Genomic DNA, 122,477 nt, shown 5'->3' with positions numbered 1-122,477 from the left:
AACGGGACGCTTTGTAAAATTAGTTGAGGTTACGGTGGAACTGGCTGTTCATACATTTTCAGTAAGTTGCTTGTTTTCCTCTTTATCCCATCTAATTAAAGCACACATTTGAATGTAACGCATTCTTGAAATTGCTCTTCTGCTAGCTGTGTGTGTGTGTGTATGTTTGAAATTATTTGTTTGTTTGTGTGTGTAAAATTAGGAGGTGGTTGGGCGGGTGGGGGGGGGGGGGGGGGGTTGGGTAGGAGGGGTGTGTGGGGAACACTGTACACCTGTACAAGCAAAACTGTACATTGGAATATTGACAAAACCATACTTGGTAATTTACTGTACATTGGAGGGGGTTGGGTTAGGACATTTACAGGGGCCAGTTTCGAATTGCAGTGTCCCGTAGGTGTTCTTTGAGAGTGGTTTTGAAAGTGGGTAGTGATTCACATTCCTTGGCTTTGGGTAGGGCGTTCCACATTGATGTGGCATAATTGCGAAACGTGTTTAGTCCCTTGTTTGAGCCGAATCTGGGTTTAACATGATTTGTGGAGCTCCCTCTGGTGTTGTGATCGTGGTATTCACTGACCTTTGGGAATTATTTTGACATGTACATGGGTACCTTGGTTGTGTAGTGTATCTTGTAGACCAGGCCTATTGAGCTGTACTGTTCCCATTCTGCAATCTGTTAATAAAGTTTTCAATCAATCAATCAATGCTAGCTCTGTTTGTGTACGCAGGGGAGTAGGTGGGGGGGGGGGGGGGGGGGGGGGGGGTGGAGCGTAGGATGATTCCAAGGGCCCAGCACTGGGGGGGGGGGGGGGGGGGGGGGGGGGGGGGGCCCAGATGCGTGAATAATTTCGGCAACCCACTTGTCCTTTCGCATTGCTCTGATTGGCCGAGCGCGCGCATGCGCATGAGCCGCGACGGGCTCCTCAGCCAGCTCCTCAGCCAGCTCCTCAGCCAGGCTCCGCTTAAGGCAATTTATACAAATGGAAGTATTGATTACGCCGTAATGAATCATTAAAAAAATATACCCTTAACTGGAATATGTTGTGCCTTTACACATATGTTGGATTATGTAATTGGTTTGTCATGACAAACAAATAAAAAATCGCATCGCCGTATTCGCCGGCTTCGCGGCTGCGGCGCGGGTCCGTGACCCTCCGTGCTCCGATTGCCAGCGGGGAGAATATGCTGCCGTGAAGCGGCATCGCTGAGCTCTGGTGTCCGCTGGACGAAGCCAGAGACGGTCTTATTATGGGGCTTATGCAGAGAAGGCGTAACACAACAGTGAACACATAGTGCAATGCATCTGTCAGTCGTACTTAACTATGTGTTCACTGTTGTGTTACGCCTTATTACATAATATATTATATTACATAATCCAACATATGTGTAAAGAAACAACATATTCCAGTTAACGGTATATTTGTTTAATGATTCGTTACGGCATATAAATTGCGTTCGGGACCTCCATGTTTTGGGGGTATTCATCAGAAAAATCGGATCCGGGATTCGGCTCCCATCAGTCGGGCAAGAACTGCAGGTTTTCAGCCTCTCTCCTCTCTCCTGGAGTTTAAGCAGAGTTTAGTATTCCTGCCTGGCTGAGGAGCCCGTCACGGCTCATGTGCATGCGCGCGCTCGGCCAATCAGAGCAATGCGGAAGGACATCGGCCAATCAGAGCAATGCGGAAGGACAAGTGGGTTGCCGAAAGTATTCACGCGGCCCAGATGATGAATAAATGAATGAAAACTTTATTTAATCGATTGCAGAATGGGTACAATACAGTACGGCTCAATACACACAATTGTTAAGAGGATGCAGACCAGAGAAAGACGTTTGTCTTGTTTACATCAGGGTCCCCCATTTTAAATTCATAGTGACATTTATGACATACACAACATATATGACATGACATTTATGGCATAGGGACATATACATAACATACAGGTATATAGTACTGTTACATTTGTGACATATACGATATGCAAATATACAGTACTGTTACCCATAGATCCTGACAGAGAGTATGATGGGGAGGAGACTGTACATTAGTAGGGGGTGGGTGGGAGAGAAATATAGATACGGTGGGGAGAATATATACATACGGTGGGGAGGAGACTGTACATTAGGAGGGGGTGGGTGGGTGGGTGGGAGAGAAATATACATACGGTGGGGAGAGAATATATACATACGGTGGGGAGGAGACTATCTATTAGGAGGGGGTGGGGCGGTTTGGACATTTACGGTGGCCAGTTTCGAATTGCAGCCTCCCGTAGGTGCTCTTTAAGAGCGGTTTTGAATGTGGGTAGGGATTCACATTCCTTTACAGCTTTGGGTAGGGCGTTCCACATTGATGTGGCATAATTGCGAAACGTGTTTAGTCCCTTGTTTGAGCCGAATCTGGGTTTAACATGATTTGTTGAGCTCCCTCTGGTGTTGTGGTTGTGGTATTCACTGACCTTTGGGAAGTATTTTGACATGTACATGGGTACCTTAGTCGTATAGTGTATCTTGTAGACCAGGCCCATTGCAAGTTGCTGTACTCTGTCGTCTACTCTAAGCCATCCTAGGTAGTCAAAGTGGGCAGGGGTGAGGTGGGTTCTAGGAGTAAGGTCAAGTAGTAGTCTGACCAGTTTGTTTTGTGATGTTTGTAATCTTGTTTTTAGCGCCTTTGAGGTGCTTTGGTACCATGAGGTGCAAGCATAGTCGTAGTACCCTTGAATGAGTGCTCCTGCCAGAGTCTTCAGGGTATTCTTGTTTAACAGAGAGGAGATCTGGTACAAGAATCTAGTTTGTTGGGGGCGGCTACGTGGCGTAGTGGGCAAGGCGCTCGCCACGAATGACGGAGACGCTGGGCTTGCCTGTTCGAGCCCAGCGCTCCACATTGCTTTCAGTTTAGCTGGCCGTCCGTACTAATACACATTGGCCGTATTAGGGGGTGGGAAACTGATGGGTGGGGATCGGGCGTTGTGGACAGCGACTCCTACAGGTCGGTTGGTGCGCCTGCGCAGTAGAATCAGGAAGTGTCGGGGGCAGCGTGAGCCTCCCACGCGTTACTCCTCGCCACTGAGAGATCGAGCTGCGCAGGTGAAAAGATGCAACTGCTGTTACCTCAAGTACCGGAGGGGACTTGTGCTATGTATGACTTAGTCCACATTGGCAGCCGGCTTGTGGGAGGCAAGAAACAGCGTTCGTGACAGGGGAGGGTTGAATTGTATGATACGAAATTGGGATGGGAGAAAATATAGAAAATGGGAGAAAAAAGTGGATAAAAAAAAATAATCTAGTTTGTTGGTTGACTTTTTTTATTACCTTGGATGCCATTTTGTCACAGGAAAGATGCCTCTAGGATGGAACCTAGGTATGTAATTTCATCTTTCCTTGTGACAATATTGTCACCCACTGTAACTGAGAAGCCGTCGGTCTTGCTGAGTTTGTTATTTGAACCGAAGAGAATGGACTCTGTTTTACCCAGGTGTAATGATAGTTTGTTATCAGCGAGCCAGGTGCAGATTCTGCCGAGTTCAGAGCTGAGGGTTTTTTCAACCTGTAACTTGTTCTTGTCAGAGACCAGCAGGGCTGAATCGTCCGCAAACAAGAACAAGTTGCAGTCACAAGCTGACGACATGTCATTTGCATAAATTAGGAACAGTAGCGGTCCTAGTATGCTTCCTTGTGGAACACCACAGCTCACTGTGAGGGGGGGGGGGGGTAGGGTACCATTTACCTCCACCATTTGTTCTCTCCCCTCAAGGTAGGATTGCATCCAGCTCACTGATAAACTATCAAAACCAATTGATTTTAGCTTGTCAATCAGAATGGAGTGATTGACAGTGTCGAAGGCCTTTTGTAGGTCCAGCATGACCATGCCACAGTATTTGCCCGCGTCCACCTCTTGTTTGATGTGGTCGTTCAAATAGAGAAGGCATGTGTCAGTGGAGTGGGATGTTCTGAAGCCAGATTGCAATTCGTAGATTTGATTTTCTTCCGCTAGGTACTTTTCGACCTGTTCGTAGACTATTTTTTCCATGACTTTCGAGATGGAGGTAAGAATAGAAACAGGGCGGTAGTTGCCTGGGTCTAATTTGCTGCCCTTTTTGTGCAGAGGAGTCACTCTCGCAATTTTGAAGTCCTTGGGGACGTGTCCCTGTTTTATGGAGAGGTTTATTATGTGTGTGATGACTGGGGTGATGGCGGCTGCTGAGTCTCTGAGGAATTTCAAGTTCAAGTTCAAGTTCTTTAATAGTTGTCATACAGAAGTACAGAATACTTTCATACAAAATGCTTCTTACTGTTACGCTCCAGAGACTGTGCTAGACAAGATAGTATCAAATAACATAATAACATAATATAGCATGAATTTAGAAGAAGAAAAATGAGGTCACAGTGTTCGGTATAGACATATGTACAATGTTCTGAGTTACCATATAATATACAATACACAATACTATGCAGTGTACTAATGTACAGTACTATCTAGTGCAAAGCAGAAATGGGATGAGGTACAATTTTAGGTACAATTTACAGTAAGGTGTACGAGTTGTAGTGCAATCCTTCATCCATAAATATAAAGTGTGGGGAGTGGGTGCTACAGTGTGTTTGTTTAAAGTGGGTGTGTGCTATAAAGTGTGTGGAGTGGGTGCTACAGTGTGTTTGTTTAAAGTGAGTGTGTGCGTGTGGATGTGTGTGCTATGTGCGTTTGGTGGTTGTTGTTGTGTAGTGTTCATTCATTGTTCGTTTAGCAGCCTGATGGCCTGGGGATAGAAGCTTCTTCTGAGTCTTTCTGTGCTCGCCTTGAGACTCCGGTATCGCTTGCCTGACCGCAGCAGTTCAAAGAGGCAGTTGTTCGGGTGACTGGAGTCTTTAATGATTCTCTTAGCCTTGCCCTTGCAACGCTTGTTGTAAATGTTCTGGAGGGTGGGGAGCCCCCCTCCAATTGTGCGTTCGGCTGAACGTGTCACTCTTTGTAGTCTGCTTCGGTCTTGTGCAGTGCTATTCCCAAACCAGGAGGTGATGTTGCCGGTCAAGATGCTCTCTATTGTACATGAGTAGAAGTTCTTAAGGATCTTCTGGCTGACTTGGAACTTCCTTAGGCGCCTGAGGAAGTAGAGGCGTTGTCGTGCCTTCTTCACAACACTGTCAATGTGTGTGGTCCATGTCAAGTCCTCGGATATGTAGGCTCCGAGGTACTTAAAGCTGTTGACTCTCTCAACCGGTGCCCCGTCGATGCTGAGGGGGCTGTAGTCCTTGACCCCCGACCTCCTTGGAGGGGATGTTGTCATGGCCAGTGGCCTTGTTAGGTTGGAGGATGGAGGGCGCTCAGTTTTTTGAGTACCTCATCTGTTGTTACCATTTCCAGTTTGAAGTCATCTTTGCAGACCCCTAGGTTTTTGTAGTATGCTACTATGTGTTCTACCCCATAATGCCCTGAGTGGGAGGGTAGTTTGTTTACCACTGTTGTGGCTAATGTGTGAGGTTTTGTCCGCTGCTCACCAACTTTCTCTGTTTTCTTTAAGCCTACTGTTTAGGAATTCTCTTCTCACTCACTCTCTCTAGCCCCCACCCTCTCGTTCTTTACTCTCGTTTACTCTCAGTGGCCACACCTGGACTACCTGTCATTATGTGTTTGATTGGTCTGGTGCCGAACTCACACTTTTAGTTCGATTATCAATTACCTCTCGCACCTGTGGTGGCAGGCTAATTAGTTCCCCTGTGGGCTTTAAATACCAGGGCTCTTCCCCTCGTTTCGGCGTGGGGTCGTGTTGTAAACATGCCGTATCATATTCTCAAACATCAAGACTCCTTCGGGAGGTCCTCTGTTCTGCCTATGCTGTTTTGATTCTCCGGCGTAGAGATGTTGCTCCAGCCTTCGCCTGCTGTCGCCGTTGCCTGAGGGGGAGACTGGTCTGCGCTCCCTAGACTTCCACGGGAGGCATCCCAGTGATCCACTTCAGACCCCCACGCAGCTATCGACCTGACGCACATCCAGACCAGCGCGCAGACGCGCATCTTCCAGACCTTCGAGCTTGGCACGCTCCTCCGTACCAGCGCACAGACGCGCATCTTCCAGACCTTCGAGCTTGGCACGCTCCTCCGTACCAGCGCACAGACGCGCATCATCCAGACCTTCGAGCTTGGCACGCTCCTCCGTACCAGCGCACAGACGCGCATCTTCCAGACCTTCGAGCTTGGCACGCTCCTCCGTACCAGCGCACAGACGCGCATCTTCCAGACCTTCGAGCTTGGCACGCTCCTCCGTACCAGCGCACAGACGCGCATCTTCCAGACCTTCGAGCTTGGCACGCTCCTCCGTACCAGCGCACAGACGCGCATCATCCAGACCTTCGAGCTTGGCACGCTCCTCCGTACCAGCGCACAGACGCGCATCTTCCAGACCTTCGAGCTTGGCACGCTCCTCCGTACCAGCGCACAGACGCGCATCTTCCAGACCTTCGAGCTTGGCACGCTCCTCCGTACCAGCGCACAGACGCGCATCTTCCAGACCTTCGAGCTTGGCACGCTCCTCCGTACCAGCGCACAGACGCGCATCTTCCAGACCTTCGAGCTTGGCACGCTCCTCCGTACCAGCGCACAGACGCGCATCATCCAGACCTCCAAGCTTGGCACACTCCTCCACGCAGACGCACCCCAGATGCGTCTCTCGGTTCCGGCGCGCACTCCAAGCAGTGGCGCACCACTCTGACCTCGGCTCGGACAGCCGGCTCCCCGGTGGCGACGCTCTCGCCCCGCTGCCTGTTCCAGCACCACTCTGACCTCGGCTCGGACAGCCGGCTCCCCGGTGGCGACGCCCTCGCCCCGCTGCTGTTCCAGCTCCTTTACGCATTATACGCATTACGTCTGGGTGAGTTTATTTGACTGTCTTGATCATCTCCGTTTTCGTGTGTTTCTTAACACTGAAGATAACCACCTTTTTAATCAGACAGTCACTCACCCAGCGTGTGCCTCTGTTTGTTTTCACTGGGATATTATTTTGGACGTTACATCTCCCACTGTGTGTTTGTTCACACCGAAGATAGTATTCACTTTTGGATTGTTTTTGGAACTTTGCTCTTGGTGTATTTTACACGAAGATAGTTTTTACTTTGATAACTTTTGTATTTGGACTAGTCACCTCTCCTGCATCTGCTCTGTTTTCCCTTTTGTACTTTAACCCTCTCCTCTCTCCCTCTCGGCCGCCGTTACCCACCTCGGAGATCTGCCGAGAGTTCTGCAGAGCGGCCCTGATGTTTCCCACCAGTCCTCCCAGTCCTCCCTGTCCCCAGCCCGCCTCCGCGGGCCTCTGTCCCTGTTCTCCCCTTTCTAGTCCTCCTCGTCCCCAGCCCGCCTCCGCGGGCCTCTGTCCCTCTGTCACCAGAACCTGGCCCTCTGTTCCCCAGAACCTGTTCCCTATGTCCCCCAGTACCTGTCCCTCTGTCCCTAGTTCTCCCCTCTCTAGTTCCTCCTAGTCCTCCCGTCCGGTCCTCCTAGTACCTCCCTGTTTCTTCCAACCTTCCCCTAGCGTTCCCTTAGCCTTCCCTTAGTGTTCCCTTAACCTTCCACTAGCGTTCCCTTAGCCTTCCCTTAGTGTTCCCTTAACCTTCCCCTAGCGTTCCCTTAGCCTTCCCTTAGTGTTCCCTTAACCTTCCCCTAGCGTTCCCTTAGCCTGTTCCTTCCCCTCTTGTTATTTCCAGTATTTTGTGTTTCTCCCTTAAAGGGACAGTGCCGGTTTCCCTTTGTTTCAATAAATGCCCGTTTCTTGGCTTACCCTCATACCTGTCTTGTGTTGTGCGATTGGGGTCGGTTACAAACCATAACATAATGGCTATGTTTGTGAAGAAAATGTTTAAGTAATTGGCTACATCCAGCTTGTCTGTGATGAGCGTGTTGTCCGTCTTTATGTTTATGTTTGAGAATCTGGTTTTAAGTTTTTTACTGCAGCCTAGTTGATTATTGAGTAATTTCCAAAGTTCACATGGTTTTTGTTTTCCTCAGTTTTGTCATTGATGAAACTGAAATAACACTATTATTATCTTGTTATTAATATGGTTTTATTATTATTATTATTATTATTATTATTATTATTATTATTATTATTATTATTATTATTATTATTATTATTATTATTATTATTATTATTATTATTATTATTATTATTATTATTATTATTATTATTATCCTAAAGTAAGTTAATGTAGATGACTCAAAAGTATAATTGCCTGTATTAAAAAAAAACTTCACAAAAGAAAGAAACAGGTGCTTGTTACTCTGTTTGACAGAATGAGCGATTGTATACTGAGCACATCAAAATGTAAGTGTCTGTCAACCTAATAGTGTGCTTGAGTAGACTATTTGTGTTGGAGATGGAATTACAGAGAGACAGGATAAGTAACAGCTTTTGTATGTTGAATTAAGTATCAGAAAACATTGTCACAAGAGTAGGGGAAAATATATGCCTAGCCTAGTGCGACTCAAGGTTCTTTGGTAGACTATTGCATTGGTCCATTAATTGAAGATGAACGCAATGTGACATCCTTTACTAGGCTCACCCACCAACAGTTCAGGTGCTGAACTGCTGATCCGAATGTATAGGTAAAAACCATATTATGCGTTTTCATCAATAAATAAATGCCCCAAATTTTGTATTCTATTTATAAATATTATACATAATATGTAAGTTAAATTACACTGCACTTTACTGGTTCTTTTGCACTTCTGGTTCGATGCTAAACTGCATTTCGTTGTCTCAGTACTTGTAGTCTGTGCAAATGACAATAAAGTTGAATCTAATCTAATCTAAATATCAATCATGCCAGAAACTACTCAATTAAGCCAAGAAAGAAGTTTGGTCAACAGTAGAAAAAATACAAGGCAAGCAATTGCGTTCCACACATTCTTTTGTATTATTATAGGCCTATAATATGTCCAGGTAGAGGTCCAGTCTTCCACTCCTGTTGTTGGTAGTGCTAGATTCGGGCCTTGCTGTCACGACTGCTGCTCACAAACCTCAGACTGGACACACGCACGCACGTCATTATAGTGGTAATTTATCCTAGAAAACAAAACGGGGAGATAGAGTTATGGAGTTGCTCATGCACTCTACAACAACACACATCTTGTATCTCTTCTCATCTTGAACATTTCCATTCCACAGCATGCAAGCATCCTACTTCAAGAGGTGTATGATTGTGTATGTGACAATAAAACTCGATTTGATTTCAATATTTAGAGGGTTTAGAGTTCACCCACCAGTTTCTGCTGTGGGAAACTTGGTATTTTAGTATTCATATTTTGCTTGCTTAATCATAACATATTTTTTTTGTGATCAAATTTTAATTTTAATTTTTCAAACATCACAACACATTGACACAATAATAACAATAATACGTAAAAAAAAAAAAAAAAAAAACATAAACTAACCCAACAATGATTAGACAATAAATTAGACAGATTATACATTTGCATACATATCCAGTTCAAATAAGCTGTCACAAAGTATAAGGAAAATAAAACATTTTCTATAAAAAAAGAGACCCCCAACCACGGCCCCCCCCAGTCAGAGCCCACGGCCACCAGACCCACGGCCAAAGGGGGCCCAGAAAATATACATAATTAAACTTAGGTATGAATAACGAAAGGTTATCCTATAACCTAGTTATATGAATACTGGCTGAGCATCTCGCTCTTCGCCATAATGAGATATCTCTTATCTCCAGTACCTACTGTACTCATGAACAAAACAATTGCACTCTCATGCACGTGACCAGGCCACGCCCCCGCATCCTACTATATGACGCCGGACATGGTCACACTCCCCCTTCCTCAGAAAAGTTTCCAACACAGAAAACCCAACCAAGGGACCTCAGGGCGCTAAGAGCGAGACGCTCAGCCAGTATTCATATAACTAGGTTATAGGATAACCTTTCGTTATATCTCATACTGGCCAATCACGTCTCGCTCTTCGCCATAATGAGATATGGGGCAGAGCAGACGCGTGGCCCGACAAGTGTACCCCCTGAGGACCCGCAAGCCCTACTACCAGGGGGGAGGGGAGTCCCGTCCACCCGCCCGTCCTAGTGAAGGGGGGGCGGCAGTCAAATAAAAAGAGGGAACCAGAGACCCCTAAAAACGCACAGTACAGGCGGGACTAGGGCTGGGCGATATAACGATAACGATAAATATCGCGATATATTTTAATAATCGATATCGAATATCGAAATTAAAAAAAAATCGAAAAATCGTTTTTTTTTTTTTTATTATTTATTTTTTTACCTGCAACACGGCAGTTTTAAAACCAGAGACAGTGGACAGACTTGTCTTTCTTGCCTGCAACTTAAAGTAATGGCTTTGCTTGTCCAAATGACAATACTGACCAAATTCAGATTTCTTTTTCTCTTGTCCATTTATTTTGTTTGCTTTCTAATTTAAAATACATTTTGAAACCGTCTGTACACAGTAGGCTATGTGTGCTAGCAGAACTAGACTCCAGTCACGAGTCACAGTGCACATGTGCGGTGGTTTGTCCACCAAAAAAGCGCCAAAAGATCGAAAATAAACTAGCAGAGCCAGAACTGTTCAACTCCTCTGGAGCCACAGCCAGCAGAGAAGCCGGTTTACTTTAGCTTTTAAACCAGCTGCAGCCTGAGAACTGGAGTGTGAGGGGATGTAACACTAAAGATGGCGGCAATGACAAAGAATTGCTGCAAAATAAACATACATATGTTGCTAAAAAAAAATTTTTTTTTTTTTTTTTTTTTTTTTTTTTATACTTATAACAATTCGATAATTATCGATATCGAGAAATAAAATAAAATTATCATATCGTTATCGCGATATGATTTTTTTCCATATCGCCCAGCCCTAGGCGGGACCACGTGTGATACAACACCCTGTGGCACACACCCACACACCCCTGCTAACCCACCGAGAGGCGGGACGCAGGGGAGGTCCCAGACCTCAGAACCGCCTGGGAGACAAAACTCCCAGTCATGTCCATGAGGTAAAACTTGACGAAGGGACCCGGGGAGGACCAGGAGGCCGCAGCACAGATGTCCTCCACCGAGGCCCCCCCTAACAAGGCGGCAGAGGCCGCCACTCCACGAGTAGAGTGCGCCCTGACACCTCCAGGGGGGGCCTGTCCAGCCAACGTGTAGCAAAGGGCAATGCCCTCGCACAGCCAATGTGACAGGCGCTGCTTGGACAGTGCCTTACCAGCGCGAGGGCCACCGTAACAAACAAAAAGCTGATCGGCAGCCCTGAGATCCCGAGTCCGACTGAGGTAAACCCCCAAAGCCCGGACGGGACACGACAGGTGAAGGCTCGCCTCTAACCCACTAGCGTGAGGAGGCGGATGAAACGCCTGAATCACAATATCCCTGGAGCAAAAAGAGCTCCGGATATTCTTTGGCACGAAGACTGGATTAGGCCTCAGAGTCGCACCGCTATTGGCACGAATAGACAAGCACTCAGGCCGCACCGAGATAGCACACAGCTCACCCACGCTCTTAGCGGAGGTGATGGCCAGCAGGAACGCAGTCTTGAAAGACAGCTGCTCCAAAGACGCCTGCTCAAGAGGCTCAAACGGGGCCTCAGACAACCGGCCGAGGACCAGTTGGAGGTCCCAACTCGGAGACAGAGAACGTTCCACCGGCTTGAGACACCGAGCGCCAAGCAGGAAACGCTTCACAAGAGGGTGGCTGAACAACGTGCCGCGGCATATACCCTCACCGTCGAGGCCGACAGTCTACCCAAAATAGACTGAAGGAAGGAAAGGACAGCATCCAGGGGGCAGGACACCGGGTCCCAGCCCCCCACCTTACACCCCTCTTGAAAAGTATGCCACTTACCCGCGTAAACCGCGATAGTGGAAGGAGCACGCGCGTTTCGGATGGTGTCGACCACAGAAGGGTCAAGACCCATCCCCTCCAGACTCACCCTCTCAACAGCCAAACCATCAGCGGCTGTCCCAGAACAGGGAACAGCCACAGAAACCCGTGCGCCTGAGAGAGGGCCCGCGATGACCAAGGAACAGGCCACGGCGGGGCTACCAAGAGCTGGATCAGGACCGGGAACCACACAGCCATGCCCCGGTCCGGCGCGATCAGGATCAAGGTGCTGCGCTCCCGACGTATCCGCTCCAACAGCTGAGCTATCAGATGTATGGGGGGGAACGCGTACAGAATCCCGGGCGGCCATGGATACATCGAGAAGGCATCCACCCCCAAGGGAGGATTGTCCCCCCGACTGATCGAAAACCATAAGGGGCACTGGTGAGACTGTCTGCTCGCAAACAGATCCACCGTGGCTTCCCCGAACCGGTCCCAGATTTGTCTGACTATGTCTGGACGTAGTGCCCATTCGTCGGAATGTGGACCGCCCCGCGACATCGCATCCGACTGCTTGCCAGGGATGTGGAGCACCCTCAGGCTGCGCAGATTGAGAGACGCCCATAGCCAGAGCTTGACCGCCGCCCGGTGCAGACGGATGGAGTGTACTGTTGATATACAACGCTGTCGTCGTGTTGTCCGTCCTGACCAACACGTGCTCGCCCACCACCAAGTGGCCGAGCCGCTTGAGGACCAGAAGGACCGCCTTCAATTCCAACACATTGATATGCAGTGCAGACCGGGTAGCATGGCACGTCCAGCTGCCCCCTACTGCGTTGGTCCGACATGTCCCCCCCCATCCCGTGAGGGAGGCGTCGGTGAAGACCGTGACATGTGATAGCCTGTTGCCCATGGAGATCCCGCTGGTGAGGGTACCAGTCCTCCCCCAGTGGTCGAGATCCCCCAGTATTGACATGGGAACCTTCAGTCTTTTCCACTTGCCTCTCACTAGGTCTATTCCCATACTGGAAAACCACCTCTGTATCCTCCTCATGAAGAGGAGGCCAAGAGGGACCACAGAGTGAGCAGATGCCATCATACCGAGTAGGCGCATCACGGACAGCGCCGTAACCGTCCTGCCAGGACGGAGCCCCCTGAGCACGTCGAGAATAGCCACTCGCCGCCGCTCCGAGAGGGTTGCCCTCATGGGCCTTGAGCTTAGAACCAAGCCCAAGTACTCCACCTGTTGACTGGGAAGAGGAGTACTCTTCTCCCAGTTCACAGCAAAACCCAGATTGGTGAGGAATTCCACCACCAGCCTGGTATGAGACCAGGCGACCTCCTCCGACCGGCTGAGGAGCAGAATGTCGTCGAGATAGAAAATAACTCGTATCCCCTGACGACGTAGAGGCTCCAGCGCAGTCTCTACGCACTTCGTGAATGTGCGGGGGGCCAGAGAGTAGCTGAACGGCAGCCTCTGGTATTCGTACGCCACACCCTGAAAAAGGAAGCGAAGGTATTTCCTGGTAGGAGGGAAGATCGGGATGTGAAAATACGCATCCTTCAGGTCTATCGAGGTGAACCAGTCTCCCAGTCTGACGGAGTTTATCAGGTGTTTGACGGTCAACATCCTGAACTGGGATGGGTAGTTCATTCCACCATTGTGGGGCAAGGACTGAGAATAGGCGGCTTCTCTTTGATGACCCTCCGGGAGCTTGGATAGGAGTAGGTCTGAGGCGGCCAGAAGATGCAGAGCGTAGGGGTCTTGAGGGTGTGTAGTTAGAGACCATTGACCGGAGGTAGGCGGGAGCGGTTCCCTTTGCCGCACGGTATGCTAGGTCGAGGGCCTTGAAGTGGATACGTGCAGCAATGGGGAGCCAGTGCAGGTCCCTAAGAAGTGGGGTGACATGGGCCGACTTCGGTAGGTTTGAGATCAGGCGGGCCGCTGCGTTTTGAACTGCTAGCCGGTAGGCCAGCTAGCAGTGCGTTGCAGTAGTCGAGGCGGGAGATGACTGTTGATTGGTTGCTAGGGTGTTTCAAGGTGGTTGCTAGGGTGTTATAGGTGGTTGCTAGGGTGTTTCTAGGTGGTTGCTAGGGTGTTATAGGTGGTTGCTAGGGTGTTTTTAGGTGGTTGCTAGGGTGTTATAAGTGGTTGCTAGGTTGTTATAGGTGGTTGCTAGGGTGTTATAGCTGGTTGCTAGGGTGTTTCTAGGTGGTTGCTAGGGTGTTATATGCGGTTGCTAGGGTGTTTCTAGGCGGTTGCTAGGGTGTTATAGGTGGCTGCTAGGGTGTCATAGCTGGTTGCTAGGGTGTTTCTAGGTAGTTGCTAGGGTGTTATAGGTGGTTGCTAGGGTATTTCTAGGTGGTTGCTAGGGTGTTCTAGGTGGTTGCTAGGGTATTTCTAGGTGGTTGGTAGGATGTTTCTAGGTGGTTGCTAGGGTGTTATAGCTGGTTGCTAGGGTGTTTCTAGGTGGTTGCTAGGGTGTTATAGGTGGTTGCTAGGGTGTTTCTAGGCGGTTGCTAGGGTGTTTTAGGTGGTTGCTAGGGTGTTATAGCTGGTTGCTTAAAGGGTTAACCCATTGTATAGAGGTCATAGACCAATGAAAGAGGATATCCCTACTGATTATGATGTCATAATAGAACATTCTAGAACATTTGTGTATCTATTCAACAATTCTCTCAGAAGATCTCATTGTGCATTTTGAAACAGGCCTGATCAGTCCTGTTCAGACAGATAGACTAAACAACACATCCACAAAAGGAAAAGGAAAGGTGAGTGTCCACAACGGCTAGCTAGCTGTTCTACTTGAATACTGAATGTTAATATTGAATCAGACACTATTGAATACTGAATGTTAATATTGAATCAGACAATATTGAATACTGAATGAAAAAATACTAATTTCATCAGATGAATCACTTTATTTGAGGATATAATAAAAAAAAAAAAAAATTATAAATATTTTAATTTTAATTTTACTTTTTTAATTAAAAACAAAGGTTCGAACGTCCGTTTAATCAGATTAATCACTTTATTCAAATTGAGGATTTAGTTTGAGGATATACTTTATTTTTTTTTAATAATGTATAATTTTTTTTTTTTAATAAATCTTTATTGAAAAACCCTGACGAAGTTTGAATCCCAAAAACATGCTTCGGGGACAGCCTTACCATACATATTATATTATTCAAATGGCCCTCAAACATGTTCCGTTGTGATGTCACAGTATGATGTCATAATAGAACATTCTAGAACATTTGTAATGTCACAGTATGATCTCATAATAGAACATTCTAGAACATTTGTGTATCTATTCAACAATTCTCTCAGAAGATCTCATTGTGCATCTTGAAACTTCAGACAGATAGACTAAACAACACAGACTGAAGCCTGCATTTCTCAAACAAGATGCCTTGGTTTAGCTGTGGGAAGGTCAGTGTCCACAACGGCTAGCTAGCTGTTCTACTTGAATACTGAATGTTAATATTGAATCAGACAATAAAAGTGGTCAACATAGACCAATGAAAGAGGATATCCCTACTGAGTACAATGACACAACCTGCAAGTATCTATGACAAACGGTTCAAAATATACAAAAAGGGGGTGTGGCCTAGGATCGGGGGAGTGGTCAACATAGACCAATGAAAGAGGATATCCCTACTGAGTACAATGGCACAACCCGCGAGTCTCTACGACAAACGGTTCAAAAGATACACAAAGGGGGCGTGACCTAAGGGGGTGTGGCCTAAGGATAGGGGGAGTGGTCAACATAGACCAATGAAAGAGGATATCCCTACTGAGTACAATGGCACAACCCGCGAGTCTACAACAAACGGTTCAAAAGATACACAAAGGGGGCGTGGTCTAAGGGGGTGTGGCCTAAGGATCGGGGGAGTGGTCAACATAGACCAATGAAAGAGGATATCCTTACTGAGTACAATGACACAACCCGCAAGCCTCTACGACAAACGGTTCAAAAGATACACAAAGGGGGCGTGGCATACGGGGGTGTGGCCTAAGGATCGGGGGAGTGGTCAACATAGACCAATGAAAGAGGATATCCCTACTGAGTACAATGACACAACCCGCAAGTCTCTACGACAAACGGTTCAAAAGATACAAAAAGGGGGCATCAAGGGTTAATCGCCTGAGAGGTCATTGCTATGTCATTGAGTTTATTGAGTTCCCTCTGAGTCATGCACACCTGCTACCCTTAATTTATTCGAATTCTAACTGACGGACACTATGGACCCAATGTATTTCAATGAGGGCTGAGGCGTCCTTCACTCTCACGATGATTAAAGCAAAACGATAAGAGATGAAGCTTAGTGACCTTAATATGAGCACTTGAAGGGTTATGTGAAGGGTTTTGTGCAATATTGTGTAATTCCGTCGACAATTGTGGCCTGGGTGGCGATCGGAAAACAAGGGAAGGAACGGTAAAAAATGATTTTAGCTAGAGTGGAGAGTCCATTCGTGTATGTGGAGCATGACTTTCAAAGAAATGGTCATAAGTGGATATAGACGTGTCCATTCCATTTTGTGAGCGAGGGCACAGTCGTGTCATGGTTTTGATGTGTTGTTTTTATATCTACGTCCGAAATTGAGATCACTGTCGCAATTTACAAAAGGTGATGGTAAAACAAAAAATGCAGCTTCTACACTCTAGTTCTGCCATTCATTCCTTATGGACTGACATTTCCCGTTTAAAGTCGTAGCCAAACGGTGTGGTGAAACTTTCCAAAGAGTAATGGCAACTCAAGTTGGACCAAGCCGGTCGTTTTGATATCTTACACGTGTATGTGGTGCGAAAGCTCTGGGAGGAGTTAGCGGACAAAAATCGGCGGAATAAATAAAGAATAATAAAGAGTATAGATTATAATAGTGTGGGGTCACCCACACTAATTTCCCTGTTTTACCAGTTGCAAATGTTTTGCCTGCTATGACTCCTCCCCTCTTCCCAGCAAGGGTAACTAGGCAACAACGGGACGCTTTGTAAAATTAGTTGAGGTTACGGTGGAACTAGCTGTTCATACATTTCCAGTAAGTTGCTTGTTTTCCTCTTTATCCCATCTAATTAAAGCACATATTTGAATGTAACGCATTCCTGAAATTGCTCTTCTGCTAGCTGTGTGAGTGTGTATGTTTGAAATTGTTTGTTTGTTTGTGTGTGTAAAATTTTTTGAGTTCAGGGTGCACCGGGCTGTTAATTTTCAGTATGTTTGTTGCTTCTTTTCCTTTTTATCCCATCTAATTAAACCACATATTTTAATGTTACGCATTCCTATAACTGCTCTTCTGCTAGCTCTGTTTGTGTACGTGTGTGTGTGTGTACAATTAGTTGAGGTCATGGTGCACCTGGCTGTTCATTTTCAGTACGTTTGTTGCTTGTTTTCCTCTTTATCAAGTTAAACCATGTATTCCAGAAACTACTATTCTTCTAGCTCTGTGTGTGTGTATGTGTGTGTGTGTGTGTGTGTGTGTGTGTGTGTGTGTGTGTGTGTGTGTGTGTGTGTGTGTGTGTGTGTGTGTGTGTGTGTGTGTGTTGTGTGGTCTGCATTCAGCACAAATGTTAATTGTGTTGTGTTAGTTATCATGTCAGATGCTGTAGCTGAGATCCATGACCCCTTGATGAGCTCTCCAGAAGAAGAGCAGCAAGACGCTGGCGATATGAGTCCTCCAGGGATGGATAGAGAGGAACTGGACCGACAAGAGGAAGAAGAGCAGCAAGACGCTGGCGATATGAGTCCTCCAGGAATGGATAGAGAGGAACTGGACCGACAAGAGGAAGAAGAGCAGCAAGACGCTGGCGATATGAGTCCTCCAGGGATGGATAGAGAGGAACTGGACCGACAAGAGGAAGAAGAGCAGCAAGACGCTGGCGATATGAGTCCTCCAGGGATGGATGGAGAGGAACTGGACCGACGAAAGGAAAGGGGGAGCAGTGAAGAGAGTGAAAAGAGTGATGGAGGTGGGAGTGGACCATATGTAGATCAGCACATGATTACTGGGGATCCTGTTCTCTCACAAGTCTACACTGCAACCATGGACACACTATTGTCCGCGCAGAAGCCACCTCATGTCAGGACACATGCGTTGGTAATTAAAGCCCTAATCCGGATTTCTTTTGACCAGATAAATGTGATGTGCATACTAGTGCCTACAGTATATACATTCTTTTTTTTTTAAACTTTGACCAGTCAGCTGGTTCTTTTAGCGTTTATCGCTTTTTCTGGTCAAGCATGACCGACAGAAACAGGTTGAATGGGGTATAGATCGGGGGAAAGACACTCTGAGAAAATACGGCGAGTCCGGGAGTCGAACTCGTGTACCCCAGATCCGTGACGCGCACGGTTGTCCCCGACGCCAAAATAGCGTTCGAGGTACGCGGTGAGCTACTGGAGCTCCCCCAGTATATACATTCTTAAAGAGTTTGGAACTTTCTTAACCCATTGTAAATCAGAAGATAGGCCTGTTTTACTCCAGTGTTGGCAGACATGCCCAATGTAAACATGCCACTGACAGTCACAAAATACAGCAAATACAATTCAAAACTGTTTACCTGTTATCTAGATTTAGAGCTTGTATCAATCAACTAGACTAGAGTATGAAAACATGTCTCCATTTCCTTTTTTATTTTTTACAGTGGGACTACCCATTTGTTTTATGAAATGGGCCTTTAAGTATTGTACACCCTCTGCACGTTCAATGTACAGAGGTCCAAGATCAAGATATCCACCTCCCACAAAATTACCAAAGACATACTGTTATAACAAGAAACACTTGGCCTTTCGGTGGCTTTCTAACACCTGTAAATCTGTCAATGATCCAGACACTCGAATGGGCCTTTGGGATGAATCACGCTCTTCCTGTCTTCAGTCTGCAAGATCATGATCAGCTGGTGATCCTGTACGCTGGTGCTCATGTTGGTGTCATATACAACCACACCTCAACCTCCCAGCACCTTCTTCAGGTAAAAATCACCTTACATTTCTGACTTCCTAAACTGAGGAATCTGTAAAAGTGAATCACAACAATAGGAGGGTGAGACATAGCTGTAACAGTGTCCCGGCTATGTGTACGCAAGCTGTGATGCTGTCGTGGCTAGGTGAGACACATTGAATTATTAATTCATTCATTTTGTACTAATAGTATGTACTATGTAGGCCTGCATTATTTACATTCATGTAATGTTTTGTACATTAATGTACAATCTTAAAGTCACTGCTTAGGGCCTGTCATTTGCTAATGATAATGTACATTTCAAACAGCCATGCCAATTATTATTGTAAATTATATTCCATAGGGTCACTGCAATCCCATCTCTACTTTGTGCGTGAGTGAAGACAGACGCTGGCTCGTAACAGCAGATAAAGGACAGGAAAGTCTGGTGATCATCTGGGACTCCGACTCTGGGTAGCTCTCTATTCTATATTCAGTTAATGTTCAATGTATTCCTTTTTGTTCATGATTCTAACCACATGTTCAATATTCCAGGATTCCTGTGCATACCTTGTTTGACTGCCATGCTGAAGGCGGCGTGGTTGCATTGGCCTTGTCAAAAGATGCCAAACACCTGGTAACTCTTGGGGCTGGAGAAGTTCAAGTGAGTTTGTCAGTAAGGCTAACAGATTTGTTAAAACAGAATTCTAACAGAACTGGCATATATGTTATTTTTGTGTTCCTGGATAGTTGACTCTAGATTTGTGTACTGTACATGAACATGCGTCTAATCTGTGATCACATTAGTACGCTATATTAGTAAACTTCACCATTAAAGGGGAATTCCGCTCTTCTTGTATTTATAGAAAGGTTGCTTTACTACATACTGTAGCCCCCAGCCAGCTCTGCACATTTCATAAGGCCAGAGATATAGCCCTAAACTACTGCACATGCTCCAGCTTCCTGCATCAAAAAGGACTACATACAGGCGACAAAGGGCAGGCATCAGACAATGCCAGTCATGGTTGCCACTCCTACCAAACACACATGGAGGGGAGGGCTGAGCTTTTACTTCTGGTTACTCTGGTATCAGGAAACTGCATTGTTGTAGTTCTTGAGTGAGGGTAGACCTATATGTCATTATTGGTCATGCCATGGTGATTTTTACGTGGTATGGCTACATTTTCTGTAACTGTTACCACTTCCATTCAAACATCTCATATTGTTGTAAAAGCTCTAATTAGAACTGTCAGGTAGGTTGTGTCATTGTACTCAGGAGTATACAAAGTCAACCTTTCGTTCATTACTAATGAAGCAGCTCTAGAAAGTGTCTCTCACTAATGTTACAGATTAGAGTTTTGGCTCACAGATCAATTGAACTACACAAAGTCTCATGAAGAACATGCAACTTCTGTTATAGGGTGGCTTTTCCATTTATGGGAGTGGAATTAAAGTCACATCAATTGAGTAGACAAACACTATATAGGCTATTAGTGTCTTTTTAGCAGAAAGTGTGAATTTCCTTTTATCTGTGCATGTTTCTTTGCTGCTTGTGCACAATAAATAATAGCTGCATTATCTTTTACAGCGTGTATGCATCTGGGATTGGACAAATGAAACAGAAAAGCTTTTGTGTGCTACTGAACTCAGTCCTGAACACGGTTTTCAAGTAAGACATTTATCTCTCCCGATTTTTGCACATGATTGGCATGCGAGTGTACAGTATGTGATGTTTTCTGATTTAAATTATTTTTCAGAATTACATCATTTTCAATCCAAATGACAGCACTCAGCTTCTCAGCAACAGCGAGAGCCAAGTCCTATTTTACAAAAGGGCAAGTACAACAGTTTTCAGTTTCAGAGCGTGGTTGCCATTTATATTTGGTAGGTGGCATGATACAATTCACAAGTGTATGCAGAATTAATTCATCCGCTTTTGCATTTTCAGAATAATAAATGTCTGAAATACATCGCTCCTGAGCTCCTTGACAAGGTAAAGGTATCATTCAGTAAAGATCTGTAAAGAATTGCCGAAAGATAGATTTGTCTTTTATTTCAATGACCTCCGTACTCTCCCATCACTGTTTACCCTTTATCAGACTTTCAACTTCAGACTTGGTTCATTCAGCCAGTCTGTGTTCCACTGGAAGGGGCTTCAGGCCATCTCGGCGACTGCCGCAGGCAACCTCGTGCTGTGGGATATGGTTAGAGGCTCTTCTACAAGTAAAACCCTCATCAGGAAAGCCATCAAGCTCTTCCCCCTCCAGAAAGATCCGATCACTGTGCTCAGCCAGACTGACAGGTACATTGTCAATGCCAGCAATGTTTGGTTGTAACATTGTAGATCTAAGAGGGGTGATACACTAGGCACATTTTTCATTTCTGTCGAGGGGGCTCCCAGCGACAGACAGCAATGTTGATAGGGTCCATTCAAGTGGTTTCATTGAAACAAGATATTTCTGTGTGATTAAAGCAACAATGCTGAAGCAGTTCCTTGGGCACTGTTGCTCACCACAGTTGTGTATCACTGCCGTAACATGTAATTATTGGTCTCTAACTTTGACTCTATGTTCTTTGATTTCTCAGCTGTATTGTAACAGGGGACACTTTGGGCCACATAAAGTTTTACGATGAGAACTTCAAGATCATCAGCTGGTACAGTGAATTCAGCCTGGACACCATTGCGTCCATCTCTTTCTCCAAGGAGTGTACAACCAACAGTACTCAGGGATATCAGGAGGACTGCACTATGGAGGCCAAACCGTTCCTTCTCAGGTAGGATAAACATGTCTCGTTATGTCTCCAGTCTGAATCAGCCAAAACCATGCCACAGAACAACGAACACAAACAATCAAAACACTTCTTCCATCTTCCTAAGCTGACCCTCTTTCTCCCGCTGTAGGAGCTTTGTTGTGTCTACGATCAGCTCATCAGTGGTACACGTGAATGCACAGGGTGGTGTGTCCCAGACTCTGCTGCGTGAACACTGTGAGCCTCTGCATGCAGTGGCCTGTCATCCCAAACAGCCGCTTGTTGCCATGGGAAGTCACAGTGGCATTCTGAAGATGTGGGACTATAACAGCAAACGGACCATCTTGTGCAGGGTCTTCGAGGCGGAGAAGCGGATCCAGTGTATCGCCTTTGACTCCCAAGGTGAACCCAACACACAATGGATCTACATCTATCTCAAACCAGTGATATTTTCTTGATCATCCAATCACAACTGTTGCCTCCTTCAAAGTGTGATTGGAGGGTCAAGAAAAGAGGGCGAGGTTTTAGTCAATTCTGTTTTTGTGAAGAGAAAAAAAGCAAATGTAACAGTGTCACAGAGTGTCTATAGGGAATATCTACTCTTAAAGGAACAGTTAATTTAGTTTAAAAAGCCAATCTGACTAGTCACAAACTGGAAGTCATTTAATCCAAAAAAGCACTGGCACCAGTGTTTTTGAGATATTGGGAGTAATAATTGTTAGCGATGCTAGTGGAAGTCAATGGGGCCTGTTAGCATGTCTGGAAGATCACATGTACTGTACAGGTAACACCTTCCAAACAACTTCCTAACCATTTGAATACCTTGTTAACTACATAGAAGGACTAAAATGCCTTCCAATATTTCAGAAAACAAAACAGTGGTAATGGATTGAAATGACTCGCTTCAGTCATCGCAAATCAGACAGGCTTCAGACAAGTGAGCTATTTGTGAGCTATTCGTTTAAACAACCACCTTGATTTTACTGCAGCGTAATAGCTACTTGTTTGTGTCTGAACAGGATTTCATCTGGCTGTTGGCTTTGTCAGTGGAGCTGTCCATGTGCTGGATGCTTGTACTTTACAGAGTGATGCAGAAGAGTGTTTTAATTACACTCAAGATAGCATCACTCACATCACCTTCTCTCCAGATTCCCTGTACCTGGCCACCGCGGTGAGCACATCTCTTCATTGCTCTTCCTTCAAGTGGAATAAGTCTGAAATGTGTTAATGTAAACACTGTTTCTAGCTTCTAAGTAGTAGCATAAGCATACCATTGTAATTTAAAGGGACACTTCACCAAAAAACAATGCTGATTTATTTTGCACATAATCTCACACACATCCAAAAACTCTTAGCACACATTAATTTAGTTAGACAGTTATTTAGAGTAAATTAGTTTAATCTAATTAATCCTGATTACTTATGACATACTTATGACGTTTGCATTGTTGTCCCTGCTCTGATGCAACTAGGATGCCGGAAAAGCAGTGACGGTGTTCCGCTTGCAGACTAATAATGACGGTTCACGATGCTGGAAGTATGTAGGCAGACACCGTTCCCACTACAAACCCATCAGAGATCTTCTGTTTGGGGTGCACCTGGATAGCACTCGAGCCAGACTTCTCTCTCTGGGCATGGACCGCAGACTGGTGAGACCCTTATCAAAAATATGCACGACTATACGGACTCTCTTCATGGCTTTACGTTATATGGCTTATTCATCAGTGGGGCCAACAGTGGCTCAGTTCCAGGTTCGATTCCGGCTCCTCCTGGGCAGCATGTCAAAATGTCCTTGAGCAAGACACTTAACCCCTAACTGCTCCTGGTGAGCAAGTCGGCACCTTGCATGGTTGCACCCGCCATCGGTGGGTGTGAGGCATAAGTTGTAAAGTGCTTTGGACAAAAGTGCTAAATAAATTCAGTCCATTTACCATCTTCAGAATTAACTGCTACGAGTCTGACATTTTCCTGTGTGTGTGTGTATCCGCTATCTCTGGCAGCCGGTCACACAGTGTAGGGATGTTGAAGCAGACACTATTATCTGCCTAATTGGGTTGTACACTCCAACTTGGTTGTAATATCGGAATATCTGTCTGTATTTTGTGTGTATGTGTCTATGTATATGTGTGTGCGTGTGCGTGCTGCATGTGTGACTGCACAATAGGTGGAGTATGATCTGGACAACAGTGTTGAGAACCAGCTGCGGATCTTGAGCTCAGAGCGCATAGAGCAGAGCGCTGTGCCGACCTGTATGACTTGGTATCCAGCTCCCACCAAGGAGCAGTTTATTCTCACAGCCTCGGACCGCTACAAGATGAAGCTTTTCAACAGCACCACCAAGATGTGCAGGTGAGGCTCGAAAAGTAAACGTTGTAACAAGATGATCATTTTAGAAATTCAGTTTTGTCAAAGGAAGTTCTGTATCTGATTTTTGACTCTGTAAGACAGTGTAAACACTAAACATCACCCATTTCTCAACTGCAGAAAGACCCTCCTTGGGCCAACATATAGCTCTCCAGTTGAGAAAATAGTTGTTCTTCCCACGTCTAAGGAAACTGACACAGGTTCACATTACCTGGTGTATATCACAAAGGACAAGGTATGTGCATATTTTATTTAGTTAACTAACCTGGTGTATACAACTCTCAATATCTAAAATACCTAATTTGTTATTCAAACACTTGATTCTGATCCTGGGTTAGTTAGCAGGGTTAGCAGGTTAACAAAATGCATTTTTATTTTATTTTTTTTAAGGTGGGTGTCCAGATTCTGCCCCTTGATGGGAACCCCTACAAGTCCAATGCTTTGATCTGCCATTCGACAGGGGTGTCTGCTTTGGCCTGCTCCAATGACAGTCGGTTTGTCTTCACCGCTGGGGGACCTGACTGCACTGTCCTCTCTTGGGAGATTAATCTAAAGTAAGTAGAATAATATCAAGCTGATCAATCCGATGAAATGCATTGATGTAACACCCATATTCTCTTCAGTCAAAGGGATTGTTCATATATATATATATTAGGGCTGTCAGTTTATCGCGTTAATTAGATTAATTAATTACACAGCAAATTATCGCGTTATGAAAATTAACTCAAAATTAATTACACATTTTTTTTTTTTTTTTTTTTAAATAGCATTATTTTTTATCTCATTCATTCCATAAGAATGTAGAATACACATTTACAGACTTATTTTTTATATGGTCCATTTGCATGTTCTTAGTATCTGATTCTAGCCTAGGGACATCTATGGATCTCAGGGAATGTATTCCCAGTGTCAGAAATACTGTGTCTGTTACTAGGCTTGAGTAAATTGTAATGAACCAAATGAGAATATCAATAAAATATCTTATCTTTGACTGTGAATAACACTATGCTCAAATTGACCAGACCTGAAAAATCTAAGCAAATTAATAGATGGAAGATGATTAAACAAGGTTTTGTAGATACAGTACTGAATTCTGCCATCCGCAATTTGAAATATGATTATAGAATATAGAATATCAGGCATAAAATGGTTATGCGATAAAAATGCGATTAATTAGATTAATTGATTACAAATCCTGTAATTAATTCAATTAATTTTTTAATCGCCTGACAGGACTAATATATATATATATATGTATATTTATGTTTTTTTTTTTTTTTTTTTTTAAATGCTGACATGAAGCAGAACATTTTTGCATTTGTTAGCATCCTGGTGGAAGTCATGGGGGCCATGAAGAATTTTAAATGCTGTTGCTAAGTTATATTCGTGTTCCCTCCGATGACTTCCACTTGGCAAATCAGATAGGCTCCTTCAAAATATACTATAGACTCTAAATAGTTTTCTTGTTGTATACACAGTGCATTGGATGCAGCAGCTGCTCTGGGAGGAAAGGGCCTGCTACCCTTCTATGCCCTGCTAGAGGGAGGGAGAGAAGGCCAGTTCTATAGAGTGAGTTACACTTCCTTTGTGTTTTTTTGGTCATTGTAAATCTTAATAGGAAATGCCAGTGAAATATGTTATCTCTATGCCCTAGGACAGTTTGGCTTGTCTTTGTGAACATTCATTATTGTTTACCATAGGTAGAAATTAGAAAACACCTCACTGTACCCTAATCACACAGATGCATAGCTCCATCAAGAATTCAATGGAAAATATCTGTGATCTGAAAGATCTGAATGTACCGGGGATAATTTTGGGGGGAATAATGGTACATTTTCAGATTTATAGCTGGTAGCACTTCTATGATATAAAGCAAATTTGAATGGAAGAGCTCAAACATTGAATAGGTCTACAGAGTCAGGTTTCCATTTCTTGTTAACCCTTTCACTGCCACACTACAAAATGGTTAACACTTTCACTGCGACAATACAGAAGGTTAACCCTTTCATTGCAACACGACAAAGGGTTAACCCTTTCACAACCACACTACAGAAGGTTAACCGTCTGTAGTGTGGTAGTGAAAGGTTAACTTTCTGTAGTGTGGTAGTGAAATGGTTAATAGGCTGTACATCAGCATGGCATCATATATTTAGAGTCTTGGTTCCCAGCTTTCTATTTTTGGGGAGACTTCATTTTCACAAAAACATTGGACTCTGCTAGGTTGTGAAAATAATGTGAACTGTTAATTTCTGTGATATTCCCAATTTAAGCAATTGGTTAAATTGAGGTTCTGAAATGAAAAGGTCTGGTAGAAGTGGGATGCAAGAGCGTTTATAGCACAATCGACTTCATCCTTATTGGGAGAGTTGGGGATTTGTGGGTGGAGTTTGTGAAAGGCAGTAAATGAGTTGTTGGAAGAAGCATTGGAAGGAAGTCAGTGGATTTGGTTGAGGAGAGATACTGTCAGCTGGGGACCAAAGTGTAAGAATATTAATTTTTTTGTTTCATGTGTGATATTGTTATCAGGAATAGTTATGTTGTCGACATAAGGATAGTATAACACAAGGGAGTTCTGCATGTGGGTATCATGATGAGACACAGTGAGAGCCAGCATGAAGGGGGTGGTTCTGGGATGCTGGAACTAATTGTCAAGCCTTCGAAAGGGGGTGCCCAATTGATAACCCTGGTGATATGCTGGCTCTCACTGCCTGTATCTATCTACATGTTGGGTGGTGGTAGTCATTAGGGGCCATGCGGTAGGGTATGTATGTACCATTAGCATTGTCAATACCTAGGCTCACATCATAGGGGCATGGGTCCGTTGAACTTTGCAATGCTGTTTGGGGGCTGTTGTGGACCATGCAATATATTCATAGTGTGTAGTTCCATAGTATAAGTATCCATATATGTGAGACTTTCTTTTGGCAATGGGATTGGGTTTCTTCATTGAGAGCGTATCCTTATCATTAGGGCACAAGTATCTTGTGTTTTATTATAAATAAAGTTTGGGTGATATTCCCCTTTTAAGAGATCGGTTCAAGGCCAATTATGATGCATTCTTTAACTTTTCAGAGATGTTTATCTTGGTGGATTCTGATTCTAACATGTTACCCTGGGTAAAACAGAGTCCATTCTCTTCGGTTAAAAAAATAAACTCAGCAAGACCGATGGCTTCTCAGTTACAGTGGGTGACAATATTGTCACAAGGAAAGATGAAATTACATACCTAGGTTCCATACTAGAGGCAAATCTTCCCTGTGACAAAATGGCATCCAATGTAATAAAAAAAAGTCAACCAACGAACTAGATTCTTGTACCGGATCTCCTCTCTGGTAAATAAGAATACCCTGAAGACTCTGGCAGGAGCACTCATTCAAGGGTACTACGACTATGCTTGCACCTGATGGTACCAAAGCACCTCAAAGGCGCTAAAAACTAAATTACAAACATCACAAAACAAACTGGTCAGACTACTGCTTGACCTTACTATAGAACCCACCTCACCCCTGCCCACTTTGACAACCTAGGATGGCTTAGAGTAGACGACAGAGTACAGCAACTTGCAATGGGCCTGGTCTACAAGATACACTACACCACTAAGGTACCCATGTACATGTCAAAATACTTCCCAAAGGTCAGTGAATACCACGACCACAACACCAGAGGGAGCTCCACAAATCATGTTAAACCCAGATTCAGCTCAAACAAGGGACTAAACACATTTCGCAATTATGCCACAACAATGTAGAACGCCCTACCCACAGCTGTAAAGGAATGTGAATCACTACCCACCTTCAAAACCTCTCTAAAAGAGCACCTATCGGGAGACTGCAATTCGAAACTGGCCCCTGTAAATGTCCAAACCCAACCCCCTCCAATGTACAGTTTCCCCGCCTACCCAACCCCCCCCCCCCCCCCCCAACCCAACCACCTCCAATGTACAGTCCCCCCCCCCCTTTATTTAGCCAGATAAAACTGTACATACATACACACATATACACCAATAACAAAATAAAAACACAGTTAAGAATCATACACATAAGCAAATAAACAAACAAACAAACATAGCCTATGTACAAAAGAAATAAACAGTTCATCTCTAGTCTTTACAGTTTTCTTCAATTGCATAAACACTCAAATCAAAAGTTTTACACAATTATCAAAACCTTACACTCAAGGAGCAAAATATAGGCCCAGATTTGCACCCCTACAATGTCAGCCTCACACTTTTTGCAAAACAATACACACAGTGATTTGCAAAACACTAAACACACTTGCATTACATTAGACACAGAATGTCAAATTACCACACATATGAGCCAATTGGTTAAACACAGCCATCAGATGCACAAACACACCATTGCTTAATTGTAGATACACCAATCAGGTTTAAGCACTATAAAAATGCAGCAGGTGAGTTCACCTGTCTTCAACCAAAATGGAAGGAGAGTGAAGTACTGTAGAGAACGTGGAAATATACAATACATCCACCAAACACTACACAAGACAACCAATGATGCAGACTGATGAAAATATACATTTTCTCCCATTTTCCCAAATCAGTCAACATGGAGAATCACAACAAAAAATTATCTTGCCAGATCCAGCTAGGCAAAGAGATAATGTCTAGTATTTTCTGTTTACATTTAAAAAAAAATTGTTTTACTGTAATTTTAACCTGTACTGGATACAGTATTTTATGTTTGTCTGATATTTGCTGAGCTTACAGTGTTATGCACATAGTAGCATGAAAACGGGGACATGTATTGTTGTGATTCTCCATGTTGAAATGTTGACTGATTTGGTTATATGGAGAGAACATTTATATTTTCCATCAGTCTGCATCATTGATTTGGGTATATGGAGAGAAAATGTAATTTTTTTCATCAGTCTGCATCATTGATTTGGGTATATGTAGATAAATAAATTATATTTTCATCACAGCATTGGTCTTGTGTAGTGTTTGGTGAATTTATTGTATATTTGCACATTCTCTGCGTACTTCACTTACAGTACTCTAATCACTGAGAAGTAGAATTGCTAAATGTGTTTTAGGTTAAGCACAGCAGTGTGTGTAACTGGTTCAAACAGAATTAAGTCATATGAAACGTGTGTTTCATATGGTAACAAAATAGTTTTTATAAATTAGTGTATGGTTTTGACAAGTGTTTAGCAAAGGATCTGATGTGTTCTGATAATTGTGTGTGTGGTTGTGCTAATTGTGTGTTTTGAAACACCGGGCCCCGTTTTCAAAATCATGCTTAGGCAATCGAAAAAAAAACTGTATTGTGTGTTTCATTATATACATATGTTTCAGTCTTCTCATAAAAAATAAATTCGATTTTTGGGTCTTTTCCTGCCTTTGGTCCGCTTTGCATTCACATCTCAAATGAACTGCAGCAGGGTTCACTTGCAAGAGTGAATGAGCTTTCACACCACCCCAAACCAACCGGACTATCCGAGGAAATGAACCAGGGTTCGATTAAAGCTTATTATAGGACACTGGACATGGGTATGGATGGCTCCAGGTGCTGCTGCGTTAAAGTGCACATCTTCAATATCTGTACTATTTAAAAGCACAGTGCAGGACACACTCAAAGGTTATCGCACCTCAGAGATGGCAGTGGACATGTATGACAGGACAAAGGCCATATGTAATGGCATTTGGATTGAGGAACATACTACCAGCCAAAGGAGGAAGCAGAAAAGGATGGACGAGTATGTAGTTTAGTCATCTTGTGGCACAAGCTCAGACCTCAGCTCAGAGACTGTTCTATCCAGTCGTCGACAGAATGCTGCAAGAGCTTGAGAGCAGGTTCTCATGAGTTGGATAACAACTTATGAGAGGCATACAGGCATGTTATCCAGCCTCAGACCAGTTTCTCTCAGTGGAATTGCTGCAACCCCTTGCCACACATTACAATATCCAACTATTGCCAGAGGAGATCACAGTTGCAAAGTGTTTCCTGGTCAGGACAGGCAGAGATGCAGTCCCTACTATCCAAAGTGTCTTTTCCCTCCTGGATAATAATAATAATAATAATAATAATAATAATAATAATAATAATAATAATAATAATAATAATAATAATAATAATAATAATAATAATAATAATTCATTTGATTTATAAGGTGCCTTTCAGGACACTAAAAAAAAAGTCCACAAATCGGTGAATGAAAAAATTATAGGATCAAATGAAAACTACTTACTAAAAATGGATGTTTAAAAGTACTAAAAACCAACAAAAAATACCAAACACTAACAAACATTCAGCACAGACAATGGGAATGCTGACATAAAAAGAAAAGAAAAAAAACAATTTTTTTATTTTTTTTAGATCCGGGGCTAGGAGAAAAACATCCGGGGCTAAAGCCCCGGAAGCCCAGGGCTAACGACGCCACTGCTACCCAACCTCCTCCAATGTACAGTTTCTTCCCCCTCAAATGTATACTCTCTTTTTAGACTATTTTTGTACTCACAAACAGTACTGTATATTTGTAGATCTGGTATGTCATAAATGTCTAGATGTAACAGTACTGTATCTGTATGTCATGTATGTCATATATGTTATGATTAATTGAAAATGGGGGACCCTGATGTAAACAAGACGAAAGTCTTTCTCTGGTCTGCATCCCCTTAACAATTGTGTGTAGAGCTGTACTGTATTGTACCCATTCTGCAATCTGTTAATAAAATGTTCAATCAATCAATTCTGCCTGTAGGAAATGGAAGATTATTTCTACTACAGTCAACTGCGTCATCAAGACATCGACTCCATGGAAAGACGTCAGGTGTCAACCCAAATCCCCTTGACGGAGGTGCCTTTTGTAATGAGAGCCCTGGGCTTCTTCCCCACTGAGCAAGAGGTACAATGTATAGAAATGACTTACAGGTCTCATCTTGTTGTCTTACTGTTGTGATTGTATATGCTTTATTTATGCTTATTTCTGTGGGTACCCTCGACGTGACTGTAAATGAGGGAAACCTCTGTTGCCTTTCGAGTTTAAATAAAGGTTTGAAATTAAATTCACTGCATATCCTATACTGTACATCCTAGGACTAAATTAAATATTTTATTTATTGTAGCTGGAGGACATGCAGAATGAGGTGAAGTTCAGTAAGTATGCTGAGACTGGGATATATGTGACTGACATGGACCTGGAGGAGTTCATCAAGCTGTATGTCAACCATCGGCCAGCCTTCGGCATCTCCAAGGATGAGTTAATTCAAACGTTTAAGTTCCTGGGTGACCCTCGTGTGACAGGAGGAGAGCCCATGCTGCAAAGAGACAAGCTTCTAGAACTTCTTCAGGCCAGAGGTGTGGTTCAGATAAATCAGTCAGAACAGGTGTCGTTTAGCCTAGTCTGCCTCTTTTTTCATTCAAGGATGCTGAATGAATGTTATTGTGATATAATGACAACCTTTCCATTTTCACTGCTGTAACAACACTCAGTATTCATTTATATATATATTATATATATATATATATATATATATATATATATATATATATATATATATATATATATATATATATATATATATACTTAATTCCAAGGTCTGTGTCGTGTGGGGGTGATGTGATTTTAAGCAGACACTCCTGTCTTGGGTCTAGTTAATTGGACCCAGGAGCAGGTGTAGCTGCGCACCTGTTATGCATCAGGGCAATTGATGTGCACAGGTTAAGGCCATGTCCACACGTATCTGGATCTTTTGCAAAACGGATATTTTCAGGCTCTGTTTAAAAAAATATCCTTGTCCACACGGCAGCGTTAAAAAAAATTAAATAAAAAAAACTCCATCCAGACGCAAACACATAAACGCATATAAATTGCTCCAACAAGCATGCCGGGCCAGTATGTGGCGATAAGCAATATCTCAAATACCATAGCGGTACCGAGCGGACAGGACGATTGAGAAATGATGTGTTTCTCTATAGGTCATTCAAACTGTATCCTTTTATATATGACTGTGACAGCACCACACATGTGAACAGTAACACTGCAATTGTGCACTGTAGAATTGTCAAAGAGTATAAGTGCTTTTGCCCCTTTTCATTTGTAACTTCATCCTTTATCTTTCAATATCTTATTTAACATTACTGTATGATATAAGTGTGTATTAAAAGACGGAGCTGTTAATGCGTATGAATGTCCACGGGCAAGCTATATTCACGTAACTCACATATTCAAATGATTCCTGTAATTCCTGCACAGTAACTATTCAACTAATAATGTTAAGTTATTAGGTCATCCTGGGACCACTCATGCGTGATGCCAACATCCTCAACTATCCGCAACATCAGAGCGCATCAGGTGCGTGCAGACCTCTTCTGTCTGGCGTCTATTAACTAAATTTAGAATGCAATTTGGCTTTTAACTGAAGCCGGGCGCAACACTAGATATGTTTAGCAAAATATTTAATATCTTTGGAACAGTTTGTGATAAGGACTCACCTCATTTTGTTTCGGAATCGGCATATTGTGATCTCAACATTGACATTGTATCTCTCCGGTGAGAAATAAGCGGACAACGAAAAAAAAAACATCACTTTAAGAAATCAAAAGCATGTATTTAACAACCTAAAAAACGCATGTATTTAACAACCTAAAAAACGCTTGAAACACGGTTTATATTAACTTAATAAATAAAAACTAAAAATCTACGTATGTCAACGAAAATGTCCAGTCATCGTTTATCTATTCTAGACTATGCATTTACAGTGGCTACACGGATCCACTGAACCGATATTTTGGAAAATCTTCACTTTAAAATGCGTTTTCGAAAATCTCCGTTTTGCGTTTCTGAAAACACCGTTTACATGTGTATGAAAGGCCCAAACGTGGAAGAAAATGTGCGTTTTGCTACATATCTGGATTCGTGTGGACATGACCTAAGTCACCCCCCCCCCCCCCCCCCCCCCCCCACAGGAGAGAGAGCTCCCATGACAGTACAACATCTGCTCTGGCTTGTAATATTTTGCCGCCACTCTCAAGTAAACTGGTCTGCTGTTTATACCATCTTCACCTGTGTCTGCGAACTGTGAAAAAGCCACTTAGGTGTAGTGTAGCAGGCACAACTGCCACAGCCTGTAACCTAACTATATTATTTAGATTTAATTTTTTCTTGACAGGGGAGCACATGACTGAAGATGAGGTAGCAGAACGTTTCACCACACTTCTGGGCCACTCTCCAGAGAGATCCGACTTTGGAACCAATCGCTCTGAAGGTATGTAAGAAAACTCAGATTAAGTTATCAAAGTAATTGCACAATTAATTAATTAAATGTGGTGTGTGTTTGCAGATTCTGAAAATATGCTGGAGGGTGCAGTTCCAGATGAGATATCTATGGAGATATTTACAAGTCATATCCTGGGCTTTCCATCTTGTACAAAAGGGAGTGGAATGTCATCCCTCACAGTGAAAGAAAAATGATTTGTCTGTTAGAACCTTCACATCTCATAGATGGACTACACCAGGATGTTGAGTGATGGATATTGGGATATGAAACTCTTGAATGAGATATCACTTGGCACCCCCATAACAAACTGTATTGCAAAACCAGATCAACTTATTCACCTTGTCTAGACTTTATGTAAAACATTCATATTTAAAATGTATCGTCGGCTTACTTTGTTTTATTCCCTGTATTTATACCAACTTCACAATGGACAGTTTCTACGTCAAATGTATATACTCTTTTCTGGACTCTTTTATCACAAACAGTACTGTATTTGCAAATCTGGTATGTCATAAATGTATAGATGTAGCAGTACTGTCTATCTGTATGTCGTATGTCGTATGGAGATCTTGTACCGGATCTCCTCTCTGGTAAACAAGAATACCCTGAAGACTCTGGCAGGAGCACTCATTCAAGGGTATACGACTATGCTTGCACCTCATGGTACCAAAGCACCTCAAAGGCACTAAAAACCAAATTACAAACATCTCAAAACAAACTAGTCAGACTACTGCTTGACCTGACTCCTAGAACCCACCTCACCCCTGCCCACTTTGCCAACCTAGGATGGCTTAGAGTAGACGACAGAGTACAGCAACTTGCAATGGGCCTGGTCTACAAGATACACTACACGACCAAGGTACCCATGTACATGTCAAAATACTTCCCAAAGGTCAGTGAATACCACGATCACAACACCAGAGGGAGCTCCACAAATCATGTTAAACCCAGATTCGGCTCAATCAAGGGACTAAACACGTTTAGCAATTATGCCACATCAATGTGGAACGCCCTACCCAAAGCTGTAAAGGAATGTGAATCACTATCCACTTTCAAAAACACTCTCAAAGAACACCTACGGAAGACTGCAATTCGAAACTGGCCCCTACAAATGTCCTAACCCAGTTGTACAGTAAAGACCAAGTATGGCTTTGTCAGTATTCCAATGTACAGTGTACAGTGTCCCCCCCCCTACCCAACCCCCCCCCCCCCCCCCCCCACCTCCAATGTACAGCTCCACCCACCCACCCAACCCCACCCCACCTACCCAACCTCCTCCAATGTACAGTTTCTATGTCAAATGTATACACTTTTTCTGGACACTTTTTGTATCACAAACTACTGTATTTACAAATCTGGTATGTCATAAATGTATAGATGTAGCAGTACTGTCTATCGGTATGTCGTGTGTGTCATGATGAATTGAAAATGGGGGACCCTGATGTAAACAAGACGAACATCTTTCTCTGGTCTGCATCCCCTTAACAGTTGTATGTATTGAGCTGTACTGTACTGTACCCATTCTGCAATCTGTTAATAAACTTTTCAATCAATCAATCAATCAATCAATCAATCAAGTGTATGTCATATATCAGTGAATACCACGATCACAACACCAGAGGGAGCTCCACAAATCATGTTAAACCCAGATTCGGCTCAAACAAGGGACTAAACACGTTTCGCAATTATGCCACATCAATGTGGAACGCCCTACCCAAAGCTGTAAAGGAATGTGAATCACTACCCACTTTCAAAAACACTCTCAAAAAACACCTAAGGGAGACTGCAACCCGAAACTGGCCCCTGTAAATGTCCGAACACAACCCCCTCCAATGTACAGTAAATTACCAAGTATGGTCTTGTCAATAATCCAATGTACAGTGTTTGTACAGTTGTACAGTGTCCCCCACCCACCCACCCCTCCTACCCAACCCCCCCCCCCCACACTCCTACCCAACCCCCCCCCCCCCCCCCCCACTCCTAACCAACCCCCCCCCCCCCCCCCCCACCCAACCACCTCCAATGTACAGTCCCCACCTACCCAATCCGATGTACAGTTTCCACGCCTAATGTATATACTCTTTTCTTTCTGGACTCTTTTTGTATCACAAACAGTACTGTAATTGCAAATCTGGTATGTCATAAATGTATAAGATGGAACAGTACTGTCTATCTGTATGTCATATATGTTACGATGAATTGAAAATGGGGGACCCTGATGTAAACAAGACGAAAGTCTTTCTCTGGTCTGCATCCCCTTAACAATTAATTGAGCTGTACTGTACTGTACCCATTCTGCAATCTGTTAATAAAGTTTTCATTCATTCATTCATTCATTCATCAATGTTATGATGAATTGAAAATGGGGGACCTGATGTAAACAAGACGAAAGTCTGTCTCTGGTCTGCATCCCCTTAACAATTGTATGTATTGTATTGTACTGTACCCATTCTGCAATCTGTTAATAAAGTTTTCAATCACAGATTGTGTGCGTTTGGTGTAAGAAGCGAACCGCCCCTTCGGGGTTATTTCTGAGTTCTTAGTGGGTGTAGCTCTGACTCCAACCAATCAGACGCCTCTAACGGCAGGTTCCTGCCCTGGAAGAACCATAGAACGGGAAGAACCAGAGTACTTTTGTCAGCTGGTCTTTCAGCTAACGTTAATTAGCTAACAAGACAGCAACAAGTTGAACAGGGATCCTAGTATATATCAACTTTAAAATGAGCTAATTGATGTCGGCAAGTCGATTACATAAAAACAACTAGCTTTCAGGTTAGCCCTGACCACATTTCCAGACTCTTAAGAAAGCCACATGAGAAGAGTCATTGCCTAGATCGCTACGTTAGCTTGCTAGCTATCGTTAGCTATTTGTCTGGCTACGACATGGCCACCAAAGAACTGCGAAAATATCGTCGTGCACCAGTAAACATAAAGCAGGAACAGGATGATGACTCCGACGCAGAGGAACCTCATCTGGGACTGAAGAGGTCGGATGGACGTGAACCTCAAATAATTCACAGCGGGCACTTTATGGTGTCTTCGCCGCACTGTGAGCACCCCCCTAAAAAAGGCTACGACTTCGATACGGTCAACAAACAAACTTGTCAGACTTATCATTTTGGGAAGATGAGTACATCACGCCTCTCCATAGACGCGTCGCTGACCAAACTTTTCGAATGCATGACCCTTGCATACAGGTAAAAAGCCAGTATCAAGATCCTCTGTCTTGACCAAGTCACCCCACCTCTCATACAAATGTTTTAATATCCATCCATCCTTTCAAACCTGTATATTTATACACTTGAGACTCATTGATTGATTGATTGATTGAAAACTTTATTAACAGATTGCAGAATGGGTACAATACAGTACAGCTCAATACACACAATTGTTAAGGGGATGCAGACCAGAGAAAGACTTTCGTCTTGTTTACATCAGGGTCCCCCATTTTCAATTCATCAGGACATATATGACATACATGACATACAGATAGTCAGTACTGCTACATCTATACATTTATGACATACATTGCCCTCATTTGCAATGATTGTCGAGTTACATGCACGTTAGAGTACTCAACACATTAGTAAAGGTTACATGTTTAATAAATGGGGGGGGGGGGGGCGGCAGCCCAACAGGAAAGAACATCCGTTAAGACAGTTGCATATTGAAGCAGGGAGCCAGTTTGTGATCGTGGTTTTAAATTGTCCATAGGTTAGCCGAGTATTGGTTTTTAGCGTGTGTTGATCATTCCACGAAGTTGTCGTATGGTGGGCACTAAAATAAAATTGACATAAACGTCACTTATAATTTTGGCAGGACAATATGGTAAACTAACATTTAGAGTATATAACTTGGAATAGACGTTTTAACATTGTTTGATCACCGCACGTAGCAATACTTTGCCTGCTAAATCCTACATATGTTGATGACCTGTCGCATTTCTTTCTATCCTCACGAGTTTAACCCATGCCCTAAAGATTGGAACACATGGGTGTGAAATCCATTTCTAGATCTCGACCATTCGAGCTCAGACCCAGCTAACCTGAATTGTCACAATTAAGTGGTGCACTGCTGGATTCTTCATGCCAGTAAAGAACACCTGATTCTTGATGTTATGTCAAACTGGTCTTAGTAGATAATAAACTGAGCTGAACTGGATGAGCAAATATGAATGTATCCCTGGAAATGAATGCAACAGTTTTTTTTATTGCTACTTGAGTCAGATTGACCTTGTTTAATGAAAACACAATATCCCTTTGTAGCAGTGGGAGAGAACTCTTAATGATCATCAGCAGGGTTTGTATAGCAGCCTAGAGATCAGCCGGTCTGTTGACTTCTGAAAAGATTCCAGTGATATGAGCCAAATCTCATATCGGAAAGAATCTTATAGGCTTCATTCTAAGAAGGATGAAGCCTATTGTTATTAGGCTAATGTATTCCTGGGCTTGGGCTTCTTCAATTGAAAGATGTTGTGGTGAGCCGGTACACCTGGTTCAGCAAGGTTTCTTAACAGTCCCACTGGTGTCCTCCCCAGAGACATCTAGTGACCATAATGTCATGAAGCCTGTGGCTCTGGTTGAGCATAACCTCTCCTTCCATGTGCCACTGTCTACATAGCAGGCCTCCAATGTTTGTAGTAAGTGGAGGTTCCCAACTCGGTTATTTATATTACTTTATATATATATAGGCCCCTTTGGTTAATAATGTTTTTGTGGACGGTTTGGTGTCTGGCTGTTGAGCAGGCCATTACAACCCGACAGTGTCGGCCACGCTTGGCATGGGTGTTTGTCGGTGGGATTGGGTTCCTTAGTCCGACACTTGGCTTTGTTGTCCTGGCACAAGTGTCTTGTGTTTTTATTAAAAACATAACAAAGTGTTTTATTTTAATTTTCCGCTGCTTGTTCCCTTGTATTGACTCATGTATGTTGATCTGTTGCCTCATGACATATAAAACTACCTTTCCTGTGCGTTTTGAAGTTATGTGTGGACTGAGTACGCTGTAAATGAATTGCTCTTGGGATCAATAAAGTTGTCTGAATCTGAAGAGCTTGGTGTAATTCATTCAGCAGCAGTGCAAGGTGTGTCGCTGCACAGCGAATGTTATGTTATGTTACATTCTGTTATGTCACCTGAGACCTGACCACACTTAATTTCACCTTGTTTCTATAGGTTGAGCAAAGCTGAAATGAGACTTCAGGTAACGGCCAAAATTAAGGGAACACAGATAAATTGACTGATGGTGTGTTGGGGAAACCTTGATGGTCCTCCATGGTCTCTTGTATCCAAACATCTGTAGCTGCTGTGAGGGTGGATTCTTCCATGAGAGATTCAGTCATTGGTAGGGGTGGTAGTCACTCGATGCCCCAATAATATATTATTGCGATATTGTGATTTATTACCCTTTTCCAACTGCAAATTATGTCCCCAAAGGAAAACTGTCAAGATCTGCAATAAAATAATCAGTTTTATCTAGGGATGCTCGATATTGGCTTTTTTACCGATACCGATATTCCGATATTGTCCAACTCTTAATTTCCGATACCGATATCAACCAATACCGATATATGCAGGGTTTCCCCCCCCAAAAAACTGAATAATTTCAGGTAACTAATAATGTCACTGGATATATATATAACAAATATTGTTATTGTTTTAATTTTTTTTAAACCGATACCGATATTTTCCGATATCACATTTTACTGCCGATATCGGCCGATAATATCGGACATCCCTAGTTTTATCTAATAAGAATGTTTTCAGTCTGTTCACATTTTTGATATTGATACTTGACGCTAGTGCATTGATATAATATTGGCACACAATATATCGCTGTATTGATTTATTTCCCCCCACCCCTATCATTTGGTACTATTTTGTTGTCGTGGTCACTGGAAAACACTGGCGCTGCTCCAGAATCTCTCATAAGTGTTCAGTTTGATTGAGATCTAGATGCTGAAACGGCAGTGGAGTGTGGTGGTCATAGTCCTACCCATTGACCATATTCACACGGCAGCCATTTTGCTCTTATGTCATGCTCAGGTTGGGATTCCAGCCTGAGCATGACATAAGAGCAAAATGGCCACCGTGTGAATATGGTCAATGTCACCCATCACCAGTAACCGTTTGTCCTTTGTGGTCAAGGGAGCTATCCTCCCAGAAGAGACCATTCCTATCAGAGACTTATGCTTGATTATATAGTATGAAGGTGATCACTTATGTTTTGTCGTTTTTCTTTTTTGCTCTATTAGGGCTTGGATGTACTGCAAATGCATGCCATGAAAAGGCAACCCATCTGCTCTCCTTGCTCACTCAGATGTGTCCTTATGTCTCTAGGGGTGGGCAATTAATTTTTACAAGGGGCCACATGAGAAACCTGAACTGTGTCGGAGGGCCGAACCAATGATAACTTGAACTTAATTCTGCTCATATTCATTATCTCCAATTGTAAAAATTGACCGCGGGCCGGACACGGACGCCCAAAGGGCCGGAAGTGGCCCGTGGGCCGTAATTGCCCATGTAACAGAGGCAACTCGCCCCTGCCACGAATTCGACCATGCCTTGAGTGGGAGTCGAACCCCAGGCGTCCGCACTGCGGGCGACATCACAAACCGCTGCGCCAAGAAAGGAATTCCCTTCTAAGCGCTCAGTTTGGATGCCTCTGGGGAGTGAGTTTTACACCCGTTACACCCAGGTCTGCTCTAGTACAGGGGTTCCCAAACGTTTCAGGCCGCGACACCCAAATAACTGTGTCCACTATTATAGGAGGTAAAAAAAAGAAAAAAAATTATAATCTTTTTTGATATAAATGGTTGAAACATGCAAACGTTCAAACGCACACACACTAATAAGCATTGGAGGCTTTTAACCAGGGCCGGACTGGGGAAATCATTGAGCCCAGGAAATATAGTGCAAAATATAGCCCCAGTCAGGCCACTTTTTAAGCAGGGGGTCTGGGGGTCCCCCACCAGGAATCTTTTTGTTACAAAGACTTCATTTCCTGCATTTTTCTGGTGCAGGAATTTTTTTATTTGTACCCTTTAACACATTGGCGGCCACTGGGATGCGTCTAATATCACTCTAGATGACCAGCATATGTAAACAGACTTGCACAGTCCGTGGGGCTGTTTGTAGAGCTAAATCTATACTTTATAGTATTGCTATCTGTCCATTCTCATTGTCAATTGAGACCATAAACCATCCCTTCAAAATGGCTTAAAGATTTTTTTTTTCATAAATACGTTCTCATTTTATAGCACCGTGAATATAAGCGTCATACAGCATTTGGTCTAGTATATTTCCTGGAAAGCTGGATAAAGGGCTAATAGCTACTAACGTTATATCCAATGGCATTTTCGTTATACATAAGCTACAGTTAAAACTCAAACTGCATATGATCGGTACGATCCTCAAGCATGTATGCAGGGACCGAAACTAGAGAGCGCCACCCGCCATTTGCGCTCAGTTTTTACGTTTGGCGCCTCCCACTGAGACGTCTGAGCGCCGTGTGACGGGCTATCAAATAGTCATGTGAAAACCGAAAATCATGATACAATTCTTTAGCGGAGTTCTCACTCGCTGTCTCAGCCGACATGAAGCGCGCACCGCGCACTGCTGCTAGCCCCTCCCCACCTGTTTCTGTATGCCTGCATGTAAACAGAGGCTATTGCCTCCGAGTCACCGTGACGTTAGTTAGCACTGCTGCTAATGCCTGCATGTAAACAGAGGCTATTGCCTCACCGTGACGTTAGTCTAGTCAGTGTGGGACCTTCGTGAGATAACGTTAGCTACCGTTACAAAATGACCCAGTCAACTATTCACTTAGTTTAATACACGAGGCATTGTGTAACGTTATCCAGCCGGCTAGCTACGGATAGCTCCCGACATCAACAAATCCTCCAGCAATAGTCCAGTGCATAATACCTCCGTTGGCTAGGTAACTAGTCACTACGAAATGTCGCAGTAAACTAAATAGTTCACTGAGGCGTTGTCCCAACGCCATCCAGCAGTAGCTACAGATAGCTCTTGGCATCAATGTCCTACAACAACAACATGCGTATTCGAGTCCCTGGTTTACATCGCATGAGTGAGGGCTGCTGACTAGGGTCCAGGTGCAGCGCCGGAGAATTCTTTTGCATGCTGAATGTAGCGTTTAGGGTCCAGCTGCACCCCAGATAATCCTTGCTGGAGCTGGAGGCCACTCGAGTATACACACAGACAGTGGAGCTGTTTGCAGACAGCGAGGTGGCGATGTCTCGCAGATAACACAATCACAAGTATGATTATATAATATATATATTTTATTAAAAAAAAAATCTATATAAAATAATAATAAAAAAAAATTGTATCAAAAAAAAGTTGGCGGGTAAGAAATATGCTTGGCGGGTAGATTCTTCCCATCTACCCGCCACTGGCTGGTGAGTCAAAAAGTTAATTTCGCTCCCTGCATGTATGCATTAAAGGGGGGGGGGGGGCGGGGGACGTTTCTGATTATTGATTACCAATAACCGTGTTTGTCTAAGTAGCCACATACGCTGCTCGCCTGGTTTGAGTATCATAACAAGGCCCGATCGGGCTGTAATTTACGTGAAAAAGATCTTACCATGAGCCGGTTGGATCCCCCACACCATTTCCCAGTTATCGATCGCCATCTGATAGATCGATATGACCATTGGCTGATGATAAACCCCCTTACTGCATGGTGAAATCCGCGATCCAAAACGTATTCCGTGCAACAGACAATAGCCATCGCTTCAGGTGAGTAGAAAACCAAAGACAGCTTCTGCCACAGGGAACACTGCATTATCGCGATAGCGCCCCTAAGAGGATCTGGCCGGTATTCAAAGAGTAGGGTAAATCTGCAGTGCAGCTCGGCGACCTTGAATAGGTTATTAAAATGGAATAAAAGCATAAACAACTTGCCACGGATATATCCGTCCTTCGGTCCTTTAAGCATGGATTCGAAACACTGATATATCCGTCCTTGGGCGCCATTGTGTTAAATGCCTGTTTGTAATGGCATCACAAACTATTGTTAAAAAAACAGGCTAGCATATGTATGATTAGCAACAACACTGATTTTGATGGATTTTCAGTTTTTTTGTAATGTCAGATTGAAAAAAATACAATCTTTTATTCAACTTCAGCCCTGATCATAACACCACATATTCATTTTATAATTCTAACCCTTTAAATGCCAGTGTGTGTGATGGCATAATAATAATAATAATAATAATAATAATGGATTGGATTTATATAGCGCTCTTCGTGACACCCCAGTGACCCCAGATCGCTTACAGAGTCCATTATTCGTTCATACACAGTCATACCGGTGGTGGTAAGCTGCAATTGCAGCCAGAGCTGCCCTGAGGCAGACTCACGGAAGCGTGGCGAATAATCCGCCTACGGCCCCTCCGACCACCACCAACATTAATTCGCATGCATACACATTCATACGAGGCAAGTAGGTTAAGTGTCTTGCCCAAGGACACAACGGCAGTGGGATGGACATGGGCTTGAGTGGGATTCGAACCACCAACCCTTCGATCATTGGACGACCCGCTCTACCCCTGAGCCACGCCGCGCCACAATACTTTGCAATATATCAAATGCAAAGTAGATTTTTCTGGGGGGATTATTACAGGCTAGCATGTGTCAATGATTAGCAACAACAGTTTTTTGTAAGGGTCCCGCCTCCACCAATCACATGCGGCTCCCTTTGTGTGTGTGCGAGAGCAAGAGAGAGAGAGATAGTTCTCCAACTTGTGTGAGTTGCAGCGATCTCCTGGTTGTTACCCACCTAGGTTATCTAACTATTGCGCTGCTGCAACTAGAAACACTGGCCTGGCCTGCTTCTAAGTTCAGTGGCCTGACTGCATATATTTTTATTTAAAAAAAATTCGTGACCTCCCTGGGCGTCGTGACCCCCACTTTGGGAACCCCTGCTCTAGTAGATCAGTAAATTAATTTACATAGACGGCAATAGCTTCATGTCACTACTTTTTTGACCAAATAGACAACATATCTGGAGACCTGGAGGTAGTGGAACCACAAGCACAGAGGGTTCTACTTTTATTCATTCATTATTTATTAAATTCTTTTTTATCATAGGCTATTTGCCTATTGGAAAATAAATGCCATTCTGTGATATGGTCCAAACATCACCAAGGTCAGCCACAAAAAGAACAGCCTTGGTTCTCTTTATGGCTCTAGTGTATTGTAGGGGAAAAGCCAGCTGCTAAACATAGCATAGCTAAACTAACTTGGAGCAAGTGGTGAGTAAAACTATTTATAGAGCAGGAAGGGACTACCAGCTTTCTCAACTAGAAGAATGCACTCAGTAGACTGCAGGCCTCTACCAAGGCCTAAGTAACAATCTCCCCACTTTGCCATTATTTTCACATGCAAGAGTTAGTGATGTTGCCAGTCTCAACAGAACCAGGCTATAAATCCATAAGGTGGCGCTAGAGAAAGGTCACCAAAAGCAACAGGTTTCTCCCTCTAAAGGTGGGACTGCGAGATTTGCGAGTGCTTAAAATATATCTTGTATTATAGCTATGGGTCTAATACACCCGTCGATTATCAGTGAGTTGCTTCCAGTCAACATGTACAAAACTGATTGTTTTTTCATCCGTACATTTCCGTTTTATACCGTTTTGAACATGAATATAGTTTTGGTGATTCTTAGTAATCCCAGGAAAAGACGCGATAATAGCCCTTTAGTGGAATACACTAAACACGTAATTTTTCGCCTGATTATCTAATCATCCTGAAATCAACGGCAACGCTAGATCATCGTTATTATCCTTCCTCATGCAAGAATGAAAAGGGCCTCGTAGCGCGAGGCTCCCCCAGTCCCCTCCTGCACCCAACGGCACACAGCCACACACACACAGACACACAGACAGCTGCGATCAGGGTAGAAAGAAATGTCAGATCAACGCAAGATTTTATATATACAATTCCTGATCGCCATTCCAAATATCGATCGCGTTTATTAATCCAATGCTTGGTACTCGAAACACATAATCCACGCTGTTCTGAGGGACCACAATGAGTCCGATCGGCTCGGGTTACATGCCTGAGAAGTAAAATGTGGATTCCGGTTTTTTCTTTTCTCATCCATTTTCATTGAGTCCATCCAATGCGTGCATTACCATCCGGGAGACGATAGGGGGCGTTATTTTCCCTGTTCCGAAGCCAGATACAGTCCCAATGGTAACGTGAGGCTAGATTGATGAAAAATGAATGGAAATCGCTAATAAAAGAAATAACGATTAAATAACGACATTTCTCGTCATTGGCACTCAACGCATGGCATGAACTAACGAGATTTCTCGTGGCTGGCACTCACAAGTGTTAACGTTAACTCAAAAACACAGAACCGGACGACACAAGTTGTCCGCTCATAGATAGGTTCTGCTAGCGATAATAACAATACTTCTGGTCGGGGGGTTTCAAAATAAAAGAGCAAAGTCTAAAACACAGGAAAAGACGTTTATTTTGTACAGCGTTTTCCTCCGTAAGTAATTCACGATCACTCGAGTATAAAAATGCCCATCCCTAGAAGACAGCCTCCACCTATTTTTCCTATGCCATGCGCTGGCGATATGTCTTAAGACGCACGTGGGACCTCTGGGCTGCCAGTCAACTGTTAGTTAGAATGTCATGGTGGCCCTGATGGAGGTAAGGCGCTGTCAGAAAGGACGCCTGTCACACTAGTCATACTAGGGCAGTTGCCCTCTGTTACACCTTGGCTGGACAGGTTCCCCCCACGGGTATCAGAATGTACGTTTTAGGGAAGATGCGCCCTATTACGCATGTCGGCGTTCTATCCTCCCGCTCCTCATTAGGACGAGTGTGGGGAATAGGACCCTCCCCGCGTTGATGGTCGTAAGGGACCAGGGGGTACATTTATCAGGGCTACGCACCTGTCTGCGCCCATTAGTCCAATAGGCGAAGCAAGTATGGACAGTATGAAATATAACGAAGGTTATCCTATAACCCTAGTTATATGCAGTGATGGGAATAAAGGCGTTATAAATAACGGTGTTACTTTTTTCAGTAATGAGTAATCTAATTAATTACTCTTCCAATCTTAATAACGCTGTTACAGTTACTGCCCAAAAATGCGGCGCGTTACTATAATTGAAGATGTTTTTTCATCAGACCAACTAGATCTGAGCCGAGAGGCAATTTTTATTTTTTTTTAACTGTTCTTCTTTGGTTAGTGTGCAGTGCACGAGACAAGCGCATAAATGCTGACTATTGGCTGAGGTTGAGTAAAATGTCATGGTAAGCCAATTAGAGGTAGAGTTGGGTGGGTGTTCGAAAGCACGCATAGTCGGACACACAACGAACAACACAAGCGAGTCAGTCTGCGAGAGACGGGTATGGCGACTGGCGAGCCCAAAGAATCCAAAAGTGGCCTTCTCTAAATGGAAGTTTAGCCATGCATTACTTACAGGATGCCTTCCCTCAGCATCGCTGACCGCTCGCAGGTTTTATCCTGCGGCTCTCGCAGAGCGGAGAAGCCAGCGTCGATGGCCAGAGCATCGCAGGGGAGAGCTCTCACAAACTCTCCCACAAAACACTCCCTAACTGACTGTCTGACTCTTAATAATAAACACTGTTAGGACTATCTCACTCTTAATAATAAACACTGTTAGGACTGTCTGACTCTTAATAAACACTGTTAGGACTATCTGGCTCTTAACAATAAACACGTAGGACTATCTGACTCTTTAATAATAAACACTGTTAGGACTACCGGACTCCACTGACCAGAAGTTTGAGAAGCTTTTGGTTTTGAGATACAACCATGGTTCAATGACAATAATGGGTGGATCGATAGCTAGATAGGGTAGCTTACATTTTTGGTACATTGCTTAAAGAGCATCATTTCATTTAGATGTATTGGCTGGCTGCAGCCTCTTGAAGTGAGCTTGTCAATGGCCAGAGAAAGAGATACATTTTTATGGAGATGTATAATTTTTTTTAATGTATTACCTGTTTATATTTGGATTCCTTAGTTTTGCTATACATTGCACTTTTCAGTTACCGGTACATTGAAAGCACCTCATATTGTTACACTGTTCTACTTTTTCGAGGAAGAAAATACTTGAAGTACAGTATATCTACCAATTGTCTGAAGTTTCTTTTTGTTTTATTTGCACTACAAAGAGTATATATTTGTTATTTATTTTTGGTATAGTGCTTCAGAGCCAGGGATTAGCCGGGTCCCGTTGTAGCTATGCCACGCTTTAAAGATAGGAGTGCGTCACCTTGTTTGTAGAGCTATATCTATATTCTATATTATAGCTATGGAGACAATACTATAGTCATTTGACACTGACTTTCTTCCGTCGAACATGCAAAAAAGAGATAATTTTTTATGTATACGTCTGCGTTATCCCGTGGTGAATATACGTATAGTTTAGGGGTGATCCGGGATAATTCATGAAATGCTGAGTTATAGGGCGCTACGTGTATTCTACTATAAACGTTGGCGTTACTTGCCTGGACACGCTACTATTTCCAAATCAAATGTATATAATAGATATTATGTTTCATCATGAATGCATGAAAGGGGTGGAGGGTCGTTTTTTTTATGCTTTGATGCTCTGATCGCGATTTCCAGTATTGGTGGCCATCTGGTCCCGGACATAATTTGGCACAATTTATGGATGGAGTGTGCCAGATGCGTTTCGAAGTGGTCAGATGAAGCGATTCACTCGGCTATGTCTAAATATAGCGCCCGGAGACATTTGAGTGTAACACAGGGTCTGGAACAGGGTTTACTGCATTCTCGATACTGCCACCTTGCAGGATCTGGCCGGTACTGCACCCTTGGGGTCCCAGTATACCTTTTAACGGCAACATACAGGTCCGTGACATTGAATATAATATTAAAATCGAAAAAAAGGAAAACTGACCAAATAACGTATATATATACGTGGTTGGTGTTCAACGGTTGTCGGCCAATCATGTATATAAACGTTGTTGGCGGGTAATGAGAAGCATAATAAAATCTTTCCCAATTGTGGCCTGTTGAGGGGCAATAAATATCAAAAGTTCCAAAACATCTATTGTGTTATTTGTATTGATCCACTATATAAACATAGTAATTATAATATCTACATACATGGCATTTGATTGGAGGCTAGTCTCACTTTTTCCCACTACAGCAACATTAAAATAGTTTAGATTTGTGTACATTGTTTGTTAATAATGTATTGTATTAAGTGTCCATTTCATTATAATAATCAGATTTATCATAAATAATTTAACATGCACATGTATTTTATGTTCCGTTAAAGAGGGGTGGAGGTGGGGTCACATTAGAGCATTTCAAAATGTAGTCTGAAGTAACTAGTTACTTTTATCATTTGTAACTGAGTAACTAATTTAGTTACTTTTTGGAAGAAGTAACTAACTAATTACTTTTTAAAAGTAACTTGCCCAACACTGGTTATATGATTCCTGGCGTAATCCGTGGCGTCTTGCTTTTCGGCCCTGAGGACCCTTGGCTGTTTTCACGTGAAATTCAGACTCTGAAGGGAGTAGTATGGCCACTACCCCATAGGGGTGGGAATCACCAGTTTCATCACGATACGATACGATATAGATTATTTCGACAACGATACAATATTTGCCGATATCACAGTCTGCCACGATACGATTAGATTCAGGTGCCGTCACTGTGCCGATATTATATGCCCATTTAACATAATCGGTAACATTTAGATCAACTCAAAAAAGGCAATGGAAATATCAAGGTCAAGGTCAACTTTATTTATATAGCACATTTAAAATCAAACTGAAGTTGTACCAAAGTGCTGTACAATACAAATACTAAAAGAAATATAAAATACAGTGAGTACACACAAAGTCATAATATAACTACAATAAAGTTTTAAAATCACGACACGACCAAGGGATGTGTGGCTTACCAAGCCTCAGAAAGCCAATAAAAACAGGTGAGTCTTCAGCTGTGCCTTAAAACTCTGTAGGGTCTGAGCAGACCTAATTTGCAGTGGAAGACTGTTCCATAACATAGGGGGAGCCACCGCAAAAGCTTGATCGCCTTTAGTCTTTAGCCTAGACCTCAGGACACAAAATATTTTTGAAGAGCTCAAAAATTAAAATGTCAATGTTAAATGTAGACATTTAAATGAAAAACAATCTATTGTTTTTAATACAAATAGACCTCCTGTTCCCTGTAAAGTGCCACGTTTTGATATATTGAGCTTTAAACTTGAAGTAATCTTTTTTGGAACTCTCAACACGCAACCTAAAACCCCTTCCTCTCCCAAACCGTTCCTACAATTGTTTTATGTTGCATGATGATCATGAATACATTTATTATGTATTGTATTTTTTTTAAACTTTTTTTAATGTTTTTGGTAGATCTTTTATTGGTTTTTGCTACCGGGCAGTCCGGTAGAGAGAGAGAGGAAGAATGGGAGATAGACGGGGGAAGACATTCGCCAAAGGTCGCCGGGTCCGGGAGTCGGGTGTTGCGCTGTATGTGGTGCGCCACCCTGGCGTAGGGCTGGGCGATATAACGATAACGATAAATATCGCGATATATTTTAATAATCGATATCGAATATCGAAATAAAAAAAATAAAAATTTTTTACCTGCAACACGGCAGTTTTAAAACCAGAGACAGTGGACAGACTTGTCTTTCTTGCCTGCAACTTAAAGTAATGGCTTTGCTTGTCCAAATGACAATACTGACCAAATTCAGATTTCTTTTTCTCTTGTCCATTTATTTTGTTTGCTTTCTAATTTAAAATACATTTTGAAACCGTCTGTACACAGTAGGCTATGTGTGCTAGCATAACTAGACTCCAGTCACGAGTCACAGTGCACATGTGCGGTGGTTTGTCCACCAAAAAAGCGCCAAAAGATCGAAAATAAACGAGCAGAGCCAGAACTGTTCAACTCCTCTGGAGCCACAGCCAGCAGAGAAGCCGGTTTACTTTAGCTTTTAAACCAGCTGCAGCCTGAGAACTGGAGTGTGAGGGGATGTAACACTAAAGATGGCGGCAATGACAAAGAATTGCTGCAAAATAAACATACATCTGTTGTTAAAAAAAAAAAAAAAAAAAAAAAAAAAAAAAAAAAATTATACTTATAACAATTCGATAATTATCGATATCGAGAAATAAAATAAAATTATCATATCGTTATCGCGATATGATTTTTTTCCATATCGCCCAGCCCTACCCTGGCGGCCTATTGCTTAATAACAGCGGAGCAGTGCTGCCGTTGCTTCCGCGTTTTCCCTGATTGGCTGCGACACGCCCCGCGGCAGGCGCGGCAACCGCAGCCGCTCTGCCGCGGAGCGGAGCGGCAGAGCTTGCGGAATTATGTAACCGCCCTAATCCGCCATGATTTTCATTCGGCGCTCAGCTCACCTGGCAGCGCAGCAGTCCTGCGGTCCGTTGTTGACAAGTTCGAATCCCATAAAAAAAAAATTTTAACGTGATTTTTTTTTTTTAGCATGTATTCTTTCGCCGGTTAAGGTTAGGCATTGTTTCGGAGTTGGTTAAGGTTAGAATGGTTAAGTTTAGGCGCTGTTAAGGAGCTGGTTAAGGTTAGAGTTTGTCTTAGAGAATGGCAATATTCTTTCTATGGTTAAGGTTAAGGTTAGGCATGGTTAAGGTTAAGGTTAGGCATTGTTTCGGAGTTGGTTAAGGTTAGAACGGTTAAGTTTAGGCGCTGTTAAGGAGCTGGTTAAGGTTAGAGTTTGTCTTAGAGACAGCCTATTTCCGCACTGCCGCTCTCCCGCGTTGCCGCGGTCACATGGTCAAATTGTCACATTCTTGCACTGCTCCGCTGTTAAAAAGCAACACGCACCCTGGCGCCCTATGTATTGTATTTTTTATGTTTAAAATATCAACATTATCAGTCCATTAGGGCTGCAACTAACGATTATTTTGGTTGTCGACTAATCTGTCGATAATCTTTTCGATTAGTCGACAGATTAGCAACTAGGGCTAAAAACACAATGAAATAAAATAATAATAAATAATATCCTTCTTAGCAGACTTCTTAGCTTAACATCCCAGGGAACTAATGGGATAACTGGGGATGTTGTTTGCTCCTGACAAGAGTCTCAAAGTCTGGGGTGATGGTAGACAAAGCAACTCTGAGGTCATGCTCAATGTCCAATCTGTTCCTCTGCTTTGTCTTCAGCTGGACCAGAGCTGAGAAGCCACTTTCACAAAGATAGGTAGTGCAAAAAAAAATAAAAAATTATCAAACGAGTTTTTATGATCGACGTCGTCGATTATGTCGACTAATCGTTGCAGCCCTACAGTCCATCCTCAGTACATTTACTAACAATATACTCGTCTGACTTCATCTGGTCTTTCCAAACACACACACACACACACGCACACGCACACGCACAGAGAGAGAGAAAGGGAGAATGCCTGCCCCTCCCCTTCCCCAGTCCCCACTCTGCTGTTCTCTCTGTCTATGGCTCTGATCATGGTTAGCTTGTTAGCTTACGCTAACGTAACGTTAATTTTGGTCTTTAACGCAACGTGGGCATAAAGGAATGGCGAGGATTGCAAAGCATGTTAGATGCATTTGACCTGTTGCGGAATAAAACAGCAGGGACTTGTTTTGGGTCGCAAAATAGGCACACTATGTAGCCTTTCTCTGTTGTAATGTCCGCGTTTCAGACGCAACTGCTGTGCTGTTGAGCGGATACGACTCTCCACGGGATTTTCAAAATAAGAGTATCGCAATATGAATAGATCTTTTCACGTTGCATCCAGGGAGCAAAATAAGCACCCGCCAAGCGCCAATGGTGTGTAGATGTACTATTTGGCTGGTAAATTACGGAGGCTACTCGCCACTAGGGCTGACCCCTATTAATCGATTAGTCGACTAATCGGTCGAAAGGAGCCGTAGTCGACTGGCCAACCTCTTAGTCCAATATAAAAAATAATAAAAAACAATATATATATATATATTTTTTTTATCATTTTTTCCAAAAGAAAAGAGGCCTAGAAGCGTGGCTAACGCTAATGGCACGCATACCAGAGGCTAACTGCCTACTAAAACAGGCACAGAGGCACTGAAAGAGGATTTCACCCATCTAATGAACACACTAGACTAGACAAATATCAAGATGTATCCATCAGTGGACCAATTGCATGCTTTTGCAGAGGACAAGAAGCCTTCAGTCGACTCCTTCAGACATTAAAGGGGAACTCCAACATTTTGGGAAATTAGCTTATTTAACATCTTCCCTGGAGTTAGACAAGAAGATACATACCTTTTTTGTCTCTGTGCGTGCATTTTAGCTTTGGGAATAGACGCTCCGTTAGCATAGCTTAGCTTCATCACTGGAAGTGGGGGAGGGTTAGAGCCTTACAGTGCCTTACAGTGTATTGCAAGGTCTGACATTGACCAAACTTGATATGCATGACCTTGGTGGGCTCTAGGTCAACTCCTGAAAAGGGGGTCAATGTCAGACTTTGCAATCAAAAGTTAGGGGGCTAATAACCCTTGCCATAATTTCAGTGTGCCCCTAACTTTTGATTGCAAGGTCTGACATTGACCCCCTTTTCAGGAGTTGACCTAGAGCCCACCAAGGTCATCAGGGGAGGAAATTAGGCCACTTTACTGGCCAAATGCTAGTATTTTTTACGTTTGGCTGGTAAAAAAAATCAGATACCCGCCAGTTGGCTGGTAAGCCAAAAAGTTAGTTTCCTCCCCTGCTGGCGAGTATACAAAAAAATAAAACATTCTGCAATCACTGCACTGGAAAACGGTGCGCGTCTTCTGAGTGTTCGCTTTAGTTGACAGTGCCACGAGAGCACTGCACAAGACCACCCGCGGACATATAATGTTTAATAAACGTTTGCGCAGTACTGGCCAACCCGCGGACATATAATAATAAAAGTCCCGCGGTACTAGGCTAGCCATCAGGAGCACTCGCAAACAGATAACGTTAAACACAGCAGAAGATGGAAAACAGACAGACTGACCAACGGGGAACTGCATCCAACCCTAGTACAACCCTCGAGTATAAGTTACTAAGGACACATTTAAATCACAGAGGTGTAATGTTAGTCTACTGGAACTGTATACAGTGGTTAGCTTCTAGTTAGCGTTTTAGCTATAGCTGCTTGCTAGCTAACGTTAGCCCCGTGTGCTCAAAGCAGCCAGCTAGGTGTATCTGTTATGACTATAATGTTTCCAAAAAAGCACCAGACTACGACGTAAGGTTAGACATTTTATTTCATGCTCAAAAGCCCCTGGCTTGCACATCGCAGTCACGAAAGGGGCTAGCTCAACCAGTGCACTGTGCACAACAGCACACCAACCCAACTGACGTTACCACAACACTTGACGGTACTTCACAGCACTGTCGTAAGACCACCGTGCTGTCTTAAAGGCACAGTGTGCCTACCCAGATGCATACACAACATTGACGCGGCTTGACATACAAAGAAATAATTATCACAATTAGCGTTTTTTTTGTCTGGTAAAAAATCTGTTTGGCTGGTAAAAAAAATCAGATACTCGCCAGTTGGCTGGTAAGCCAAAAAGTTAGTTTCCTCCCCTGAAGGTCATGCATATCAAGTTTGGTCAATGTCAGACCTTGCAATACACTGTAAGGCACTGTAAGGCTCTAACCCTCCCCCACTTCCAGTGATGAAGCTAAGCTATGCTAACGGAGCGTCTATTCCCAAAGCTAAAATGCACGCACAGAGACAAAAAAGGTATGTATCTTCTTGTCTAACTCCAGGGAAGATGTTAAATAAGCTAATTTCCCAAAATGTTGGAGTTCCCCTTTAAGCACCCCCCACAGCCCAAATGGAATGATAACAAATAAAAAAAATAAAAAAAGTTTTAAAATATTATTATTTTTTTAGTCGACCAATAGTCGACTAACGGCAAAACAAAAAAGATCGGTTCCGTCTCCGTGTGGATGTACACACAATTGTCTATACATGCAGAAGCATACTGGTAGTACAACGGTGATCAGAATGCATGTTGAATGCCAACGCAATTTTACGTGACTGCCTCGGGTTGCTACTGGATAGAACAGAATGGTAGCCAACACTTATGATTTGTGATTGATTGGTTAATTATGAAATGTTAATCTTATTGTATTTAATTGTGTTTTTGAGAGAGTATTTGAATACTCGTTCGGAAACACCAATGAGTATTCAAAGCCTGTAAAATGGTATTCGGGACAGCCCTACGCTAAATATATGTTTTAATAAATCATCTGTATTTTAAACTATTAACGCTGACTCATTCCTTCAGTCCACTCAAAAGTATGCTAATATTCCATATGTTGTTTATGATATTAATTGAAAATTGCATATGAGAGTATTATATAGTAAAAATAACACATGGCGATATCAGCGTTTCCGTTAGCCGGTAATTACCGGTATTTGACCGGCAAAATCTGTTGAAGTCCGACATATTTAATCTCTCCGGTCTTAATGTCCGGTGAAAATAATTCCCTCTAAGCACAATTTGATTATTTGAATTGTATTAAAATAGGCTAAAATTAAATAGCCTATGCGATGAACGAAACAATCATTACATTTGTTTCATTGTTGCTTCACCAAGCAGGTATAATAATGACACCGCTGTGTCAGCGGGAACTTGCTGCTAGATTTGCGACTGCATGCAGCTGCAGAGCCGCAGAATCCATCATAACCCACCCATCTGTACCGGCAGAGTGCAGTACTCCAATTCAGCCATTGGCAATTCAGCTGTTGGGTGGGGGGCGCTGTTGAGCGGTCCCAAGATAGAGCCTGAATACAGCTGAATCTGCTGCTCTGCAGCGCCATACTCCCGCAAATAAGTTGTTGGGAGGTGGAGAGAGTCATCATGCAACCACGATAATGTTGCCGTCTCTCTCTGCCAAATTTCTCAGTTCTTCGCTTGATATAATTAATACAAATGTCCAATATAACGGAATTCGTTAGCTCATAAAAATGTGATTATAACAGACTGCTGTTTATTAATGTCGGGCGACTGCCCACAGACACCTATTTGATTTAAAGTCTGCAGCAGCACGGAGTCTCGGGACTTATTTTATTTGGAATATAATGACTATACGCAAAAGTAGCCTAGTTTTAAGTTAAAATATTATAAATCTTGAGGATGTCATTCTTTATATAGCCTACCTATCAATTGTTTTTAAGCTCGATAAACTCTGACTGGAATTTCTCTTATTTGACCGGTAGATTTAAATCTACCGGACCCTGAGACCGGCAACAATTTTTTCTAACGGAAACCCTGGGCGATTTTTGGAATCGAGTTTGGAATCAGGGCTGGTGGTCTGACTATCTATTGCTACCGGGGAACATAGGACCCGGGGAACATAGGACCCGGGGAACATAGGACCCGGGGAACATAGGACCCGGGGAACATAGACATGCTCCCATATATGACCGGAGGTGGGCGTGGCTATGGTAGATGTAAGGTGCATGATTGTTTTTTTTCAAGCGTGTGCAATAGGCACTAGTGTAGTCCACAGACGCTTTGCCAGTAATCATATAACTAGGGTTATAGGATAACCTTCGTTAGGCCTTTGTGTTTTCCTCAGTGAGGGATTCTCTTTTGTCGGTCAGCAGCGTTTTGTACTTGCTGAAGCTTCTCTCTGTATAATATTTTTTTAAGTTTAAATATCAACATTATCTGGCCATCCTCAGTAAATACTATCAAACTCCTCTGACCTCTTCTGGTCTTTCCAAAGACCAGAGATGGGATGGACACGCACGCACACACACGCACATATCCAGTTAGTTTTTATAGTGTAACATTTGGCTACTTGAGAGAGAGAGAGAGAGAGACTGACTCATTCCGCGCGACACAAGTAAGCGCACACTGCATTCCGCGAGAGAGACTCATTACGCGCAACCCGAGTCTGAGCGTGCACTGCAATCCGTTGTCCCGGAATGGATTTGGTAGCTGTCATTTCTGCGTCTCCGTAGACCGTGCAATGTCACCATTTTAGGGTCATAGTAAATAGAGTTGTTCCGATACCGATACTAGTATCGGAAATGCCGCCGATACTGCCTAAAATGCTAGTATCGGTATCGGCGAGTACACGTAAATTCTAGCCTCCGATCCCATGATGTAATTTATCTCCTGCCGAGTCCTGCGGAGAGTGAGGATTATAAAATGAACATGTTTTAAAGTGTGATGCTGTGTCATTTTAACAGCAGATACACTTTCTTAAATTCCATTGTCCCCGACAGTGCGGTGTGACGGGGAGCTCGGACGGGAATCGGGATGTGTTTGGCTGGTGTTATGATAGCATTAGCTGGAAAGATAGCTAGTTGGAACAACATCCGCTTTTAACGTTACATCAAATCAGATGATCGCCTGTCCTTTCTCCAGGACCTAACACTGTCCGTGACCGTCTATCAACAATAATGCACCCACGGTGAATTGTATTTAAGTTAAGTAGCTACGGACTAGCGTTAGCTGACTATTACTAACGTTATCTTAATGTCGATGCGGGAAGGCGAGCTAGGTCAGTTAGCTTAGCTTGATAACGTTACCGTGTCTAAAGTTGGTGCTATTCACATAATCCAGCAATAATGGCTGCAGACCTGCAAGCAAAGTACAGAAAGTGCCAAAGGATAAGAGTCTGAGGCGGAGTTTCAAAAGAGAATGTTGAATATTTATTTTGCATCAAAAATCACAACATGAACGTCTGCCACTAGCTTACAGACTGAATAGGGTATATCTGCAGAGCCACTGAGTAGCGAGTGCAACACCGTTTAATGTCCGTGTGGATCATTGGAGTAGGGTATATCTGCAGTGCTGCAGCCCATACTCATTGATTAATGATACTAATACAAATCTATACAATCACCTGTTGTTGAATAAATACCATACGTTCTAGTTATTACTAAAAAACAGTATAACAGTATCTGAAAAAAAAAAAAAAAAAAAAAGTATAATTTATATAATTTTTTTTTTAATTTTTTTTTTATGCACTGGTATCGGATAAATATCGGTATCGGCCGATACCCAAAGCTTAGGTATCGGAATCGGATCGGAAAGGGAAAAATGGTATCGGAACATCTCTAATAGTAAAGATTGATTTATATGAAAACCGATGTATGTATAATATACCCGAAATCGTATGGCATGGGTGCCTGCTTTGGTGTCTATATGTAGACCTGCTTGTGTGTATTGTGAATGAATGTTCCTTGTGTGTTTGTTTGGGGGGGGGTTGTATATTTTATCTTGATATAATATATCAGTGTAATTTTGCTCCCTGGTGAATGCCACATGCAAGCCCCTAGAGGGTTTTTAGGCAATTCTCCTACACATCCCTTTGTGTATTGTATTATATATGTGTAAATAAACAAACAAACAAACAAATGTGCACAGCAAATGTTATGGCAGTCCGGCCATTACCTTTTGAGTAGGGATGCCCCGATCGATCGGCCACCGATCGTTATCGGCCGATAATCAGTATAAATATGCGATCGGTGATCGGTGATAATGCTATATTTTCGCCGATCGTCAAAACCGATCGAAAAACATGATCCAATTCTTAGCGGAGATCTCACTCGCGGAGTTCTGTCTCAGACACGGAACAGCGGCGTCGGCTCCTCCTCCTCCTCCAGCCCCTCCCGCACCCATGTAAACACAGGTCTAGTCTAGTCTAGGACCTCCGTGAGCTAACGTTAGCTACCGTTACAAAATGACCCAGTCAACTATTCACTTTTAGTTTAATACATGAGGCATTGTTAACGGTATCTAGCCGGCTAGCTACTGATAGCTCCTGATATCAACAAATGCTCCAGCAAGTCTAGTAGTGCATGATAGCTCACGTTAGCTCACTGTTCAAAACGAAACGTCCCATTAAACTTAATAGTTCACTGAGGCGTTGTCTTAACGTTATCTAGCCGGCTAGCAGTAGCTACAGATAGCTCCTGATATCAATGTCTTATAACACTGATTCGATGCGTATTCGAGCTGAGGGCATGTTGAATGTGATCAATAGGGTCCAGCTGCAGCTCCGGAGAATCCTGGCCGTAGCCGGAGGCTACTCGAGTACACACAGACAGTGGAGCTGTTTGCAGATAGTGAGCATTTTGACTTGTTGCGTGGTGGTGGCGATGTCTCACAGATAATACAACTACAAGTATGATTATATAATATATATATTTTATTAAAAAAATAAAAAAAATAATATAAATAAAATAAATAAAATTAAATAAAATACTAATTAATAAAAAACGATCGATATCGGATCGGTATCGGTCGATATGGCTCAAGACGATCGGTGATCGGTATCGGTGGCAAAAAACGTGATCGGGGCATCCCTACTTTTGAGATATCTTGTTGTTTAGTCTGTTTGTGGTACTAGGGGAAAGGTCATAGGTAGAGCTGCCGCGGTATCGGTATTACCGCGGTATCGCTGTTACATCACGCCCACCGCAGAGTTAGGCTGAATACCGCATCACCGCTGTTTTTTATAATAATAATAAAGTACCCTGCTCTCGTTGGGCTTGCGGCTCTGCAGATATACCCTACTCCTTTGTTGAGGTTCCAAGCGACCCTATTGGGTACCAGAAAAGTCAAATGAAACACTGCAGACCACTGATTGGTCAGAAGAGAGACGCGTCACACGTTGGAGCGTCCTGCAGTTTGTTACCACCAATCGGCAAGCGCGTATTAGGTTTTTACTTCCTGAATGTCAGCCATTGATCAGAGCTCACAACACGGCTAATACGTTAGCTCCCGCCGGAGACCGGAGTGGATTACCGTCGCTCCTCAGGGGGAACGAGGCATAATGATTTTACTGCAACTAATGTTATAATAAAAGCCCTTCGTTCTATACACTTGTCTGATTGAAAACTTTATTAACAGACCGCAGAATGGGTACAACTCGGCACGCTCTGAGCAAAGACCACCCCTGCCCGCGACACCGAGTGAACGGCACACGACCAGAGGGGAGACTTCGAATCCGTGTTTCACTTTTAATAACGAATGCGTGCTTGCCGTAGGGCTGTCTTAAATACTTCGAAGCACAAGCTTCGAACATTAAAAAAAAAAAATCAAAGTAAAAAAAAAATCAAATTTTATTTTTTTCAAAATTTTTATTTTATTTTTACTTCTGTGTGTGTGTGTGTGTGTGTGTGTGTGTGTGTGTGCGCATGGGGCCATTGGGTGGGGCCGGGGGACAAATACACTGGAGGAAAGTAACCCAGCACACTGCCCAAATTATATCATCACTATTGCCTGTTTGAAGGATATCATCCTCAAACACATATACACCACCTACACGCCTATTCTCAGTCCTTGCCCCACAATGGTGGAATGAACTACCCACCCCAGTTAGGACAGCCGAATCCTATCCAATCTTTCGCCATCGACTAAAGACGCACTTCTTAAACCATTATCTGAAATAAAATTTAAAAAATAAAATAAAATAAATCTAACCCTAACTAACCTTACTGTCATGCACTTGTCCTAATAAACTAACCACACTGTAACACGCAACACTTTGATGAATATTGTTACTCAGCTGATAAGAGTTGTTTTCCTGATGACCTGTCGTACAGAACTTGTAAGTCGCTTTGGATAAAAGCGTCAGCTAAATGACTAAATGTAAATGTGAATGTAAATGCCTTGTAGAATTCCACACATAAGAAAGAAAGATACTGGGATGAATAAACAAATAGGAAATAAAATGTAGAAATGCATGCAATACATAAATAAATATGAATATCCATATATGAAATGGAACATTTAGATAAGGTGCTGCTGAGATGTTTTGGTGAGTTCTTTGTTTTTTTGTGGAAGTAGCCCTTATTAAAAATGCATGAACATTCACTGATAATTGGTCTGTAGTGGAGTCTACAAGGTCTACATTGCCGGACCATGTAGAATCCGGACCTTGTAGACTGACATAATTCTGTGCATAATTTAGTCTACACAGGCCATATTTCAAATAATCAAAATCTTACTTCATTCATCTTAAACATTCTTGATTTGGGGGATTGGTAGTTCCCATGAAATCTGAAGTTGTTCAAACGACAACAGCGATCCACATTGAATTAAATCACACTGTGTTGGCTGTGTCACAGTCACGAAAGGGGCTACTTAATTCATTAATCCAATCCACTTTATTTATAGAGCACATTTAAAAACAAAGTTTACCAAAGTGCTGTACAAGTCCCACAACATAAGATAAAAAAAAAAAAATTATATAAAAAAAAAAGGAAAACTTTTTTTAAAAATTCGAAGCTTCGAATTAAAATCGAAGCTCGGCCCCGAAGCTTCGATTGCCAAAAAAAAATTCGAATGTCAGCCCTAGCTTGCCGAATCCCAAACAATATTCATGCTGCAAAGTCATCCTCTAAAGATAGACATTTAGACTAGAGGCAGGCTATATGCTATAAAGAGTAGACTACAAAAAAAAATAGAAATGCAGTCAAACTTTCTTTTTCTTTCTTTTTTGTGTGTGCGGTAATAACCGCAGCGGTAGGAAATATTTCGCAAATTTGTGCGGTAAGGAAAACATCAATACCGCAGCAGCTCTAGTCATAGGGTCACCAAAATCGATGGGAATCTTCTGCAAGGGGTCATGAATGTTAACAGCAAATATTGTGACTGTATGACAAATGGGTCAGGAAATGCACTCATTAGAAAGGTTTTGCCTGATGGTGGCACTACAGGAAATGTCATGGGGTCACTAAAATCAAAAGGTTTCTTTCTTCAAATTTCATGGCAATCTGGCCATTACTTGTCGATGTCGTGGCAAGACAAGACCGTTTGGGTTTGATAATGACACTTAGCCCCTACCATGGCTTTGAAGATAGTGTTTTGATAATGGCACGTAGTGTTGTAGTTTTGACTGGGTTCTTTATAACAATAACTTGACGACACACATGAGCTCAAGCTGCTGCGGTCAGGCAAACACCTGCGCACACCAGCAACTAGGACAGAGAGACTTCGGCTCAGCTTCTTCCCCCAGGCCATCAGTCTTGAACACTGAACTCTCTTCTCCACACACAAGCACACATGAGCACACACACAACACACATACTGTATACGCTCACACAATAACAGACACTTTAGCACGAACACACACACGCTGCATACGCACACACTCAACGGTCACTTTACACAATGAAAAGGTCACTTAAATTTTTTTTTTAAATAAAAGAATGCGAGCGGTTCTTGTATAGTAAATAGATGGATATAGCAAGATAGCATAAGGATATATAGTATAACTGTATAGTATTGTATAGGGCTGTCTTAAATACTTCGAAGCTTCGAAGCTTCGTTCGATGGCACAAGCTTCGAACATAAAAAAAAAAAGCGAAGTTTAAAAAAAGAAAAAAACATTTTAATTTTAATTTTTAATTACATTTTTTACTTCGATTTTTGTGTGTGTGTGTGTGCATGGGGCCATTGGGTGCGGCCGGGGGACAAATACACTGGAGGAAAGTAACCCAGCTCAGCACTGCCCAAATTATATCATCACTATTGCCTGTTTGAAGGATATCATCCTCAAACACATAATTATACAGCTACATGCCTTGTAGAATTCCACACATAAGAAAAAAAGATACTGGGATGAATAAACAAAATAGGAAATAAAATGTAGAAATGCATGCAATACATAAATAAATATGAATCTCCATATATGAAATAGGACATTTAGATAAGGTGCTACTGAGATGTTTTGGTGAGTTCTTTGTTTTTTTGTGGAAGTAGCCCTTCTTAAAAATGCATGAACATTCACTGATAATTGGTCTGTAGTGGAGTCTACAAGGTCTACATTGCCGGACCATGTAGAATCCGGACCTTGTAGACTGACATAATTCTGTGCATAGTTTAGTCTACACAGGCCATATTTCAAATAATCAAAATCTTACTTCATTCATCTTAAACATTCTTGATTTGGGGGATTGGTAGTTCCCATGAAATCTGAAGTTATTCAAACGACAACAGCGATCCACCTTGAATTAAATCACACAGCCGAGTGAAACCTTTTTGGCTGCGTCACAGTCACGAAAGGGGCTACTTAATGAATTAATCCAATCCACTTTATTTATAGAGCACATTTAAAAACAACAAAGTTTACCAAAGTGCTGTACAAGTCCCACAACATAAGATGAATTATTTTTATTTTGTTTTCAACGCTTCGAATTAACACTTTAATCGCCGGAAACGCCGAAACTCGTCATTGCCCGCCATGCTCATTCTGCCGAAGACGCCGTAACATGTCTTCGATATCAATATTTCAAAAATCTGTGATCGAAATCATATTTCTCCTCCGGGGACCTGAGATATACTGCTGAGCTCCACTCAACTCTCTAACGGTTCAAGAGCGCCATCTGGTGGCCGATCGGCAGATCGCCCAACAGGAAGTCATGTGGATGAAGTGGTGGCGTCTCTACAATTCGTAGCCGCATTTCTGCAGACCCCTCTCTGATTGGTTGAGGCCATTTCTGCAGACCCCTCTCTGATTGGCCGAGCGCGTGCATGCGCATGAGCCGCGACAAGCTCCTCTAGCCAGGAGACGAAACTCCGTTAAGCTCCAGAGAGAGAGGCTGAAAACCCACAGTTGTTGCCCGACGGATGGGAGCCGAATCCCGGATCCGAGTTTTCTGATGAATAGCCCCAAAACATGGAGGTCGCGAACGCAATTTATACGCATGGAAGTAGGGCTGGGCGATATGGCCTAAATATGATATCACGATATTTTCTGACCTTTATACGCATCACGATGTGTTTCTTTTTTTCCCCAAACAATTCATTATGAGGCTTACCAAGACAGTATTTGAGTTTTCAAGCTAACATTAAAGACAAAATAAAATACCCATGCATTTAGCATTTTTATATTATTAGATTTAGATTATTGGATTATTAGATTATATATTGCATATATTTAGCAATGAGATATTATATGATTTAGATATGAAATATGATTAATTGAAAATGGGGGACCCTGATGTAAACAAGACGAAAGTCTTTCTCTGGTCTGCATCCTCCAGTCCACTGTTGACTGTTGTTGTATTGAGCTGTACTGTATTGTACCCATGCTGCAATCTGTTAATAACGTTTTCATTCATTCAGTCGGCAAACAGAATCATTTTGATTGACAGTCGCGTCTGCCTATTACGTCACATCGCTTGCACCCGCCCTGCTGTTCTTAGCACCAATTGGCAAGTGCGTATTCATTTTTTACTTCCGCCATTGGAGAGCTCAATGACAACAACAATGGCAGCGGTAGCTCGCCGCGGCCGACGTTTAGCTTTTAGCTACGCAGGATGACTAAACTACTGGAGGCATAATGATTTTACTGCAACGGATGTTATAATAAAAGCCTTTCCATACATCTGTCTGATTGAAAACTTTATTAACAGACCGCAGAATGGGCACAACTGAGTCAGCACGGGCTGAGATATGAACGACTAATGCTTGCTATCTATCTAGGTCGTCCTCGGACGTTGCTATGTAAATACGCTGATGTTATTGAACGTGTATATATAACGTTAATGCCACAAAACGAATGCCTTTGTTATCATAAGTAGTAACTTTGATGCAGTAGTGTGTGTGGGGCGGCGCTGTTCAAAAGTTTGAACGTGTGGACCAGATTGACTCAACACAATCCTCTTGGGCAAAACATCACGATATCCACGATACGTTTAAAAAGTGTATCGTTAATGAACTGTACCCGATATTTATATAATATCGTCATATCGCCCAGCCCTAATTGAGACCATAAACCGTCCCTTCAAAATGGCTTAAAAACAAAAAATCATCAATACGTTCTCATTTTATAGCGCCATGAATATAAGCGTTATACCGGATTTGGTCTAGTATATTTCCTGGAAGCCGAGATACAGGGCTAATAGCTAATCACGTTAAATCCAATGGCATTTAGGTTATAGATACGCTCCAGTTAAAACTCAAACTGCATATGATCGGCACGATCCTCACGCATGTATGCATGAAAGGGGGGGGGGGGGGCGGGGACGTCGTTTCTGATTATTGATTACCAATAACCGTGTTAGCCTCATAGGCCGAACGCCTGGATGGCTATCAAAACAAGGCCCGATCGGGATGTACTTTACGTGAAAAAGATCTTACCGTGGTCCGGTGGGATCCCCCTGAGCATTTCCCCGTTATCGATCGCCATCTGGTAGATCGATATGTCCATTGGCTGATGATAAATCCCCTTATTGCATGGTGAAATCTGCGATGCAAAACGTAATCCAAGGTACAGGCTACACATAGAATCCAGCTACTGGAAACTCAAAAAAAAAAGTTTAAAAAAAGATTGCTCCCTTCAGCCACAGTGCACACTGCATTATCGCAATAGCGCCCCTAAGAGCATCTGGCCGGTATTGCACCTTCTCGAATTCAAAGAGTAGGGTAAATCTGCAGTGCCGCTCGGTGACCTTGAATAGGTTATTAAAATGGAATAAAAGCAATAACAACTTGCCACGGATATATCCTTGCTTCTGTCCACAACAGGTGGAATCGAAACACGGAGATATCCGTTGTTCGTCCCCAATGTGCAAAAAGTCTGCGTTGACGAGTTTTTATGATCGACGTCATCGATTATGTTGACTAATCGTTGCAGCCCTAGATAACATGATTGGTAAGTAGGAAATAGGGGAAGGATCAGGGGTGGAAATTTACCGGGTACTTTTACTCAAGCAATTTCTATGTATTTGTACTTTTTGAGTATTTCCATTTTGGGGAATTTTTACTCGATCACAATTCAATGGAAATAAACTTTTTTTTCTCCTTTTTTTCTTTTCTTTACTCCACTACATTTATCTGAAACATCTGCACTTAAAGGGTTTTGGGTACAAGACAATACATTTAAAAAAATTGAATTTGATGGTGGATGCGGTCTACAAACGGTAGAGATGTGAGACATCGCCATAGGAACTAGTATGCAAGCCATGCATTTATACATAATGATGGATAATTGTTTCATAATTAGGACATTATGCTCAACACTGGCATTGTCAGTGGGTTTAATTGCATGATAAATGAGAGCAATTATCTGAATGGTTTGTATCATAATTTCAGGAGGCAGCCTTCTTCCGCTCATGCCAGACAAACTGCTTATGTTGTTTGTTTATCCCACTATTAAAATTATGTATTTATTTAATAAGTTGTCAAAGTAATAGCTAGTACACGACCCCACTAAACGAAACCTTTACTAGTTAGGTTTTGTGTTTTAATTATATGGAATGGCATTTTTATTCATCTTGTGTTGTTTTTCTCCTGTTTTAGTGGCAAGTTAGTATCTCCCAAATGGAAGAACTTCAAAGGCCTAAAACTGTTATGGAGAGACAAGATCCGTCTGAACAATGCAATCTGGAGAGCCTGGTACATGCAATGTAAGTTCACTCCAGAGCAAAGAGGCTCATGGGAAATGTATTGAAAACACAAGAGACGGTACCGCTTGCGGCCAGCAGGTGCCAGAAATCGACAATTATAATTTTCTTTTGGTAGAACACCATCATTATTCAGCTTGCATACCTCCATATGGGTTAATGAACAGTCTGTTGAAGTATTGTAACTCCTCCATTCATGTGTGTACATTTTGAGAACTGACTCAAATAATAGTGACTGAAATAATGTTTTGACAATACCTAGATGGTAGGCATTGTGGGGGTGGGGGGCTGAATAGTGGTGGTTGCTTCAGTCCTCCAGTGCTAGTGATAGTAGTGTTTGGTTTATGAGCTACAAATCCCCAAATATTCCACCAAAAGTGAAGCCATATTTAGCTTTGGTAGTACATGTTATGTATGTACAGATGTTGTGTTGCTTCCTCACTAGTAGGAACGCGTATGAATTGCGCATTTATAACAGAAGAACTTAAAAGTGTTTTTTAATGTACTTCCAGATGTGGAGAAAAGGGAAAATCCAGTGTGTCATTTTGTGACGCCTCTCGATGGGACAATGGACTTGGAGATCCACCGTCCTGCAGAGGTAAGGTTAGAATAAGTCCTGCAGAGGTCGGGTTAGAATAAGTCCTGCAGGGGCGGTTAGGTGGTCGAGCGGAGATTGCGTTCGTCACCAGCCCCGGAGCTGTGAGCTTGGTTCGCCTGTTCGAATCCAGCTCACAGCTCCGGGGTTGTCACCAGCTTGGCTGGCCGTCTGCACTGATACAATTGGCTGTATCAGAGGGTGGGAGAAGCTGGCGGGGTGGGTCCGGGTCGTTGTAAACAGCGACTCCTACAGTTCGGTCGGGGCGCCTGCTAAGCGCGGATTGGACGTGAGGGGGATAGTGTGGTCCTCCCACACGCTACGCCCTCTCAATGAGAATCCGCGCTGCCAGGTGAAAAGAAGCGGTGATTGGCTGGACGTGTGTCGGAGGAAGCACGTGGTAGCCTCCACTCTCCCAAAATGATCTGACTGTGGGGGGTAAAGCGCAGCGACCAGGAAGGGACTGGGAATTGGCATACGACTAACATTGGGATGGGAGAAAATCGGAGGAAAATGGAGGGGGAAAAAGACCAAAAAAAAAAAAAAAGAATAAGTCCTGCAGAGGTCAGGTTAGAATAAGTCCTGCAGAGGTCAGGTTAGAATAAGTCCTGCAGAGGTCCGGTTAGAATAAGTCCTGCAGAGGTCAGGTTAGAATAAGTCATGCAGAGGTCCGGTTAGAATAAGTCCTGCAGAGGTCATGTTAGAATAAGTCCTGCAGAGGTCAGGTTAGAATAAGTCCTGCAGATGGGCGGTCAGGTGGCGTAACGGAGATTGCATTCGTCACCAACCCCGGAGTGGCTGGATTCGCCTGTTCGAATCCAGCTCACAGCTCCGGGGTTGTCACCAGCTTGGCTGGCCGTTCAGACTAATACAATTGGCAGTATTAGAGGGTGGGAGAAGCTGGCGGGGTGGGTCCGGGTCGTTGTAAACAGCGACTCCTACAGTTCGGTCGGGGCGCCTGCTAAGCGCGGATAGGATCTAAGTGGGATAGTGTGATCCTTCCACACGCTACGCCCTCTGTGAGAATCCGCGCTGCCAGGTGAAAAGAAGCGGTTGATTGGCTGGACGTGTGTCGGAGGAAGCACGTGATAGCCTCCACTCTCCCAGACCGACTGTGGGGGGTAAGTGCGCAGCGACCAGGAAGGGGATTGGGAATTGGCATAACGACTAACATTGGGATAAGAGAAAATCGGAGGAAAAAGGAGGGGGGAAAAGATTAAAAAAAAAAAAAAAAAAAAAAAAGGCCTGCAGAGGTCAGGTTAGAATAAGTCCTGCAGAGGTCAGGTTAGAATAAGTCCTGCAGAGGTCCGGTTAGAATAAGTCCTGCAGAGGTCCGGTTAGAATAAGTCATGCAGAGGTCCGGTTAGAATAAGTCATGCAGAGGTCCGGTTAGAATAAGTCATGCAGAGGTCAGGTTAGAATAAGTCCTGCAGAGGTCCGGTTAGAATAAGTCATGCAGAGGTCCGGTTAGAATAAGTCATGCAGAGGTCCGGTTAGAATAAGTCCTGCAGAGGTCCGGTTAGAATAAGTCCTGCAGAGGTCCGGTTAGAATAAGTCATGCAGAGGTCCGGTTAGAATAAGTCATGCAGAGGTCCGGTTAGAATAAGTCCTGCAGAGGTCCGGTTAGAATAAGTCCTGCAAGGGCGGTCAGGTGGCGTAGCAGAGATTGTGTTCGTCACCAACACCGGAGACACTGGATTTGCCTGTTCGAATCCAGCTCCCGGCGTTGTCACCAGCTTGGCTGGCCGTTCACACTAATATAATTGGCAGTATTAGAGGGTGGGAAAGCTGGCGGGGTGGGTCCGGGTTGTTGTAAACAGCGACTCCTACAGTTCGGTCGGGGCGCCTGCTCAGCGTGGATAGGATCTAAGGGGGGTAGTGTGATCCTTCCACACGTTACACCCTCTCAGTGAGAGTCAGCGCTGCCAGGCGAAAATAAGCGGTTGATTGGCTAGACGTGTGTCGGAGGAAGCATGTGATAGCCTCCACTCTCCCAGACCGACTGTGGGGGGTAAGTGCGCAGCGACCAGGAAGGGGATTGGGAATTGGCATAACGACTAACATTGGGATGGGAGAAAATCGGAGGAAAAAGGAGGGGGGAAAAGATCAATAAAAAAAAAAGAATAAGTCATGCAGAGCTCCGGTTAGAATAAGTTCTGCAGAGATCAGGTTAGAATAAGTCATGCAGAGCTCCGGTTAGAATAAGTTCTGCAGAGGTCAGGTTAGAATAAGTCATGCAGAGGTCCGGTTAGAATAAGTTCTGCAGAGGTCAGGTTAGAATAAGTTCTGCAGAGGTCAGGTTAGAATACGTTCTGCAGAGGTCAGGTTAGAATACGTTCTGCAGAGGTCAGGTTAGAATACGTTCTGCAGAGGTCAGGTTAGAATACGTTCTGCAGAGGTCAGGTTAGAATAAGTTCTGCAGAGGTCAGGTTAGAATACGTTCTGCAGAGGTCAGGTTAGAATACGTTCTGCAGAGGTCAGGTTAGAATACGTTCTGCAGAGGTCAGGTTAGAAGGGCAATCTGTGGCCAAAATATGTTTTCTTTGTGCTCTTGGTAACCAACTTCCTTTCTTTGATCACTTTTTTATTTTTTAATCCCATATGAATTCATTTATTTTGTCATCGCCAGTACTTTGTTTCCTCCAACTCTGTTTGCCCTCCTACCTCACATCCTCTCCCCCGCTCTTCCTTTTTGTGCCCCGTGCTTCAACCCCCCCCCATCTCCCTCTGACCTCCATAGGCCATTGCCACAGACGGGCAGTACTGGAAAAGAAGAATTGAAATCGTCATTAGAGAGTATCACAAGTGGAGGACGTACTTCAAAAAGAGGGTACTGCATTTAAATCGGTGGATATTTGGGATATTTGCTCAATTACATTTGGGTTTGACGCGCACAGATACCAGTATTGACCCCAATACCAGGGCCTTGTACACATGTACACGGGTGTTTTTGAAAACTGGGGTTTTCCTCCTCTGTTAAAATCCTGTCCACACTAACAGTGTTTTAGAACTCTCTCCGTCCACACACAACACAAAAAAACACTCGCATGAAATGACCTGATGGCATGACCTAAAAGATTAGATTGGATTAGATTAGATTGAAATGTAATGACATCTTATACAACGGCATGCAAATTTCTCGATTCTGATTGGCTGAAACAGTCCATTTACACATATGTATTGCGATCAGTCCACGCTTGCTGGCCCAGGACCCGCCCACAACCGAATCACATCACATCAATCCGCCGGATCACAAGAAGGTGGACAATAATCTTTACAAATGGATATGTTGATAGCGACTAAACGACTAAATATCAAGCGATTCTGTCACAGCGAATGTCTTAGTCGTTTAAACAATGTTGGATGATGTAATTGATGGGTCTTGAATCATTCTGTAACAAAAGAAAAATCGCGGATTGATTGATTGATTACTTTTCAATTTCTTTTCAATTTTTTTTTCCTTTCGACTGTCGGCGCTCGCTCTAGTCTCCACCCACCGCCACACACCCCCCCCACACACACACACACACACGCACATACACACACACACACTCTGCCTGCAACGCGGGGGATAGTCAGACTGAGAGAGAGCTGGGTGCTGCACTGTTTTTTTTTTTTTTTTTTTTTTTTTTTCCCTCCATTTTCTCCCATCCCAATGTTAGTCGTATGCCAATTCCCAGTCCCTTCCTGGTCGCTGCGCACTTACCCCCCACAGTCAGATCATCTGGGAGAGTGGAGGCTACCACGTGCTTCCTCCGACACACGTCCAGCCAATCACCGCTTCTTTTCACCTGGCAGCGCGGATTCTCATCGAGAATCTACATCTGCTCCTCCCTCCCCATCAACATGGACCCCCTGCAATTTGCATACCGCCCCAACAGGTCCACGGAGGACGCCATATCCCATGTGCTGCACACAGCAGCATCACACCTGGACAAGAGGCAGGGGAACTATGTGAGAATGCTATTCATCGACTACAGCTCGGCATTCAATACCATAGTCCCCTCCATACTCATAGCCAAGCTCAGGGACCTGGGCTTGGGCTATGACCTCTGCCAGTGGGTCTTGGACTTCCTGACTGGCAGACCCCAGGTGGTGAGAGCAGGCAACTGCACCTCCTCATCCATCACCCTCAACATAGGGGCCCCCCAGGGCTGTGTTCTGAGTCCCCTCCTCTACTCCCTGTACACACACGACTGTGTGGCTCAGCGGAGTAGCAATACAATCGTCAAATTTGCTGACGACACAGTGGTGGTGGGCCTGATCTCTGCCAACGACGAGAGGGCCTACCTGGAAGAGGTCAAGGTCCTGGCGGGATGGTGCCAGGAAAACAGCCTCTCCCTGAACGTCAGCAAAACAAAGGAGATGATTGTGGACTTCAGGAGGTCGGGGGTCAAGGACTACAGCCCCCTCAGCATCGACGGGGCACCGGTTGAGAGAGTCAACAGCTTCAAGTACCTCGGAGCCCACATATCCGAGGACTTGAAATGGACCATACACATTAACAGTGTGGTGAAGAAGGCACGACAACGCCTCTACTTCCTCAGGCGCCTAAGGAAGTTCCAAGTCAGCCAGAAGATCCTTAAGAACTTCTACTCATGTACAATAGAGAGCATCTTGACCGGCAACATCACCTCCTGGTTTGGGAATAGCACTGCAAAAGACCAAAGCAGACTACAAAGAGTGACACGTTCAGCCGAACGCACAATTGGAGGGGGGCTCCCCACCCTCCAGAACATTTACTACAAGCGTTGCAAGGGGAAGGCTAAGAGAATTATTAAGGACTCGAGCCACCCGAACAACTGCCTCTTTGAACTGCTGCCGTCAGGCAAGCGATACAGGAGTCTCAAGGCGAGCACAGAAAGACTCAGAAGTAGCTTCTATCCCCAGGCCATCAGGCTGCTAAACGAACAATGAATGAACACTACACAACAACAACCACCAAACACACATAGCACACACATCCACACGCACACACTCACTTTAAACAAACACACTGTAGCACCCACTACACACACTTTATAGCACACACCCACTTTAAACAAACACACTGTAGCACCCACTCCCCACACTTTATATTTATGGATGAAGGATTGCACTACAACTCGTACACCTTACTGTAAATTGTACCTAAAATTGTACCTCATCCCATTTCTGCTTTGCACTAGATAGTACTGTACATTAGTACACTGCATAGTTGTGTATTGTATATTATATGGTAACTCAGAACATTGTACATATGTCTATACCGAACAACTGTGACCTCATTTTCTTCTTCTAAATTCATGCTATATTATGTTATTATGTTATTTGATACTATCTTGTCTAGCACAGTCTCTGGAGCGTAACAGTAAGAAGCATTTTGTATGAAAGTATTCTGTACTTCTGTATGACAACTATTAAAGAACTTGAACTTGAACTTGAACTTGAGAGGGCGTAGCGTGTGGGAGGACCACACTATCCCCCTCAAGTCATATCCGCGCTTAGCAGGCGCCCCGACCGAACTGTAGGAGTCGCTGTTTACAACGACCCGGACCCACCCCGCCAGCTTCTCCCACCCTCCAATACAGCCAATTGTATTGGTGCAGACGGCCAGCCAAGCTGGTGACAACCCCGGAGCTGTGAGCTGGATTCGAACAGGCGAATCCAGCTCACAGCTCCGGGGTTGGTGACGAACGCAATCTCCGCTCGGCCACCTAACCGCCCCGGGTGCTGCACTGTTCTAAGTGAGCATGGCCTATTGAGTTGATTGATTGATTGATTGCTAATTTTATTACTGTACGCTTGGTTTCCAACTGGTTAAGTTTAGGCCCTCTACAGTAGGTTTAAAAAAATAAATAAAATAATAGGGCGAAGAAAACGTTTTAATTTGTTTTACCTACTTTCTATAGAAGCATCTAAGAATGAAGTTCTATGGAAAGTAGGTCTGCATTCCCTTAACAATTGTATGTATTGAGCCGTACTGTATTGTACCCATTCTGCATCTGGTAATAACATTTTCAATCAATCATTCCAATAATACACAGTTGGATGTGTTAGTTGGTTGGATGCACTTCAAGCTGCTTCCACATGAGGCAACTTCTCTCAATCATTCCAATAATACACAGTTGGATGTGTTAGTTGGTTGGATGCACTTCCGATCTGCTTCCACATGGAGGCAAATTGTCTTTTTTGTAGTTGTGGGAACAACTTTTTCTGGCGGATGGTTTTTTCAATAAATCTTCGATTAATGTGTGTTTATTGTATAGAAATAAGGTTGGATGAATGTGGCAGTTGTATAAAAGCTTTACACCACTTGCAGTCGTGATTTGTGAACAATAAACCATGCCTAGGGGGGTCTAACGACCCTCGGCTGCGCCTCGGGCCTAACGACCACCCCTAGGCATGGTTTATTGTTCACAAACCACTCCTGCGCGTGATGTAATGCTTAAATACAGCACAAGTACAGTACAACGAAAAGAAGTTTGGCATCCAACCAGAGTGCAAATGTAACAGTAAAGTGCATTAATAATATACAATGTACAGGTGATTAACCTGGGTATAAAATATAAATGAGTACTACTGAGTGTTGTGCTAATCAGATGTATGTACATAGTTGTAGTATTAATGTACAGGTGATACAGGTATAAAGACACTATGGTAGTAAGTCATACTGGCCAGCAGCATAACTAGTAAGAGTAGGGATATGTACAGATATAGTATCACTATCTACAGATATGTAAGGATTAAGAATTTAAGGATTATGTGCAGGTATGTACAGACAGATGTGGATATATATATATATATATATATATATATATATATATATATATATATATATACGGTAAGAATAAATATATAAATACAGTATATACAGCATTATTGTACATTATTGTGCAATCATACAGAATTATATGGGTTACCGTATATATGCAGGTGTATAACTAGGTATATAGAAGGATTATATACAGGTATATTCAGACAGATAGGGATATGTGTATATATATATATATAACTTTTTCTCACCATTTTCAAAAATACCTCTGTGCGTGTGGACAAGGCCCAAGATGATCAAAAACGGAGTACTAACACAATGCTATGTAATGACAACGAGGATTATCTGCCAGTAGAATTAGAAAATATAATGGCAGACAGCATAATGTTTAAGGCTCATTTTCATTATTTAAAACATTAAAAATATTCATACGTATATATATAATTGTCTTTTTTCAGAGCCACACCAAGCTGTGTAGTTAGTATGTATGTGTAATTAGAGCGCGATAGACAGGTTCACTGGAATTCTGTTGTTAAGGGTTTGGATCCAAGTGTATTTCCTGTCACTTATTGCATAAGCAAATAATATTTGCTTATGCAATAAGTGACAGGAAATACACTTGCAATATTATTGCACAGGAAATTAACGTGGGTATATTTAGAATGTTTATGTTGTCGAGTTGAACCTGTCTATAGTATTAAATTTTTTTAATGCATAAATTGAAAGTCAAATCGTGACTGTAAAAAATCTACATTCGTATCAAATCAGAAAATGTGTGTTATCGTTACGCCCCTAAAAGATGACACCAAATGACACTCAATGAACTCTGTTGCAGTTACAGAAACACAAGGATGACGACCTCTCAAGCCTGCTCAAGGTAAGATCTGTTAACCCTTTCACTACCAAAGGGTTAACACTTTCACTGCGACAATACAGAAGGTTAACCCTTTCACTGCCACACGAATGGTTAACACTTTCACAACCACACTACATAAGGTTAACCCTTTCACAACCACACTACAGAAGGTTGTAGTGTGGTAGTGAAAGGTTAACCTTCTGTAGTGTGGTAGTGAAAGGGTTAATCCAGTTCATCACCGTATTTGACATTTAACAGCATGTAACTCTGTGTCATCGTGTTAATGTATCACACACTTGACAATGACGTTAACTCAATCAGCGCCAGAGGGCGCTGTGTACTGTGTGGTTAAAAGGTCAGCGTTCTAAAGTATAGGAATACGTGGCGGTGTTTGCAGGGCTATAACTATATTATATATTATAGCTATGGATACAATACTATTGCCCATTTGACAGCGAGTATCTATCGCTCAATATGTTAAAAAACGTTTTATACTAAATGCATTGGTGTTCCGTCCCTACACACGCTACAATTAAAAAATCAAATGCATATGATAGGTATTATGTTCCATCATGAATGCATGAAAGGGTGCGGGGGGGTGGGTTGTTTTTGTATGCTTTGATCGTCGCCAACGGAATACGTTATGGACTAGTACGCTCGGATCGCAATGAAGGCATGCTTTGATCAACGCAAGATTGATATCATATAGCCCTTACCTTGACTAGGATATTCCAATTATCTGATCGCGAGTCCCAGTATTGGTGTCGATCGTGTCGCCAACATAATCCGCCATACATCATCCATCTGGAGCATTTGACGCTCCTCTAGCCGATCGGGACAACTGCTCCCCTTGCCCGACATGGAAAAGTCCGCCTGGACCTATATAATCGACGCACAGCCCAAGACACAGAGTTTCAAAGGGTGCTCGATACCGCCGCCTGGTAGTATGCGGCCGGTATTGCACGTTTGGGATCTCAGACTCATTCCCTATGATAACACCAGGCTCCCTGGATGGATAATGAATGGAAATATCGAATAAAAGAAATAACGATGAAAACCCGACTTAAGGTCATCAGGCTAATGCAACCTTCTAGTGGATTTCAAAAGTAGTCGGAATGACTCAGCATTTTAAGTGCACATACACAGACTTTAAACTAGATAGGGGAGGAATTAATCAATTCTGATTAATGCATTGCTTTAATGCTGTTATTCTCTAAATTGTCATAACACTGTTACCTACACTGTGTACAAAACATTAGGAACATATTCCTAGTATTGGGTTGCATCCCCTTATCAAGAATCCATGTATCTTAACCTAGCTCCTCATCTACATCTCCTCTTGATGAGTGACATGGCTTTAATCCCAAGGTACAATCAAAATCAAAGGGATTGTCATTTTCACCTAGTCAAAATATTTCATGAAAGCTACAAATGTTTTGGTACAAATGATGCCACTTTAACATGAAAGAATCCTTACATCCTGGTTACTTAAACTATGTGTCAGGTCCCAAAATGGGTCGTGGGCCCTCTTTTAGTGGATCACCACATGACACTCTTCTAGTGGATTACCACATGACACTCTTCTAGTGGATCACCACATGACAATAGTCGTAATATATTTGCCATAAGTTTCAATGAGCGGGCGGCTACGTGGCGTAGTGGGCAAGGCGCTCGCCACGAATGCAGAGACGCTGGGCTCGCCTGTTCGAGCCCAGCGCTCCACATTGCTTTCAGTTTAGCTGGTCGTTCATACTAATACACATTGGCCGTATTAGGGGGTGGGAAACTGATGGGTGGGGATCGGGCATTGTGGACAGTGACTCCTACAGGTCGGTTGGTGCGCCTGCGCAGTAGAATCAGGAAGTGTCGGGGGCAGCGTGAGCCTCCCACGCGTTACTCCTCGCCACTGAGAGATCGAGCTGCGCAGGTGAAAAGATGCGACTGCTGTTACCTCAAGTACCGGAGGGGACTTGTGCTATGTATGACTTAGTCCACATTGCAGCCGGCTTGTGGGAGGCAAGAAACAGCGTTCGTGACAGGGGAGGGTTGAATTGGATGATACGAAATTGGGATGGGAGAAAATATAGAAAATGGGAGAAAAAGTGGATAAAAAAAAAAAGTTTCAATGAGCCTGGATCCCATGACCAAAAAAATAAATTATAATTTGGGTTCCTGAGTTGAAAAGTTTGAGACCATGATTTACATTGTAAGTAAGGGCATTTTATCAGATATTTGACCGATCTGCAAACTAAATCCTTACCAAGGTGTGTAGTAAGATGTATTAAAAAGTTGAAGTTCAAATCCTGTATGTTTTTTTCGTAACAACTGCTCAAAGTTGAGGTACCGAATGCCGATTTTGGAAAAATCTAAAATGTTCTGTTTGGCCTTGGGTAACTTGTGAGGGGTCAAACTAGGGTTTTTTCATGATTCTGAGTTGATTGCAATCATTTATTTTTCACTAAAATCATTCCTTTGTGGAAAAAAGGACCACGCCCACCATTCCCGCTCGGCCCCCCCATAAGCATAAGAATAGTTTACTGAAGATAGAGGACAAAGGAAGAGAGGACAAAAGATAATTGATGAGGAACGAGTAGGGATGGGTACTGTTCACATTTGAATGGATACGGTACCGGTACCTGTGAATCGATACCGGTACCCAACGGTACCTTTTTTCTGTACTTTAGTCTCTAAAAATGTAATCTACCTAACTCAGTTGTAAAAAAAATAAATCCAAACTTCAAATAACCACACTTTCAACCATTTTCGGCTTGCCATTGCCTGACTGCTTTGTTGTTGAATCAAGTCAAATCCTAGGTAAGCGTATATTGTGCGTATGAACGTTGACATGAAAAAAAAAAAAAAAAAGCATCATGCTAATCTTGAGCATGGAGATGAGAAGACTCGGATCATAAAGACTGCACTAAAGTTTGTATGCAACGACATCGCCATGGTCGATCTAGACCCAAAGTCATAACCCACAGCACACAGTATGACTGACATCCAGAGTCAGCTGGCTCTTGTTCCTGAGAGTCTTCAGATGTTCCTGAGGCCAATAGTGAAGACCGACGAAAGAGTAGCCATTTGGGGGCAGAACTTTATAAAGGCTTGTCGGCCTCGACCAGGAGTTTTGCCATACCAGATGGGGCTTGCCATACAACTTGATCATAGATTTGGGTCAAAATGGATGCTCAACAAGTTACACCAGCTGGGATTCACAGAGTCGTATTCTGAGACACAAAACTACAAATACTGTTTCCTTAATGACAGGAATGGAGATGGCATCCAAGATACTTCTGATACTCTACCATTGTGGAAGAAACTGATGAGCAGATCGATGATGAGGTTGCGGTTGAGGATCTATCATTTATGACAGCCAGTGGAAGTGAAACTAGCCATGACAATGGGGAGGCCATGGAGGTTGGGGAAACAACTAATGTATTCACTCAGTTTGTCTGAGACAAAACCTGAGCTCAAAACCAAGCTAAAAACCCACCTGTTCACACTTGCCTTCACGCAACACGGCCCCGCTCCCAAGTAGCCCACCCCTTTTTCAATTTTATTTCTTATTTTTTTTCCATCCTTTCCTTGTACAGCGTCCTTGAGTCTGAGAAAGGCGCTTCTCTCTTAAAATCCAATCTATTATTATTATTATTATTATTATTATTATTATTATTATTATTATTATTATTATTATTATTATTATTATTATTATTATTATTATTATTATTATTATTATTATTATTATTATTATTATATAGATTTAAACATTGTCTCTATTCAGGGAAACACTCCTTTCCATTCAATAGGTTGGATCAAAGTCACCTCTCCGGCACCATCTTTGCCAGATCCCCAGACAACAGCAGTTGTCCACAGAGTGAAGTTGAAGGCACTTGACAAGGCTAAGATCCTGAGAGGAGCTGAAGTGAAGATTCTTCCATTCACCAACAGAACAAGGACAGGGATAAACACCATCACATTTCTTCCCATTACTGAGCTTGCCTCTTCTGTGACACAAGACCAGCTACTCCTCACTCCGGGCGATACACTCTGGGCAGCAGGGTGGGTGATCAAATGAGGACTTTCATGGAGAAGGTAGCTGATGGGAAGATGGGAGCCAGACACACAGATCCAGTAGTGGCACTGTTTGAACAGCGGTTTGAAGACACGGCCACCTGTGCTGCATTGTTGGCAGGATGCTGGACATCTACTTTCGAATTTAAATATAAAGAGTGGGCGTGGCCTTTTTTCAACCAAGGAATGATTTTAGTGAAAAATGCATGATTGCAATCAACTCAGAATCATGAAAAACCCCTAGTTTGATCCCTCACAAGTTACCCAAGGCCAAACAGAAAATCTTTGATTTTTCGAAGATCTGTATTCTGTACCTCAACTTTGAGCAGTTGTTACGAAAAAACATACAGGATTTGAACTTCAACTTTTTAGTACATCTTACTGAAATTGAAATTGATTGGTAAGGATTTAGTTAGCAGATTTTCATATATTTCCCTTACTATAAGGAAGGACAGAATAAACAGTATTCCAAATTCTTCTGCAGTCAGAAACCTTTGCTTTTGTCATAAATAGCGAGTGGTTGTTTAAGTTCAACTTAATTTGTCCCAGAAGGGTAAATGGTTCCACAGAAAACATTAAATCACTTTTAGTAAGAGTTAACACAGACACAGTAGCACTGCAGCAATGAATCAGCATTGCTGTCAAAACGGCAAACGGCAATAAGTACAACACACTGATTCATGACTAGACATCATGTCGGCTTAACTGACCATCCACCTACACATAATGTGACCAGGGTCAACATCTTAATCAACATACATCATCAGCATCACCATCCAGCGGCGACGACGCAATCAAAGAATCGTTCTAAACATCATGGTCCTATCTGTACATACCTGCAATGAGCAAGCTGCTACTACTACAAGTTCACGCTAGTGTATTAAGTGTGTCATGGGTTGTGCTGCAATGGAATTGGAATTATAATGCTATGTGTTGCTGTTCACCCAGGTGAGCACAGACTGGGTAGGGTCCCTTAGTTTAAGGCCATCATATCGTATTGTATTTTGTCCCAATTAGTTTTATACTAACTCTAATGCTTGTTTGGTCTGTTATGCTCTATTGTATGTGTGCACTGCATGCCTTTGTGTCACTGACTGGCTGGGCGTGTTGCTTGTTTTTTTAACACTCAAAAGGAGCCAGAGGAGCAATATTCACTGTTTGGGGAAGTCTTTCCAGACACGTTCCGCGTCTCCCGTTGTCAGGATGAAGAGATCGCTGCGCGCCGGGTTGCTCGGAAGAGCCACGAGTCCCCCGTCCCCATGGAGATGGACCCGCTGTTCGACATGGACGTCCTGATGTCAGAGTTCTCGGACACGCTGTTCTCCACGTTAGCCTCGCACCAGCCCATACCGTGGCCCAACCCCAGGGAGATTGGTGAGGGACTTGAAAGAATTGATTATCAAATGTACCTACTTGCCTAATACCTAATGACCCAAACTAACTGGCTTCTCCTCGTCCTCCCCTGTCTGACCTCTGTCTCTCATAGCTCATGCAGGCAATGCTGACATGATCCAACCAGGACTCATCCCATTGCAGCCAAACCTGGACTTCATGGACTCCTTTGAACCACTACAAGGTGGTACTGATAAGGCACAAGCTGTAGCTTCAATAGCACCCCCATACACACACACACACACACACACACACACACACACACACACACACTAATCACGCACTTTTCTTCCTTACAGGAACCAAGAGCACAATGTAACATTGATGTTTTAGTAACTCTACTACAGCAGTTGGCATATCCTACCACTTGGACAAAGTAGCCTAGTGTGTTTTTACTAACCTCTAGCTAACATAGAGACTCTTGTTCCAGACTTATTTCACAGCCTCCGTCAGCCCATCTTCCCCTCGTTTTCCCCCACTGCACCGTCTGTCTCCCCTCTACCCAGCAGCAGCACTCAGTCACAGGTAAACCCCCAACCCAACCCATAGAGACCTAATGCACACCCCCACCTTGACCCCACACACCAGAGTACACGTTTAGATTTGCATCTACTGTGTTTTCCAACTGGATTTCAGCTTGCTGAATTCACCTTTTAATACCAATTTGCATTCATTAAACTATACATAAGCCTAATCGGAACAGCATGATCTTGATGTTTTTTAATTCAAACAATTTAAAGGGGAGATGAAGCATTGAACAATGTGATCCTAGTTTGTTTGTTGTGTACCTTGTGTAAGACAGGGTTCTATAATAAAATGTGAAATCCTGCTTATTTGTCTGAAAAATCAAATATAATTTCCCTGTTTTCGCCATGGGCGGCGCCATTTTGTTGCTGACGTCACGGTGTTGGTTTGGTGTATACACTGCTGGTTAGCTGCCTATAGTGAACATGGATTGTCGGGTCAGTCAGTAAATAAAATGTTGCCTACAAAACAACGGGACCGCGGTGGTTCTTTTTGTATTGCTCCTGGCTGTTCAAACTAATTTTACTGTGTGAAAGAGGGAGGAAAGTTGGTTAATTTCCACAAACTACCAGTGAAAAAAACAGTGTTGTTGGCACGTTGGCTCAGGCTGGCTGCACTCAGGCGGCGCGATCAGCCTGGTCTTCTGGACAAACCTCCCACCCCCAACAACATAATCCGAGGCAATGAAGTGTTCGCTGGAGATCTTCATTCCCTGTCCAACAGGCTGATCGCGCCGCCTGAGTGCAGCCAGCCAACGTGCCAATAACACTGTTTTTTTCACTGGTAGTTTGTGGAAATGAACCAACTGTCCTCTCTCTTTCACACAGTAAAATTAGTTTGAACAGCCAGGAGCAATACAAAAAGAACCACGCGGTCCCGTTGTTTGGTAGGCAACATTTGACTGACCCGACAGTCCATGTTTACTATGCAGCTAACCAGCAGTGTATACACCAAACCAACACCGTGACGTCAGCAACAAAATGGCGGCGCACATGTTCATAAATGCTACATAAATGGACATTACAAATCGTTTTTTCTTAGAAACGCCTTATTTTTATAACGTGATTTTTTTCTGTGGTTTATCTAAATACTAATTTGATGCTATGACTATGTTTATATCGCTATGCTTCATCTCCCCTTTAAGACATTTACAAATTTGAATAGGTGTGTCCTAAAGGTGAAAAAAAAAAGTAGTTTCACCTTTGAAAATGTTACTTACGTTCCCCAAAATACAAATCAGCTGGATTGAAAACAATAGACTGTTAACATTCAATTTGAATCGGTAGACAGAAGAAAAACACAACATGTTTGCAGTGATTAATTCTTTCATGGCTATCCTATAGATGTGTAAAATAGGCATATTGTATCCGTGCTAGGGATGTGCCTGAGTAATGTTTTCTCAGATCGAGTACTCGCATGAATTACTTGAGTAATTGTCACAAAGAAAAATCAAGCACCCTCAAGCACGAGTTCAGTTGAAATGGCGAGTACTCATGTAATGGATTACTCATGCCCATCCCTAATCCTTCCCTTCACAGATGAGAGGTAGGGCTGGTCAATATATTGATATATTCATCATATATCGTCAATCAGTGTAATCATATAGTTATATATATATATACATATAGGGCTCAAAATGTACTTTTCCACTTGTGGCACTGGTGTAACCAACTTTCTCACACATTTTAGTTTGTTTGTTTTGGCTACGCAATATTCATGACCTTACGTGCTGATGACTAGTCATCTTTATTTCTTTTTTTAATGTTTTTCTTTTCTTTACAGGTGAACTCTTTTAGAAAAATAAATATAAATTAATAATATCTGTCATGAAGGGGAGTTCCTCTTTCAATATAGGCAGTGTTGAACCTGATGACCATTTCATTCTTCTCTGTTGAACGATTACTTTCGTCTCTCTCCGCTGAAAAGCAATAGAGGAGCTCAGTGTTTTGAGTAATGTGTCTGTCCTACAGAATGCAAAGGACGATCAGTATCTATATAGCTGTTCCCTGTGGAGGAAGACATGAGAGTACCATGAGACCTTGGTTTGCTTTGCTGCTTAAGTGACGCATTCACTTGGGCACGGAACAGGAGTCATTTTATACATTTGAACTGGGACCGGGACAGAGTCACAAGGATCAGGACGGGAGAATGACTCGGCTAGTAGTTACCTGCCTGCTCTCTCCTCCTCTCCTCCTCTCCTCCACTCCTGTGTCAAGATTGTAGTTACCTGCCTGTTCGCTCCTCCTCTCCTGTGTTAGACTGGAGTTACCTGTAGTTACCTGGCTGCTCTCTCCTCCTCTCCTGTGTCAGAATGTAGTTACCTGGCTGCTCTCTCCTCCTCTCCTGTGTCAGACTGTAGTTACCTGGCTGCTTTCTCCTCCTCTCCTGTGTCAGACTGTAGTTACCTGCCTGCTCTCTCCTCCTCTCCTGTGTCAGACTGTAGTTACCTGGCTGCTCTCTCCTCCTCTCCTGTGTCAGACTGTAGTTACCTGGCTGCTCTCTCCTCCTCTCCTGTGTCAGACTGTAGTTACCTGGCTGCTCTCTCCTCCTCTCCTGTGTCAGACTGTAGTTACCTGGCTGCTCTCTCCTCCTCTCCTGTGTCAGACTGTAGTTACCTGGCTGCTCTCTCCTCCTCTCCTGTGTCAGACTGTAGTTACCTGGCTGCTCTCTCCTCCTCTCCTGTGTCAGACTGTAGTTACCTGCCTGCTCTCTCCTCCTCTTCTGTGTCAGACTGTAGTTACCTGGCTGCTCTCTCCTCCTCTCCTGTGTCAGACTGTAGTTACCTGGCTGCTCTCTCCTCCTCTCCTGTGTCAGACTGTAGTTACCTGGCTGCTCTCTCCTCCTCTCCTGTGTCAGACTGTAGTTACCTGGCTGCTCTCTCCTCCTCTCCTGTGTCAGACTGGAATTACCGTGTGAATTGTTTCAGTTTGCATGTTTCCTTGAATGTGGATATTTAGATTTTTGTTTTTTGACTACGCAAAGTTTGTCAAAAGTCACATTAACAAAGAAAAGTCCCTGATGAAGGTATCCTGATGAAGGTTGTTATTATTATTTTATTATAATTATTAAAATTGTATGTAAGTGAACACAGTGTGCGGGACTTTTCTTTGTTAATGAGACTACGCTAAATGAACAGTACTCCACCCAGGGAGGGGCAGAAGGTAATTATAGATAAAGATAAGAAAGATAAGCCGATACCTAGTGCAATATGTCAAAATAATTGTACAATAAAATAGATTAAAACATACTCTTACAATAAAATAGATTAAAACATACTCTTACAATAAAATAGATTAAAACATTTTCTTACAATTAAGTAAATTACATGTGTCATAACTTAACTGCAGCTTCTATACAAAATAAATTACTGGGACGTTAATCTTAATCTTTTCTTCACTTTACTGAGTGACCTCAAAATTCTTTACATGCTAATCACTATTTTCTTGTAGGAATACTGTGCACCACTTATGAACATGTCTAACCTCTAAGTGTTTACTTTCAGTTATTATCAAGAACTAAGCATTCTGGGCCTTGTAGGCGACATCTATTCTGTTAAGTGACCAATATTGCCATCCAGCGGCTATTAGGTAATTTTCTTGTACAGTGCATAAATCAAACAAATTAAAAAGATAATTCAATTAATTCATGTCCAATTGTGATAAAGCTACATAAAACACATACAATAACATGACTGCATATCTTTGTTTTTAAGCATTACATTTCCCCCCCACTCACAATAATGCAAATATGAACTTGCACTTTGAAAATAAAAGTCACATAAACAACTATTTTAACTCTAATTCAACAATTAACAACTAATTAAATTAATTGGAAATTGCAGTTACCCATGCTGTCCAATACAATGAGCATCAAGTGAATTAATGTGATTTTCCTATGCAAATATCATGACATAATCAATATTGAAAATAATCTGATTATTGTTTTTCAATATTGCCCAGTCCTGATTATTAAACCAGTCTAGCCATAAGATTTCCCCCCTGCTGGACTCTGGCCCAAATTATTTAAAGTTTTTCTGATTTTCATAATTTCTTACCAGGAACTCCACCTCATACACACTGGGCTTTATTCCTACGTCATAATGCACTGCTAGCTAGTGTTTAAGTGTTTATTCTCTTTTCGCTTCTCATGCATCGCCAGGTGCAGCTAATATCCTCCATGCACCTCTCAGCTGACCATATCAACCCCCCCGCCCCCCTGCCCATCACCACTCCCATGGCCAGTCAAACCTCTGGGACAGGAAGGGGCGATCCCTCCTATGTGGAAAACTACATGCCTCTCTTCCCCGAGCAGGTGGCTTCCGGTGCTCAGACAGCAGTCTCCTCCATCGCGCAGGCCTTAGCCCACCCCCCACTGCCACTCTGCCTCCCGGGTCACGACATGGGCGCAGCGGGGGCCCTGGCTCCTTCGCCCTTGGACAGTGCAGTTCCATCTGTTATCACACACACAGCCTCCTCCACTGTGACGCCCACCGATGCCGCCGCCACCACCACATTCAGCCACGGCTCGGATTATGCGTGCCCGTCCCCCGCACAACCTCATCCACCCGCCCACCTCCAGCCACTGCCACCGTCGCCCGTCGGACAGCTCCAGCACCCCCAGACCTTTGCCCTGCCACGACCCATTCAGCCCTCCGGCACCAACAAAAAGCGTCACGTGCAAAGGATTGTTCCCGCTAACACTCTCCCATCCTCTCACCTCATCCTGACCGGTATGTTACTCATCTCCAGGTAGATATTCATTATTTTATTTAGAGAACTAGTAGAGTTATTTTCGCTTACGAAAGAAAACACCCATTTGCTGAAAGGGTAAATAATATGCCTTGTAGGTCATACTGTTACAATTGCCGAACAGTATTCTTGGGAATTCGTTTACTTGCCATATCTCCCTGAGAAAGACGTCAAAGAAATCAGAAACACAGGAGTATAGGGTCAGCCATTTTATAGCATTCCTGGAGCAGAAACTCCATTGAAAGTAAAAAAAATAGTGCACCGTTCTGCCACAGGGCACACTGCATTATCGAGACACCCCTAAGAGGATCTGGCCGGTAATGCACTTTTCAGAATTCGAAGAGGAGGCTAGATCTGCAGTGCAGCTCGGTGACATTGAGTAGATTATTACAATGGAATAAAAGCCAAAACAACCTTGCCACGGACATGTCTGTGGTTGGTCCTCAACCGTTGGATTCGAAACACGGATTTATCCGTGGTTGGCCCCGAAACGGTTAACATAGAATAGAATAGACTTTTAATTGTCATTGCACAGTATACAACGAAATTTCAGGGGAGCTCCCACAGACCGTAGTACATATATACATACATGAACACATAACACTGTACATAACAGAATATTTTAAATAATAAAGTGCATAATGGGTGGTAATCAGAGATTATCAAGTGCAGTGGTAAGTGCATGGTGCACGTGAGGGGGACAGTCAATGAGTATTTAACAGTCTAACTGCTTGGGGGAAAAAGCTGTTCTTAAATCTTGTACTCTTGGCATGTATGGACCGGTATCTCCTTCCTGAGGGAAGGAGTTGGAAGAGGTGATGTGCTGGGTGCGACTGGTCCTTGATGATACATTTGGAGCGGTGGAGGCAGCGGGAGGTGAAGACGGAGGTGATGTTTGGTAGAGGAGTCCCGACGATCCTGCCTGCCGCCTTCACCACCCTCTGTAGAGCCTCATGGTGTTTATCTTCTCATGACATTTAAAGGAAAACTCCAACATTTTGAGAAATTAGCTTATTTGCCATCTACTCTGGAGTTAGACAAGAAGATACATACCTTTTTCTTCTCTGTGCATGCAGTAGGAGTAGGAAGACGTTGGGAACTAGGCTAATGGAGGAACCTACTTCCAGTGACTGATGCTAAGCTAGGCTAACGGTGAGTGTCTTCCTACTCCTACTGCATGCACAGAGAAGAAAAAGGGTATGTATCTTCTTGTCTAACTCCAGGGTAGATGCCAAATAAGCAAATTTCCCAAAATGTTGGAGTTTTCCTTTAAGATAACAGGGTACCATGTTTTCCTTACAATAACAACCTTTGGGGTATAAACTAACATAAACGTACATAAGTGCGTATGTCTCCTGGGGCGGATACGTGGCGTAGTGGGCAAGGCGCTCGCCACGATTGACGGAGACGCTGGGCTTGCCTGTTCGAGCCCAGCGCTCCACATTGCTTTCAGTTTAGCTGGTCGTTCATACTAATGCACATTGGCCGTATTAGGGGGTGGGAAACTGATGGGTGGGGATCGGGCGTTGTGGACAGCGACTCCTACAGTCGGTTGGTGCGCCTGCGCAGTAGAATCAGGAAGTGTCGGGGGCAGCGTGAGCCTCCCACGCGTTACTCCTCGCCACTGAGAGATCGAGCTGCGCAGGTGAAAAGATGCGACTGCTGTTACCTCAAGTACCGGAGGGGACTTGTGCTATGTATGACTTAGTCCACATTGCAGCCGGCTTGTGGGAGGCAAGAAACAGCGTTCGTGACAGGGGAGGGTTGAATTGGATGATACGAAATTGGGATGGGAGAAAATATAGAAATGGGAGAAAAAGTGGATCCAAAAAAAAAAAGTGCGTATGTCTCCTATATCTCAACAGTTCGTTAGATGGAAACTAACAGACCTTTGACCTCTTCACATGGAAGAGACAAAAAGATAGTATAGAAATGATTATGGATATGATATAGATATTATATAGATATGATATTGTCAGATGTGTAGAATTCACATACTCACAGATGCAAAACTAAGATGCTAATGACATTTTGCAGTCCTCCTGACCAGTGCTATTTGTCCTCTCAGCCCCCTTCCCGGGGCATCCCAACGCTGTGATCGTTGCACCGACACCTCTGAAAGCAGACGTGGTCCCTCCGGCCGGCGTGGTCATTGCATCGTCGAGCCTCGGAGGGGTACGCTTGCTTTATCTGAGCCCAAAATGAAAAGCTGTTCTCGCTGCTTTTGTTTATTTTTGGTGATGGAAGATCATTTATTTCCAATTCGGATGTAGCCAATCTTCCAATTTTTACCAACAATACAGATGTATTAGAAACCATTTGCAGTGTTAACATTGTGTGCCACTTCATCATCCATTATAGATGCTGTTTGTTACTGTTTGTTTAGTTTCTGCTTCTTTTTGTGGTAATGAAATACGTTTTTTGCAAACTGTTTTTAGTAGTCTATAAAGAAAAATGTATGTTTTTTTTGTTAGATTTTTCTTTTAAAGCAACACTTTTCTCCCTCTACCTGCACATTGAAAACACACACTCTGTTGTCAGTAGCTTAGTCAAATCACTTTGAGATCAAAGAAATGTATTTTGTCCAGTCAAAATGATCATAAACTAAGCTAAGAGCCACAGTTGGTACTACATGCTAAGTGTCATTCTCTCGATTCTAGATTTGATCAACCCCATTATTTAATTGTGCTTCTCCCCCGACAGGCTCCTGGGTTTCATATCCTGCCTCAGACACACAAGTCTCCCCAGTTGATAGTCCCCAAAGAGGAGACCAGCCACAAGAACCAAAAACCCACCACTAGTGCTGGTGAGACACTTTGCACTTTTCTTTTCTTTTTTTGGAGTCCTGTCCGCGTGTACCACTTCCGCAACGGATTTGATTTCCGGGGTTGGCCTGATTGGCCACTAAGCCCACGTGACCCTACGCTGGCCCGCCCCCCTTGCCCCGCTTACGCCTGAGAGTCACACACCAGCTAGCGGCAGCCAGAGAGCCTTGCTACTACTAGCCGAGTGATGAATGAAGCTCTATCTGTTTCACCTAACAGCACTATTGCTCCGTGATCATAGCCATCCATCTCTAAAGCTAACCACTATTTGTAAAAGCCACAACCACGTTACCATATGTAATAATGTAAATCATTGTGTCGTTGTACATATTGTGTACACCGTTAGAAGCTAACGCAGCTTAGCCTGGTAGCTATTGTTGTGCTAACAACATCCGATGTAGAAGGCATAGACGCAGGTCGCTTGTTGGCCGGCATGAGTGCCCGATTTGGGGTGGTTCTCTCCTCTTTGTGTGCCTTTGTCCTTGCGGGTGTTCTGCCGGGGGAGCTTGTGGATGCGACAATAGTGGTGGTTGTAGGGTGTTTGAGCTTGTAGCTAGTGATGTGACGTTTGAAGCGAGGCTTCGGAGCTTGTGTCGGGTTACTCGGGTAATTCAGTTTTTTTATGTGGAGCCTGTATCGAGGCGTGTATCAGGTGACGTACTGATGACGTCCGAAGCCTCGGTCCGCGTCACTGATTCAGGAAATGGCTTCGGGGTTGGTGCGCAACACAATGTGTCGACATAGGAATTCATTACGAGTTTCTTTGCGTTGGAGAATCCCGTGGAGTACTGGGAAAGACAAATAAATGTGTATCCTAATAATCCCAACATATATATAACAGATGGTAGCGCGAGGCACTGTCAGTCACGATGGACTTCAAGCGTTGTGACTTGACTGGCGAGTAGCGCTACTGCGAGTTAAACTCACTCCACTTAAAAAGACACACTTTACACGTCATTGAGTGTGAATTCACCTTGGTGTAGCGGTCTGTGCTGTCACCTGTCGCCCGTGTCGCGGCAGACCCGGGTTCTAAACTCCCTCGGGGCATCGAAGTTAAACACAAAAAGGTGACGATATCAGCTCCGTTACATATAAACTTGCTGTAATGTCTAACTTGCTGTGCCTAATCTGATCACATCTGTATGATCCAAATGCAGGACGGCATGTCGATTTTGAGTTGCTTTTTCTGAATAGAAATGAATGAAGCAAGAACTTTCTTTTCTGTCCCTGCTATCATTCTGTTAGAAAAACACACTATATTAAATAATAGAATGTTGTAGTAACACAAGCACTTTCTCCTCTGTCCCTGCTATCATGCTGTCAGAAAAACAGACACTATTATTTGTTTATTGGCATCATCATCACATCATCACATCAAAGCTTCAGACACCAAAGCCATGGTATTATTATAATCACGCAGCCTGTTCTACATTTATTGTCCACTTGATGGCACAGTAGAGCAAATACACCATGAAGCTTCAACACATGTGTGGCACTATTGGATGGAAAGCCTCAATGCTTCATGAAGCTTCATCTCGCCATCACTACTTGTAGCCTAGTTAGCTCGCAGCTATCGTTAGCTTCTAACGCAACGGTGTATACACAATATGTACAACGACACAATGATCAAACACCTTATAAATACTAAAAGAAAGGTTGAGATCCAAGGCAGCTCTACAATTTTTTAAAAAGCCTTTATTTATTGGCTTACATTATTTAGAAAAATCTTTTTTTAAAACCGACATGTTTCGGCCTACATGGCCTTCTTCAGGGTGTTGTAGCTGTGACAAAAACAATACTGTGACTAAATAGAGGAAAAAAGGAAAAAACATAACTCAGGGAGTGACTAATTACAATGGGGGACAGCTGGTCCCAATTAAATGAAGGCAAAGCAACATTCTCAACTTGAGTTGAAGAAATATACAATAGTACTAAATAGAAATAAACATTTGTATATTATATAAGTGTATATATACACACAAACTCAAAATATTATAACAACATAAAGAAATGAGTCAAAACAAACATAGAATAGATCAATAATAATATAAACAATTATCAAAAATTATCAAAAAACAACAAGTAATTGAGTAATGCAAGACAAAAAATAATAATACTATAATGTAATCTACTTAGCCTATAAAAGAGTGAGGTGGCCTGTAGTCTATCGATCCAGCGACTTTCTTTCTGGTTTAGAATTCTTTGTCTATTTCCTCCTCTAGACGTGAGCGGAACACTGTCAATTCCGATAGCTGTAAATAAAGCAGAGGTACTATGGTGAACTTCATGAATATGTTTAGCCATTGCATAATCCATGTTGTTAGTTTTGATAGCATATTTATGATCTGCCAGTCGATCAAGTAGGCGGTGTTTCGTACGACCAACATAAAAAGAGTCACATTTGGAACAAGACAGTATATAAATAACATGTGTCGTTTGACAATTAATAAAGCTGTTAGAAGTATATGTCTGTTTTGTAACTGGGTGGGTAAAACCTTTTGATCGTATCACCACATCGCATTGTTTGCAGTGACCACATCTATACGTTCCTATAGGAGGCTTTGGTAACCATGTAGATTTGACATCTGCCGGTAGATGGCTTCGTACTAATTTATCTCCGAGATTGGGAGCTCTCCTAAATGTACAGAGGGGCGGGTCAGGGAATATGTTAGACAGGGCCTCATCACATTGGATCAAGCTCCAATTCTTTTTAATTATATTGCGAACAGCAAGGGCTTTAGTACTATAAGTGGTAGAGAAAAACACCCTATCGGTTTTCTCTTTCAGTGTCTTTCTTTTTAAGAGGGAGTCGCGTTCTACAGTAGCGGCTTCAGATATTACGGAACATTGTTGATCAAAGTAGAGGGATGGAAGCTTTCTGCATGTAAAATAGTGATCAACAATGTTCCGTACGGCCAATTTAAAAGAGTATGTAGAATCTGCCACTTATAGTACTAAGGCCCTTGCTGTTCGCAATATAATTAAAAAGAATTGGAGCTTGATCCAATGTGATTAGGCCCTGTCTAACATATTCCCTGACCCACCCCTCTGTACATTTAGGAGAGCTCCCAATCTCGGAGATAAATTAGTACGAAGCCATCTACCGGCAGATGTCAAATCTACATGGTTACCAAAGCCTCCTATAGGAACGTATAGATGTGGTCACTGCAAACAATGCAATGTGGTGATAAGATCAAAAGGTTTTACCCACCCAGTTACAAAACAGACATATACTTCTAACAGCTTTATTAATTGTCAAACGACACATGTTATTTATATACTGTCTTGTTCCAAATGTGACTCTTTTTATGTTGGTCGTACGAAACGCCGCCTACTTGATCGACTGGCAGATCATAAATATGCTATCAAAACTAACAACATGGATTATGCAATGGCTAAACATATTCATGAAGTTCACCATAGTACCTCTGCTTTATTTACAGCTATCGGAATTGACAGTGTTCCGCTCACGTCTAGAGGAGGAAATAGACAAAGAATTCTAAACCAGAAAGAAAGTCGCTGGATCGATAGACTACAGGCCACCTCACTCCCAGGTTTAACTGATTCCATAGACAATTAGACATGGTATCATTTTTATAGGCCAGTAGATCACTTTATTTATTTATTGTATTTATACATTGTTATTTATTGTATTTTGATAGACTACAGGCCACCTCTTTGCAGGTTTAAATGACTCTACGGACATACTGTCACTTTTATAGGCTAAGTAGATTACATTATAGTATTATTATTTTTTGTCTTGCATTACTCAATTACTTGTTGTTTTTTGATAATTTTTGATAATTGTTTATATTATTATTGATCTATTCTATGTTTGTTTTGACTCATTTCTTTATGTTGTTATAATATTTTGAGTTTGTGTGTATATATACTACAAATTTCTTTATTTCTATTTAGTACTATTGTATATTTCTTCAACTCAAGTTGAGAATGTTGCTTTGCCTTCATTTAATTGGGACCAGCTGTCCCCCATTGTAATTAGTCACTCCCTGAGTTATGTTTTTTCCTTTTTTCCTCTATTTAGTCACAGTATTGTTTTTGTCACAGCTACAACACCCTAAAGAAGGCCATGTAGGCCGAAACATGTCGGTTTTTTAAAAAGATTTTTCTAAATAATGTAAGCCAATAAATAAAGGCTTTTTAAAAAATTGTAGAGCTGCCTTGGATCTCAACCTTTCTTTTATAAGCGAATCCTACCCCGGATTTAATCCAAAGAGCACCTACCTGAAACAAAATAAGAGCGCTGAAGCCCTCTCCATATCCTCTGTTTTGTTACCTTATAAATACTATTGTCATGTCCATAAGTTCCCTGGCAGAATACTTGTGAGGACAAGGGTATACAAGGAGGAGAGAACCATTTTAAATCAAGTATTCATGCTGGCTAACAAGCTGGGTAGCTATGAGCTAACTAGCGCTACAAGCTCAAACACCCTACAGCCACCACTATTGTTGCGTCCACAAGCTCCCCCGGCAAAACACCCGCAAGGACAAAGGCACACAAAGAGGAGAGAACCACCCCAAATCGGGCACTCATGCCGGCCAACAAGCGACCTGCGTCTATGCCTTCTACATCGGATGTTGTTAGCACAACAATAGCTACCAGGCTAAGCTGCGTTAGCTTCTAACGGTGTATACACAATATGTACAACGACACAATGATTTACATTATTACATATGGTAACGTGGTTGTGGCTTTTACAAATAGTGGTTAGCTTTAGAGATGGATGGCTATGATCACGGAGCAATAGTGCTGTTAGGTGAAACAGATAGAGCTTCATTCATCACTCGGCTAGTAGTAGCAAGGCTCTCTGGCTGCCGCTAGCTGGTGTGTGACTCTCAGGCGTAAGCGGGGTAAGGGGGGCGGGCCAGCGTAGGGTCACGTGGGCTTAGTGGCCAATCAGGCCAACCTCGGAAATCAAATCCGTTGCGGAAGTGGTACACGCGTCCTGTCCAGTGATGCAGTGGCAAAATAAAATGTTTGGTCTCCTCTATGATCTCCAATCAACGATGATGCCAACAAATGCAATATACCATTATTTAGTTTCATTTACCCCAAAATATTCTGTGATCGGCATCAATCTGATACTGTATACAATCATAAAGATGTATATGAACTTAACAAATAAAAAGGTTGGTAAACTTGAGTTTAGGTAGGTTTACTCTACATCCTTGCTCATGTCGGTACATTGAGTTGGATGAACTGGTATACGTCTTTGATATTCTTCTGACCCCTCTTAGCATTCATCAGCATAGGTATGTGTTGTGTAATTTTTAACCTTTCTTAATTTTTGTGTTTTTATTTATTCTTATTCTGTATATTTCTAGCACGCAGTAGGCAGGGCTCAGGTCAAGGATCACCGTGTGGGTCAGACCAAGTCCCTCGTCCTCAGTCGCCCCTCAACAGCAGCTCCTCTCTCTCAAAGAACGAGTCAAATCAGGTATTTTATTTATATATTTATAATATATATATATTTATTGAAACAATTTGCACATGTGATTTCTGTATCATCTTTGTGTACATAGTTTTATCTTGTATTGTGTTTCTCGTGTATTAATTGTGAGCAGTATTTCTGCTGTTATGCAAGTGAGTTTAGGGCTGTCTGCTCAAGTGTCTGTAATACTCTCATGAAGCTGCTTTATATTTTGTCTCCAACTCTGATAGAGTCGAAGGGTGACCCATATATCTGCTGAGCAAAAGAGGCGCTTCAACATAAACATTGGCTTTAAAACGCTCTGCAACCTGGTCCCCACCCTCAAGTCCCAGTCAAATGTAAGGCCATATTTCTGTATATCCTTTATCTATAGTCAGTGGGATAGTCAAATGAAAAGGTTGTGTGTTAAAGGGGAACTATGTCCACTTTAATAATGCATGCATGTTGCTGCTATGGTCTTAAAGGAAAACTCCAACATTTTGGGAAATTAGCTTATTTGCCATCTACCCTGGAGTTAGACAAGAAGATACATACGGTACCTTTTTCTTCTCTGTGCGTGCATTGGGCTTAGGGAACAGCCGCTCCGTTAGTGTAGCTTAGCTTCATCGCTGGAAGTGGGTCAGACAAACACAGAACCGGGCAGACACTAAAGCAAATAACGAGGGCAATGACTTCCGGTCGGGGGGGTTTCAAAATAAAAGGGCGACGTCTATAGCAGCGGAAATACGTTTTTTTTTTTTTTTTTTTTTTTTTTTTTTTTTTTATATATTTTTATTAAATTTTTTGGAAGAAAAGGCACAGGTACAGGCATACAATGCACATAAAACATAAATTTAAATTATTTGCCAATTACACGCATTGGCTTGCCCCTTGCCTCATTTAAAATAAAAACTCCTACCCCCTAACCCCTGCACCAACCACCGTTGACAAAAAAATAAAAAATTATAATAATAATAATAATAATAATAATAATAATAATAATAATAGTAACCCCCCCCAACCCACCCCGTCATAGGCCTGAGAAGAAAAATAATTGAACAAAGATTTCAACAAAGACCAAACAAATTTAAAATAAAAGGAATTATACAGATATAATTAGTTATGTCCTGCTAGCTATATAGTAAAGGTCCTAACTTGATAGAGAATATGGTTCCAGCTATCTATTGTTTGATAGCTTGCACCATTTAATCTAGCTGTAGAAGGCTCCATTGTTACAACAAATACGTTTATTTTGTACATTATCTAACGTTACAACTAACCTTTAGAGGAGGAGTGGTTTGGCAATAAATAGTTCAGAGTATATTTGCTTAGAAAACGTCGAATTCAATTATTTTTTATTTCTCCACGTGGTAAATACACAGGTCACAACATGTTTACAGGAACGTTTTGGAGTTGTATTTGGAGTGTATTTCGTGACTGTAGGGCACTGTAGGGAACGTCAGGGTACAAGTCTGACCCACTTCCAGTGATGAAGCTAAGCTACGCTAACGGAGCGGCTGTTCCCTAAGCCTAATGCACGCACAGAGAAGAAAAAAGTATGTATCTTCTTGTCTAACTCCAGGGTAGATGGCAAATAAGCTAATTTCCCAAAATTTTGGAGTTTTCCTTTAAGACATTACAAAATGTGAGGGCCCACAACTCCATGCCAACCCCCAAGAAATGTTGTTTTAAATCTCAGACTTATGATGTCATCAGGTATACAATCTGAAGCTTCTCCATAGACAATTTATTTGGAAAGATATAGAGAACACTGAGAACACGTTTTTTTTATTGATTGATTGATCTTTATTTGTCTCGAACACAACAAATCACAGTAAAGACCAAATGTAAACATAAACAAATGAGGCTGTCTTCATCCATAGAAAAACAAACAAGGATGCGTTTGAGAAGGGCAGAAGGACGCACAGCTTATCTAGTCCTGCCCCTTTTTTACAATATCATAACATTTAAAATAAAACTCTCTTACTACCTAAAAGAGTAAAATAATAGGTTAAAATAAAAGGTTAAACAAACCATTTTTTATTTTGAAGAAATCAAAACATTCCCTGAAAGCAACTATCTATAGTTCCTCAGTTCTGCATTTGTCGATCAGTGTTTTTTTTTTTTTTTACATCTATTTTTGAACTGCAATTGTATTGCTCTGTTTCGTTTCCACTTGTAGTCCATTCCATAAAGCTACCACATAACCTGGCGGCTACGTGGTGTAGTGGGCAAGGCACTCGCCACGAAATGCTGGAGACGCTGGGCTCGTCAGTTCGAGCCCAGCGCTCCACATTTGCTTTCAGTTTAGCTGGTCGTCCACAGTAATACACATTGGCCGTATTACGGGGAGGGAAACTGAAGGGTGGGGATCGGGCGTTGTGGACAGCGACTCCTACAGGTCGGTTGGTGCGCCTGCGCAGTAGAATCAGGAAGTGTCGGGGGCAGCGTGAGCCTCCCACGCGTTACTCCTCGCCACTGAGAGATCGAGCTGCGCAGGTGAAAAGATGCGACTGCTGTTACCTCAAGTACCGGAGGGGACTTGTGCTATGTATGATTTAGTCCACATTGCAGCCGGCTTGTGGGAGGCAAGAAACAGCGTCCGTGACAGGGGAGGGTTGAATTGGATGATACGAAATTGGGATGGGAGAAAATATAGAAAAAATGGGAGAAAAAGTGGATAAAAAAAAAAAAAGCTACCACATAACCTTAAATGCACATGTTCAGGGGCGGAGCTAGGGGGTGGCTACCTGGGCTCAAGCCCCGGATGTATTCTGAAAAGCCCTGAATCTATTTAAATTTTTTTTTTTTTTTTTTTTTTTTTTTTACATTTCATTGTTACATGAAAATATGTTTGCACCAGATTTAGCAGAAGCTAATTTCCATCTGTGGTCTATCCAGCTGCTAACTATTTGAGTGAGTTAAGTCTTGGTGTTATGGTAGACTCAGACCTAAGCTTTAAATCACAATCAACAAGTTGACAAAAACTTAATTCTTCCACCTTAGAAACATAGCTAAAGTACGGCCATTTATAAATCAAAAGGACGCTGAAAACCAGATCCATGCCTTTATCTCAAGCCAACTCGACTACTGTAATGCACTCCTTACCGGCCTCCCGAAAAAATACGATGATAACTATTTTATTGCAATGCACTATTGCATTATTTTATTCTATTTTACTAACTATTTTATTGCACTGCACTATTTTACTTTGTATCAGTGAATCATAGACGCCTGGCCATAAGAGCATTCGGAGCATTTCTGCTCTCCCACTATTGAACATGGGGGAGCAAAGGTATGATCTTGCTCCACCACTTTTTGATTATATGAAAAATATGATATATCCCCCCCAATATATAAATCTAATCATAACTACGTTATGGTTAACTGAGTTTTATAGTGAAAAGAGCAGCTTTATTGGTCAAGATTGAAGGCTCTATATTGCAGGAAATTGCACGTACAGGTTCATTAAATTCAAAAAAAATCTGTCGTGGATGACCCCCTCCAAACCACCCATTGCCTGCCCCAAAAAAAAAAAAAAAAAAAAGGGGGGGGGCCCATCTGGGCTAAGCCCCGGATCTCCTACAATCCTAAATCCGCCCCTGGTTCAGATTATACAGGAACATTTTCTATTTCAGATCTTAGAACACTACTATAGAATAAAACTAATTTGGGTATAAAGAAAGAAAATAAACATTCTGTGGGTCCGCAAAATCAAACTCATTCATTATCAGTGGAGCAGCTCTAGCCTTTATACCTAATGACATCACAAGTTTGAATCTTGTTTTTCTGGTCTCTGGCTTTGGGAGAAAGTAGCTCAATCATGTTCACAAATATTTATTGACCTTTCCAAGGCCATGGAAATAACATATTGGAATTAATAATTTGGGTGTTTAATGTATATGAGGGAGAAGGCCATGGTGTTGGGTTCTGAAAATGTGGTGTGAAAAGGGAAACCATGTGTGGGCTTCTTAACACATCTATTACGTTATCATTGACAATTAGCAGGCTCGATGTCGAGTCAATGTAACATAATAAGGAGACGGTAGCCAAAGTAATCACAAAGAATATTTAATGAATAATTACCATGGTTTTGGAATAAAGAAGAAACTAAAGTAATGACAAACAAGAACACATACTGCACAGACGGGATCAGCATCAGACAAAGGGAAGAGACAGAATACTTATACATGAGGGAATGACAAGACAAGACACACCTGGGTTAATTACAAATGGGTACAGCTGGAGGGAAAAACGATAAGGACTACAAAACCATGACAGGGAACTACAACTAGACACGACACATCACACTAGGAGCGCCTGATCAGGGCACAAAACACATAACACATACACATTCCGGAATGACACAGATATGCTTTCTGTTTATGTTGAGTTTCTTTTTAAATGCGCAATGATTTCACCATTGCGGGTACTTAACATTTTGCAACAACCTGTGACAGATTAGGTAGCCTAACCTGTGAAAGTATGGTCATGTTGATGGTCACAGTCCTCACACAGTTAACGCAGTATATGCAAGGCTTATTTGACAACAATTATCTCACATATATTTTGAGTTAATTTGTCCAAATACTTGTATGTTGACCTGAATTAGCTTGGGCTGGCTGTGACAACTGAAATTTTACCAAAATAATCGACCAAATAAACAAACACTTTAGTTATTTAGAGATTAGTTTGTACTTTTGCTGAATTTGAAATGAGTCCTTTTCTTAATCACTAATATTAGTTTATTTAGCTTACAACAATCTTGACTTGTCCTGTCCCAATAGTTGCAAGAGTGCAGTAAATACTATGCTCTGTAGTAGTGGATATCTAAATGGCTTTTCCAGTACTGCTGTGTTTATTAACTGTGTGTTCAGATCAGCAATGCAGCCACATTGCAAAAGACAGTGGATCACATTGGGAAGCTCCAGCAGGAGAGACAGCAGATGCATGATGAGGCCAGGAGACTACGAGAGGAGATCGAGGAGCTCAATGCATCCATAAAGTACTTTCAGATTCCTCTCAATTATCTTCTGACACACCTTCACACTGCATAGAAATTTTACATTTTCTTTTGTAAGTGGTTACCAGTTGTTACAGGGACAACTACGCAAACAATCCGTGCAAGGAATCCAATCTGTGATTTATAAAAAATTTTATCATATAAATGTGGGGTATATTGATTCATATACATTCTTGAAGAGTTCTGATCTGTAGATGAAAAATACACTATTTGTAACTTTGTTAACACATTCGGGGCCATTGGGATTAGACGGGCCCACTCTATACGGCCAGCATACTGTATCATAACAACCTTTCATTGTGCGTGAGGCTGTTTGTAGAGCTAAATCTATACTTTATATTATTGCTATCTGTCCATTCTCATTAAAAAAAAAACTCTATAAACCGTCCCTTCAATATGCCTTAAATAAAAAAAAGAATTCATCAATACGTTTCCATTTTATAGCGTCTTGAATATGAACGTTATAGCAGAATGTTCTGGGGTATTTCCTGGAACGCAAGATATAGGGTGCTAAGCTAATAACGTTAAATCGAATGGCATTTCGGCTATAGACTAGCTAGAGACAGTTAAAACTCAAAATGCATATTGTCGGTATCATGGTCAGCCATGAATGCATGAAAGGGGGGGGGGGGGGGGGGGGGGGGGGGGGGGAACGTAGTTTCTGATTATTGATTACCAATAACGGCATTAGCCTCAGTAGCCTCATTCGCTGACCGGGTGGATGGCTATCAAAGCAAGGCCCGACCAAGCTGAAATTGACGTCAAATCGATCTTACCTGTGGCCGGTTGGACTGCAAAAAGGATTTTCCAGTTATCGATCGCCATCTGGTAGATCCATATGTCCATTGGCTGATGCTATATTCCTTTACTCCACACTGAATTCAGCGTCCCAAAAACTATTCTAGGCGATGGGCTACACGCATAGCTTTAGGCTAACAGAAAAGCCCATTCATAATAACAATAAAAAAAACACCGGTCTGTAACAGGGAACACTGCATTATCGAGACACCACCCCTACGAGGATCTGGCCGGTAATGCACTTTTCTGAATTCCAAGAGTAGGGTAAATCTGCAGTGCCGCTCGGTGACATTGAGTAGGATATTAAAATGGAATAAAAGCCAAAACAACCTTGCCACGTATATATACGTGGTTGGCCCTTTAAGCATGGCGCCGAAACACGTCTATATATGTGGTTGGCCCCGAATGTGTTAACCCATGGTGAATCAGAATATAGATCTGGTCTACTCCAATGTTTACAAACATTACCTACGTAAACAAACCTTTTACAGGCACAAAATACAGCAAATACAATAAAGAAACTGTTGTCTAGGACAGTGGTTCCCAAACTGTGGTGCGCGCACCCCTTGTGGTGCGCGAGCGCCCTCTAGGTGGTGCGTGACATGAAAAGGCTAATGGTGGTAAATAATTTTAATTTTTTTTTTTTTTTTTTTAACAATACAATTTCATAAAAATCTTAGTCAAACCTTTAGTATTATGGATATTAAACATGCTGGCAAAGTACATGCATCCATGTTGTCATGAACATTTTAATTAAATAAAGAAATTCCCTATCCATAGTCGCCGTGGGAAGAGATAAAATAAAAAATTTAATCTGTGCACGGAGACCAGCAACAATTTTTTCTAACCGAAACCCATTGGGGGGTGCGTCAGCTAGGTCGGGAGGTGACAGGGGGTGCACGGCCAAAAAAGTTTGGGAACCGCTGGTCTAGGATATAACGGTATGCAATTTCACAATACGTTACGGTATCTACCAAAAATACCACGGTATAAATTTTTTTCCCCTTTTAACTCTTTCTCTGCCACGCTGGGAACGGGATATGGCTATGTGCTGCCACGCATTAAACCAATGGAGTCGGTCACCTTGTTTGCAGGGCTATAACTATATTCTATATTATAGCTATGGATGTAATGCTATGGCCCATTTGACATCGAGTATCTATCGTTCAAGATGTGAAAAAGAAAAAAAAATTCCATCCATACATTCCTGTTTTATACCATGGTGAATATAAGTATGGTTTTAGAGCGGTTTAGGGTAATTCCTGGGAGGCTAGTAATAGCCCGCGACGTATATTATACTTAATCCATTGGCATTTCGTCCCTATACACGCTACAATAGAAAATTCAAATGCATATGATCGGTATATAGTGTTCCACCACTGCTATACCCCGTTCAGAGCCGGCTACAAGGCTGTAGCGGCTCCACCATTGACGGGGGGCCACAAGCTCATCCAACCACGACTCCATTATACTCTATCCCGCATATAAACAAAGATCACGTGACGCCGTCGTGTCACGTGAGACAAAAAATGGACCGACCAATCAGAGGCCACGCTTCAGGACGCGCTCGAGGATACGGACTGGAATATGTTTCAAGGAAGCGCCAGTGACGTCGGCGAGTTCACGGACAGCGTTGTATGCTTCATAACAACACTCGCTGACAGTATTGTCCCCATGAAAAAGGTGCAGGTCTTCCCAAATCAGAAACCGTGGGTGGACAGTACTATCAGAGCAGCTCTGAACTCTCGCACCACCGCCTACAACCTGGGCAGAGAGTCAGGAAACATGGAGGAGTACAAGGCTACAGTCTATACTCTGCGCAAGGCTGTAAAACTTGCAAAACGGACATACCGTAATTCCTCTAATAGTAACCGGGTCTCAAATACAAGCCGGGTCTCTATTAATGGCCGGGTGCGCTCTTGAGCTAAGCAATTATAAGCCGGCCTCCTAATACAAGCCGGGTTACTAATATACTGAGCTGCATACTGAGCTAGTTACTTGATTTCACTTTGAAAACGTTGAAATGACCAGTGACCACCTGTAATTGCACTGTTTACTATTTCATACAGTACTTGGTTTCAATAAATGAACCCAGTACATTTTACTGGGTTCAAACTGACACAAAATGTTGATTTATTCATTATGATCCGTTTGAAAATTTGAAATATAGGCCTCCCTCTTATACAGGCCTCCTCCTAATACAAGCCTGGTACCCGCTACAGTTGAAACAAATACAAGCCGGGGTTACTATTAGAGGAATTACGGTATGCTGATAAACTGGAGACACAAATGGCACAAAACGACACAAGAGGCTTATGGCAGGGACTGAGGACAATAACTGACTACAAAGTCAGCGCCCCCTCAATGGGGAGCGACGATGCCTTGCTCGCGGACAAACTCAACTCCTTCTACGCTCGGTTTGGTGTAGACAGTGGCGCCGCTAGCTCAACGGCTAGTGACGTCACTGGCGCGCCGGCTGTTGTGGAGGGGGGGGGGGGCAACCGCGGGGGGGCGGGGACGCTCTCTCGTTGTCGGAACACAGTGTGAGAAGAGCATTTATGCAGGTGAACACCGGAAAAGCTGCTGGCCCAGATGGTATAACAGGACGCATACTTAAGTCCTGTGCCAACCAGCTAGCCCCTGTGTTCACCGCCATATTTAATCAAACCCTGGCGGAGTCAGTGGTCCCTGCCTGCTTCAAGATGTCTACCATCATCCCTTTACAAAAGAAACCCTCCCCAACATGTCTCAACGACTACAGACCGGTGGCACTCACCTCTGTGGCCATGAAATGTTTCGAGAGGCTGGTCAAGGATCACATTTGTGCCTCCCTCCCCAGTGATATGGACCCCATGCAATTTGCATACAGGCCAAACAGGTCCACTGACGATGCGGTCTCCCAGGTACTGCACAGCACCCTCTCTCACCTTGACCGACAGAAGGGGGGCTATGTGAGACTGTTGTTCATTGACTATAGCTCAGCGTTCAACACCATAGTCCCCACCAGACTGGTGGACAAGCTGATCGAGCTGGGTCTGAGCTCCGCCCTGAGCGCCTGGATACTGGACTTTCTGAGCGAAAGGCCCCAGGCCGTCAGGGTGGGGGGTCAGACCTCCAACACCATCACCCTGAGTATCGGGTCCCCCCAGGGCTGTGTTCTGAGCCCCCTGCTGTACTCACTATACACACACGACTGTGTGGCCAAGTTCAGCTCCATAGTGAAGTTTGCAGACGACACAGTGGTGGTGGGGCTGATCTCGGACAACGACGAGAAGGCCTACCGGGAGGAGGTTGAGGAACTGGAACGCTGGTGCCAGGACAACAGCCTGCTCCTGAACATTGGTAAAACCAAGGAGCTGATCGTGGATTATAGGAGAGGACCGCAGGAGACACACACCACTGAGGATAAACGGGGCTACCATGGACAGGGTGAGCAGCTTTAAGTACCTGGGGGTCCACATCTCAGAGGATCTGACATGGTCAACACACATAGACTCAGTTGTAAAAAAGGCGAAGCAGCGCCTCTACCACCTGAGACAGTTAAGGAAGTTCAGAGTATCTGGGAAGATACTCCAGTCCTTCTACTCAGGAGCTGTAGAGAGCATCTTGACTGGAAACATCACTGCCTGGTATGGAAACAACACGGCACAGGACAAGAAGGCCCTACAGAGAGTGGTGCGTTCAGCCGAGTGTACCACGGGTATTGCACTACCACCCCTGCAGGTTCTATACAACAAGAGGTGCAAATCCAGAGCCTGAATAATGAAAGACCCACACCACCCCAACAACAGCCTGTTCATGCTGCTGAGGTCAGGCAGACGCCTGCGAACCCCAGCTACTAGGACAGAGAGGCTTCGGCTCAGCTTCTTCCCCCAGGCCATCAGAGCCTTGAACACTGAACTCTCCACACTCAAGCACACATGAGCACACACACGATACACACACTGTACACGCTCACACACTAGCAGCCACTTTAACATGAGCAAGCACACACTCATGCTGCACACGCCCACACTTATGGCCACTAAGGAAAGGTCACTTTAAAAATAGTATAGTATAACCTGAGATTGTATAAAATAGCAATGTACAGAAAGACCCAGTGCCTCATCCGTAGCTAACAGTGTATGCACTACCACAGGACCTAGCATGTCCTCCATGCTCTGTAAATAACTTATGTACAAATACCGATATGCCCTACTATGTTACTGTTTATTGTACAATGTTGTTTTATTGGATTCCATTATATGTTATTACTGTATTACACATCGTTGCGGGCAAGACCACCCGCATTTCATTGTATACGTGTATGCCGTGACAAATAAAACTCTTGACTTGACTTGACTTGAATGCATGAAAGGGAGGGGAGGGGGTCATTTCTGATGAATTGATTGTCAATAACGGCATTTGTTAGTACAACAACGTGATGGCTATGAAAACAAGGCACAATCAAGCTGAAATTGACGTTAAATTGCTCTTACCTGTGGCCGGTGGGATTCCAAAAAGAATATTCCAATTATTTGATTGCCATCTGGTAGATCGTATGTCCATTTGGCCCACGACATAACCCACCACAGCATAATGAATCGGGGGGGGGTCCCGAAAACGGTTCAATGCGATCGGGTGAAGCCCTTGGTTCAGGTTACTAGAAAAGTCAGCCCGGAGGCATTTCATCAACGCACAGCCCCATACAGTCTCAAAGGAAGTGCAACACCAGCCGCATACCACCAGGCGGCAGTATTGGACTTTTGCGATCTCACTCATTCCCTATGGTAACACCAGCCTTCCTGGATGGATAATGAATGGAAATAGCGAATAAAAGAAATAACGATCAAATAACGAGTATACTCATTGTTGGCGTCCAACGATTGGCGGCCAATAATGAGTATACTCATCGTTGGCAGTGAATGAGTTAATATTACCTCATTGAACTGAGACGTGCTGCGTGAGTAGTGTGATAACTTTAATGTTCCAGCGTCCTGCAGTGCAACATCGGATAGTTTATTTTGCATTAACTCATTCCCCGCCAACAACGTTTATATACGTTATTGGGCGCCATCCTTTGAACGCCAACGACGTATATATACGTTATTTGATATTTTTTAATGTTCTATTCAATGTGCCGTTAGAAGGCATACTGCGACCCGAGGGTGCAGTACCGGCCAGATCCTCCCAGGTGGCAGTATCGAGAGTGCAGTAAACCCAGTTCCAGACCCTGTGTTACACTCAAATGTCTCCGTGCACAGTTTTCTGGGTCGGGCGAGTCGAGCGGTTCTCCCGATTGCATTGAAGCGTGTCAAATGCTCCCGATCCATATGTTGTGGTGGGTTATGTCGTGGACCAGATGGACATCAGATGGACATCAGATGGACCAGATGGCGATCAAACAATTGGAATATTATTTTTGGAATACTCCCGATCACAGGTAAGGACTATCTGACGTAAATTCTAGCTTGATAGTGCAATGTTTTTATACCGATCCAGCTGATCAGCGTTTTTTTGTTCAATACGAATGCCGTTACTGGCAATCAAAGAATCAGAAACGTTCATGATGAAACATAATACCTATTATAGCGTGTCCAGGCAAGAAACGCCAACGTTTATAGTAGAATTCACGTATAAGGCTATAACTCAGCCTTTCGGGAATTACCCCAGACCACTCTGAAATTATACTTATGTTCACCACGGGATAACGCGCAAACGTATGCATGGAAGAATATCTCTTTTTTGCATCTTGGACGGAAGAAAGTCACTGTCAAATGACCATAGTATTGTCCCCATAGCTATAATATAGAATATAGATATAGCCAGTACTCGAGTTGTGAAAAAAAAAAACAGGGGGGATGGTCAGGGCTGCAGATCTCATGACAAGTTTGGGGGGGACGCAGAGCAGGGGGGTCCGGGGTCATCCTCCCCCCGGTAGAAAATTTTTATGATTTTAATACGCAAATGAAGCTTTTAGGAGTATTTCGAAACTAGAATTACAGAGTGGGAGTAGATACACTACTCTTGATACCACATAATTATTATTGGAGGGGACAATTCATATATTCATATATATTTGCCCCCCCCCCCCCCCCCCCCCGGGATCTGCAGCCATGGGGATGGTGGATTTGATCATATTTTGACATATTTTGTGCTGATAATGGCACAGAGGGGGAGACCAACTGTGTACCGTACCTTTTCATTATTGTAAGCACAAAGATAATATACTTCTAAAACAACATGCATGATGTTATTATGGATGTTTGGCACCTCAGAATTGGAGTCAGTCCCCGCCCGGGCTGCCAAGGCACCATGGCTCTTACAGTAGGGTCAAAAGTGGTTGTAATGGAAGTCTATGGTCTTGTAGGTTAACAGTCCCAATTTACCATTTTGTTCAATCCAACAAAGTCAAATGTGTTTCTAGAATATTGAATTATAGTGTATTTAAAAAAGCAGTTACTGGTATATGATCAAAACTGGTATCTAAGGGTTGATTTTCAATTGTGATTAATTAAATCATTATGTAAATTGAACAATAACCTGTTCTAAAAAAAAGGAGGAAAAGAATGAGAAGAATATTGATCCATCATCATTTTATTGCAGTTCAAATTCTAGTTTTAACAGGGCATCAAATGCTCATTGAAACTGCTTAGAAAAACAAATAGCACTTATACAGATATTCCCTATATTAGACCAACAGGTAACAACAAAACAACCAAAACAATAACAATATTGAAACACCTTTCTTATTTTAATATTGTGTGTGTGTGTGTTAAAAACAATTAAAATACATTAAACTGATAAAAGAAATGCTTTTAAAATGTAAAATAAAAGACTTAAAATGATGATAATAAATCATATTCAGCCTATGGATTTCCTTTGTCCTACATAAATTATTAGAAAAACGGGAGGTTTGGTTGACAGGTATACATTTTTTAGCGCTTTGAGATTTGCCCCGCAACTGTAAAGCGCATTACAAATAGAATCTATTATTATTATTACATAATGCAAGTCGTGCGCAACACCTGTTTGAGCTGCGGGATGAGGCGCGCTTGTTTCTGACAGAATGCGTCCCAGCTCGCATGCACACCTTTCCGATCCCGACTGGATAACAGGGCTAGCATATTTGTCTTGCATATTTGCTAAAATGAATGGACTTAATCTGTAGGGATGGGTACCGAATTCGGTACTTTTGAGGCACCGAACCGAAACACGTCGGTACTACCGAGTATCGAATCAAGTGAGAAACCGAAAATTTGTTTTTAAAAAAAAATCTTTTTTTTACCTTTTTTTTTTATTTTTATTTTTATTTATTTATTTTTTTTCATGTCAACGTTCACACGCACAATATATGCTTACCTAGGATTTGACTTGATTCAACAACAAAGCAGTCGGAGCAATGACGAGCCGAAAACTGTCGAAATTGTAGTTATTTGAAGTTTGGATTTTTTTTTTACGACTGAGGTAGGTAAATAAAATTTCTTGAGACTAAAGTACCGAAAAAGGTACCGTTGGGTACCGGTATCGATTCACAGGTACCGGTACCGGTTCAAATGTGAAAGGTACCCATCCCTATTAATCTGTCACTACAAGGTAAAAACACAACCATCCTGTCGCTCAATGATATAATACAAGCGTTCACGAGGAAACTCGAGCGCTGGAGTAGAAATGGGCTGGATTTCCAGAGCTTAATTAATTTATGGAGGAAAATGAACTGAGTGTGAATACAGTGAGGATGTCTATAACAACTCACCTCCAAGCTCTTCTTTTTATTAAACATCTGATATTTTCGTGGGTCTCGTGCCACTGTCAATTAAGGCTAAGCAACCGACAGTCAGTGGCACGAGACGCGCACCGTTTGACAGTGATGCGCAGCATATTTGCGAGTGCATGCTCTCGTGACTGAGAGGATGACCAGTGCCGCAGAAATTTTTATTAAACATTAAACATTCTGATACTTTGATGTAAGGGATGGGAAGGGGGTGATGGCCGTTTTAGAAGGGGGATGATATTGACCGTTTTTATTTCAGGGGGGATGGCATCCCCCTGCATCCCCCCTCAACTCGAGTACTGGATATAGTTCTACAAACAAGGTGACTCACTCCTATCTTTAAAGCGTGGCATAGCTACAACGGGACCCGTCTAATCCCCGGCAGTCAATGAGTTAAAGACAGAAAATACACACAATAACTTGTCACAAGTAATTATGTATGCCGATGATAGTCATCTTTACATCTGACCTTAACACATTCGGGCCATTGGGATTAGACAGGGCCCATTCTATATGGCCAGCATATCATAACAACCTTTCATTGTGCGTGAGGCTGTTTGTAGAGCTAAATCTATACTTTATATTATTGCTATCTGTCCATTCTCATTGTCAATTGACACTATAAACCGTCCCTTCAATATGCCTTAAATAAAATAAAAAATCATCAATACGTTCCCATTTTATAGCATCTTGAATATGAACGTTATAGCAGAATGTTCTGGGGTATTTCCTGGAACGCGAGATATAGGGTGCTAAGCTAATAACGTTAAATCGAATGGCGTTTCGGCTATAGACAAGCTAGAGTTAAAACTCAAAATGCATATTGTCTGTATGTATATGGTCCACCATGAATGCATGAAAGGGGGGGGGGCGGGGGACGTCGTTTCTGATTATTGATTACCAATAACGGCATTAGCCTCAGTAGCCTCATTCGCTGACCGGGTGGATGGCTATCAAAGCAAGGCCCGACCAAGCTGAAATTGACGTCAAATCGCTTTTACCTGTGGCCGGTTGGACTGCAAAAAGGATTTCCCAGTTATCGATCGCCATCTGGTAGATCCATATGTCCATTGGCTGATGCTATATTCCTTTACTGAATACTGAATTCAGCGTCCCAAAAACTATTCCAGGCGATCGGCTACACGCATAGCTTTAGGCTAACAGAAAAGTCCATTCATAAAAAAATTATAAAAAAAACACCGGTCTGTAACAGGGAACACTGCATTATCGAGACAGCGCCCCTACGAGGATCTGGCCGGTAATGCACTTTTCCGAATTCCAAGAGTAGGGTAAATCTGCAGTGCCGCTCGGTGACATTGAGTAGGATATTACAATGGAATAAAAGCCAAAACAACCTTGCCACGTATATATACGTGGTTGGCCCTTTAACACATCCAGCACCAAAAAACGCTGTACAGCGTTATTGTCCGCCATGCGTTGCCGCCAACATTGCTGTACAGCGTTTTTGAGATCAATATTTAATTTTTTCGCCATGGCATTCATAATTCATCTACCCAACCCCCGGTGCTGCAGCGGGACCCTAAATGGGACTGCAACATCTCAATACCGCCGCCTGGTGGATGGTCGGGCGAGTTACACACTCAAAACCGGATAGTGTCAACGGTGCGGAAATTCCTCCGGCAGTCACATCTCGCTACGGGACTACAGACAAACACTGGTGTGCATATGGATCGCTGCCATAACGCAATAATCGATATGATTTCGGCGTTTATTGCGCCATACAAACCGGAAATGGATCTAGGGATCTTTCTCTTCCAGTCTCATCGGCGCACGGTAAGTGGGCAGTACCGTTATTTTCAACCCGATTGTTTATTCATTTCACTGCAAACAGTCTGATCAATATATCAACCCATAGTGAATAAAGCCGTTACTGACGATCAAGGAATTATAAACGACCCCCCCCCCCCCCTTTCCTCCACGCATGATGAAGCATAATGTATACCGATCATATACATTTTTAATATAGCGTGTATGGGACAGAAACGCCAATCGATAATCTATATATGCTTCAGGGCCTATAACTACTGTTTTTGGAATTACAGCAGAAAAGATTAAAAACATACTTATATTCTCGAAGGTATTAACACAACAATGTATGAATGAAAAAATATAACGTTCCACCATCCTGAACGATAGATAATCGATGTTGAATGGGCCATAGTACTGTCAATATAGCAATACAATTTAAAAAGTTATAGCCCTGCAAAGAAGGTAAACATCTCCATAGGCTTTTAACGGTGGCAGAGAGTGGTATAAGATGGGCACAATGCCCGGCGCCCAATGTGTTAAGCATGGTGCCGAAACACGTATATATACGTGGTTGGCCCCGAATGTGTTAATGTAACTACAATAAATACCAAACTAACTACTGATCTTGAGGCGCTCAATAAATTGTTACACTGAAATCACCTTACAATCAATGTCAAAAAAAGAAAGTGTATATATTTGACCCAATTAAACTAATTAAAACATCATGCTTTTCCTCCCATAAATCCCTCACTATAAAGGATATTTATAAATAATTGGGTGTAATATTTAATGTTCACCCAAACTACAAAACACATGTAGATAAAGTTACAAAACAAGTGAAACAATATTTTTGATAAACCATTGTCTCTTGCTGCCTTGCCATGTTTTTCCTTTTCCTTATATTCATATACTGTACATTCCCCTATTTTCTTTTCCACAACACTTTCTTATCTATGTTCTGTTTTCTATTTCCATTCTTTGTATTTTCTCTCCACTGCAGGAGCCATCTATAAATCACTCAATAGGGCTCAAAGTATTGCTTATTTTAATGCTTTTCCCCCGTATAAATAAATGAAAACAAGTCACAGAAAATCATCAAATTAAGTAAAAACATCATACTGTAAAATAAAAACATCAAATTAATACATTTAGGAAAATGCACAGCCGTGCATACTATTTCACAAAGAATCCATGCAAAACATGAAAATGACGGCACTCCAAAAAACAAATTCACCTCAGTTTTTTTTTTATTTAATTTTATGGCCACATCAGACTGACTCATTTTGGCAAATGTCTTCCTCAAAAGATCACATGGATTCTTTGTGACTTAATCTATTGCTTGTGGCAGAGCACCTAGCTGTATGAGGAGGCGTACCTGCTATTCAATGATGTGTAATATATCTTCTGATCTTTCTGTCATTGCTTAACCACAGCTTGTGTCAAGAGCAGCTCCCCGCCACAGGGGTTCCCATCACACGTCATCGCTTTGATCACATGCGAGAGAAGTTTGATGAGTATGTAAAGAACCGCACTCTTCAAAACTGGAAGTTCTGGATCGTATCCTTAATACAAGAGCTCTTTTTTTGCACTGCACTCTTACCTATTCATGATAAAAGTTATACTACAAGATTAAGTCTGGCTGGCCGGGTAGCGCAGCGGACTAAGCATCTGTCTACCACCGCAGAGACACTGGTATCGAATCCGGCTGTCAGCGGTGCCTCCGGCTTGGCCGGTCGTCATACTGACACAATTGGCAGTGTCAGTGGGTGGGAAGCCGGTGGGTGGTATCCTGGTCGTTGTAAACAGTGACTCCTATAGGTCGGTCAGGGCGCCTGCACAGCAAGGGAAGGAACTGGTGAAGGTAGTGTGATCCTCCCACGCGTTACACTTCACCAATGAGTCCACGCTGTCGGGTGAAAAGAGGCTGCTGGCTGTCTCCTATGTATCGGAGGAAGCATCTGATAGACTTCAGGGCTCCCTAGACCGGCAAGTAGGGGGCAAATGCGCGCAATGACCAGGAAGGGGAGTGGGGAATTGGCATAACGACTAAATTGGGATGGGAGAAAAATACAGAAAAATAGGAGGAGAAGAAGTAGATACAAAAAAAAAGATTAAGTCTGACTCTGATGTGTAACACAAATGTATTTCACTTTATTTTATAACTCACTTTTTAGGTAAAATTGTTAGATTAGATCCTCTGCTCATTAATGTCTTGCATGTAGTAGAATGTTAAAGTTACAAAGTCATACTATTCTCATAAATAGACTGAGCAGCATTGAGGTAATTAATAACTCAATGGCTTGGTTTTCTCACTATCTCTCTCACCGCATGCAACTGAGGTTTGAAAACCATCCCAGTCACCAAGGGTGTCCCCCAAGACTGTTCTCCATATACATGCTTGTACCTCACTCATTCACCTATACGCTAACGACACATTTCTTTATGCTTCTGGTCCTTCCCCTGATACTAACAACACTCCAGGATAGCTTCCTCCAAGTCCAACAGGCTTTTACCTCAAACACCTCCAAGAATAAGGTTACAGTATGTGGTTCAGTCTTGTAATATAACATTATTATGGGTCCTGAGTCTATGTTTAGTTGTTATAGATGTATTTTGTGCTTTTAACATATTTTTATCTTATAACCCACCTCCCCTTCCCTTAAGTGGCTCTTGTCGCTTGCCAGGCTGTCATTGTAAATACGAATTTGCTTAATGTCTTGCCCGGTGAAGTAAAGGTGAAAGGTGCCAACTTGGACATTGATGTTTTGTTCCCAGACGCGTGAATACTTTCGGCAACCAACATGCCCTTCCGCGTTGCTCTGATTGGCCAGCGCTCGTTTTCCCCCTACGCCGGTAACGCATGCATGCGCATTTTCTTTTTGACGGCACTCACACACCAAGCAGCTTTTCGCCACACAGCCGCAAGCTGTGCAGGTTTTAATAGCAGGTTTTAATAGGTTTTGCCGCAGCGGCGGCAGGTTTTAATAGGTAAAATTATGCATTCGTCACTACTCTCTCTATATCAACACATAGGTAATATTAATAGGTTTTGCCGCCGCGGCATTATGCATTCGTCACTACTCTCTATATTGACGCATAGCCACCAGCTAATATACGTTCCAGCAACGCTCCACACCTCCACAAACATCCCGCAGCACAGACGCACACATCCGCACACAGCAGCACAAACATTCCCCACATTTAACATTCACAAACACACAATATTGAAACATAAACACAGCATAAAGTTAAACACTAACACTACGATACCCAGAGCTCATCGCGCAAACCGGAAGCGGACATACGTAATCTTTCCTCGCCGCGTCACTCTAATGTTACCTCACCGGCAACTTATCTAATTTATCAGAAAATTAAAACATCTTTTCAAAATCTATATTTGTAAATTCCACATAACCTTAGATCTTGTTCTTTAAACATTACGTAGGCCCCTTACCCGCTCGCGAATTGAACTCCACCCCATACGTTAAGCTAAAACCAAAGATTTTCGCCCATCACCCCGTTTTAAACAGCGTAAATACGACATTTCTCTCCGTTTTTAAAGCAATCAACTTATATACGCCAACTCCCCCACACCTTAGCTAGTATCCCTCTGTTTTTAACAATCCGACGGTCGCAACATATTTAAAACACATAATATTCATCGCTAGTCATTACACGCCAAACCCCGCCGCTCTCGCAAGACGCTCGTATTTTCAAACCTCTTTGTCTAGTTTAGCGACACAACAATTCAACATTACTTTTACAGTTATACTGTTTATTAAAACACACGTATTTAACAACAACCTCAAGTACTTTCTATTTAGCTCCTGTATCATAACACAAGCGTATTTGTACGCTCTGTAAACGAGCACCTGGGGGGGGGGCCTCATGCACGGCGTATGGGGTAAACGAGCGTAGAGCGCTGGTATTCAGGAGGAGAGCGCTGCCCAACGCTGGCCAATCAGAGCAACGCGGAAGGGCATGTTTGTTGCCGAAAGTATTCACGCTTCCCGGACATGGTTAGAGTAATTTTCTATTTCTCTTTCTCTCACTGTGTAGTATGTCTGAGCCTTAACTATTCATTGTAGTTCAGCATCATCATTAAGCCTCTCTTTGAGTCATTCAATGGGATGGTGTCCACCACCAGCAAAGTAGAGCTGTGTCAGACGACGCTGCAGTGGCTCGACCGTCACTGCTCCCTGCCTGTGCTCCGACCCAGTGAGTGAGACACACATTCATCTCCATTCGTCACTTCATTACTAATATGGGTGTAATGATCTCAATACAGCATTGACTATTCTAAAATATAATTCAATACGGTGTACAATTCAGTTTAACTGGTGGTGTGGTATGGCTACTGCTATTTGCTTAATGTTTAAGACACATTTTCAGTGTTTGTGATGTATTAAAAAAATAACAATACTCCATGTGTATCAAATCCACATGTATCAGAGGAGGCCACATGTACACCCTCCCCAGACCGACAGTAGGGCAGCGCAATGACCAGGAGGGAATTGGCATAACGATCAAATTTAAAAAGGCAAAAATAAATAAATAAATAAATAAACCTATGACCATATGACCACTAACATTTCAGAAAAATACATTGTAAACAGGAATTCATGCAGGGGTGGATGTTTCGTATATGTGTCGTTCATCACCTATCTATTGAGCCCATAATAGTTTACTTTGGTCAACCGTACCATTATAAATAATGTAAATACCGTATTGTGTCAAATATAAAACAGTATTTTTTCCTATAATTGTTTTTGGGGGAAAAGCGTGTTGTCTTATTTTCGGGGTCTAGACTTTTAAATTTCATTATACATTCAACAACAAGCCAGTCAACGTCTTTCTCTCTGTATCTCCCTCTCACACACACACGCCGCCTGCAGTGACGGGTGCAAAAAAAACTAAAACATGCACATCATCTTGCATACCCACACTCTGCGTACTGAGACAGAGAGCAGGAGAAAGAATCTATGGACGTGGAGTACGAGCTCTGTCAATCACGCTGCGTTCCTTCACTCTAGGATTTAGGCAATAGGTCGCTCTGCCTTCACACAGAGCAAAGCGCATCAAACAACTGTCGAGCAGACAAGAAATATGATGTTACAGTGTAATGTTAGAAGATGGTGAGTCCAAAAAGACTGCCTTAAAAATGCAAACAATCTGAGAAAAGCTTGCTGCAGTCTGCGAAATGGCCACTTCCAGGAGATTGACAGAAAGAATTTTCTTTATAAAAACAAGATTTGGTCTACAAAAAGGTTTTTCCAAAGATTTGTCTTGAAAAGGTGTTATAAAAGTTTAATCAAGGTTGTCTTATATTCGGACCAATTTGGTAATATCAATCATATTCTTGTTATTATTATATTCTGGTCAGATATAATTATTTCTGCAGACCTGTAAACCTCTACGCATTTTTACCTGAAAGTACACTGGTACAAGTTGTTACTTTAAAATACACAAAAAGAGGCCAGTTGTCTTTTTTTCAATCTGTTATCGGTAGCTTATCTGTCTGATCATTTAATTATCATATCAGTGCATCCCTCACTTTATTGTCTGTTGAATGTATGCAAATTATGTACTATAATAATGTGTGTGTATATGCAAATTATGTACAATAATTTGCTGTGCTCAAAGTGGTACTCAAAAAATATATTATAACCAGGGTTGTCTTATATTAGCTGTAATATTTAATTAAATCTTTTATTTGACATAATATTAAAACATATAATTTAGCATAATTAAAATGAGAGGTAACATGCAGGGAGTTCCCCAAAAAGTCCTCAGATATGTATAAAAATAAAAAATAAAATAAAACATAATTTGGAAAACAAATGCTCTCGTAATCCTTTCACTGCCACACGACAGAAGGTTAACCCTTAACATTTAGAATTTAGAATTTCTTAGTCAAGGTGCTGGGGTTCTTTTGTTCAAGGTACCATGCCTTGTCTGTAAAGCACTGTGGGAAACTGAGTGGAATCCTATGGATAAAGACACCCATCTTGTCTCAACACCCCACCTCTGCAATTATTTAACATCTCTAATGAGACACGCATGAATAAAGTGTGGAACTTTTCATCTTGTGACATAACAAAAATGCAAAAACAGATAATGAAGACAAGAATCTTGACTTAATTTCTCCAAAGTGTTTTCCTGCCTCTAGTTCTGACCTATTGGTGCTATGGTAAGGAAAGGTACTAGGAAAGCAGATTGGCCCACAAATTGCTTTGTGATGACATACTGGTACTTCTAAAAAATTATACCTCTTTGGATTAACCCAACCCCAGTTTGAAGGAGAAAGTGTTGTTGATTTAATCCCTGCCACTAAAATGAATCTCTTATCATTCATCATCTTCACTTCTGTTCTGTATATGATACATTGCCTTCTACGACACTCTTATCTTCTTACTCTTTTAGAAAGGGCATGATGATAAAAAGGTTGACGTCAGAGATTTCTATCATTCACTCTTTGATTAGTAGGTGGAGGCTGGAACTATGATTCTGCAGAGCATGACGCCAAACACAAAGTGTTTTTCTCCCTTTCTGGTTGTTTTGTAGTGCACTGAACAAATCGGGGTTAAAATATTAGAAATATTATTATCCTTCAATTTCCCCCCTCTTCAAAGCTCAAGCTGTGCAGTTTCATACAAGAATTGAAGCCCAAAGTGCTTCACAGCTGTAAAAATATAAATATAATTATCATAAAATAGACAGAATAAAAGTAGTACAGAGAAAAAGGGTAAAAAGAATGCAGGTAATATAGAACACAACAATAACATATCTAACAGTACAATGATCACAGTGTGGATGTGTCAGAATGTATTAAAAGGCTAAGGTGAAGAGATCCATTTTTAGAGAGCAAAGTGGCAGAATGCATTAAAATAGCAGCATAAACAATAAAAGAACTAATTTGCAATACAATAATCACAGTGTGGATGTAATGACTCTAATTGTCAGAATGTATTAAAAGGTTAAGGTGAAGAGATGTGTTTTTAGCTTACTTTTGAAAGTAGCTTGTGACCTAGCCTCCCTAATGTCCATAGGTAATAGGCCGTGAGCCAGGGCCCCAAATTTGGGCCACAGATACCATCTTGGGGGACTAACTTTCATAGTGATTTTTGGTAAGGTATACACACCTTGTATGTACCAGGCGAGGATCAAATACAAATCTTCATTGTATCTCCATTTACAGATGTATGTTTACTTACACTGGATTCATATGTCCTAGCTTGTTACCTATCAAAGGAGACCAGAAACATGCACCCACCCACCCCCTCCTAATGTACAGTTTCCTCCCCCTCATATGTATATATTTTCTGTTAGGATCTCTGTTTAACAGTACTGTATATTTGCATATCTTGTATATCACAAATGTAACAGTACTGTATGTCATGTATGTCATAAATGTCATGATATATCTATGTTGTGTATGTCATTATGAATTGAAAATGGGGGACCCTGATGTAAACAAGACTAAAGTCTTTCTCTGGTCTGCATCCCCTTAACAATTGTGTGTATAATTGAGCTGTACTGTATTGTACCCATTCTACAATCTGTTAATAAAGTTTTCAATTCAATCAATATAGGCCTCATGGTTCAGGAGTAATTTGGGGCATGTAATTTCGAACAGGAGGCCTGAGGAATAGGCTTGGTAGTGTTATAAAATGGGTGATAGCACACATTTGGAGGCAACTGCTGCATTGCTACAGTATCGCATATTTTCTAGCAGTAGGGGTGTATACCTTCCCAAAAATCACTATGAAAGTTAGTCCCCCAAGATGGTACCGACCAACCCTACTGGCTCACGGCCTATAAGGTGTTCCATAGCTTTGGTGTGTAATTAGCAAAGGCTGCATCCCTGATTTTCTTTTGGCTGTTGCTGCAGGAACCTTCAATAAATAATAAAATAAGTAGTAGATTATCGTAATGTACTTGGGGACACATAATTGACAAGACAATTGGCAATGTAGCTTGGTCCTGTTCCATTTTACGGCTTTGTATATAAGGAGGAGGACCTTAAAATGAATTCTAAATGTTACTGGAAGTCAGTGCAGAGTAGCTAACACTGGACTGGTGTGCTCTCTCCTCTTGGTTCTAGTTAAAAGCCTAGCTGCAGAGTTTTGAATGAGTTGGAGTCTATCTGTGTTGTTGTTTTATCGGGAGGCCAGTAAAGAGTGCATTACAGTAGTCAAGTCGGCTTGAAATACAGGCATGGATCCGTTTTCAGCATCCTTTTGATTTATAAATGGTTGTACTTTAGCTATGTTTCTAAGGTGGAGGAGTGGTGTTTTTGTCACCTTGTTGATGTGGGACTTAAAGATTAGGTCTGAGTCTATGATAACACCAATTTAAAGTTTAAATGGCCCCATATTGTTAAGTAGCATTTATCTTTTTGCTATAGGGCCGGCTAGTAGGATTTCAGTTTTCTCCTCATTTCATTTTAAGAAATTGATAAACTGCATAATTTGGTTCAGCAGATATGTACAATTGTGTGTCATCTGTAGCTATGGAAACATACATTGTGTTCTCTAATGATGTCCCCAAGTGGCAGCATGCACAGTCGGGTCCATAAATATATCAACATAATTTTGGCTCTGTACACCACTACAATGGATTTGAATGGAATGTACCAAACAGTTAATTTGGCCACACCTAATGCACAGAGCCAAATTTGTGTCAATAAACAAATATTTATGGACCTAACTGTATAGTGAGAATAATAGTGGACCGAGGCAGCTCCCTTGTGGAACAGAAGGGAGATCTCAGAAACATGTTCTCCAAGCCTGATGTAATACTTTCTCCCTTTGATATATCTGAACTGCACTGAAAACAAATTCCACCCTGCCTGGGTGGTCATTAAAGAATCTAATCTAATCTAATCTAACCAGTTTAATACATAGTCAGTCAGATAGTGGTTTTTAAATCTTATTCGGCATGTGTTTTTCAGTGGTGCTCAGCACTCTTCGCCAGCTTTGCACAGGCACATCAATTCTTAGTGACCCGTCCCTGCTGCCCGAGGAAGCCACCCTGGCCGTCACCAACGCCCCCAAGCCTTGTGGAGACGTGTAATAACACAGTCCCTGCTGCCCCGAGGAAGCCACCCTGGCCGTCACCAACGCCCCCAAGCCTTGTGGAGACGTGTAATAACACAGTCCCTGCTGCCCCGAGGAAGCCACCCTGGACACGAGCCTTGTGGAGACTTGGGAATAACGCGGTCAAGGGAGGTGAGGTGTTCTGAAAGTCACTGCATCAGGTCGACACAAACCTTCAAGCCGTACGATGGAACAGCGTCATTGTATGACATCACTGATTTGCCTCATGATCTTCCAATGTGGTTCCTCCTCGTCTTCCTCGTCTTCCACCCAATGCATCATATGACTCGGAGATACAGTCTAGGTTTGGCTTTGGGAAATGTATACCTGGCTATACGTATTGCTTGAGCATGTTGAAAATGTGTCCCCTTGTTCATTGATTTTAATAAATTACGCATACATAGAACACCACCATCATCATTTCTTTTATTTATTTATTATATATATATTTCTTTGCATTTTACAGCTTTATTTTGGATAGGACAGGCAGAGAGGAAAGTTGGGAGAAGATACGGGGAGGACATGCAGCATAGGTCCCCGGGCCGGATTCGAACCCCGGATGCTGCGATTACACTGTGAGCGCAGCTACGTGGTGCGCCACCGTGGCGCCCCTCACCTTCATCATTTCTATATGATTTTTCAGACCATATGATTATAGCAATATTGTTACCGTGTGTTGCTCTACATTCTATATAGGATGGTGGCACCACTGGCACGTGAAGGATGACTTGTTCTTATTATGAAATATAATGTACTTAAAGGGGAATTGCCTTTTTTAAATGCAACAATACAGCACAAGCACTGTTTTAAAAGGGATAACGCTAGTTTTGTTTTGTCTGATTGTTTTCGGAGATGTATGATGTATAATAGTGGGGAAAGATTAAAAAAGAAAAAAACATATTTTTGAACTTACCATATGAACAATGTGATTCGTTTTTGATTAGCCAGCCATATGGTTTGTGTTCTATGGAGACACTAATTGTCAAAGTTTGGCATCTTTTGCTTTTTCATTCACCACTGGGCTCATATACTGTACAGGTTACTGTCATAACATCAACATAAACATAAAGCGTGTTAGTAGGGCATTGGGCCACCAAGAACCACCAGAACAATTGCAGTGCAATTTGGCATATATTCCAAATATCTGAACCACTTTCAGGCAACTTTCACTATTGGGGAAGCAAGTGTTTAGTTGTGTTGAGATCAGGGATGTAGAGGAGGGTAACCTCAACCCACCCAAACTCTGTTTACCCATCTGTTTATTTGTGAAATATTTTATCCACCTTTTTTAAGCCGATACAAATATTTTATTGCATTTCATAGTATAGATTAGAATAAGTAGTGTCAGTCAGATTGATGCAAGTCACATGAAATTAGTCTTTTTTTAAGGAAATAAAACAAAATAATGCTATTCTGAATGATAATACAACTTTATTTGTATAGCACCTTTCATACAGAAACTGCAGCTCAAAGTGCTTCACAACAGAAAAAAGACAGGCATAAAATGAGCACATAACGTGCAGACATAAAATCTAGATTTTTCACATTAGGATCTAACAGGCCACCTTGTTTATGGTTTGATTCAGTTTAAAAAAAAAAAAAAGACGATAATAAAAAGAGTAAGATAGAATAGACAGAGTAAAGTGCAATAAAATAGTTATACATGAGTACAACACATTAGCAACACCTGCTCTTCATGATAAACGTAAATGTTTCTGGCTGTAGGAGAATTTTGAATGCTGGCCTCTTACAATGAAAAGCATCATTTCTTAGACCCACATTCATAAAAAAATAAAAGAATTGTGGGACCCAGGCTCATTGAAACATCACAAATATATTACTACTGAATAATATTGTATGTGACCCATTTTGTTCCCGACTTATAGTTTAATAGTGCTGGGTCTAAAGTGGTTTCACATGACATATGTGGACTAGGTGAAGACGATCCCTTGTTGATTTGACCTATTAAATCCACTTCACTCATAAATGTGCGGCTGGGTAGTGTAGTGTAGTGTGTCTTAAGCGCTCGCCTACCACCACAGAGACCCGGGGTTCGAATCCCGCTGTCAGCCGTACCTCCTGCTTGGTCAGTCGTCCCTATGAACACAATATTGGCAGTGTTGGTGGGTAGAAAGCTGTTGAGGTACGAGTTCTGCTCATTGGGTGTTGAAATATGGCCACCAGTGACGTCATCAGGGACATTGAATCCTTGTGTTGTGTAAATTACAGCTCAATGAAATTATAAGGTAGCAGTCCCTATAAGACAAGTTTTTGCAATTTTTTCCATCTACATCATTTTATGGTGCTGTAATTTTTTCATCTACATAATTTCATAGTACTGTAACACAACACAAGGAATAAATTTGTTTTTGATCTACTTTTTCTCCCATTTTAAATTTTTTCTCCCATCCCAATTTTGTATCGTCCAATTCTACCCTCCCCTGTCTCGAACGCTGTTAGACCATGCCTCCCACAAGCTGGCTGTAATTTGGACTAAGCCTTGCATCACGTGTCCCCTCCGGTACTCGAAGCAGCCGTCGCATCTTTTCACCTGCACAGCGCGATCTCTCAGCGTCGGGGGTCTGCGTTTTGGAGGGCACGCCGCCCCCGTCGCTTCCTGATTCTGCTGCGCAGGCGCACCCCTAATACTGCCAATTGTATTAGTATGAACGACCAGCCAAGCTGATAGCAATGCAGAGAGCTGGGCTCGAACCCAGCGTCTCCTGCGTTGGTGGTGAGTGCCTTGCCCACTGCACTACCTAGCCGCCACACAAGGATTCAATTGATGACATTCGACCCCGATGACATTGGACAACGCATTTACTCTCAATAACTGTCAAACAAAATGAAAATGTGTGTGAGATTATGTGCAAAATAAATCAGCATTGTTTTTTTTGGCGAAGTGTCCCTTTAAACGTACATAATCTTTGCCAAGAAAATGTACGTTACGTTTCTTGTTTGCTCGTGTCTTACTTTTATTTTTGCGGTTACCTGTAGCTGTACCTGTGGTTGTCCCCTGTCCATGCTGAACATATAGTCTACTGTCTCCCTCTCTTTTCTTTTTTTGATCTACTTTTTTCTCCCATTTTCTATTTTTCTCCCATCCCAATTTCGTATCGTCCAATTCTACCCTCCCCTGTCTCGAACGCTGTTAGGCCATGCCTCCCACAAGCCGGCTGCAATGTGGACGAAGCCTTACATCACGTGTCCCCTCCGGTACACGAGGCGGCAGCCGTCGCATCTTTTCACCTGCACAGCGCGATCTCTCAGCGGCGGGGGTCTGCGTGGGAGGGACACGCCGCCCCCGTCGCTTCCTGATTCTGCTGCGCAGGTGCACCAACCGACCTGTAGGAGTCGCTGTCCACAACGTCCGATCCCCACCCATCAGCTTTCCCACCCCTAACACTGCCAATTGTGTTAGTATGAACGACCAGCCAAGCTGATAGCAATGCGGAGAGCTGGGCTTGCCCACTACACCACCTAGCCGCCTCCCTCTCTTTTCTTACAGGCTGAACCGTTTATCAAAAACCAGACCGCTCTAACACTTGTGACGACCAAAGTGACCGTCACCTGGACTGTCCACAATATCATGGATAGGTAGCATTTGAGCCCTCGCAAAGAACACCAAACCATCTGATGCAGCCAGCAACCGTATAAATGTGTACAAATGTATAGTATGACAAGAACGTATCTGAGTCCAGCAGAGTAGCTGCTTTTCTGGTTCACTCAGGGCTATGCTGGCGAGCGTGACTTTTCTGGTTCACCTAGGGCTATGCTGGCGAGCGTGACTTTTCTGGTTCACTCAGGGCTATGCTGGCGAGCGTGACTTTTCTGGTTCACTCAGGGCTATGCTGGCGAGCATGACTTTTCTGGTTCACTCAGGGCTATGCTGGCGAGTGTGACTTTTCTGGTTCACTCAGGACTGCTGGCGAGCGTGACTTCTGGTTCACTCAGGGCTATGCTGGTGAGCGTGACTTTTCTGGTTCACTCAGGGCTATGCTGGTGAGCATGACTTTTCTGGTTCACTCAGGGCTATGCTGGTGAGCGTGACTTTTCTGGTTCACTCAGGGCTATGCTGGTGAGCGTGACTTTTCTGGTTCACTCAGGGCTATGCTTGCATGCGTGACTTTTCTGGTTCACTCAGGGCTATGCTTGCATGCGTGACTTTTCTGGTTCACTCAGGGCTATGCTGGCATGCGTGACTTTTCTAGTTCACTCAGGGCTATGCTGGCGAGTGTGATAATGCTTTTCCCTACAACCAAATGAACAAAAGAATTCAGGATCCTTTTCAAAGTAAGATATGTCGGCAGGCAAGCATACAGGTCATATCACGTCGTGTGATATTTCAATGTTTTGTTTCTGTTCCTCATAAGTGAGTCACACTGGGTGTAACGATGCACACATTTTCAGATTCAATACGATAAACAAACGTCATACTACAGAGCTCTAATTATAGATTATATCAGATACAGTCTGTATAATGAGATGGGAGCACTGCAGTAGTTATGAATGGGGGGGAATCTGTAACTAAAGATGGCGGCAACAACAAAACAACTGTCAACAAAGCTACAAAATAAATGTATTCAGAGAGAAAAATCTTTAATCGTGATCTCTGCCAAACAGCTGGGAATTGCACAGTGAGCAGTTGCCATGGTAATTAAGGATGCTGGCAGAAAATACTGGATGGCTTATGCATAGAAGCTGGTTTAAGTAGGGAAAAGGTATTTTTATATCACAAAATTGTCCTTCACCAAATGAACCATTCTGTGACTTCAAATATTGGAGAGAAATTATGATATGTAGGACATATTCTTAGATAATGATGGCTCCCTATTCAAAGAGATAGGGGTCAGGTGTTATTAGTCTTATGGGTCCTCGTTATCAAGACGTCAGCAGAGTAAACCGACTTACCTTACAATTTAATATACTTGGTTTGGTTCAGAAAAATACACATTTTATTTCAAAGTTGTAAACAATGAAAACGAGACCCATGGAAGAAAATGAAGAGGATAATCGTTGATACAGTTTTAAATTCCAATACAGTTTTGAATGTAAAATAATTTGTATTGAGATCGTTACACCCTAATAATTAATCATAATTATGTGCTAAAAATGACAGACTTATGGTAGACCAAGAAGGTTCTCAATTCTTAGAATCTAGTTAACTATAGGTAATTTGCTATGTACTGTATGTTCACATCAAAGACATCTGAGTTCAAAAGCCATAGAGTAGTTTATTTACCTGTCCATTCACTCCCATATTTTTATTTTGTATGAAATACTTGAAATGTATCAAAGAATTGGACAAGAAGGACAATAGCTTGTTCAGTCAGTACGCCTCATGCACATATTTGACCCATGGTTGATGCAGCTCTTCAAGTCCTCTGCAGAGGGATTGGTTCCTTTTGCTTTTGTCCATGTCTTGTTGGCATGTGGAGTTCTTTTGTGATCCAACACTCCTCTTATCAGTCTTTAACGGAACCCATGGCTTGTGTTGTTACTCTGTATTTATTTATTCGGTTTACTATAACAAAGCAAAGATAACATTTGAGTGACGTTTGTTTCGTTTTATTTGAATGTACTGGCTATCATGTGTAATATTTCATGGATGATTTCATGTCCCAGTTGAAGGCGCTTTGCTTTTCATGCAGTTTCTAATGAATTTGTATAACTGAACATTTACCTCTCTGTCCATCACATTGGAAGTGTTCATCCCACTCTGTCCTCCTGCAGTCTATATACTAAATTGCAGAAGTGAAACATCATGATGGGATCTACAAAGCTTGATAAGCCTTGTTATTTAGACTAAAGGTTATATAACTATATGGAACGGCAGTTTAGTTTTTTTAAATGCACATATCTGTATGAATCTCATGATCAGCAGATTTGTGTGGTTGTGCCAAGCTGTTAGCGGTAGCAGTATGTACAACTTAAAAAAATGTATGTCATGAGTGATTCCTCATGATGTGAGAAAAAGCCCAGTGACAAGAAGTGGGTGTAATTCTTCCATTATTTTGTTAAGCTGACACCTGAAAGCTAAAACAGTTTGCCTTGTTTGTGGCAGAATTAGCATACTATCTCTTTTTCACTGATGTTTTGAGTCATGACAACCACGTTGACACTCCTCAAATGAAAATGCTTCCAGGTTTCATAATAAGGATTTTGTATGATAATTAGACAATGCATTGCAATTTGGATATTTTATCTGCCTATTTTCGATCTCCACACAAATGTTGTGTTGTACATATTGTTTCTGTTGAAGTAAAGAAAACATTTTCATATGCTTTATCTTGGCGTTTTTCTTTATTGTTCTCTTTCCTGAGTTTTCTCCT

At 42.5% G+C, this 122,477-nt stretch overlaps 2 protein-coding genes across 5 annotated transcripts; both read left to right on the top strand.

Moving 5' to 3' along the window:
• Positions 1-17,410: 17,410 nt before the first annotated feature.
• On the top strand, positions 17,411-33,109 carry cfap251 (cilia and flagella associated protein 251; the record flags this gene model as incomplete). The annotated part of the gene is made up of 19 exons (XM_084307661.1): positions 17,411-17,914; positions 18,648-18,788; positions 19,122-19,231; positions 19,313-19,421; positions 20,346-20,426; positions 20,515-20,592; positions 20,706-20,750; positions 20,857-21,059; positions 21,344-21,532; positions 21,660-21,910; positions 22,528-22,679; positions 22,981-23,157; positions 23,673-23,857; positions 23,993-24,107; positions 24,263-24,426; positions 25,351-25,441; positions 30,596-30,739; positions 30,960-31,191; positions 33,006-33,109. 19 exons carry the CDS (start codon positions 17,411-17,413, stop codon positions 33,107-33,109), a joined length of 3,075 nt encoding a protein of 1,024 aa, XP_084163787.1.
• Positions 33,110-35,785: 2,676 nt separating this feature from the next.
• Positions 35,786-117,778, top strand: mlxip (MLX interacting protein). 4 transcript variants are annotated; one of them, XR_014620293.1, is made up of 17 exons: positions 35,786-36,310; positions 64,402-64,508; positions 65,018-65,103; positions 67,841-67,930; positions 72,690-72,731; positions 77,915-78,155; positions 78,268-78,357; positions 78,604-78,698; positions 82,857-83,427; positions 85,515-85,621; positions 86,150-86,252; positions 91,618-91,730; positions 91,955-92,062; positions 96,581-96,708; positions 108,481-108,604; positions 111,141-111,265; positions 116,001-116,023. XR_014620293.1 is itself a non-coding variant. In XM_084325529.1 (17 exons), the coding sequence occupies exons 1-17, from the start codon at positions 35,997-35,999 to the stop codon at positions 116,120-116,122; spliced, it is 2,514 nt and encodes an 837-aa protein (XP_084181655.1). In that variant the 5' UTR covers positions 35,786-35,996; the 3' UTR covers positions 116,123-117,778. The 4 variants fall into 4 exon arrangements, 3 of the variants coding, with proteins under 3 accessions (XP_084181655.1, XP_084181654.1, XP_084181656.1); XM_084325529.1 differs by having other exon boundaries at positions 85,572-85,621; positions 111,136-111,265; positions 116,001-117,778; XM_084325528.1 differs by having other exon boundaries at positions 111,136-111,265; positions 116,001-117,778.
• Positions 117,779-122,477: the final 4,699 nt, after the last annotated feature.

This window comes from Notolepis coatsorum (genome assembly GCF_963971535.1).
Source record: "Notolepis coatsorum genome assembly, chromosome: 1".
Lineage (NCBI taxonomy): Eukaryota > Metazoa > Chordata > Actinopteri > Aulopiformes > Paralepididae > Notolepis > Notolepis coatsorum.
The sequence above is the reverse complement of the archived record's forward strand: the minus strand, read 5'-3'. Positions and strand labels throughout refer to the sequence as shown.

Excerpts from the sequence above, each read along its gene's own strand:
- mlxip (XM_084325528.1), top strand. The coding sequence starts at position 35,997 with ATGGCCACCAAAGAACTGCGAAAATATCGTCGTGCACCAGTAAACATA. Across the intron at positions 78,699-82,856 it reads GCAGCAGCACTCAGTCACAG|GTGCAGCTAATATCCTCCAT; the intron begins GTAAACCCCCAA and ends ATGCATCGCCAG. Across the intron at positions 108,605-111,135 it reads AAAACTGGAAGTTCTGGATC|TTCAGCATCATCATTAAGCC; the intron begins GTATCCTTAATA and ends TATTCATTGTAG.